Below are 140,313 nucleotides of genomic sequence, written 5' to 3'. Positions count from 1 at the left end.
TTCCAAAATTAAATGTCTTTTTCTTTTCTCTTTGAATATCATGCATATCATATGTACATTCCATCTAAATCAATGATTTTAGATTATTCTTTCCTTTTTATGCAGTGGTGTGTAAATGACAGGGAGAAGTGCCTTGTACTGCAAATTTTCTATTTGAATTCATTCAGCTTTTCAGGTATCCAGGAGGTATTTTTACCGCTTGGTGGAGTTTGCTAGAAAGGTTGAAATAGACGTATACCCCATCTTAACAGACTTTTCTTGGATGTTTTCCAGGCATTCTCTGGAAATAAAACACAGAGGTAACATTCTACAGATAATTATTCAAACATGGGGTGAATTATGAGTGCACTGTTTTCTTCTCTTTTTGCCTGTTTTTTTAAGGATATTATTAGTTATAATAAATCAGCAACATCGTTTACAACCAGAAATTGATACTGTTTGACTCTTAGCATCGCAACCAAGGTGATACCATCTGGCTTCTCCAGGTAAGATTTACCTTGAGAGCATCTGAATTAAAGGGGAATGACACCCAGATATATTATAATGTGGATTGAGTAAATGCAGAAATACAACACATCAGTACAGCTTGAGGAAAATCGAACAAACATTTCTCACATTGCTGGACATGAAGACTGCAATGATTAGTGATTTCATCAACAACCTTATAGAAAATATGAAGAGAATTCAATATGTTTTCTTTTTTTTCTAGCATAATGTAAAAGCACTTCGCTTACCTCTTTCAGAAGGCAGGAGGAACAATATTATACCTCAACGTATATATTAGCAACAAGCGGACTTAATGTGATTTTTCATATCAAATTCTGTGGATTTTAAAAAATATTTTCCTTATATCATTGTCTTATGCAAAAACATCACAAGTTCTTGTAGTCTTCTTATCTGCCAAATATGGTAGCAAAACTTTGAAAATTCCTCACTTTTGAATGGATTGTCTAATTTTCCTCAAATTTACTGTGTGTTATGCATTCACTTAATCCACATATATAATGTTTTGGTTTTATTTCCCCTTAATTAATACCAAAATACGAATGTCCTCTGGGGCTGTACACTGGACAATCTTGGGTAAAATTTTGATACAAATGCTGAGAATGGATGGCTATAAGATGGAAGCACCGTTGGCAGAAATTGGTTGAAAGTCATACTAGACTGAGAGTAAAATGTAGACACCTCGGGTAAAGACTGGTAAAAAAGCTGGGAGTAGGCTGAGTGTATGACAGAAACACTTTAGTAGAGACTTATAAAAAGTTTCAAGAAGGAGTGGGGGAGGGTTAGCCCATGGACCTACAATGAAATGTAGGTCCATGGTTAGCCAAATACCCCTTTCAGTAACCCTCTTGGCTCAGACCAGGAGCGGACCAGGAGCGAACCAAGTCGAAAATTTTGAGTTTATGAATGGGTGGGGGCTAAAGTGGCCCGTGCCAGGTGCGAACTATTGTAGCTCTGCTGCAGCTAGCACCAGGCGTGGACCAGGCGCGGGCCTGTGGCGCTAATTGAAGAGTTTATGAACAATAGCAGCGCCAGGCGCGGGCCATAATTCCTTTCACGGTCAAAGGTCACAGCTTCCGCTTCTCAGCTCATAAACGAGCGGCACGCACATCAAATATTGCGCGGAAATGAACTTCCGCTCTGTCCATGACGTGTTCAGTTACCATGGCAGTTATCCCTTACGTTACCGAGTTTATGAATGGGTCATTGTAAGAGTAGCGCGGCTCTGCTATAGTTACTGAACGCAATTTTTACTGCTTGGCGCGGGCTAATTTAGCTCGGACTAGGAGCGGGCCAAAAATGCTTGAGTTACTGAAAGTGGTATAAGACACCTCAGATGGAGGCTGGTGGAAAAACTGAGGATATCCAGACCAAGTGAGAGACAAGAGACATCCTTGCTAGAAACTGAGAGCAAGGAGCTTCTGTTTGAAGCTCCTTGCTGGGAGTAAGCTGCAGTAAATTTGTTAGTCACCATGAGGGGTTGGGTTGGGGTAGCTCTGTCATCATTAGGAGGGGAGACATGCAAGATGATATTTCATGTGCTCCAATGGATCACTTCCTTCCACAGCCATGGAATTAGGAAGCACCACAAATGAACACCTTCATGAACTTCAGGGGGTCATTGCAGGCTGAAAGGATGACACTGGGTTGGTGCTTGGGTTGTTTGAATTGGATTACTGACAAATTATTGACAGGAAAACTCAATAAGTGAGAACCATTTAGAGTGCAACAGTTACTTGAAACATATCAAAGTATTTATATAACCAGCTGCCTATGAGGGTTATTTGGGGAAAATGGTGCCAGTTATGTTCCTAACAAAAGTCAGTTAAACAAATAAAGGCTCTTGATAAATTATTCCTCAAAATAAGGAATTTCTACTAAGAAAGAGAAATGGAATTCACTCCATTATTTGAATGAATGACCATAAATTGTAGTGAAATATCTGCCAGTGATTCTTTACCATTTGTTGTGGCTGTGGTAGGCCCCTATATGTTTTCTGTCTCTTCCATTTTCATCATAGAAGAGATGGGAAGCCTGTGAAATTCCAGCAATCTTGATTAGTCTCACTATCAGACTCTTGGATATACCATGGAAGTGATGAAGATAGACTTATGATGACATGATAAAAATGATGAATAGAATCCAATCTGGGAACACTTAGGAAAGGCTTGGTGAAACGTTCTTCCTCTTGCCTTAATGCTGTAATGCAGACCACTTGCCACACCTACGTCTTGGGGTGATACTTTGAATATACAGGGTTTTTCTTTCCCCCCAGCGAGAGCTTGTTGAAAGTCTTAACAGAACATCTTCCTCTGATTACATGTTTTACTAGTGTATTTAGAAGACACTATATGGAGAAGATGAAAAATAGTTTGAAGTCTACACTGTTAGTTTTGTTGTTTAGTAGTTTTGTTAGGTACTTCTACATAACACTGGCCGTTGGTTTGACAGTCAACATAATGTTACTATCTTGAAAAGTTTGTCCTGTGATCATACCGCAGTACTAAAGCTGGTAGATAATGCAGCCAACTAGAGAGCAGGGAACTAATACCATGAATACTACTGAGCAGCAGTGGCATCTTATGTCCTTTATCCAGCATCAGTGAACATCAGTCTCAAGTAACGTGATATTGATGGTCATATTGATCCATAAATATTAATCTGTATAGAAATATCTGTTGAACCTTTCTTGTTTTTGACATTTGTAATCAGGAAAGCTGGGCCAATAAATGCTTTAAAGGAGATACAACACTCAGCCAGTTGAAATTAAGATTTGTCACATAAATGGAATAATGACTGATCATGCATTCATGTGCTTGTGTATTTGCTTCTTGGAACTTGAAGAATCTGACATGCAAAACTTTTTTTTCATGAACATCATGGGTGTACATTGTGCCAGCATAATTTTCTCTTTCATTTGTTTGGATAATGATTCATGTTTCAGTGGTAAGCTGATGATGTTTGGAGTGCTATAGCTTTGCTAGGCACCAATCAGTAAGATTGTCAAAAGGTGTGAGGATGTCCCTTAACTGGACAGGGAATATAAACAATCCCTCTTAGTCAGCCATATAGAAGTAGAAGTGGGTACTTTAGGCACACAGACATGCAGAAACACAATATTTCAGACAAAATGAAATGGTGTGGGTGAAAAAGGATGCAAAGAGATGCTGGTCTAAATCAAGAAACTTATATCTGCAGGTCCTGTCAGAGAGTGTGGATGTTAATCTTGATGTTATTTGTCATGTCATCAGGTTAATCCTACTAACCCAGGCAAGCTGTTCTCCTAATCTGACTGAGAGTTGGCAGGAAATGCACCAAGCCCTGGTCCCCTGCCTCCTAGAGCTCCTCAACAAAATCTCAATTCCCTGGATTGAAACCAGCCAATCAAGGCAACATTTGCCACAAATTTCAAACGTACACACATGAATGACGAGTCACAATTTGACAGGCTTCCCATTGTCTTCCTATTGCAGTTACAATAAAGCACACTTGAAATTCTGAGTGTCAACCTTACTTGTCTACTCCAAGAAGAGTTCTTGAAGATTAGGACATCTGCACCACTTCATATGATGACAGCCTCTGCAAAGGAGGCAGCCTGCCACAGGATCATGGACAGTGTGACTCAGTTCTGTACTCTATTATGAAGCAAACCAGTTGGTGAAGTCTCTACAGAAAATCTCTTGTTATAGTCTTTTGTTTATTTCTACTGCACCAGACAGACTCTGCAGCAGCATGCTGTAAATAAAGTAGAAGTGGACAAGCTTCCGTGCCAACTTGAATTCTCAGTAGGCCTGATCATACAGTGACCTGGCACTGGCAGTCTTTCACAGTAAGGGGCCCCATTTCCCCTTCAGCTTAATCATTTAAATATCCACAGTTTGAATGAAAGAGGAGATTGATCACTTTACACATCATCCATATGGACATGTCGTTTGAGATTTACATCAACCAAGCCATCTTTAGTATTGTTCATGAGAACTCTCCACCCACCCATCAAACTAAGTTTGAAGCTGTCTGTCCTATGTTTGCTTGTTAGGGAAAGACACAGAACCTCACTTTTCCAAGCTATTGATCTGATATATTCATGACAGCACTGTAGGCTGATAATTATGGTATAAAAATAATTTTATAACAAAATTAATGTCATTTTTTAATGCATTATGTTTTTGATAAAGTAACTTCACACACATCACATCATTGCAACTATACAGTCCTCATGAGAAGTACGTCCATTGAACAGTCTCATCATTAAATTTAATCAGTTGATTTCTGACTATCCTTGACTGAACATTTTTAAAGTGAAAAGAATGTAAAGTCTTGACAGTGGGAAGAAAGATGAGGTAGGGAATTTTGGAAAAGAGGAAAAGTGAAGAAATGAAGGAGGAAAAGAAAATGATTCAAAAGAAAGAATGAGGAGAAGAAAGCCATATTTGATGATGAATTGGAGGATGCAGAAAGTTGAGGCTGAAACAGGACAGGAGGAAAATAACACGAGAAAAAGGAGAAGGAAGCAAGAAGTGAAAGACGAGAGGAAAAGGATGAGAAATTATCAAAACTCCGGCAGGGATACAGAGAAAGGCAAGATGAGAGAAAATATAAGAAAAAAATGGAGGAGAAGAGAAGGGCTGAACTGACGGAGTATATTATAGTAAATGCATATGGATATGTGTCATAAGAGTGACTGATTGAGAAGACTATGATCCAGGCTGATGCCTGCCCTAGGAATGTGGTTGGAAGGATTACTTGGAGTGCGTGACATAATTTAGTAGTGGAGGTAATTCATGATCCTTGGTTTTGTAGCTTGCTTTTATTATCCATTTGAGGTGTAAGAAGTTTTCCAAGGTTCAGTGGAAGAAAGTAATGATTTGAATGCAAATGTTTTTTATTTTTCTTCAAATTTGAAATGACCTAGGCATGATGGATATATCAAAAGACATGGTAGGGCCTACTCATTTTGCTTTTGGTACTTGAGTCTGTACATGGAGTAGAGATTATTAATCATTTTTGTTTTCAGAGATGTTACAGAGTACTGGTAGTCTAAAAAAGATGATATCCTCACATACTGTATACTTAGTATGCAAATACTAATTACTATATTGATAAACATCAACATGAGCGAAGCATTTGGATTTTTTTTGGTGGTAAAATAGTTTTGTAATATTTAGTCAGATGTTCCTTCTTTACCTAACTGGTTCATATATAGAAGTATACAGAAAGTGAAAAAAATTATTCAGAATATGCATGTACAAAAAAAGTACTGATGAAGGGAAAAATTGTGAGAGATTTGCAGACCACAAGAATTAAAGATGATATTGAGGGGAGGATAATATCTGCCTTGAATCAGGCCTCTGCCTTTAATCATTGAGGAAAATGGTATGAGATTCTATTTCCTGACTTGATTATGCCACATACTTTGTCAAAGTTGTTTGCTCTGATGAACACTGTACATGGGCTAAAACTTCTACCTTAATAAAGTGAATGTTTACATTTAGTAAGAGAAATAGAACTTCAGATTCCTGGAATGTAGGCATCATATACAAGGAAATATGATAATTGCATGAAATTTTTGACCTTGTAAAACTTAATGACATCTCAAGTTTGTAAGATTATATGAGTCATACCATTGCAGCTAGGACAGTTACCAGGAAAAGAGCAATATGTCAAATGAAAACCAATTTTTAGACATTGCTAATTCCATGGAAAATGTACAATATTATACTTCTGTTATACATCACAACAGATGAAAGAAAGCAATTGTACCTGAAATATTTGATGTGTCATTTTCCCCCTGCAAGTTTGTAATGAATATTTTAGCAGTAGAAACAAGATGGCTTGAAAGGTGAAAGGATGGATGAATTGATGAAGAAAATGATAAATTGGTCCCTATAATGCCTAAAAATGTAATCCCCATAATATTGCATGATGATGCCTAGGGTCATGCTGCAGTCATTGTGTAGGCATGCACAGTTGGGAGATTTAAAGTTCCTTGCTTGCAGCTAAGTGATTTTTGACATTTTTAATTTTTATTTATCAATGCAATCCAAAACCGAAAAACTCTTGTAAGTGGATAGGGTGAATTCTTGTCCGTGGAAGATGAGTATTCAAAATGTGCCATGGAGATGAGATGAGGTGAGATAATTCAATGCCTTCTTGACGTATTCTTGGAGTCAGATCCAAGACTTCATCTTCTTGACTTCTTGGGTTCTGAGGAGGGGTGTGTTGTGCGATCTTGTTTTCTTGACACCTTGGGTCTGAGAAGGCAAAGTTGAGAAGATGAGATCTCAGGTCTATACTTCCTCACCTTCTTGGACCTAAAAATTTAGGGCAAGAAGGCGAGGAATTGTCTTGTTTTTTTATGTGACACTAATAAGCTTCCATACCAGGACCCTCTCAAAGCACCTGAAAGATCATTGGTCATAAAGCAGGTTACCTAGGGAGCTTGTAGAGTAAACATCCCATGCCTCCAGGCAGCATGCAGGGCGGGGATGTTGATTCTGCCAAGGTGGCTAAATCCTTTGCCACAGTAAATGATAGATTTCTAGAGTTGCAGGTGTGAATTACATAGGATTTGCCTTCAGCATGTCTTTAAATCTCTTTTACTCATTTTGTCTTTAGAACAGCCATGCTGCTTACTAAATATATTTATGCTCATTTTTTTTGTTTATTTGTTATCATTGCTACTAATAAAACACTGAGTAATCAGTGTTTATTTATGTTGATGAAGAGCAATTTGTCAATCAACCATGCTGCTGTTTTGTAATATGTTTTAATACTTTATGTGACTGAAAAGAATCTATTCAATAGTAATCATAGTGGCCTGAATTCACAAAGGTACTTTAAATTTGGACTAGGTATGGTTTATGTAAATTTTGTCTGCATAAATGTTTCTTTCAAATCGTTTACGCAAACAGACATCCAATAAACATGTGCAGATATTTGCATGTAAAAAGTACATCTATTTTGCACTTGTTGCAGTAGTTATGATAAAAATGTTTCCAAACTAAACCGTCTACAGTTAAAGTTTATTGAGAAAAATACATATATATTTCTCCTTACATTTTAGGCTGTATTGCAAACATCTTATGTGATAGGATGTTTTGTGGTGCAACAGACCTACACATATGCATTAAATGTCATGTCTTGAAAATTTTTTAAATCACTGTTCCCAAAGGTAAACATGACCTTCAAGACAAAGTGAGAGAGCTATCTACCAGATGAAGAACATGTTGAAGAAACTGGCTTTGAAAATAAAATGCATTCAAATGCATGAATGCTATGCACAAATGATCAAAAGATAAAAGATTGGTAGAATCCATGGTATCAAACAATGTTTTATTCTATAAAACAAGGAAATATTATTATGTCAGTAGTTTTGGGGTTATACCAATCATAAAGTGACCATCTCTTGAAATTACTCTACATTTTCAATAATAAATGAAATGATAACACCATTTTAGGATTGATTTTGAGACTGTTCAGCAGTTTTCAATAATATTATTCAATCAAACTGTGGGTCAAATCTGTGATGAGGTTCAAAGAAAAAAAAATATTTTCATGCAAGACTGTGAAAGGCAGACAGGAAATATTTCAAACATAAATCTCAGATTTTATGTCTCTCACCTAAAATACCCTGTTAGCAGTTTTTTCAGCTTTGTGGTCTCCAGCTTTATCAGGGTCATATGATGACAGTTTAGAATGTGCAGTCAATCCCGTCTACAATAACTGCTGAGTATTAAATGTGGTTGTTTTAGACAGGTGGATGTTGTAGACAGGTTCAATGCAGTAGCAACTGTAACTGATGTCATTATCAATACCCCATATGACTACATGCATACCCCAATTCTACTTATGTATGTGTATGTGTACATGCCTATATCACGTCAGTTGCATGAATGCAAAAAAAAAAAGAAAGAAAAAAAAAGCTAACAAATTTTTATCATCCGCTGTTACCTTTGTTCTACCCCTATGAGAAATATGTTCATTACACCTGAAATATTTTCCAAGCAAGAAATTATTTTAAACCGGACAGGCTGATTTTGCTATCAATGTAACATGTATTTCCCATAGACACCTGCCCGTGTATTCTCGGGACTCGTCTTCAACGGGTTAAGAGATATCAAGTTTACCTTTCAAATACCTACTGTATGATTGTTGTTTGCTTTTTGTCACTCCTTTACTTTTGTTTTGTGTAATGGAGTATGTGTATTTGTAAAAAATTTTGTATTATAGTTTCATTTACTATTATTATTATTATTATTATTATTTTCATACTTTTTGAATAGTTTGAGAATTAGCTGACTTGGATTAATGTAAAAAAAAAAGACATTGTCATGAAAACATAATTATAAATAGAGAGGCTGAACGCAGTCTCCAAGATGGCAAGACAACAACCAATGGGATTTCACTTTAAGAGACAAGCATTAGAACAGGTTGTTTGTATAGGGGTTGTATGGGCCCCTGAAAGCAAGATACAAGTACATGGAATGAAGTAGAGTGTGATAGAAGTAGGGTTAGCAAGGCATAGAGCAAAATGGGATGATGGTACGAAGGTTGTATGTTTATTAGTTAATCATCAAATTATTTTGTGGTTCTTGTAAGATATCTGGGTAAGCAAAATTCTAGGATGTAGCAATTTGTAATGTACCACTAGTTGTTAGACTGATGATGTAATGAGGTGGAGCCCATTCCTCTGTCATGGCAACCATTGCCTTTATTGGTAGTGACAAATGAGAAGACTGTTGCCACACAAACTTTTACACCTGTCAGACACACAGCTTCCCTCCCAACACATGTCTGTCTCATTTATGCAGGACAGTTTGCCTACATGTTGCAAGCCACTTTTCTCCATCAACCCTTCTCCCTCAGTCCACAAAGTCTCTCTGGTAACAGTGCTCCCTATTCCTACTCTTAAATGACTGTCAGAACATCATGATTTTATTCTGTAACTATTTGATTGAATAAGACAGAAGACAGAAAATTGTGTGCCTGAGCAAAAGCAGTGTATATTGAAAAGTGGAGACTGTGTAGACAAATATTCAAAAGTTATTATCATTGAAATTTCCATAAACTTATAGGTATTTAAATGGCTAACTCTGTTTTATCATTTCCATGACAGGAATGTGATTTGGCATGATCTACAATAAAAGTTCTCTGATTTTCACATCGTTATTTTCTGAAGACATTTCTTTGACTATGCTCATGATACATCAAGGATCTTCAAAGACAAGGGAAGTTAATGTCTTTATTAAAATATTGAAGATTAGATTTGTTGTTGTTATTGTTGATACTAATGAATCAACTTTCTACTATCAGGAAAAACAATAGCCATGGATTGGCAAAACTTTCCCTATTTCAGCATGAAAGCAACTACAGGTATAGGATATCATAATACAAATTCATAAAAGAAAGTATATTCTAGGTCTGTCCATCATTATTATAAACATCAGATAGGGATGGAGTTGGAACAGACCATCTATTGCAACTCCATCCCTATCTGATGTTTAGAATAATGAAATAGTTAACTTGTTTTCTGATGACTCATGTCACTGGTCTCCATTCTACATGTTTCAAGAAAATCAGTGTGACCAGAATTGAGGAGAGAGGGGAAAGTGACAGAAATTGTAGCCCAGAGAGAACTGTTCAAAATGCACTGACAAAAGAGTTAAGCCACGGAGATACTTTCAGATAGGTTCAATCAATCTGCAGCTCCGAATATTGCCCATGGTAATTTTGTCATCACTTTCGTTGACATAGTTAGAAAGTTTTGTCTGTCTTTATTGTGAGACCATCACTCCTGGAGGAAAGTAGGATTGGAAATGATGAGAGCCAGGAATCCAAACTACTCACTCACCATGCATTCAAGCAAAGGTAACATGACTTGGCATCTGCCTCACATTTTGGCTGCATTTGTCATTGTTTGTGGGGTAATTAGGAGGGGCTTGCCAGGTTTTGTCCTCAGTGGAGTGAGTCAAGAACAGGTGAAAAGGATTGGGGCTGAAACACTACAGGGAAAACTGAAACCACAGAATTTCTACTCAGAATATGGACTTAAACTTCCAGGAAAGCTCTAAAACTAAATAAAACTATCTAAATATTTTGAAATAGGAAGAAAGAAGTGAAATAAAATGACATCTGAATCTCATAGATAGTGAGATCTGTTGATTACAAAGTGTACATTTTTCTTTCTTTCACTCTTTCAGCTTTAAGTATGAGGCATTTAATGCAACTTTTCCAGAACTTGATACAGGCTGTGATTGAATGGAAATTGACTGAATGAGAATTTGACTAATAATAATTATAAGATGGTTTGCACAGAAAATATTGAAGGTTAAAGCAAGTATGTATGGAAACAAACACAAGAAACCTAGTAAAGGGTTTTTAAACAATACTTGTGGTGCAGCAGACTTTTCTACACTATAGATAGCAAGAGTGGACTAAAAGTCTTGGGCAAGTGAAGGGAAAACTGGGGCCATTTTGTAATCGGACTAGATCATGCCTCGCCTCCAGTAACCTATAAAGTGAAATACCAGGAAAGAAATGAAACAGACTCATAGGTAATGGGTTGTATTACTAATTTCATTTCCTAGTTATGTTCTTAAAAACCTGATGAACTCAAGATATTTGACTGCTACTGTTAAGTTATATTTGTTACATGTAAGTGAAGACCTTAATATCATATTTCAAGCATACATGTAAGAGATAATTCAACTATCTCAATGCCAATAAGAAGAGCCATGCCAATAAAAACTGGTAAGCAACCGTACCAGAGCTCTATTACTTGTATACAGTATTTTTACTATAATGTTTGATTTCTGCAATTGGCACTTTGGGCACTGATGAAATGATGTAATGAAGGTGGCATGCCAACACCCCAACATTTTATATCTTTTACAAAACCTTTGGGTGCACATGCTCAAGGTCAAAGGTCAAAGGTCAAGATCAAATGTTCAAAATTTGACTATTTCCCTCTACCCAAGAAAGATTCTTTAAAGAAAGTTTTTGAACATGAGTTCATAGGTCAAAGGTCATGTGAAAGTGCTAAAATTTTACTTTTTCATCCATATCTCGGAAATGATCCAAGATATCCTCATGGAACTTAGAACATGTGCATGTAATGCCTGACACTGATTCTCTGGGTGATATTTGGGTAACGGGGTCAAAGGTCAAGGGTCAAAAGGTCAAGGTCAACTCCTTTATTTCACTATTTCCCTATCATGTATGCAATGCCTGAAGGATTTTTCTTGAAACTCAGTGTATACATGTATTGCCATATATAAATTCTCTGGGAAAGTTTTTTGCCAAAAGGTCAAAAGGTTAAAGGTCAAGTGAAAAGGTTACATGTCACTCCTCCCCCCATATCTCGGAAGTAGCTGAAGGTATCATCGTGAAACTTCGTCGCCGGTCACACGAACCGACGAATCACTCGATTTTGGATCAAATTTTCAATTTTGAGATTTTCAATCATTTCGATAGTAGACATTCCATACTACATATTCTGAAATTCTCAGTGTGTAATTCGGTGTAATTTTTACGTAGTTATCACTTTAGTAGAAGTATGTAATTCCATTTGTGAAAATTATTTGTTTTCCCCATAGACGCGTGTAGCTTCTTCCTTCGTTTCCTTAAAGCTACATGAGGTATAATCGGAACGCACTCGATCATAATAAAACTTCGTAAACGTTCGGTCGTAAAGTTAACAGTCCAATTTATTCATCATTGAGTGTTATCACCGTTGGATGTGGCGAAACATCAGATAAACATCGTACAGCGTATGAGTTGGCGTAGAGTGAAGTGTAAAACATAGAGTGAAATGCGTAGATAACGTAGAGCTAACGTAGAGTGCAGATGACGTATAGTGAGGAGTGTAAAGTGGAACGTAGAATGAAACGTAGAGTGGCTATCGTAAAGTGGAACGACGAGTGGATAACGTGGAGTGGAGAGTGGTTCACTGAAATACAATAAATATACAGTCATGATGAGAATAATGATAAAGAAAACATATGCACATTATAAAGGAACATAGATTTGCTACACTCCGGAATTCTATTCCATCCAGTATTCCATCAGTTATAATTAGCTATTAATTACTACTACATAATTAACTACCAGTACATTACTTATGTATTCCTATGAACACTATTAACTGATAACATGTATGCATATCATACTTATACTACATCATAATATACACTTAATCTTGTATTTAATCCCAAACTATATCAGTACTAACTTTAATCCGAACACAACAGCTTAAACTACAGTGTGAACAAGCCTTCACTGCTCAGAAGGCCGTCCCCATGGCAACGCTATCAATTCTTGTCACTACGAGAATACAGGGCAGTGCAAACGCACCGTGAAACAAAGAACCTTCAGTCTCTAGCCCTAAACACAATGTGCGTGGTACACACAAACAAGTCAAGAGAGGCTACAAATTCTACCTTTTCCTGAACTAACTTTCAACATTAAACACAGTGTATGTACATAATATTATATACAGTGGTGAATGCTGAGGTAAATATTTCCTCCTCCCTCTACATTATCATCACACAGCAGCATTACTTTTACAACAGAAAACTTTGGCATACAGTTCACTACTGATGTGTCTTTCCCTGTCTCTCACAGCACTCTCTACAGCACACACACACACACATACTCTCTCTCTCTCTCTCTCTCTCTCCGGAGAGTGCATCTCCAATGGGTCATCTACGTATTGGGTGTGCAGTGTACTTGACCGTACGTACACAATGTTTGCCAAACTTTCCCAAAGCTAGAAACTTCCTCAACTTTCTTGGGTCTATAGCTAACAAGTGACAGTTATATACATGGTTATACATTACACACAAATGCAAGCATTGAATATATATAGTGAAATATTTGACATACCGATTGTTTGGCCTCTAGAAATCTCCAATTTTGCAGAACATTCCAAGACAGTGGTGGGATAAATGTGCTTTACTGTTGAACTTCCTTTGGCTTTGTGATGCCCTGCAAGGTGAAGCTTGGCATCTCCCTTCTGCCTTGGAGCTGATTTACATGTTTGCCCAAAGTCTTAGCCAATAGGTAAACTGTTGCTATGCCCCATCAAACTTGCTGGGGTGAAACTGACCAGCCACAGGTCATATCATTATCAGCTGGATTGTTACTAGGGGAAAGTGGGTTTCTTTGACCAACCAGTATTGTCTTAATTTTAATACATGCACATATTAATTAAACTGTCAAACTGATAGTCTTGATTTTCAGCACTTATGCCGCAACATTCCGGCCCCAATGAGCCAACTTCCACTTGGGTCATTCCCATTTTAAAATGCGGCATTGTAATCATAACACGACATTTAACATTTTACATAAATAATCGTTGTAGTAAATACCTGAACACTGTTGTCAACTGGCCAGTGCACACAAATATATATGATTCAATTATTACTAAACGAACAAATACTTTTAACACGTTAGCACTTATTCTCCTATGCGGATGCTCGACCTGGGAAATCAACCCTTGTTACTTGCTTCCAGCAAGCAGAGCTTTACCACAGGCCTTCTGAAGTGTTTGTGCCCCACTCTTACTTCTACCTGTCTCACTCTCCCGTCCCTGCCTGGGTAGACTTCTACCACCTTACCCAATGACCACTGCCCACGTGGAAGGTTATCATCAATGAGCAGCACAAGGTCATCCTTTGCAAGATTTCGCTGGGGTCGAGTCCACCTTTGTCTTTCTTGAAGCAGGGATAGATACTCCTTACGCCACCTTTTCCAGAAGATAGATGCAAGGTACTGCACCTGACGCCAGCGTCTTCTCCCGTAGTTGTCATCCTTGTTGAAAACGCCTGGTGGTACGTTTGGATTGCTTCTCAGAAGCAATAGGTGGTTAGGTGTCAGCGGCTCTTCGTCATTGGCGTCCATACTGATTCTAGTAAGAGGGCGTGCATTGAGAATTCCTTCGATCTCTGTCAAAGTTGTGGTCAGTACTTCCTCGCACACCACCTGTTCACCACTCATGTTCTTTAATATTCGCCGTACGGACCGTATCATTCTTTCCCATATGCCACCCATATGGCTTGCGGCTGGGGGGTTGAAAGTCCACTCGACTGATTTGTGATGGAGGAAGTTTTCGACTTTTCTTTGGTTGATTCCATCTATGCTCTTCCTTAACTCCTTCTCGGCTCCCCGGAAGTTGGTACCGTTATCGCTGAAGAGTTTCTCAGGGGCACCTCTTCTGCTTATGAATCTCCGAAGAGCGTTGATGAACGAGTCGGTGTCGAGGGACCTTGTCAGCTCGATATGAACTGCCCTCATTGTCAAGCATGTAAAGATGCAGCCATATCGCTTGACTCGACTGCGTCCCTGCTTAACATAGAGAGGCCCAAAGTAATCTACCCCTACATAGGTGAATGGAGCCCTCACCGGGTTGACTCTTTCTTCGGGCAACTCGGCCATTACTTGTTCTGATGGCTTGGCGTTTCGCCTTTTACAGGCTAGGCATTTTCCAATCACATGTCGAACTGCAGCACCACCCTTAACGATCCAGTACTGTTCCCGTAGGGAGGACCATGTCATTCCAGCACCGGAGTGCCCTACCAGGTGGTGATGGTGTTCGATGATCAAGCGTGTTACATGATGGTCATGTGGTAGTATGATTGGATGCTTAGAGTTGAAGTTGATTGCGGCTTTACCGATGCGGCCACCGACGCGTAGTACACCGTTCACTACTTGTGGAGCCAACTTTTCCAGTGACCTTCTGGAAGACTTGCCTTGCAACTCATCAGGAAATTCTTGTCTCTGTACCATTCTAATAACTACCATCTGGGCAGCACGTAGCTCCTTCAGAGTTAAATTCCCACGAGTGCACTGTTTACCTCTGGTCACCTTCATTCGCAAGAATTCCTTGTATCGTAGGAGCCATGCTACACTCCTCATGAGCTTGTCCCATGTAGAGTAGCATTGGAGAAGATCTCTTGACATCTCTGTTTGGGTGTAGTTTACATCTACAGTCTTCTTGACTTCCACATCACCTTCTGGCAAGTCTGGTAATACATCAGGGGGCTTGGGCCACGCGTCCTCTTCTTCTTGTAGAAATTCCGGACCAGTCAGCCATCTGGAATTTTCAACGAAGTCCTTGGCCTTCATCCCTCTTGATCCATCGTCAGCCGGATTCATTGTGGTGCCCACATGTCGCCACCGGGAGAGGGTCGTTGCCTCATGGATTTTTGCTACTCTGTTCGCGACAAATGTCTGAAACCTTCGGCTTTCGTTTCTGATATATTGTAGCACCGAGGTGGAGTCAGTCCAGTATGTGGTGGATTCAACGGTCATTTGCAGTTCCTGTTGTACCAGACTGTTCAGATCCACTGCAAGTACGGCTGCTGTCAACTCGAGTCGTGGGATTGATGTGTTCTTGAGAGGACATAGACGAGACTTGCCCATGATGAAGGAACAGTGTATATTCCCAATTTCGTCTACAAGTCTCAAGTATGACACTGCTGCATACCCATTCTGAGATGCGTCACAGAAGTGGTGCAGCTGGCATGACTTTACTGTCTCAAATCCTGGTGGCTTGAGACAGCGTGGAATCTTGATACCTGTCAGTAGTGGCAGATCATCTAGCCATTGCTTCCATCTTTGAAGCTCGTCGTTCGTGACCCTCTCATCCCAGTCCACACCTCTCCGACAAAGGAACTGTAGTAGGAGCTTGGCTCGTAGGATGAAGGGTGCAAGAAATCCCAAAGGATCATAGAGGGAGCTGACCATGGATAAGATGCCTCTCCGTGTTGCTGGCTTTTCTTTCAGATGCACCTTGAATCCAAAGTCATCAGTCTCCACATTCCATAGCACACCTAGTGTGCGTTCAATCGGTAGGTGGTCTAGGTCGAGATCGACCACTGACTGTGCTCTCTCTTCTTGTGGTATTGACGCAAGGACGTCCATGTCATTACTTAGCCACTTCGTTAAGCGGAAGCCGCCTTTCTTCAGCAGCTTGCAGAGTCCTTGAATCAGGTTTTGTCCTTCTTCCTTGGTTGCCACCGACTTGAGGCAGTCATCTACATAGAAATTTTGTCTTACAGTGGACACAACCTCCTCGTCAAAGTCTGTCTGGTTCTCCTCTGCCGTCTTCCGTAGAGCATAGGAGGCACAACTAGGGGATGACGTTGCCCCAAACAAGTGAACCGTCATACGGTATTCTTTCGGTTCAGCATCGAGGTCCCCATCTTTCCACCACAGAAAACGGAGAGCATCTCGATCCTTCACAGGTACCTTCACCTGGTGAAACATGGCCTCAATGTCACCTACCATCGCCACAGGTTCCTTGCGAAATCTAGTTAGAACTCCGACAAGACTGTTCGTGTAGTCTGGCCCTTGTAGGAGTTGATCATTCAGAGATGTCCCTTGGTAGCGTGCTGCGCAGTCAAACACAACCCGTACCTTCTCTGGCTTGTGTGGATGTAGAACCGGGTGATGGGGTAGATACCACACTTGGTCTGTGATATCATTCGCTGGGACTTCTTCTGCATAGCCCTTGTCGATGTAGTCTTGCATCGTAGCTGTGTATTTCTTGCAGAAGTGATCATCTTTCAATAATCTTCTCTTGAGGTATTTCAACCGCATGTCTGCCATCTGCCGATTATCTGGTAAGTGTGGGGGAGCGTGCTTCCATGGCAGACCTACTTCGTAGTGACCTTTGGAGAAGTTCACAGTTGCGTCCATCGTAGCCTTGGCTCGCTGATCTTGAATGGACTCCCCTAGACTGTGGTTCCCTCCAACATCGTGGTCAAGCTGCCAGAACCTTTTCAGTTGGTGTTCAAGGGCATCATCTCCTTTGATGAAATTTGCTTGGTAGGAGGTTTGATCAGTAGAGGACTTCGTTGGCCCTAATACGGTCCACCCTAGGATTGTTTTCACTGCGTAGGGTTCCTTCCGGTTGCCGCGCCTTTGCTCCAGCATCCAGAAGGCCTCTGGCGTGTCTCCTCCTATCAGCAGTTGAACTTCCTTGCCTGTGATGTTGGGTAGTTCCAGCCCTTCTAGATGTCGCCAGCCTTTCAGGTCTTCCGGTGTTGGTATGCAGCTGGAAGATATGTTTAGGTTGCGTACCGTCCATACCTTTGGTAGTCGGATGCCTTCCCCGTCTTCGATGTTCTTCACTGTCAGTTTCACCTCAAGCCCTTTCTTCGATGCTCCGGTGTTACCAACAGTAGACAGCTGGAAATTTCTTTCCACTCCCTGTATGCCAAGCTGCCTGACCAGTTTTTCGTCACATAGGGAGACATCGCTACCTTCGTCTAGTAATGCCCATGTTCGGACCTCCCCACCATTACCACTAATCCTCACCGGTACTACGCGTAGACATACTTTCTTACGTGCCGAACTGGTACTGTGGCACTGACCGTCTTCTGGGGTTAGTTTAGCGCCGGCCCCAGTCGCTTCACTTGCCTCTGTCGAAGCCGTCCTTGCTTCAGTCGTGGTTACACTTTCGTGGTGTCCTTTGGCGGGTTTCTCTGTGTGACGATGTAACAACGTGTGGTGCCTCCATTTACAGCCGTCCACCTTGCAGTTGCTTTTCTGCTTGCAATTTGTCGCAAAGTGGAACGGCTTGAAGCAATTGTCACACAGCTTAGCGTCCCTCACTGTACGGAGTCGTTCGTCTCGTGACTTTTGTTTGAACTGTTTACATACGTCCAGGTTGTGCATTTGTGAACAGCAAGGGCATTTTGTTTGCAATCTTTGACCTTGAGGCTGGGCTTGCGTAGATAGTGCTGTGCGTCTGGTCGTACCTGTTTTGTGGTCCCTTTGGGTGGTACCCTTGCCGCTGCCGATATTTCGCCCAAACATGTTATTAGCGAGCTGAGCACATTCCTCTACGTAGTCGGCCATCATGTTGAAGGTCGGTGTTATCCCTCGCTTCATCATATTGTGAGCACGTTTTGCCCACTCTGTCTGCATGTAAACTGGCATGAGTTGTTGGATTTGGAGCAAGTTACCGGAACTATCCATGTCTGCACGATAACCCATGTGGGACAGGACCATCTCACACCTCCTCATAGCACGTGCTAGGTCCCAGAGCGCATTTCCATCATTAGGGCGTATTTGTTGACGATTCAACACCTTTTTCATGTGGGCAGTGGTCACTTGGAAGGATTGCCCGAACTGGTCATGTAGGATTTGTCTAGCCCTTTGATAGCCTTCAGAGCCGAGAAACGTACAATTTTCAATGCTTTCTCGTGCCTTACCAACACAAAACTGAATCAAGTACATCAATTTCACCTTATTGTCTACTGGCTTACATTCAATGGTGGCTTCAAATTTGTTCATGAAACCACAATAGTCAAGTGGGTTGCCGTCAAATTTTGTCATCTCTGGTTTGGGCATACTCATAGCCAAATCTACAACAGAAAAAACATCAGTAACTTTCGGCTCTGTACTTATTTTAGTTGCAACCTCATTAGAGCTTACATCTACTTGGTTACTTACAAACACAGGCGCATTTGTATTCAATTCTTTCTTAACACCTTTGCCTACAGATCGCGACACACTCACCTCACTTGCGGGTGATTCATTTTCAATCTCTTCTTGGAGGACACGTATCTCTACTTCGGCTTGCTGCATTTCATTCGCAGCCTCTATTGTCGCAAGTTCCTTTTCTATTTGCATTTGTTTCATTCTCAGTTCTTGCGTCTTCTTTACGTGTTCAACTTTAAGCCTAGCTTGCTCGGCCTTGATGCGGGCATCTCTCAGCATTGCGCTGGACGTCGTGCTCGTTGAACGCCGCGATGATCTGCTACTCCGGGATGCTGAAGACCTTAGCGACACGTTGTCATCATCTCCACGTGATCCCGGCTGCACCATCATCTCCTGTGCGCTCTCCTTCGCTTTCACCATCCAGCTCCGAAGCCTCGCGTCAAATTCTTCTTTGTTTCTTTGTCGCCCTTTAAAGTCGTCCATGGCGGAGTCAGCTTCCTGGCCAGTCAGTCTCTCGTGATATTCATAGAAGCGTTCCTCGTATGAATTGAATGTCTTGTCTAACTGGTCAGCCTTCTCAACAACGGTATCATAGTTATCCACGCTTAACATGCAGCTCTCTAGTTCCCTGAACTTCCTTGTGAGACTGCCAGCATAAGCGCGACACGACTGTTTCAGACTCGTGACGTCATCATTATCACCACTTTCATTCGTAGCATCGGTTCGCGGAATGTTCTCCATAATCGCGTTTCCAAATCACAAGTTTCCAAGCATGAAATTTAAACGAATCGTGAGCGTATGATTTGGAATGAGACTTAAAGGAATCGTGAACTTAATGTAGCTTCTTCCTTCGTTTCCTTAAAGCTACATGAGGTATAATCGGAACGCACTCGATCATAATAAAACTTCGTAAACGTTCGGTCGTAAAGTTAACAGTCCAATTTATTCATCATTGAGTGTTATCACCGTTGGATGTGGCGAAACATCAGATAAACATCGTACAGCGTATGAGTTGGCGTAGAGTGAAGTGTAAAACATAGAGTGAAATGCGTAGATAACGTAGAGCTAACGTAGAGTGCAGATGACGTATAGTGAGGAGTGTAAAGTGGAACGTAGAATGAAACGTAGAGTGGCTATCGTAAAGTGGAACGACGAGTGGATAACGTGGAGTGGAGAGTGGTTCACTGAAATACAATAAATATACAGTCATGATGAGAATAATGATAAAGAAAACATATGCACATTATAAAGGAACATAGATTTGCTACACTCCGGAATTCTATTCCATCCAGTATTCCATCAGTTATAATTAGCTATTAATTACTACTACATAATTAACTACTAGTACATTACTTATGTATTCCTATGAACACTATTAACTGATAACATGTATGCATATCATACTTATACTACATCATAATATACACTTAATCTTGTATTTAATCCCAAACTATATCAGTACTAACTTTAATCCGAACACAACAGCTTAAACTACAGTGTGAACAAGCCTTCACTGCTCAGAAGGCCGTCCCCATGGCAACGCTATCAATTCTTGTCACTACGAGAATACAGGGCAGTGCAAACGCACCGTGAAACAAAGAACCTTCAGTCTCTAGCCCTAAACACAATGTGCGTGGTACACACAAACAAGTCAAGAGAGGCTACAAATTCTACCTTTTCCTGAACTAACTTTCAACATTAAACACAGTGTATGTACATAATATTATATACAGTGGTGAATGCTGAGGTAAATATTTCCTCCTCCCTCTACATTATCATCACACAGCAGCATTACTTTTACAACAGAAAACTTTGGCATACAGTTCACTACTGATGTGTCTTTCCCTGTCTCTCACAGCACTCTCTACAGCACACACACACACACATACTCTCTCTCTCTCTCTCTCCGGAGAGTGCATCTCCAATGGGTCATCTACGTATTGGGTGTGCAGTGTACTTGACCGTACGTACACAATGTTTGCCAAACTTTCCCAAAGCTAGAAACTTTTTTAACTTTCTTGGGTCTATAGCTAACAAGTGACAGTTATATACATGGTTATACATTACACACAAATGCAAGCATTGAATATATATAGTGAAATATTTGACATACCGATTGTTTGGCCTCTAGAAATCTCCAATTTTGCAGAACATTCCAAGACAGTGGTGGGATAAATGTGCTTTACCGTTGAACTTCCTTTGGCTTTGTGATGCCCTGCAAGGTGAAGCTTGGCATCTCCCTTCTGCCTTGGAGCTGATTTACATGTTTGCCCAAAGTCTTAGCCAATAGGTAAACTGTTGCTATGCCCCATCAAACTTGCTGGGGTGAAACTGACCAGCCACAGGTCATATCATTATCAGCTGGATTGTTACTAGGGGAAAGTGGGTTTCTTTGACCAACCAGTATTGTCTTAATTTTAATACATGCACATATTAATTAAACTGTCAAACTGATAGTCTTGATTTTCAGCACTTATGCCGCAACAACGCGTGTGTTAAACAATCAGGCGATTCGACGGTTCGGTGACCGCGCGTACTAGTACGCGCGGTCACCGAACCGACGAATCAGTGCGCATTGACTTGCGTGTTGTTTTTGAGATTCAACAGTTCATTGACCGCGCGCATAGTGCGTGTACTATGTAATACATGTGTTGACAATGACAACGCTCTGTACATGTACATATGGACACACATGGAAAATGACAACGTTCTTTGCAGACCGAAAATACATGCATGCAGCTCTTTGACGATTTCCCGCTTATTTGTTAACAATACAATTCGATAAAAACTTCACAAGTTAGAGCAAGAATTGAAGTCTGGTGTACTACAAAAATAATTGGAAATTATAGACATGAAAGTGTAACAACCATAAGTCAAAAATGGGCTAACTTCAAACGCGTTTTTCTCGAATTGTCATTCTTACGCAAACCTGAGGGATTCGTCGGTTCGTGTGACCGGCGACGATATGCATGTACAGCCTGTCATTGATTCCGTGGGTAATTTTATAATCATGGGGTCTAAGGTCAAGGGTCAAAGGGTTAAATGCAAAAATTTTACTATTTAATGCTGAAATTACACTTTTTCTTCATACTTTGGAAATTAATCTTTTTCTTCATACTTTGGAAATTAATCAATGCATATAAGAGGGTTAAAGGTCAAGCAGCAATCATCAAATCCCCTAATACCTGCTCTCTTAAACAATATGGCCATTCAGGGAAAGTGAACAATCACCACATTTGTGACAAACATGTCATTTTTGCCAAGTACATGAAACTGTCATCACATATTGTCAAGATGTACTATAGACTTATTGTCGGAACCTTGCATTATGGCGGATTTTTTCAAGTTTTATGAGTTGACTGATCTCTGTAATATTAATAACTTGCAAAAATATGGTTCTCCATCATACACTAGCATATCATCTCCAAGGTTGGAAATCACTCATTTCTCACTTAAAAAGGGGCAAAATATCTCTCTCATTCCTCAATATGGGTCTTGATACTGAACTCAACCAATGTCACTATGGCAGGGTGCTACAAGCACTTGCCCGATTGCCCGGGATAAGTGAAAAATCAAATTTGGGCAAGTATTTTTGAACAATGGTAACAAATGCTTGCCCGAATCGGGCAAGCAAAAAGGTTTGAAGCCATCTTTCTTTTTTTTCACTTATTCCCCCCAACAACCCCACCAGAGTCAATGATACAGAAGCCCAGAGATTATGGCTATTTAGTTATGCAACATACTTTATATTTGATTTCAGCAACTTTCCAACACTTACGTAAAGAAGCCCAAAACAACAACAGTTGATCGGACAGAGTTTGTTACTCCATTTTGTTTAAGAGTGCAAATCAATGTGTGCTGTTTATTCAAATAATTGTGTTTTATTAAGCCCTTGACTTACACATGATTATTTACATTATTTCATTATATTATGGACTTTCTTTTAAGGGCAAGTAAAATTAATGTTTGGGCAAGTGTTTTGCAGCAAATTTAAACATCTGCTTGCCTTACAGGGCAAGAGGTAAAATAAAGTTATGTAGCATCCTGTATGGGTCTCAATACTGAACTCAACCAATGTCAATATGGGTCTCAATACTGAATTCAACCAATGTCATTATGGTTCTTGATACTGAACACGAGCAATATCAATATGGGTCTAAATACTGAACTCAACCAAAGTCATTATGGGTCTCTATACTGAACTCAACCAATGTCACTATGGATCTCGATACTGAACTCAACCAATGTCAATATGGGTCTCAATACTGAACTCAACCAATGTCAGTATGGGTCTCAATACTGAACTCAACCAATGTCAGTATGGGTCTCAATACTGAACTCAACCAATGTCAATAAGGGTCTTAATACTGAACTCAACCAATGTCAATATAGGTCTCAATACTGAACTCAACCAATGTCAATATGGGTCTCTGTACTGTACTCAACCAATGTCAATATGGGTCTCAATACTGAACTCAACCAATGTCAATTAAGGGTCTTAATACTGAACCCAAGCAATATCAATATGGGTCTCGATACTGAACTCAACCAATGTCAATAAGGGTCTCAATACTGAACTCAACCTATGTCAATATTGGTCTCCATACTAAACTCAACCAATGTCACTATGAGTCTTGATACTGAATTAAACCAATATCAATAAGGGTCTCAATACTGAACTCAACCAATGTCAATATGGGTCTCAATACTGAACTTGAGCAACATCAATATGGGTCTCGATACAGAATTCGAGTATCAATATGGGTCTCAATACTGAACTCAACCAATGTCACTATGGGTCTCAATACTGAACTCAACCAATGTCAATATGGGTTTCGATACTGAACTCAACCATAAATAATAATGAATCATAAAATCATCTTACAATTTTCAATTTATGTCAAAAGAGGCCTGAGCTTTTGATCCTGGCAGATTCTTTGTCAGAGCCAAAATGACCAATAATGCCTCTGTTCCAATTTGTGAAATATTGTGAAAATCACAAAATATATATTACATATCACATCTTGTATCATATGGCAGCTCTTGTTTCTACAGAAACCTTTCCAGAAGCCAATATGTGACTTGCCTATATAACAACTGACATGTCTTACTTGAGATGACCTTTTGACTGTTAAGAAAAATGGTTTTCTTCTTTCATCGCCATTATTCCTGCTCATCATAGTTTTAAAGGATATGTTATGTAGATTTCTAATATACCCATATTTGTTTTAATTTTCAGTTCTTAAATTTCCAATATTCAACAGTGATCTGAAAGTCTGCATTAAATCACCTTTAGTTTTTCTCCTGATTTCAGGTCTTATTTGATAGCAAGTCACTAATTACAACTTGTGATACATTTCTGTTTTCCATTAAGAATTTGAGCGACCTTTACCTTATTATGTTTCTAAAACTTTAGTCTGCCTGCATTGTGCAGAAGATTAGAACCTCTTGATAGAGCGTGGTAACTATTATCTCTTCACAATTTGTTATACAACACCTGTTGAAATCCCAGCCTGGTGATCAATGAGTGCTGGAGATAATAATCTAGCTGCTAAGGGATGGTATGGTTGTGTCTTGGTCTATGTAGTGATCTGTGAAAGCATTGGTTGCACTCTGTCTGTTTGTAATCTATCATCATATTGCTGATTTTGATTTGACACTGAATACTTATCTTCACCTATGTTCTATTCTTGATAAATTCAAAGGAATATACAATGCATCCTTTGCACCACATGATGTCAAATTGTGATATTTTAGCAATACTGATTTTCAAGTAGTGAGAGCTTTAGCTGAGTTATCAACCAGCACATGAGCTTTGCCATATTTTACCAACCTGTAGTGGTGTTATGAGATCATGACATTCAGTACCTCATCAAATGTGCATATGACAAATATATTTCCACAGCAAAAGTCTGTTTTTCATGAAACTTTTATAATTGGCTTGAATTCTTTTTTTTTTTCAGAGTGATAAGAACATGGAGTGGGTTTCCACTTTCAGTAGCTGGGTGCCATACAAGAGTTTACATTGCTTGTACTACTTAAAACCAGTGGTAATATATGATGCTGTGTAATCAGCATGGTTGAATGATGACATGGAGTCTTGAAAGAAGTGTTCAAGTAGTTCACTATATCTTTTTTTAATTGATTTAGTATTCTTTCATAGGTTATGGAGTCAGAACTGTTGTTGATATTATGAAGATATAAAAATTATGAAGATCCCAAATTGTCAATTTTCCCACTCTACTTTTCTGTATAATTACAATTTAACTTTTCTTACTTTGTCTTTCTCTCTTATGTTTTCTTTTCAGGGTCTTTAAATGAAGATTTCTTCCATTAATCAGCTTACACTTTTTGTTTCATAAATGGAGGTAGTGCATCATATATCAAGTTTAGGTGTAATTAAAAGTAATCATATTTATCAAGGACACCAGAGATACCAATACCCATAGAAGGAGAGAGAATGTGTGTGTGTGTATGTGTGTGTGTGTGTGTGTGTGTGTGAGAGAGAGAGAGATAGAGATCGAGAGAATAGAGAGATGATGGTGATGATGTTGTATTGACATATGTGCATCGTACATGAAGGAGTTTAACCCATATCTGCTGATCTAAGGGATATCCTGTAGTCAGCACAAACACTGCAATCACTGTTCTACAGAATAATCCATAGCAGAAATAACTTGGACAATGATGTTGCTCATAGTCCTTTTTGTAGGCCTTGAAATCTGACCTAACATCCCTCAGTCCCTTGCCTCACTTAATCTTATTGCTTGGACTGGCATTCACTTCTAAAGTTTACAGTCATCCGCACAGGTCTAAATCTATGTGAGATTGAATAATTCCATACATGTATGTATTTTACTTTAGTCCAATCCATAGGTAAGTAATTTAGACCACACTAGTCCATAGCACCTATTAGTTCTTGTCAATATTTCATCATATTTGTTAGCATTTTATTTTATGAGTTATACTATTGAAAAGCTTGTATCATGAACATTTAAAAAATGATGATTGTTTTTTTTTCTTTTTTTTTCATACTTTTCAAAAGTGGGTTCTTTTTAATGAGTGATATGATTATTCATAAATATGCATTTCTTTAGTGAATGTTCATATCATGTTTCATCACATAATTCATCAGAGGACTTTCATTTATGTCTCATATCAAGGAAACAAATAGTATTTTCTCTTTTAATTGATAGACCCTATATAATTCTCTGAATTTTTCTCATAATTGTCAGTGACATCAATTTGGCAATTAGAGAGCACAGTTGAGTGAACATGCATGAAATAGCTGCTGGCACCAAGAGCTCATAAACTTCTTACTTGATTGGCAAATATGGGTATTAAAAGGGGTTTAAAAGGGACATCTCATTGTGGGTTATTCCTTTCTCTTGATTTTGAGTCCATCTTTGCACCAAATACAGTGCACGTAATACTGGTATAAAAGGAACATTATCATGTAGATTATATCTATCATGTCATGGGTCCGTACTTCACACCAAATGACCCTCTCTGGACTTTTCGTGGTCTGGCTATTCTATAAAATTAAAAAAGTGATTATCAGTTCAATAGTATGCTGTTGCATTGTGCCTGTGAAACTTCCCACTGCCTTCTAGTTATTTTTTCCCCCACAAGTGATACTGTATTTGTGTAAAATGAAAAGCCAGAAGACCTAAAATGAGGTCAGCTATGAGACAATCTTCCCCTGCTGTTATGTGTTCTAATTATGGTTTGTGTCAGACTCTCTGCAGACCTGGTTGACAGGAAACAAAGAACAGGTCCGACCATTCTCCTACATGCCTGCTTTTCCTTTTCACAAAGCAGCTGGGAGCCATCTATAGACCAGAGTGAGACCACATCCTTGCATAGATTGCTTTCTTTCTGGCACCTTTGCTTGCCTAAAAATGCAGTGTTAGTATTTTTGATTTGAGTAATCTTGTGGGAACATTTGAAAGATTTGAATAGGTTCATCCTGCTCTGAGCCATGTTGCTGAGCCACATGAAACATTACTCACTTCTGAGAAGTGCATTTGTTTCCTATGAATAAAGAACTCGGTTCATTCATATGGTGTTTTCATTACTTGATCAATGTTTATGCATGAGTGAATATATATGTCAAAGCTGAGTAGATATAATATCAGCAAACAATCTTTTACGAGTTTTAATAATGTCGCAAAATGGGGTTTTCTTGGGATTTATACAGGTTAGGTTCATTGGGCGTACACTTATAGATATGTTAGAAGATGTTAATTCAAGGAACTTGTGTCTATGATCCCACTTAAGAAACTAAAAATAAACTTTGAAACAAAAAACAAGCAAACAACAACTTGGAACCTCAACCTTTCTTTGGCAAAAACGACGACAACAAAAAGACATGTCTTCTCCCTTTGACAACTTTACTGCTAAATGAAAGTCACTGCATTCTTCCCAAGTAGGCCACAGTACAGCTAGATTCATGTCCTGATCACTCTTTTCTGCCAAAGAAATGTTCATTGGAACAAATAGTCTATTTCCCAACATGACAGTTATGGGCTATGGTTGATTTATGAAATTAGTTGAATGACCTGTCTTCAGAATACTTTGTTTTTAAATATTTTTACAAGAATTTATGACAAAGAGAGATGAGAGAGATAGCAAACATATCTTCTGTCACATTAGTTTCGGTTACTATGACTGGCTAGATTATATTTTCTATGGCAATTTTATTGAAGGCTGTTATAGTGGTCTGATTTCTCTGCCAGTAGTAGGCATTGTGATCCCGAGCTAGTCTATGATATTTGTTTAATTGTCATACAATGTGCTTTATCTTATTTGTTTTAGTACACTCCTGAGAATACCTGAGCTTTGTAACAAAGGTACGTGTAAGAAGAAAAAGTTTGGATAGAACTGAATGCATCCAACTGCATATCTTTTTTTTTTTTTTTATACATGAAGTCAACTTTTTAAAGAGATTTGAACAGATCTGGAAATGAAAGGTCAAGTAAATTTTAACTAACACAGGGGAAAAAAATTATCACTCTTCCAATGAAAAATCATGTGACCACTTTTTTTTTTTTAAAACTGCCACAGGGATTTTTTCCCTTCTGTTTGCAGTATTTACAAGTGAAGAGTCCAGGGAATGGATAATTTTTATTTGTAGTAACAGGAAAGAATATTAAGAGCATATCATAGCCATCGGAGATGTCGTCTCTTCAATAACAGTGTGAAAAGAGTGTAAACCTATAGTTGATATGAGGCAACAGTGTACTGTATTATACAAATGATACACAGGATAGAGTGTGTTAGTGTAGGCGTGGTGCACTCGAGGGTATTTACAATTGTGAAACATGCACGAGGCGAAGCCGAGTGCATGTTGCACTACATTGTAAATACCCGAGAGTGAGCTACGCCTCCACTAACGCCACGAAATAATCCTGTGCATCATTTGTTTTATAAAATGGGTCGAAAATTCGAAAACTAACATCATTTTTCAGCGTTTTTCACGTACCTTTGTGGGTCAAGACGTCCGAAGATGTTCGTCCCAAACATTTACGCACGTCGCACTCGCGGAAGTCCCGCACATACAGTATAAGTATAATGGGCGGTTGGGTTTCCGGACACTTAAGTTCCCGCACGAAAACTTACTTATTTTACATAGAATATGCACCCTTTACCTTAAAGACTTGATATAGACTCCTCATATAGGCCTACTAGACAACATACTCTGAAAACGGCGTGAGAATTAACCTGCTAAATCGTTGGATTTGCTCTTCAAAGTGACTCCATGTACGCGTCCGGTCCCATAACGCTTGGTCTACTGTACTGTACAAAGTGTACGTATAGTAGAGTATACGTACGTACGCCACACATGTTATGCACAAGGGAAGACAGGCCGGCCGGCCGGCAGCCCGAACTAGAAGTTGTTTACAGGATTGACAGCGCGTATGCATGCAATTCATCAAAGGAGCCGCCGCGCGCACAGACGATCGGCAATCTACCATAGGATTACAGGCAGTGCAATTGTACTGAAGTAAAGGAAGGAGGTGTGTCTCATTTCAGCGCTTCCTATTGGCTACATTCTTGAACCCATTTTATAAAAGTGGTTATTTTCGCGAGGGTTGAATTTTCGTGAATTTTGCGAATCACAGTTGGATCGTGAATTTAACAACACACGAAAATGTCTCCATACACTAGAGTAACAATGCCTGCAAGATAGCATTAGTGTCAATTCGCGAAAACATCTCGCGACAATGTCTGTGACCTAATTCGCGAAAATATCTGTACGCTAAAATAACAGCTTTTACAGTATATAAATACCTCAGTGTGAGAGTACATTGACCTTGGTTACTGAGTGACCTCACTGAGTGAATACTACCACTCCTTTGCCACTCACGAGTCTGTCCTCCTCAAACTTGACAAACTATTCAAAGTGACAAGTGATTCAGCATGTTGCTATTCACATCCACCCATCATGGAAGGGAAGGTGGAAGTCTCGGGCAGAGATTTGTATTCAAGATTAGCTCTATTCAGGACTGGTCAACACCCAGTCACATGGTCAAGGGTAGATTAACAATTTCCCTGGTGCAGCCTCTAATATCCATGCTGGCATAATGGCCATTCAGTTTATTGTTGTTTGAACTGAAGCTGAAAGGAGCAGCAAACCAAAGGACATCTCATGTTTTAAAGTATTAGGTTATGCTGTGAAAGGATTTCACACAACCATCATTTGAAATGTGCAAGAATTGAAGTCCATTTAGATATTGCATTGTGAGATTTTTTATCTTAATATGATGAGTGTTAGTTGATTCTCTCTTTGCAATATCTTATCTCTGAGAAATAGACATGTCAATTCAATGTAGTTAAATTGATAAAAATATGATTATTAGGTTTCAACACTTTTTACAAAGCCTGAAAAGTGCCTTGCATATGATGTGCCCTACCCCATTTTGTTGCCTCCATAATGTTTCATGTTTTTTTCTTGTTATATTTTGTTTTGTCTTGACATCAGGTTGGCACACAGAAGCATGTTGGTGTCTTTTTCCTTACTGAGTCACATCAATGTAAAACTGATGACAGATACTGTATGGGAGTAGAGAGCAGGGACTTGAAGAAATGTCTAGCAATAATGTTCGACCTAAAGTTGCTACAAATCTTGTCCTTCATACTCTCCACATAATATTGATAAGTTTTAAATATGAGTACATTCAGCTGTTTCATGCTCACAGAGCATGTTGCCTGCAAAGGAGTAAAGTTACAAAGTTGTTTCCCCTATTGACCGATTCGGGTTCGTTGAGGGCAGCAGACATTTTATGGCACTGGGCGCAGCCATGAGCTCAAATTGCGGTGTCTCAGCCGACCCCCCCTGCTCTCCCCCACCCCACGGGCAACATGTTTATCGCGCACTTGTAACAAAGGTTCGTGCACTAAGCAAGCATTCGCGCACTCAGTACGAGATGCCCATTGGCTAAAACAACCATGCATCAGTTTTTCATTCTGCGCGCGTGACAGGGGTGGGGAGAGAGGAGGGGGGGTCGGATGATACACCGCAGTAATGGCGCTGCCCATGCCAAAAATACACATAGCGCGTCACAGAATCGGTCAATGGAATGCTAAGTTTGTGTTGATGTGGCTGTGTTGTAGCTTCCAATCATCATAAGAAAAATTCCAGTGTTGCATCATACATATAGTAACCCTTCTGCTTTCAGCTCCACCCTCAGGAAGAACCAAAGAATCAAATAAGAGCCAGTGGAATTATGTTTAGTGGAAATTTTGGTTGTTACTTTCAAGTGAAAGAAAGTATTCAGGACAATGCTTTATACTGCACTTTGTAACTGCATTACTTGTTTAACATGTTTATATTGTGTACATAAAGTGTCTTTTCATCAAGGCTGTCAAAGAAAAAAAAAATTATATACCTATGCCTATTCTGTAGGAGGCATTATTTTTGTAGCACTCTATAATCACTGTTTGCCTTTTACAAATGTTTTACAAATGTTTTATTTACAAATGTTTTAGCTATGTCAATATCTTATGAAGATGCCAGCTATTAAAATGCCACTTTATATAAGCCTCTTTAAGGGATTATTTCAGGTGGCAGAGAGCCAAATTCTTCTAGTGTGTATACAAAAGATTTGCCTGTTCCTTTGTTGTGCCTATTTATGAAAGAATATTTGATCAAAATACATTATGCTCGATGCCTAAATTTTAGTCAGAACAGATAAATGAACTTTTAGTCAGAACAGATGAATGAACTGTCAAGAGGCAAACAAAAGGGATTTAAATGTCATGCAGAGTTTGCAGGATGTAACTTTGTCAAATACTGTAAAAGTGAATATTTTCGCGCGACTAATTTTTCGCGCTAGGCCGGGTCAGAAGAGTTTCGCGTGTTTTTAATTCCGCGGAATCAAGACATCACACACAGGAACGTATGGCAAGCAAAAATATTCGCGTGTTTTTATTTTCGCGCTAGTTTCTGGTTGCGCGAAATGCGCGAAAACTTCAACACCGCGAAAATTTCCACTTTTACAGTACTGTGTGATGTTTTGCTGCACAGATCTAGCTGATGTGTGACCTTCCCTGGTAAATTTGGAGGAGAATTCACTCAGTATTCCTTGTGTGCCTGCTTTTGACAAGTGGCATCTCAGAAGCAGAAGGTCATTAATACAGTACAAAGTCCAATGAATCACTTGCATGCAGATCAATGTCAAATACTATGTGATATGCTGCAAGAATCTAGATGATGTGTGACCTTCCCTGGTAAATTTGGAGGAGAATAAGCCAGTTCACAGTTAGCTCTAGGGCACATTGGTACAAATGACCTTTCTTTTTTCTCAATTGGTTAGGCACTTCACTCATTTTCAAAGCAGCATGATGCATAAGCACGCCCACAATTTATGGAATTCACGTTCAAACAAAGAATGAATTTACGCAGAGCAGGTGACAAGAATGATCTGTCAATTGACACTTCGGCAGGCATTCATTTTATTGTTTTGCGTTGAATGCATAAACAACCTTTTTCCTACCAACATTGCTAAATACCAGGCCTGCTGTCAGGTGGATGTGCTAGTAAGCACCATTTATAAGGGTAAAATGAATAATCATTACATCAGGGATGCTTATCTCAGTGAATGAAAAAACTGACATGCCTGATTGTACAAATGACCTTTTTCTGCTCATGCGCAAAGTGGAACTGTAAACTGGCTTATTCACTCAGTATTCCCTATGTGCCTGCTTTGACAAGTGACATCTCAGAAGCAGAAGGACGTTAATACAGTACAAAGTCCTTTAAATCACTTGTATGCAGTTCAGTGTGCATGGTTGCAGTTTATAATAATGTCAGACACTGAGTAGCACACTGATGTTATTATTGTCTACTCATTTGGAGTGACACATGTTTTGTTTATTAAGCTTTGGTTAAAGATGGAATAATTGCACGGTATTTGGCAAGATTTGTGAAAGGATGTCCTGTTGCAGCCCTCTGTTTCAGTGGTATTGACCCATAGTTAAAAGCAACAAATGATAGAAGAATAGAAACAGTGTTGTCAGAGCTTGAATAGAGGATGCTAAAAAGGTCTCATGATGAAATCCTCAGCAGGCTTAAAAATGGCTTTGTTTATAGGTAGACTCGGAGTCTGCACTCATATGAGCTCAGCTCGTGAAGTCAGAGTGAAATTATGTTACATACCAAATGTGATACAAGTGTAGTGATATGCAGGGCAAACCGCAACAAGTTTTAACTTGCTTGTCCTGAGGCTGGCTCCGGTTTAGCATTTCACTCAAGACAGAATGTGGAGAAGCTTGTGGTTGTGCAGCAGTGAATTCATGACCTGCCATAAGGGTCAGGATGCAGCCCATGAGGAAACCAATCAAGCGTTACGTTTGTGTCGCCAGGGCTTGATGAAGTTAGAGATCAGTTCACCAAGATCACCAACACCTCTATAATATTGTCAGTTGTTAATTGCTCAGGGGAGGAATGGAAGGAGTCTGGGAGAATCAAACTTCTGTCTCCTCAGCACCATGGCGACAGGTTGTTGGAAACCAGCCTTCTCTTATCAACCAGAGTTGAGTGAGTGACACAGTGAGTGAATATGTCTACTTTTCTGTATGTTAGAAAGATCTTTGTTTCAGAGCTCAGTGTTTTCAGTACACTGCCCTTTGAAGTCTGTTTTTTTTTTCACACTGGTGCAACTTTGATGCTACTTTAACACCAGTGCTGTGATGATTTTTTTTTAGCCGAGTGTGATTGTTCTGTCATCCTTGCATATCTATAGATGTTTGAGTCAGTGATTTTGCCTTGCTAGCTACAGAGCATGTGACAGAAAGAATTGTATTTTTTAAATCTATCATAGTGCTTGCTAAATGTTTGTACATAGGCATTGAAGGTCCCATTTTCTGTGTACCTTCAAATGATCTTTTCTATGAAGCAGAAAAAAAAACACGCTGAATTATCAGCTCAGCTGCTTCTGAGTATGGGTCTGTGGCTGCTACATACGATTAAAAATCTGTGGGATATGAATTGATGACTGCTGGCTGTGTTAGACAGATGGCCATTTATGCTCAGGGTCTTAGACTTTTTTTTTTTTTTTTTTTTTGGGGGGGGGGGGGGTATATTTTAGCGGCAGAATATGGCAGATGGCTGGTATAGACAGGTGACGGCCAGGACAGGTTTGACAGTATATTCATTTTAGACAAAGATTTATACTGAACGTTATGTTGCCATTAAAATTATGATTGTACTTATCAATCATACAGTGAAGTCACATTGCACATGCATGAATATCATTTCTATTTTGTAGAGGATGACTATTTTTCAGAGGCGTGTTTACTTAAGATTGGCAAAAGATCCTTAAAGTAAAAAGGAAGAGAAAAATATATTGGTACTTTCCACATTAGGAGTACTTTTCTAAATAGCTGATTCTTTCCTTGTCTGGTGATTGCAAAGCTGATATATTGTCAGGACAATAAATGGGAGGAAGTGATGAATCAGGGTAAGGACCATGCAGACATTGATCATGACCTAGAAATCAGACAACAAATGTTTGGCAGAAAACAGGATATCTTGCAAATCAACTCAAGATGGCAACAGTGGTTCTTACAACAGTTTACAGCCTTTCCTTGGGCCTTGATTTTATGATGAGATCTTTATTTTCTGCAAAAAAAGCATTCAAAACAGATTAAAGTTCTAGGGAACAGGATTGACAACACATTCACTGCAGCAGATGCTACTAGTACCTTAATTGATACACAGGAAAACAATTACAATATATTGATATATATATTGTAGCAAGTGCTGTCCTTTTTGTTTTGTTATTTTCAAAAGCTTGGAGATATTTATGATATTTAGGACTTTGTATAAAAAAATTGCAAATATTCAGTCCAGTTCAATTCAGTTCCATTCACTTTATTGATAATCATAAAAACAGTAATATGTATGGTGTAAAATGTGTAGGGGAGCTCCCAGAGAAAGCCAAAGGCTTGAGCCAAATGTGATCCCCTTTGTAGAGATGAATACATGGAAATATACAGATCAGAGTTAGATTCAGAGTACTTAATGACAGTAACAGGTTACATACACAAATAATATGAATATGAAACATATGCTACTTTACATTAAATGAACAAAACAGACAGGCAGAACAAAACAAACGTGGACGGATACATTTGGTATAATTTAGTAGGTACTTTAAAATATCAAAGATATTTATAAAACATATAGACTTAAAAACAATTTGAGTGTATACATTCTTGAAAATGGAGTCTAAATCATTCCAGAACTTAACACTTTTATATAAAATGGGATTTTTTTTTTAATACTTATCCAACAAAATGGCAACACAATATATGATTCTTAGTTTGAGTTCCAATCTTATGTGTCAGGAAAAGGTACATAAAGAGACCAAGTTTAACTGAGACACTATCAAACAGTGTGTGAGTATTCAGTTTAAAAAAAATGAAACGGTGTGGTCAAAATGATTGCCCATTTGATCAAATTTGAATAGCCTTTTTCTGTAAAAAAAAAAAAAAAAATAATGACACAAGTTAGTCAAGCTGGTTCCAGACCATACAAGACTACAATAATCAAGATGAGGCAAGATAAAGGCATTTATATAACATAAAAGGAGTATTGAGCCGAGCTTACTGATCATACCAATAGACATACTGATCTTCCCATGAATGATATTCACATGTTTAGTCTAAATCAATGTATCATTTATAAAACTCCTAAATAATTCATGCAATTGACCATCAATAATTCAGTTGTTTATCTTAATTTCTGAATGCAAATCAGTGGAAAGCCTTGTTGAAAACTTCTGTTAACCTGTTGAGGACGAGTCCTGAGTATACTCGGGCAGGGGTCTATGGGAAAATGCGTGTTGTAGCAAAATCAGTCCGTCCTCAACAGGTTAATAGCTTATTGGCTCGAAGTCAGTCACAAATGTACATCAAGTCAGTGTTGACAGGACTTTATGAATTATTTATATCTTTATGTGAGAACAATATATTTGCATCATCTCCAGACAAAATGAATTGTAAAAGTTTAGATGTATTTACACTACCATTTCCATATAATCCAAAAAAAAAAAAGAAAAAAGAAAAAAAGAAAAAAACAAACAGAACAGGACCCAAAATGCTGCCTGGAGGCACCCCACACATTAAAGGCAAAAGAATAGAGTTTTTGCCACCAACACATATGAACTATTCATGATCAAAAAGTAATAATAAATAATTTGAAATAAGGTGGAATACCTCATTTTAAGGAGGATTTAGCACAAACAAATATGTACATTAGTAGAACACCTTGGTGAAGCTTGAATAAAATAAGACAGTTTCTTTAAAAGTTATGATTTTTGTTATAAAGTCCTTAACTTGTTGAAGACTAGTCCTGAGTATACTTGGGCAGGTGTCTAGGGGAAATGCATGGTACAACAACATAAGCTAGTCCTCAATGAGTTAAGTGGATAGGAGGAATGCAGCATTTTGTGATATCATAGCAGTTGAATATTATAAAGAAAATTATAGAGAATTCTACATATTTTGTTTTTATCTATTGTAATGAAAGAACACTTGACTTGACATTACCCTTTACATATTTCATCAACAATTTGAAAGAGTTTATACTTGTCATTTATAAGATGTGAAATTTTATGGAATTTCTTTATGTTTTATTCATAGTATTCCACTTCTTTGATATTACAAACTGGTATCTTTTTAGCTAGCATTGACACCACATAGATTTGATCAGCAAATTTATAATTGTTGAACAGATAGCCTTTACTGGCATTTCTGCAGTCACTAACATCAGGTAACACTAATTAAGGCTTCATCATTTCTCTTACATTTCATTTATCAGTTGATATCTTTCAGCAGTGAAGACATGTAGCTTTTTAATATAATACATGATAGAAATTGATTGTCATTGAGTGGAATAACATGGTTGCTAGACAACAATATGGATTCTCTGCACTCACACATATGCTTCCTATGGACACAATACCCAGTTGGCATGTAGTTGTGATTGAGATGATTTGGTCAGCTGTCAGGGTCAGAGGATGTTGGATTAGCCATCCCCTGGTGAGATAGTGACAGGGACTGAGTAGGCAATTGAGTTGACACTGTGTTCTTGCCAAGACTAAAGTGTGTTCAGAAGCAAAACTTGCAAGAAATCATCAAATGTCACAGTCTGCTTCCCATTTGAAAATAAAATGTCACTATTCTCAAGAACAGGCCAGGGAACCACATGTGCAAGAACTTGCTGGTGAAATGTCATCTATCTTGAGAGTTGGTGGCCGGCTGATCATGCTGACAGGTCTTCATGCCTCCATTGGATATTGAAGGATGCAAGCCAACCAAACTCCAAATTGCAAACTCATTATGGCACCTCCAGTTTATTGACCCCTCAAGTTTTTCTTTCAAGACTGTACCATTTGTCCTTCTATCTCTGGAAGTATTCGCCTACACTTCTTTTAAGACAGGAAGTTTTTTTGTGTCATTTGTTAGTCAAGGTAACCAACCTCAAAATGGAAAAGAAAAGAATGATGATACTGTGGCTCCATTGGGTTGGAATGATGTTAGCATAATGTGTATTTTTATTGCAATTGCAAGAATGGAACTTGTTCAAATTCTTTGATAGGAAGGTTTTGTTTGTGAATTTTGTATTCTAGTTTGAAAAGTTAAAAAAAAAAGACATGATACTGAAGCATCAATTGGGTGGAGATATGAACTTGGAAGTACACATGCATGTTTGGTTGAGTATGTACTGTTCAGTGTCTACCAATATGATTTATCCATTTCTAGACACTTTCTTCCTCTCTCTGAAGTGCCATTTTCTCATCTATCTAAATTTATATTGATGACAATGACTTGCTCTGAACATCTCTGTCACCAAGGCTGCCATGATTCAGTGGGGAATCTCTTCTGACAATGGTTGAGTGGATGTCTAAACGAGGATAGCGATAGAGATACTCACTTGTTGGCCCATGATGGCTGGCCTCATCAGGAACAGAATGAAATCAAGCTGTGCATTGACAGGAAATCACAATTGGAATACTTCTCCTGGGGGTTAGACACAGAGAGCTGAGAAGAGGGGGGATGCTCAGATCTAACTAACTTGGTGAATGAAACAATTTTCTGCAGGTTAAGGAAGGAATAGCTGACACAGGAATAACATGACTAAAACCAATATCTGTGTTGCTTTAGAAAAATTCTTCATGACATCATTTTCTATGGTGTCTGAAGTATGTGAGCTCTGAAATTATCCCTATTGAAAACTAAATTACTGGTAATACACAGTGATGTTTGACCCTAGTCTCATTTGATTGGATTGACATCTAACTTCCATACTGTTAATCTTAACAATTAAACTGTTTCCTGAAGAACCTGAACCTAATGTTTAATATAATACAAGGGCACAAAATGTCATAACCAAAAGTTAAACCTGTAAAGGTGCTGTCTGACTTCTAGATTTGTAAACCAAGACACCAGTCTTTTTTATGTGTATGTGTGATTGTTAAACTTTGTGTCAATTTTTCTTTAGATGGTTCTAACATTCAATCACCTGACACTGTTTCTGATTTTGATGACGCTTGTTTGATGTACAGTATATGATGGACATTGTGTGTGTGTGTTTGTTTTATTCATGTGTTACATAGCATATGATAAAAGACAATACATTCATGAACAGAGAGTTGCTGCTATTTGAGAAAAACAAAACAAAACAACACTGAAAGACCTCTTAGCTTCAATAATCATGACACACATATCCTGATGCTTACATAATTCCAATTCTAGTTAAGTTGATCTACAAAAAGTGGTGCACAAACATTTTATGACACTACTGCATCGATCTTCATTTACTTCTTACTGTCGTGTAGTGCTGCATTTGTCAATCTACTCCAAGTATAAGGATGTTTAAATTGTTTGAAAAAAATGAGCAAATGTGGATAGTTCATAAAATGTATGATTGATTAAGCTACACTCTATTGTAAGCTGCTGTCATTACAAAAGTGTTGGAAAGAAAATAGCTTTCAATATTGCATTTGGCAGTTCTTCATGTTGCACATGAAGTATGTGTAGGTGCCCACTGACTGATCTGCATGTTGCCCTCATTTTGTCTACTCTTAGCTTCTCAGCAAAGAAATGATAAGAAATTGCTGTATCCAAGTGGCGCCGTATATTCATTATCTGATTAAACATTAGTGGCTCAAAGGGATGTCCCATCCACCTTTAGCCACTAGCCCTGCAGGGATGTACCATCTACCCTAACCTAGCCACAGTACCAAACGAGAGTGATGCATTGGTACTATCCACCCTAACCAAACCACCAGCCATGCAGGGATATACCATCCTAACCTAGCCACCACCCAACAGTGATGTACTATCCACCCTAACCTATAGCTACAAGTTGTGCAAGGATATATCTACCCTAACCTAGCCACCACCCAACAGTGATGTACTATCCACTCTAACCTAGCCACCAGCCCTGCAGGGATGTACCATTCTCCCTATTCTAGCTACAAGCCCTGCAGGGATGTACAATCTACCCTAACCTAACCACCACCCAAGAGTGATGTACTATCCACCCTAACCTAGCCACCACCCTGCAGGGATGTACCATCCACTCTAACCTAGCCACCAACCCTGCAGGGGTATACCACCCTGACCTAGCCACCACCCTGCAGGGATGTACCATTCTCCCTTACCTAGCTACAAGCCCTGCAAGGATGTACCATGCACCCTAACCTAGCCACCACCCTGCAGGGCTGTACCATCCACCCTAATCTAGCCCCCAGCCCTGCAAGGATGTACTACTATCCACCCTAACCTAGCCACCAGCCATGCAGGGGTATACCACCCTGACCTAGCCACCACCCTGCAGGGCTGTACCATTCTCCCTAACCGAGCTACAAGCCCTGCAAGGATGTACTATCCACCCTAACCTAGCCACCAACCCTGCAGGGATGTACCATTCTCCCTAACCCAGTCACCAGCCCTGCAAGGATGTACCATCCACTCTAACCTAGCCACCAGCCCTACAGAGCTGTACCATCCACCCTATCCTAGCTACCAGCCATATAGGGGTATATCATTCTCCCTAACCTATTAACCACTAAACTTGTCATTATTTATTCTATGAAGCATGGTGTTTTGGTTACATAAATGTTTAGACACATCTTATAAAAGCAAACCTCCACTCTTCCCTTATCTTCAATTAAAAGCAGCACGTAGTACAAATTCAACATATTTCAACAATGTATTGTTTGCTAAAAATGTATTGACTTGGTGATTGCTTGATTAAAGGTGATTTATCCATGAAATTTTGAGCAAAGTCATCATAATTTAGATGGTGAGACACTGCACAATTCTTAACATCTGTCAGCACTGCACAGTCCTTTCTTACCTGTCATGACTCACAAAAAAATCTTCAGCCTTTCCATATCCCTCTCTACTCTGACTACCACTATGTTTGACCCCAAAACTCACTTTCATTGGGTAGAAATTCCTAAAATAACTCTTTTACCCCTTTCATAAACTCAATAATGCGGATAATATCCGCAACATTTGGTCGTAAAATCGGAGCGGGGATAGAATAATGCGCATTATTTCGACCTTTCTATTATCCGCATAATAGCAGCATCGGGACCAGATTTTGAGTTTAGGAACGCAAACCCAAATAATGCGGATAATTGCCGGGGTGCGGTCAAACGTCACGTGTCTTTCCCGCAGGAGGGACGTGTGCAGTCACCATGACGATTATCCGCCTTTTCCAAGACGGGCGCTCGTAAAAATAATGCGGATTATTTTCAGAGTTTGTGAACGCATTTTTTATTGAATTGTCCGCATTATTCTTATGCGGATAATAGGAGGATGAGTTTATGAAAGGGGTATTTGTCACCTATAAGCTGCAGAATGAGATCTAAGTCATTCAGAGTGGTTAATTTAGATAGAAGGTTCCATTCAAGTGTGTGAAAATGATGTACTATTACCTGTATCTGATTTGTGACTGTATGTCAATTTAGACTGACCCTCAATAATATGAAACTTTTGCTCATTTCATTTCATTTTCATTTCTTTTGCTGCAAAGGTGACATAACAAAGACAATTGTGGACTATTCATTTTCATGTTGCAGATGTACATTATATATGAATTTTCTTAAAAATGGTCTGAAGTAATCATAGCTCTTAGAGATTACCAACAAACTGTTGGAGTTATATCTCGTACATATTGGTGGAATATGTTGAAGAACAATAGTTTACATGTATGTCAAATTATACAGAATGAGAGTAAATTTTGAGGCTATTTATTTTATTCAAAGTAACTAAAATTGGAATGAAATCAAGAAACAAGAAATCAGATCTATTTTTTTTTGGTAATCTTGTAGTTTGTTTCTATTCTTTCTAAAGAAATCAGTTGTCCCTATAAATAGAGTTTAACAAAACATGTGTAAAATATGACATTGATATCACTGGACACAATACTGTGCTGAATGATGATGGCTGCATTTTCTTTTATTACTGGTTACTGTGACCACAAAGAGTTTGTCATCGACTCCACTGCTCTGTGACATTGTAGTGATTGTTCCTACATGTCCAGTCAGGAGAACAGAGGAAATGTGACTCATCATTGCCAATTTGAGAGCACATCATTGGATTACACCCAACAGGACATTGTGAAAAGCCAGGCTATAGGTGTGTCCTTATTGAGGGTACTGTGTTCTTTCCCCTTTGACCAGAGCTTAGTTTGCACTGTACACTGCACTTCCACCAGAAATACCTATCTCACACCAGAAACTAACTCCTCCATCTGAAATACTTACCTCATACCAGAAGTTGAGTGTGAATAAAAGAAGAAATCAACTGTGAGATGCTTTCAAGTGGATTTTCTCTGAAAATGTGGAAATATTTCATATGACAATAAGGACATGAGAGGGCATACAAGTAAGTCTTGTCTGCAGACTATGCATTCTTTTTATTTTTGTTAAAAGGACCAGAGCTGGATTCATCATGTGAAAAGATATTTAGAGTATTCTACTTTATGATCAAGTTCACTTTATTGCATTGTGCTTTATTCATATCAACAGAATGCCTCAAACATTCTCAAAATCAGACATGAAAGAAGAAAGTTATGGAAGTTCAAAATAATTGTCATCAAATTATCTGAAATGATGTCAACTCAGTTTTGATATTGGTATTCCTATTACCGTGCCTCTTTCAGTTTTCAGCTGAATAAGGCTCTTGGCTAGCCAGAAGCAATATGGTAGCAATTGTTGTAACTTCCAAGAAATGTTGCGTGGTGTTTTGTACTACCCACACAAGAGAGCTACATTTTGGACGAAAGACTCGTCGATCTGGATGGTACACTATTTGTTCTCATCTAGTGGGAGATTTAGGTCAACTGTCCCATCCCTCTCACAACAATCATCCCTGCATGTTAAAAGTTTCATGAGTCATCTTCTTGAGTATCCCTGTTCAGTGGGATGAGTATATGGAAAATGGTTTAGACAGTTACCAAGTTAGCAGCAAGTCATATTAATGAATGCATGAAATATTTGTCGCCATTTGTATGGTTTGTAACTTACCATATGTGGAAACTGTGAAACTGTGGTAAATATTGACTAACTCTTGAATTTGGGCATATGATATTCTTACATCACACTTTAACATGTTTTTATATCATGATGATAATAGTTCAGCCTGTATAACACGTCATGACAAATTAATGTTTCATATACGAGCTTTGCAATCATCTATTTTGCACTCGCACACACACACACACACACACACACACAAAGAAGTAATAAAGTGACAAATTACATTCAAGGTGACAATAAAGGTAAATATTAGACATACAACACACAATATAAACCTGTATGAATTGATATACCTGTGGTCTTTTTCATGAAAGTCCTGTGAGAGACTTTTTGCTCATAAGACACACTTATGAGAGACTTCATGTAATAGATTTGAAAGTCTCTCATAGCTTCTTAATGACCAACTTTGGCCATTCTGAGATTTATGTAAATACTTTTATGAGATGACTTCATGAAATAGACCCCTGGAGAGAAAAGCTTAATTTACAAATGAATTAACTCTTCAAGGAGGATTTGAATGAAGACAATGTGGCAGACTAAAAATATGCTGTGGTATTGAATTTCATTATCTTGGTACAGCAACTTTAAAGCACCTGTCACCATAAAACTTAGTATGAATATTGAGAAGTAAGATTAAGTGATTGGATCTGTGATTAAAAGTGGGAACACATGGGGTAACTTATTCTTGATATACTGTGGACTAGTATAGTATGATAAACATGATTGAATGCATGAATTCCCATAATTGTACTTGAATTTAAAATTCATGAAGGTATTCCTGCATATATCTAAGTGAATGTCGGACTGTTTGCATCGATAGCTCTATTTATTGTTAAAAGTTAAAGAATCCAGAGAAGCAAAAAGAAGCACATTTGATGTGAGTAATAAGATCCCGACATGGTTGAAGTCAGAAGTCTCCTGTGAATACTGTAGTACATAAAACTCATGTGCACTCCATTGTTTTCAGAATTTTTGTGTTGTGGCTTTAGTATACTGTCAATTATGACATCATGTTCCCTATGGCATGACAGTCTGTCTGATGCTGGTAACTCCTCACCAACAGGCAAACATGAAGTACATGGTGTAGGAAAAACAAAAGATGGATAGCTAACCCCCAATGTAAAGAGGATCCATCATCATGATATCTAGGTCTGTAGTACAGAAACCCAGTTCCTGTAGGCCCTGTGGGTCTAGCATGCTGTGAGTTGATTCACACCATCATCTCAATTTACTGTGGCTGCTCCAGTTGTTCTTTTAATAAAATCAGGTTGTATCAGCCAGAAAGCTGGTGATCAAATGTTAAACACAGCAACTTTTCCTCATGAATTGAATCTGTCAGGTCTCTAAATTTCAAGAATTTCTGAAACTGCACTCCTTTCGGTAGTGGCAATAACATTTTATAGTTCCTCAATAGTTTTCTCTTTATGTTTGCAAATTTGTTAACAAATTGAAAAGATTGCTGTTGAAATTGATAGTGTGTACTGTCATGTGGTTAGCAAATATGTCACATTGTTGTTTCTTAGAATGCTGATTTTTCTCTCTCTCCATTTTTTTCTCTCTCTTCCTTTTTCCTTTAAAACAAGAATGCTGATGATGTGAGACAAAATGCAGCAGTGTTTGCAATCAGAGAATTAGATGAAATATGTAAACCATTTTTATTGCCTTTTTATCTACAGATTTTGAATCCAAGAAGTATTTTGTGGTGGATGGAACTGTGCATCAAGTAGTGCTCGGGGGTAGCACAACATCATGGCGGCCATCACAGGCTTTCACCAACAATGTTCTTAAGATTCTTATAGAAGAAGTCATGGGATATGCCAATGTCTCCATAGCAACAGATCAAGAGAAAGTCATCAGTACCACTCAAGCACTCTCTCCAATTAGTGGATGTATGGATGCTGCGTAAGTATTGCAGACTGATGTATTAATTGTTATTAGCCATAGATGACCCTGGCTTTTTACTTGCAAAGAACAGTTTTTCTTGACTATCAAATACTAAGAAGATACAAGACATTCGCTACAGTTTTAGAGGGGATACATACCAATGTCAATTTCCACTTGTATGCTTGAACTTTGGTAAAATTTGTCTACAAATTTGGCAGGCTTTGTCACCAGAGTGATGAAATATTTATATAATATTGACTGGCCTCGAGGGAGATACCAGAAAATATTGCCTGTACTGAAAGAATATTTATCTGGTATCTCCCTCGAGGCCAGTCAATATCGTAATTATTACCTACCCCCTAGGTAAATTAGGAAATTATGTGAATACGGCTATATAGATCAAGCCACATTTGACTGCCTGTAGATCATCACCAAGATGTCGAATAATTGAAAAATTGTTCATCAATGTACATCATTCAACTCCAACTTCAAAAATACATATGTAGTAGTAACAGGCGAACTTCAAACATCTGAACGCTTTTACACTTTATTTTTGCTTCTGTTTCAATTTGGAGAGTTGTAATAACTGATGGTCACTGTGCAGTTATTGAGGGCAAATGGACTAGTCATTGTTTGACGCGTAGTGCTGCTGGAAGTGGTCGACCTTGTATGAGATGATTTATCGGCGTTCTTCTGCGGTGCGTGTAACCGACACGCAGCGACGTCCTTGAACGTTTTCTCTTCGTGGTCGATCAGAATGTTTACATATAAAGCAGGGAGGTGGGAAGAGAGATTCCACTCCTTCTCTTCTTGAATGTCTTCTCTTTGTGGTCGTTACATGTAAAGTGAATGGCGAAAACCGGAAGAGGCAAAATACCAATGAATATTGACTGCTGACCTTTGACCCTGCAAAATAAGAACTGCAATTGCCTTGCAAAACTCCCTCGTATAGGTAATAATTATTTATATGAATGGGCACCATGCTGCATCTCCCTGGGATCCCCCCTGACCCCCCCCCCGACCCCCAAATTAGAAAAAAATATATATATATATATTTATACAAAAAAATAAAATTCTTTGAAACCAGAAATACTCTGAGTGAACATATTAGTGAATGTACTTTCACATTTATTAATGGTACATCCAGAGAAGCCCCCAGTGGGACTTGGATAATTTGGGGTCAATTTTTGTCCCCGCCAAACGAGTTCGAGTAGGGGACTATGAAATGGGCTCCGTACGTGTGTGTGTCCGTGTGTCCGTCCGTCCGTCCGTCCGTGTGTGTGCGTCCGTGTGTGATCAAAATGTTCAAAATGCTACTCCTTCGCCATTTCTAACCCGATTTTGATTCTGTTTGCTTTATATGATAGCACTACATGGGAGCTTTGAAACTTCTATACAGAATTTTAGTTGTGACCTTTGACCTTGACCTTTGACCTATATTGTACATTTTGCTTCAAAATGCTACTCCTTCGCCATTTCTAACCCGATTTTCATTCCGTTTGCTTTATATGATGGCACTAGGTGAGGGCTTCGAAACTTCTACACAGAATTTTGACCTTTGACTTCTTTGACCTTTGACCTTGATTTTTGACCTATATTGTACAATGCCGACAAAATGCTACTCCTTCGCTATTTCTAACCCGATTTTGATTCCGTTTGCTTTATGTGATGGCACTAGGTGAGGGCTTCAAAACTTCTACACAGAATTTTGACCTTTGACTTCTTTGACCTTTGACCTTGATTTTTCACCTATATTGTACATTTTGCTACAAAATGCTACTCCTTCGCCATTTGTAACCCGATTTCAATTCCGTTTGCTTTAAGTGATGGCACTAGGTGAGGGCTTCAAAACTTCTACACAGAATTTTGACCTTTGACTTCTTTGACCTTTGACCTTGATTTTTGACCTGTATTGTACATTTTGCTACCAAATGCTACTCCTTCGCCATTTCTAACCCGATTTCGATTCCGTTTGCTTTATGTGATGGCACTAGGTGAGGGCTTCAAAACTTCTACACAGAATTTTGACCTTTGACTTCTTTGACCTTTGACCTTGATTTTTTTACCTATATTGTACATTGGCTACAAAATGCTACTCCTTCATCATTTCTAACCCGATTTCGATTCCGTTTGCTTTATGTGATGGCACTAGGTGAGGGCTTCAAAACTTCTACATAGAATTTTGACCTTTGACTTCTTTAACCTTTGACCTTCATCTTTTTACCTATATTGTACATTTTGCTACTAAATGCTACTTCCGGCGGGGACATATATTACGCACCGCGTAATTTCTACGTTTCCTTGTTACATTTTGATCTTCATTTTTAAGATGCATGGTCATATATATATATTTTTTTTTTCAAACTTGTCGATTAGTATTGTGATAAATGGACACTGATGCCCTCAAAGTCCTCAAGACCAAGTTTGCTATCTTTTAATCCGCTGAGGACGGACTGATTTTACTACAACATGCATTTCCTATAGACACTTGGCTGAGTCTACTCGGGACTTGTCCTCAATGGGTTAAGGTAATATTCTGCAAGAGTGCTTGGAAGGTGAAATGTGATACTTGGATTAGTGTGAGAGCATGAGATCTCTTGTAGTTCTAACACTGCAAGAGTTTTCAGAGTTTGTACTATCAAAATCCCCTTCCAATATTCAAAAGAATTATTTATTGATCTCAATGAAATCAATTTGTAGAAATGAATTCATGATGAGCATAAATGCAGGGTTGACAGTAGGCATTATTGTGAGGTGACGGTTTTACTCAGTAGATTAGTGCTAGCTTCTAAGTTGCCTCTTAGGCATGGAAGCATGCAATACAAATCTAGTTATACTATGATATTAATTCATGCAGGATATGACATGTTATTCAATCTATTTAGTCCTGTTCTCATTATGCTGAGATTTCATTGGTTTGCAGAGTGTAAAAAACTAGTATAAATGATGAACTGTTACATCTTTAAGAAGAAGTGCTTCATGGAAATCAATAGCTAGAAGTCTCGTGGGCAGATAGATTGTGTATGGACTAATGTTTAAGATTACTGCAGTGCTTTGAACACCGATCTGTTTTTGTTTAGTTTGATACACTTCATTCTTCTGCATTAGCCTAGTAGCCTATTCACTACTGAAAGACAGGCTAGAGGCCACTGCATATCTGCACTGAGCAAACAAATGTGATAAGAAGTAGCCTAGATAATACAGTTTGTCTGGGATCACATCCAGAGGTGTCTGAAAATACCCCAATATTGACACTGCAATCCAGGGGTTTTTGTGATAGTAGATCACAGAAAGCCATCTGATATTGTTCTCACATATTGTTTGTTGATGCAGGCTAATATGCTGTAGCATTGTAATGTGAGCTGAAAAGAATCTACTTGAGTATCAGTATCAAATTGCTTGAAGAATCGTATCCTTGGAAATATCCATATGTTTGATATTGAATGAAAAATGACTACTAATCAGGATAGAGATTCCAAATGTCACGTGAGAGCACATATTTCTTACAGAGAAATTGGTAATTACTGTATTGGAAACCATCAAAGTAAAACTGAAAGTGACGCAGGAATATTATTGTCTGTATGACAATGGCAGTTAAAACTTACTGGGTTAATTAAAGATACTACCAGAGGCAGTCAGTAAAATTTTATTTTATGCAAGTGCAAAGCACTGAAATCCAGCTTGATTCAGCTTACTGCAACACATTTTTTTTTTTTCTTAACTATGGGTAGCAAACTTCAGTGTACAGTTTCAGTCAGGATTGTGAGGTTGCTAGGCAACTGTCACACAGGTGATGTTCTCATCCTCATCTTTGCTAGAGCAAGGACACTAGGTAACCAAGCATGCAACCATGGCATGCAGTGACTTAGTGTTCCATGAAAGCTGCCAAGTTCAGAGAGTGTCAAGTATCTCTCAACACAGTGAGATGCTTCAGCGTCATAGTCATTGCCATTCTTAAAGAGACTTAACATGTTCAAGCTCAGTTTTGGCTATTCCCAACATTTAATTTTCATGTCATTTGAGATGATTAATGTTCACAGCATCTGTGATTTGACACTTGCTGTATTTTATGACAAATTATGAAAGTTGCACACATTGTTAGTGAAGAGTATGCATATTTCAAATCTCCCACCTCCCTGGTTTCATAGACACATGCAAATAAGTTAATTACCTCAGCTGTAGTTTGCTTGTCTGTGATTGTTGGGAATCTTTGATGTTTATGAAGGTTACAGCTCGTTATTCCGAAGGTTCGCTATTCCGAAGGCTCTTTATTCCTAAGATTCGTTATTCCGAAGGTTCATTGTTCCGAATTTCATTTTCGGATTAACCAATCTTCGGAGTAAGGAACCTTCGGAATAACGCCACATATTTTCGGATTAATGAACCCTTTTTCATTTTCGGATTAACGAACCTCTAGGTATAGGGAATTTGCGTGTTTCGGATTAACGACCCTTCGGAATAACGAACCTTCGGAATAGCGAACCTTCGGAATAACGAACAGCACCCGTTTATGAATACATGTGTATATTGTCCATATATGCAGGGCCTCCACGAACAACAGTGTTCAACTCACTGATGGAGCCACCCTGTGAGAGCAATACTCCAATAGACAAATAACAAATAGATGAATAAATAGATAGATAGATAGATAGATAGATAGATAAATAACAAATAGATAGATAAATAGATAGATAGATAGATAAATAACAAATAGATACATAAATAGATAGAAAGATAGATAGATTGATAAATAAGTAAATCAATCAATCAATCAATCAATCAATCAATCAATTTTACAACATTTTGCTCCATCATGACATCAAAAGGTCAGAAAGCCTTCTGGTAGATGTTGGTTAGTCCACTCAGTGAAGAATGAACAATAAGAAGAAGACACAAAGCTAAGACAAAGCTATAAATATATTCCAATATATTTTGTAATGTGCCATGCAGGGGCTTTATATGTACTAAACATGCTGTGTAGGGTACTGCATGTTTGTTATTTTCATCTTGTCATTTGCTTATAAGTGGGTATATAATTCCTTTATTCCTTTTTCCCCTTCATCATCTGATCAAGTCCATATCATATAAAGTAAGAGATATGTTTCTCCTAAGCAATTTATACTAAATGTCAGTAAAGTTCAGTCTTGATATGCAGGTACATGTCCTCTTGAACTACTTCCACAGAGTGCTTTGTAATTACAGTCAAACTCGGATACCTCGAATTCGTCGGGACTGAAGAAAATGGTTCGACGTACGCGAATTTCGAGGTACGCGTACGTCGAATTTTCTTCGACTTATCCGATGTTTATCGATGTTCGACGTTTATCGATGTTCAACATGGTGTCTGTTATAGTGCCTACTGATTGTTTGCATGCTTGTCAATTTGAATTGAATCAACTTTTATATGAATGAATTGAGTGAAAATCGGAAATTAAATCAAAATTTCAGAAATAAAGATTTTGGTGGCCCGATCGCGCCACCAAAAAAAAAAAAAAATAAAAAAAATATCGGATGTTTGCCTTTACTTTTGAAAATGAACAGCGGTAACAATCGGCTACGTAAGATGCTAAAATAAATGTCAGGGGTTTGCGTTTAATTGTGGAAATGAATGACGGTAATATTCGACTTGGTATGATACTAAAATAAATGTCGGATGTTTGCTCATACTTTTGGAAATGAATAACAATAAGACTCAGCTCCGTATGGTGCTAAAACTAATGTTAGATATTTGATTTTGCGTTCGAAAATGAATAAGGATAACATTCGGCTCTGGAAGACGCTGAAATAAATGTCGAATTTTTGCTATGACGTTCGGAAATGAAAAACAATAACATTCAACTCCGTACGATGGTTAAATAAATGTCGCATGTTTCCTTATACTTTCGAAAGTAAATAGCAATAGCTTTCGGCTCCGGAAGATGCTAAAATAGATGTCAGATGATCGTTTTTTTTGTTCGGAAGAAAATAGCAGTAATATTCTGCTCCATCATGTCCATATGATGCTAAAATAACTGTCTGATGTTTGCTTTTAAATTTCAAAATGAATAACAGTAACATTCAGCTGCGTTTAATGGTAAAATTAATGTTTGATGTTCGCTTTGACGTTCGGAAAAGAGTAACAATAATATTCAACTCCTGACAATGATGAAATAAATGCTGGATGTTTGCTTTTACGTTCGAAAGTAAATTGCAATAACATTTAGCTCCGGAAGATGCTAAAATAAATGTCGAATGTTTGCTTTGATGTTCTGAAGTGAATAACAATAATATTCAACTCCGTACGCTGATAAAATAAATGCCGGATGTGTGCTTTTACGTTCGAAAGTAAATGTCAATAGCATTCAGCTCCGGAAGATGCTAAAATACATGTCGAATGATTGCTTTTACGTTTAGCATGTTTGGAAGTGAACAGCAGTAACATTCTGCCCCATACGATGATAAAAAAATATTGGATATTTGCTACGGTAGATTTCGAAATAAATATCAGTAACATTCAGCTATACGTTTCATGGTCCAAAATGTCTGATGTTTGCCTTGACGTTCAAAAATGAAAAACAGTAACATTCGGCTCCGTGCGATGATAAAATAATTGTCAGATGATTCATTTCACTTTCGGAAGTGGACAGCAGTAACATTCGGCTCCGTTCGATAATGAAATAAATGTCGGATGTTTGAAATGAATAACGGTAATATTCTGCTCCGTGCGATGCAAAAATAAATAACAGATTGTTGCTTTAACATTTGGAAATGATTAATGGCATTAATCCGCTCAGTTAGATGCTAAAACAAATAGCGGATGTTTGCTTTCACGTTTGGAAATGGATTAGGATAGTATTCAGCTCCGTAAGATTCTAAAATGAATGTCGGTTGTTTGCTTTTACGTTTAAAAATGAATAACGGTAACTTTCGGCTTTTTACAATGCTAAAACAAATGTCGGATTCTAACAAATGTCAGCAAATGCTCCCATTTTCTCATTTCAAACGTAAGTTTTGACCTCCTCAATATAATGGGCATCAACTTTTTAAATAATCTCTATGCCTATTTGTCAAATCTTTAAACACAGAGTAAGATGATTGAAGTTTCTATTCATTTGTTTTAGACATGGGCATCTGTATCACTTCAATAATGCTTAATATTAATTTGTCTATGTTTAGTAGGACTGATTTAGTTTTTCTAATGTTTTTCCTGATTTTTTTTTTTTTGTTACCAGATTTTACTTTCGACCACCAGAAAATAAAAATCAATGATATTGGTGGCCCGATAAAACTTAGTGCGGAGCCTTGTGTATTCTATTCTTCATTGTGATCGGCCTATACTTCCAGATTTTCATAATCGCATTGCTGGTAAAAAAAAAAAAGTTTCAGTGCTTGCGTTCTCGGGGAAGTAAACTTCGTGAAAGGCCCCAAAAAAAAAAATAGTTTAAAAAAAGGCACTACGAGGGAGATTGATGTTTTGACAGTGGAGCGTGATTAATGGCAAAGATATAACTGTCAACGTAAGCAGGTGCGCCCCGACGGTTGAGAAATCTACGCGCACGGTATGACTGTCTCGATCAAAAATCAAAACACAGTGGTTAAAGAAAAGCAAATGATGGGGCAGCGCGTAGTGCTATCGTAAAGCACTCCATTGGCACGGGTGCTATGTGCATACCATGTACGTGTGTTGGTAGGTGTTGGGGATTTTCCTTGTCAGCTGTGTATCGGGTATTTCTTCTTGGGCGCGCGATTGTTCTGGTCTCAGAATATTTATAATCGAGTGTGAAAACATTTGTGACATGTCTTCGCTGTCCACGCGCGCTTAATCGGAGATGCTGAGTGATGTTTGCAATTTCGATTCGAGCAACATGCTGGGAAAAATAATAAGTTAATTAAGATCGGGACATTACATTTCCCTTCGAGGTAACTGAACTTCGAGTTATCTTTTTCGAGCTACGCGAATTTTAATACACGGAAACTCCATTGGAACAATCGGGACTTTCATTTTGCCCCCGAGGTAAGTGATATTCGGCTTATCCGACGTCGAGGTATCCGAGTTTGACTGTATGTACATACACTTTAATGATTCATTATACCCCCGCCAAACGAAGTTTGAAGGGGGTATATAGGAATCAGCGGATGGTCGGGCGGTCAGGCGGTCGGTCGGGCGGTCGGTCGGTCCGTTGCAAATCTTGCGTCGCGAACTACTTCCTCAGTTTTCAACCGATTCCCATAAAACTTGGCACAGATAAAACTTGGCACAGATCTATCTTGTACCTTGGGTTGTAGATGTGCAAGACGTATTTTTTGACAGTACCCAAAAGTACGTTGCCATGGTAACGGCATATTATGGGCAAAAATGGGTACAAATCTTGCGTCGCGAACTCCTCCCAGAGTTTTTGATCAATTTTTATGAAATTAGGTACAGATGTTCATCTGAATATGTTAATGTGCAAGACACATATTTCCGCAGTGGCAAAAAGTGCGTTGCCATGGTAACGGCATGTTATTGGTAAAATATAGGGCAAAATGCTTCATGGCAAAACTGCTTCATCAGTGTTCTTCCAATTCTCATGGAATTCATATTGAATGTTTGTCTTAGGATATAGGTCAGCATGACACATTTCTTGACAGTGACAAAAAGTATGTTGCCATGGTAACAGCTCACATATTATGAGCCAAAATGATGGAAAATTTTGTGTTGCAAACTACTTCCTCAGTTTTTGCCCAATTTCCATGAAACTTGGTACAGATGTGTGCCTTTGGTTGTAGATGTGCAAGACGCATTTTTCGACAGTACCCGAAAGTACGTTGCCATGGTAACGGCATATTAATGGCAGAAGATCAAGGAAAGATCTTGCGGATTTAACTACTTCCTCAGTTTTTTGACCAAAGCTTATGAAATGTTATTTTGACCAAAGCTTATGAAATGTTATTTTGACCAAAGCTTATGAAATGTTATTTTGACCAAAGCTTATGAAATGTTGTTTGGTGGGGGTATAACCAGTCGCTGTAGCGACATTTCTAGTTTATTGTACATTTATTGAGAAAATCAAGCACTTCTAAAAAGACAAAGCATTCAGTTAAAAAATGTGCATGAACAGTTTTCTTGAACTGTTTTCTTGCTTTTTGTTTCTTCAGTAAAAAATTCAAGACTATGTGGAAGTGAGCGTTAACTTATGTGTGGATGAAAATTTAACCAATGAATTACTTGTTTACTTGGTATGTGATGACAATTATCATCATGAGTTTTGCTTGAAAAGAAACTTGATATGTATGGTAAAGGACATTCTAAAGAAATTACTATATTTTTATCTCACTAGTTGTAAGTAACTGTTACTAATTAACTAATTTGATAAGTACATTATTCTCAAAGCATTATATGCACTCACTAGACAAAGGTTGGAGTAGTCTTCCCTATCCGTATGGCATAAGTGTTGGCTGTCAAATAACCTTCAGTTCAAATGGATGTGATGACTTGCAGTTTATTCTCTTCAAGACTGAGGCACTTAAGAATGCTTTTTCAAATTGAAATGGGTCAAAGTAAACCACAAGCATGCATCACTTTCAGATTAATAGGTCTGTCGAGATTTGAGGGCTTTACTCATCAAGAAGGTGTAAAATTTTCAGATGATTTATCACCTGCAAGATAGACTATGTCCTTCATTGGTTAATAAATTGTTTTCCTTACATAAAAAAAACCCCCGAATTTCTTGTCTTATAGTGGTTTACTAATAAACTTTTTTTTTTTTTTTTTAATCAAACATACCCTTTACAGGTTAGTGATTTCTAGTCTTGAAATGAATGATGTTGATTCTTTTTTTCCTTCATAGCAAGATGACTTAAGCCTTTGTGATTCATTTGCATGCAAATTAGAAATTACACTTAGTTTAGCCATGAGAATAAGTGGTCCTTTGCTATGTTTGGTAATAATAATATAATAATAATTATGACATTTTTACAGTGCATATATAACAAATGAATGTTCCCTATGCACTTTACAATCTCATCACAAAACATACTGTAATTAACAATTTACTTTATTTTTAATTCACAAATGAATAAATCTTTAAAGAAGATTTGAATGAGACCAATGAAGATAACTGATTGATATGTTGTGGTAATGAGTTCCACAATCTTGGGGCAGCAACTGAAAAAGACCTGTCACCATAAAACTTTGTATTAACTTTAGGAATGCAGAGAAGGGATTGATGTTGTGATCTACAACTACATGTATATAGGGACAGGTGAGGTAATTAATTCCTTGAGATATTGTGGACTGATATCATTTTGAACTTTATAAACTAACAGGAGAATCTTAAATATGAGACGTAATGAGGGTTTCTTGAGAATTTACAATATAATACTACCAAATGGAGCATTTAGTTTGCAAAAGAAAGATGAAAGCAATAATATGTGTTAAAAAAATGTTTATCATTCAAAAATCTATTGCATTGACAAAAAGCAAATTTGTCTATATTTGGAAGCTTACTAATCAGGTGTTGTTGTATGACACACTTTTAAAAGAGACAATTTATGTTCCTATCATAATTTGTAAACTCATAGTTTTTATACCATCTAATACTTAATTTTTGGGATGAGCACGTCAGGTTGAAATGTCGTATGCAACCCTGATTCAAATGTTTGTATATTTAGTAAGCAAGTCAATGACCTTAGAGGAATGAACCGCAAGATATTAGGCTGCTATGTATGTAACTATTGGCAAACCGCAAGTAATTTCCTGCATCTTATTAGCGAGTGTTAATGTCTTAAGTCTGTAACAGTTTTATTAAAGCCTGTGAATGTTAGTTGTTTATGACAGTGTCACTGATGGTCTGGTTGAGCCCTAGGAGAGAGGGGAGGGGAGTGGAGGGGGTTAGGGTCTGGATCTGGATCTGGATCTGGATCTGGTTCTGGATCTGGATCTGGTTCTGGATCTGGATGTGTACAAGGCAGGGCCCTTATTGGCCATGGGTCTAAAGGGTTTAGGGACTGAAAAAGTACATGATTCGATTTTATCAATACTTTGTATACGCCTGTAGTAGGAATCATCTTGTAGGAGAGAGATGCAAAGTTATTTGAATTACAAAAGGTCTACATTAGGCTGAAGTCCAGGACCCATAAAGGTCAAAGCTGTGACTATTGATTTAACTTTTCTAGACTACGGTTCAATTTACCTTAGTTGCCTACTTCTTAGATACCTTTGTTTCATCATGTTGAAATGCTCATACACTTAGCATCACATCTCTGTGGGTGGTTTTCTCTAGCTTTTGGATATATGGTATCATATTGAATTAACAATATGTGACTACTTTGTTTCACAATGATGGCTGTTAGTACCTTCTGTCATGGTCACAACAATTGTGGCCATTAGAAGGAGTTCTCATTTTCAGCTTGGACTTGTATATTATACGAAGAGTGTTTGAAATACATGTACAAAATTTCACAAAACGGCAACAATTGTATCCATAACGTTAAGATTTAGTAAGCTTACAGCCACTATATATGCCCTCTCCTTTTATAAAAGCCAATGGGAAAGGACATTTTCCATTTCACTCCCTGTCACCTTGCTACCTTAGATTCAAGATTCAAATTTATTTTCACTTCCATCAAATAAACAAAGAAATTAATACAATATATATGCACAACATATTTGTAATAATTACAGAATGTGATTTAACAGAGTACCTAAGATGTAATGCTGAAATACATTTGTACTGCTATTAATGAGATTAAAAAAGTTAGCTATGAGGATAAAAGCAGTCCTGACATTGTAAGCCGTGTATTGATTACTGGTAGGCTTACAACAGTTTAATGATATTTATTTTCATTACCTATACACGTTACAGCAAACATGAGGGTCATCATCGGTTATTTAATTCATTATTACGCAGTGAAAAACGGCATTACTAGGCAATGAAATACGGCATGTTATTTGCATAATTTCTACACAGCTGCGTGCAGTCACCAGCTGTTCGAAGCACCTCATCAATTCTCTCTTCCGTTTCTCTTGTTCAGCGTGTAGGCATTCTCTATCTTTCCTCTCCCTCCCTCTCCCCCCTTCTCTCTCATTTCTCTCTCTCTCTCTCTCTCTCTCTCTCTTTCTTCCTTTCCCTTTCTTCCACTAATTCTGTTTTTGTCCCATTCCGTTCGATTGTATCTCCTTAGTTTAGTTATGCCATGTTGTTGTGCATATGTGTAATGTATTTGTAATTGTATGTGTATTTTTGGAAGAAATTCTTGAGTGGTCCACAATCTACAAGCACTGCTTTTTAGTGGACCTCTCAGTTCTCTTTTTTTTTCTCCTCAAAATATAACTTTGTATTTTCCCGTATGTATACATGATTCATCTCTATTAGTTTGTTGTATATCGTTAATCCTTCGCACTTTGTACTGTATACATGCTTATGATGGATTTTCTGTTTACCTCGTGTTATGTTTTGTTGGAAAGAAAATGAGAATGAAATAAATGAATTAAAATTGAAATTGAAAATTGAAATGATGATGCATAAGGTACATACATATGATCATTGATTAGGTCCTTGATAATGAGCAATATAACATTAATAGCCATTATTTATGCTTTACAGTTCTAAAATCATATCAAAGGGTCCTAAAGGTTTCTTGTATGATCATTTAACCTGTTGAGTCCCAAGTATACTTGGGTAAGTGTCTGTGGGAAATGCGTCTGTGGGAAATGTGTGTTGTAACAAAATCAGCCCGTCCTCAACACTCAACAGGTTAAAGTGAGAAGAAATCTTACTACATAAGGTTACTCAAATGATAATTTGGCTGACAGTTTAAACATGAATACAGTAATTTTTCTTTTCTGGTTATCAACCAGTGGTATATATTTCTAACTGCCACACAGAAAATTAAGATTAATTTCATTACATTGTGATATCTATCGTATTCTAAAACTTTTCACCAAAACCACTATTTTACCAATATTTGCATGTCCTCTGTAGCTCTGAAAGTAAATAGAAGAAGTGTGTAGAATTGATGTTTCTATTCAAATGTAGGACCAACCCTGTTTGATTTTGGTGATATTTGCATCTAAAAAAATGTTCTGATGTTATTAACTTGTTAAAGACTAGTCCTGAGTATACTTGGGCAGGTGTGTATTAAAAATGTGTGTTATAGCAAAATCAGCTTCCTAGAATAATCAAGCTTTCCTAAACCATAGAGAGGGAGAATAGAAAATCAAACCAGATTCTCAAGCAAGTGTGTTCTTACATTTTAGTAAAGGAGTAGTATGCTGTATGTAGTCAATAAGAGCTTTTTCTTTTTTATCGGGATCTATCTCCTCTGGTCCTAACCTTGGAAGTCACCTACAAGCCTTCATTTCAAAACTAGTCTGGATCAAAGACTGGGCAGTAACAAAGGATCTCCACTTGAGTAGCTTTTGTGTGAGTCAGAACTCGTATTCCCCAAAACATCAACGTCACTCCAGACAAGCTGCTGGAAAAGAGGAAACTGGGTAATGACAGGGGGCTAGATGGAAAGAGCTTCATTGCTTCCATGAACACATTTTATGACAGTATTGGGATATGACGTCATTTTCATGAGCAGAAAATGGAAAACCTTTTAATGCAGGTTTAGGTGAGAAAACAATGAAATTCAAAAATGATTCCATCTGCATCATAATCACTGGCACATGTTCATGGTGAAGTTGTATTAAGGCACCTTGTAATGCATGCAACATCAATATAGAAACATTATTCAATATGCTAAAAAAAATGCCAGGAAAGCTATTCTACACACTGCAATGTGACTGAAAGTCCACCACATATGTCACAAGGGATCATTAGAAAATTTTTGCAATGTATTCAAAAGTATGGGTGTATCTCTCATGTGATTTCCAGCAATTTGCCATTCTTTGTACTGCTTTTGTTAATTTCTTTTTTGAAGCCAGGGCAACTCTTTTTGGCTTGATTGCTCTCTGTGAGGTTAAAGTGTGCTCAAGACAGTTTCTTTCTTTTAAACCAGATCTTCTGGTAGACCAATCAAATATTTCTCTTAACATGCAGACACTTTATTAAGCTAGTAGGTAATAAAGGCAAGATGATTTCAAATATGTTTTTTTTCTACAATTTTTTTTTAGAATGGACAAGAAAAACAATATAGATCGGCCAAATTGTGTGATCAAATTTTCTTTTTTACTTTTCCAATTTTCTCTTGTTTTCCTGAAAGTGCCATTGGGTGCAATATCACAAAAACAAGCAATATCACCAAAAAAAAAAAAAAAAAGAGCTTCAGTATCCACCGAAATCAATTGTCTATACTTTCATTTCCTTCAACAAGTTTCAGTATCCACCAAAGTCAATTGCATATATACTTTCATTTCCTCCCTATCCCATCTTACTGCACTGAAAGTGACAGTTTGAAGTGTGAGATATTCTGCCTCAAGAATAGGTAGGATTGAGTGAACTGACCTGCCCCGTGAGAATCCTTTTCCACCATTTTAAGTAATAACAATACGTGAGAGGGTATTGTAGTTGGGGCAAGGGGATACCTGAATAATACGATTGGCTGACAAGGTGCTCAAAGTGACCCCGTTCGTGATACTTCCATAGTGTGATTAGTAAACTGTCCCCATGTGGCATCATGACTTTGGGCTTGTTTTCATAGAGGAGGCAATCGTTATAAGATCCTATATGAGTGGATGAGTGAAGATAATGGTGAGCTTTTTCTGACTTTAAATATCTTTAGCCTTACAGGAGACAATTGTTAGCTTCCTAACCCAATTCAAATTTACCATCACCCAGCTTTACTTTTCATCATGTATCTTCATACAAAGTTTAAATGTTTGATAACGTAGACACAACAATTTCTAATGACATTCAGTGACTGATAATACCAATGGGATGTTTAGGATGAGGCAATATCCGCATCTAGTTAATGCATGATGTGGTGTCAGCTGTGTTGCCTTACACGTTGATATCAAATGTTGGTTGACTAATCACTTTGTTTATGTTTGTTATATTAGATGTTCTGAGCATGCCCCCCATGGGGCTAATTCCCCTTCCATCAACCCAGAGGTGTGGCTAGATGACCCCCTTAGTCTCCAGGCATGGCTAGACACTCAAGAGGTCTTGGACCTAGGACCCATCGGGATGCAGGCTAGGTGAGGTGTAAAGTTAATCTAATGAATCAAATGATGCACCAGGTGGTACCCCAGAGTACAGCCATACCCCAGGGTACTGCATTGTATGGCGCTATCTGTGTTTGTAATATGTATATTTACACACTGCCATTATCACTCTGCAATAATGATCCCAATGCTATATTCAGCCTAGTTATAACGATTTTTGTTGTTTTTTTTGGTTTACTGCAATTACAATAGTAATAGCATGATAATAATGATACTTTTCTTTTGTTTTCAAATCATGTTATTACAATTTTGAACATTATTTCAGAATGAGATCATTTGGAACCATAAACTTGTCGTATGATTACTTATTTTACATTTCCCATGGATTGGTAATGCATAGTGCGATGTAGTCATCTGTGTGTGACATGGAGATCACTGGTGTAGTGTGTTTAATAAATGCTTATGTTATGATGCAGCTGCACTGCTGAGCTCATCGTTGTAAAGTAATTTTTTTTTCCACAGTGCACTAAAAATTAGTTTAACCCAATGTTTTTTTATCTTAAACCCAGGGTACAGCGCTGAAAAGAAAATACTTCAACAAAGTTGTAGATTTCTATTTGGTACCCCAGGCAGGGTACCAAAAACAGCATCAAATATCAAGTAATAATGGATTTAAAAGTACTATGCTTTTCATCTCATTTCTTTCAATGTGTTCACATTCCTGCCTATGTCCTCGTTTCTTTATGTCATATCATGTATATGATGATCTTCATTCTTTGTGTGAACAGAACAATTTCCATGTATTTTTTTTAACAAATGGGTCTACACAGAGTAAAGAAAGAGAAATAAAATGAAATGAAAGTGTTGTCTATGAATTGAATGAGGGTCATGAAATTGAAACATGCTTGCAATGAATCTCCTGGTCAGATAGAAACTGTTGGATGCATTGATTAATGTCATTGTCACCCTCATGCTCCTACTCTCTTCCTCTTTCAGATGTTCATCTTTTCTCTCATTGCTCTCTACTACTGACACTCTTGCTAATATCACCATCATTAACAAATAGTTTTTATCCTAACTGTTGGAATCAACCATCAATAATCTCATTGAAACACATATGACAGCTAGTGCTTAATAGAATTAAGTATTCTGACATTGATATATTTCCTGTATAAATGAGAAGTTATCTTTACGGCATAGACCAAAAAGGATGTAAAAGATGCACGAGATGTACAGTTACAATGTTTGAGGTCATAAACTCTACCACTACCAACTCTTCACCCTCATTATCATCTTAGGTTTGGCTGGTACGTGACATCAGCTCTGGTCAGCAATCTCTGGATGACACAGAGCCTAGTGATTGACCACTGGAGGATCCTGCAGGGCTCACAGATGGCCAACTATGTGACCGTGTCCACTAAGGAGATTGAGATACTGACCCGTGAACCTGTGACCACTGCCATGTACCGTGGTCAGAAATACTGTGACCGACCAGAGTGTACCAATGGAGTGTACTACCCTCCTTGGTGCAAGAATACCTCAGAGTGTGTCTTGCTCCTGGCAGACTACCCAGGTAAGACTGGAGGGAGTATCTTGCTGTACCGGCCGCACAGAATGCTGTTAGTGGGAGGTTTGTTAGCGCTAACAAGTCACTAACAAATCAGCCGCTAACAGCACGGGCAAAATGACCGCACAGAAAGCGCTGTTAGAGCGCTGTTAGACACGTGCGCTGTTAGGGTGTTGTCAGTGGATTTGAGCCATAGAGTTAGGCAAAATCTATGCGATTTGTTTGCAATGATCTATTTATAGATTGATGCATCTTGTTGATGCAGCGGCAGCACTACGCAGTGCATCTTTACACAGTTCGATATCATCCGTTCATTGTTGCCTTCTTTAGAGCATGGCCGGCGCCACGTCTTCAAAAGTGAGGTGGGGGAGGGGCCCAATTCTAGGTTTTCATGAGCTAACAAAAACAAAACAAAACAAAACAAAAAGGACTTTAGCGCAACAATTTCTCCAGCTGACAAGCAAAAAAAAAAATAAAAAAGATAAAAAAATAAAGAATAAAAAATAGGTCTTCAGCGCATCTTTCTCATTCCACTTCCGGTTTCTGCGGATGACATTAAGCAAAAATTAAAAAAAAAAAGGTCTTCAGGGCAAAAACAAAGGCCTTACCGCGCTCAAAGGTTTCATTCCTTTTTTTTTTCTTTCGCCACTTCCGGGGTGGGGGCCCAAAGTGGTGACACCCTATATAGGCCCTACTCCTTATGTCGTCCTATGGGTGCAAAACAGGGCCCCCCTCTTCCACCGGCCCTGCAGAGCTGTATTTGAATTGATCATAATGGCGCAGAATAAAGCGAAGAAAGTTTGATTTGGTTTGGTGTGGTTTGGATTTATTTCCGCATTTCCTTTCTCCAGATACAATAGCTAATGAAAACGAAGTGATGAACAGTATGCAAAAAAAAAAAGGAGAGTATAACATACAAATCAATACAAGAATTTGTCAGTATCATGGGTTCAACATCAATCTCTAATAATGTATAAATCAAAGTAACATATGCTCAAGCATACTGTGTTCATACTGTGTTCATGTGTGAACAAAGGAGAAATCAGTAACCCAGGGGACAGTCATCATAAGCGGAGCTTAACGTGGATGAGGCCCTATCTTGTATACGAATATAATACAATACCAATAAACCTACACGAAAAAAAAAACTTGTATCTTAACATTGTATACCAATGTCCCCCCCCCCCCGAAAAAAAAAAAAATCACTCAATCTGCATTTATATGAAGATGGTCTTGTCCTTTAATTTGCATTGATTGTATTTAGGGTATGATACGGTAAAAGCGGCATGGGTACCTACTCACTCACCGTAGTGCTTTTTCCCGAGCAAGACCTACAATGTCAAAAAGCACACCTTTGGAAAACCGATATTTCCTGGAAAAAGTCACCTTTCACTTTCTTTTTGAAAAGGATCATGTCTTGGTCTTCTCATGTCGTCATCAGCAAAATCTAAGTCGCCCACTACCCGCCACATTCTTTATTAGGTCTAGGTCAATCTATTTTGAAAAAAATATTTTATTAAAAAAGAGACAACTGAAATTACAGCGCACGCAAGAAATTATTCACTAAAATTGTCACTATCGGTACCCCTGGCACTGTTAGTGAGTTGTTAAAACAGCACCACTGTTGTTAGCTTCTGTGCGGCCTCGCGATGTTAGGCTAACAGGGCTGTTAGTGAATTTGACTAACAGCACGCTTCTGTGCGGCCAAATCGTCGCTATCAGTGCTGTTAGTGCGCTGTTAGCACTAACAACGTTTCTGTGCGGCCGCCCCTGGTCCATTCACCTACATAAAAACAAACAAACAAACAAACTTTGTTATTTGTACTGTAATTTAGAAAATCTGAGAATTTAGGTGGTAGAAGGCTTAACGGTGTACTATGTATTCTTTCTAGGATATGTGTTTGGCCCTGAAAAGGGCCTACCCAGTCCTGACGTTTCGGCAAGCATGTTCTCGCTGTTCTCAAGGGAACATTTCCCCAAAACAAAACAAAACAAACAAACAAACAAACAAACAAACAAACAAACAAACAAACAAACAAACAACAACAGCAAACAACCTTCTGTGCCTACACTCTCTCCACAGAAAAATTTCCTTCATTTTCATTAACACTAACATTGCTTACAGCCATCTGACACGGTAATTGAAAACACGTCCTTAACTATGGCTCAGCTTTAAATCTACTTGGTAGACGTATTCAAAGAGTACGGACTTATGTTGCAAAGATTTGTGTAAAGAAAAAGAGAGTTAAATCAATTTCTGTCAAAATGCCCTGATTAGTTTTGATGAGTTTTGCAGTCATTGAAATGAGTGTAGGCACCACACAGCTGTGTAAGCTAAGACATGTCAATGCTATGGTAATCCTATAGGTAAGACCAGGGAGGTGAGACCTCACCTCCCTGGTAAGACTCAACCTTAGCAACAAAAGGATTTAATGATGCTGTGAAATAATATTGCAGTCTTATCCATTGCCATCCTTATGAAGAAAGCAGGATCCACCAATAAATCCTGATCTATGATTCAACTCACTCTTCTCTCACATTTCCAACAGGTGTCTTTGACAGTTAGTCTTGACAATGCTAATGTCAGTTCTGAACTGTTCCTTTGTATATATCATCACAAATTATTTGACTTTCAAAATTTCCATTCAAAAACAGTCAAGCAAACATGAATTATTGATACATAAAAATCACAATATCAAAAGAACAACAATAACATTGATCAATTAAGCCTTTCTTATTATTTGTTTGTGTATTGCTAAATTTCCAGTGAATTACTGTCTACTGTATTTTACAGACTACACACTTAGAACTAATCTATTTTGGGCATATTCTCAAACTTCATAATACTGTCTTTCCAACTATGTTGTTCCAGAGGATACACAGTTTAACAGATTTATGAATAATTCCAACTATTATCTGCCTTGACTGCTAATGTCTATGACATTGACAATTATATTGTTCAAAATGAAACAAAATGTGTTTAATGGACAAGTCTTTGTTTAAGCTAAGATGTGGTGAGCATGGGTATCTTTGTAAAGGGAACACCTTTTGTATTTCAGCCAGGTTTTCATCAGTCTGCCAGCCATAGATTGGTCTCATATGTCACATGTAATTAATTCAATTTGATTGTGTCGTCTCTTTCTGGCAGGAAGCCATAAAGTTTGACAGTGCTTGAGCCAAGAAATGAGCCACATGTTTCCACATCACTGCATGTTTGTTTTGTTTTTATTAAACAAAGCATTGTATCCCATGGCAGGTCATAGGACCTATGCTCATGTTTTATCAGATAAATATTTCTTGTCGTAAGTAATCATCTGCCTGTAAATTGGATACTTTATTGGACAAGTTATTTGTAACATTGAGTAAACTGTTAGTATTAAAAAAGATATTCCAGTATTTCTAATGTTTTCTTTTATTTGATCTGTATTTTCTCTCTCAGTGTAGGGAATGATGTTCATTTCATATCAGATCTATAATGAGTAATTTTTCAGTCAAAACCTGACCTGAAGTGCTGCCATTTCTCTCATTCTTCAATGATATACATCTCTAGTGTGATTTTAATGAGTAGTGCAGAGCACAGCTCAATCAAATGTAGAATAAAAACCTTGTCAGAGATGAGGCAGGCAAGTGAGAATGAGAAAAGTGTTGTCAGATAGATGATTGAGAGGGATCTTCTCCTTCCCCTCAAACTCGACTTGAAGGGAGGGCCGATAACTAGGAGGAAAATCAAATTAGGTGAAAAGGAAGCAATAGTATTGGGTGGAAGGAACCTTAGCAATACCAGGACTTCCACCAACTAACATAGCGGCAGTAGGGTTTCTGTGTGTGTGTGTGTGTGTGTGTGTGTGTGTGTGTGTGTGTGTATTCACTTGTTGGAAGATTTTTATGCAGGTAGAAAAAGGTATAGGGCTTACTGCAAGAGAATTTTAAGAATAAACGTTTTGATAATCATACACATGCAATGTGCATCAAAATGCACTTTTGCTTTTGCATAGGCCTATATTATAAGTTTGCCACATGCCATCCCTATGTGTTACCTTAACATTTATTTAGCAGCTGCAGCATATTGAGCAAAAAAAAAAAGAAGAAATAATAAAAAATAAGTGTAAATGAACAGCTAAAGAAATGGTGGTATTGAAACCATTTTCCCATTTGCCCGAGTAAAATATATGTGCCAAGTGTCCTCACATTTGATACTCCCTTGCAGTGATTTCTGTCTGTCCCAGGCCACTAATCATGTAGTTTGTAGGCCCTTGGTTTTTAGGACATTATAGCTATAATGTATGAAGTATGATCACAATACTATCAACTTGTAGAAATTAAAGCTAAGAAATTGCAAGATGCGAAGTGATTGGCTTAAAACAGGTTTTGGTGGTTTAGGTTTGTGTATGTTTCCTTTCGTCTTTTTTTTTCTGAGGCTAACATCGCTTCAAGCATGTGCTAAGGTAGCAGACTCTATTATTTTTTTCTTTTCTTTGTCAAAGAGTGTACTGTGGACTTCTTTGATTTCTTTTTTTTAATTCTAAAATTTAAAGATTGCTCATTACACTGTGAATTTACTATGTATGTTTTTGTTTAAATATATGTACTGTTAATTCATGTATTATTTGCATAAAAAAAACAACAAACCAACAAAACAGGAATAAAATCAAATTGCAACTGAAACTGAGCTTGAGAACATCTTAACTTCGTAGCTGATTCTCAAAGTTGTGTTTAGCATTTAGAAGCTTACATACTATTTCGGTATCTTGGCAGAATATTATGTCATGGGAAAAAGCCCTGGTTCTAATAAGTTTGTTCATCTCAAATTCAGAAAGTTGATGTTTAGTGACTCTATGCAGGATATGCAATTATTACAAGGAATTTGATTTTGAAGTTTAGAGATATTTGATGTCTATGCATATCATTACAATTTGCCATCTTGTTTTTTTCCCCCATTTTCTAGGAGGTTGTATAGCTCTCTTTCATACATAGCCATGCAGTTATTTGTGGCACTCCCCTGTCACCTTAGAGATGAATGAAGGGTACAATGCCTGTGAGTATATATTAATTATTATGTCCAATCGAGGATTCAAAAATGTGACTAATGGGAAGAACAAATTGCCCTCTTTTATCCATACATTTCATTTTGATTTTCTTTGATGCCTAGAGTCTAACTTTGAGATGCTAACAACCCAGATCCAGAGTCTCGGTTTGATGGTGGGCGTGGCATGGATTGGAGCCAACTTTGTGTCCACAATCCAGGAGAGACAAGAGAATGGTCAACCTACACTGTTCTTCAACTGGACACCTAATGACATCACCTCAGCTGGTGCCTTCAGTCGCATTGCCTTCCCATCATGCCAACAGGAACAAACTAGTAAGTCATTTCTTTTTGTCTATTGTTTTATTTCATACATCTGGTTTTCCTCCCAACAACAGATGCCTGTAGATTTCAATGAAGAAATAGTAAATACAAACAGCATGCAATTTGCAAAATCATTGAAGATTTTGTTTTGAAAGTTAATTCATTTCCATTCACATGGTGAATTGCCCTTTCAGTTAAAGGCTAATTGTTAAAGGAGTCCATATGTACATGAACAATGATGTTCAATGTAATGTAACAAATGCAACCCCATAAAAAGCCATGAACAACAAAATAAAGCGAAACAAAAACCAAATCACAATGCATTCAGGTATACTGATTGACTGCAAAAGCATGAAAACTATCGTGAAATGCTAGTAGATCAAAAGCCAGTGTATAGGCCTACTGGTTATATATTTGATCACTTATCAACAGTAAACAGGATCCCCTTTTCAATGCTTATTCATTAAAGCAAACATGTTCATTTTCTTTTTCTTTCCCCATTACAAATCTATGAATTAGTGGAAGATACTGGTGGCTGTGATACCCCATGGCAGAACGTACACAAAGTAGTGTGGCGCCCTCTGGTGACAGGTGCTCCATACGTCTATGACCTCCTGAAGGATGTGCGATTTTCCAATTCTCGCATGGAGTCTATTATGTACAACTTTTACTTTAGTCGACTGGATATGACTGAGTTTGCATGTCAGTGGGTTCAAAGAAACGAAGGAACCTGGGAGCCATGGATACCAAGTGGTGAGACGATGGACTCTTCTTCAGCTTTTGTACTCTTACTTCTCACAGAATGAAGCTAGTAATGTTACAATGCCAGATGGGGAGCATCAAAACTGTTGTAGCATAAAGGAGCCTTATGGTGACTTACCTGAAATAAACAAACCTGACAGTTATAATAAACACATTTTGACACTTGAACATTGTTGCTAGTTATAATACCTGATTTGAAGGAGAAAACGCCAAAGGTTGAATTTGTGGGCGATGTTCAAATTCTGAAGGTTCGTCAGAAGTGTTAGTTTATATGAAAATGAAATATGGAAAGTTTGATGGTCCAAAATTATGTGAAGTTTGAAAATCCAAAAATCAAAATGGTGCATACTAATGAACCTTTGAAATTACAAACCTTATCTTATTTTTGGATTAATGAAATTTTTGAATAACATTTTTTTTTTCATTTTTTCTAATTTACGAATCTTACAAGTACTGAACCTTAATACATTTTCAGATTAGCAGACCTTCGGAATAACAAACCGTATATCATTTTTGGAATTACAAATCTTCAGAATAAGAAACTGTAACCAAACCTCGTAAAAGTTCAAAGTTATCAGTCAGTCAAATTTCATCAGGATTAAGCAAACATAAGGGAAGTTATAGCTGCTGGAATATATGGGTGCCTTGAGAGAATCTGTTTGTGTCATGTGACCCTGAAATCTGCCAGTATTATAAAGCTTCATACTCGTGGTCAAAGTGTGGGACTGTTTTCTGTGTCTATCCAAATTCACTAAATCTCAATGTTTTCTTTTATTTCATCAATGTCATTTATATTGCATCTGTCTTTGATTTAGACACCTCTCTTGATATTATCAAGATTTCTCCCTTATTACAGTGTACAATACAAAACTTGCAATTAACCTGTTGAGGACAGTTTGATTTTGCTACAACACGCATTTCCCATAGACACCTGCCCAAGTATACTTGGGACTCATCCTCAATGGGTTAAACCATGCCCATCCTCTCTGAAAGCCCATGACATATAATGGGCAGATACTCAGTGATGTCCATATTTTTCTAATAAACTTTTAATTTCCGTTAATTTTAACCCTGGACATTTTTCTCTTGGGTAAACCTGGGCAAGCAGATAATTTTCAGCACCGTTTTTAAATTTTGTCTCATTTTCTGTCATTTTAGGAAGTAACCATCTCCTGAGGTAATATCAATTGATCTCTGATTCCAGCTGAAGATGACATCTGAAATAAGGACAGCTGATGTTACAATATGGCATAGATTGTGGCTTTTACAACAAGAAAGGGAACACGTTCTTAAAATTTCCTGGAATTTCCTGTGAATCATAGAAACAAGAAAAAAGATTGTCATGGGGGATTTCTAACATTACATCTGTATGTTACATTTTAAAGGGTGTTTACAGTTCTGGTCGAGGTGAGGATTTAGCTTTTAACATTTTGCGAGGTATTCAGAAACCACTCTACGAGATGTCAAAGAGCATGCAGTTCTAAGGGGTGTCAAAAGTTTATTCGATGAAAATCGGTTTTGAAATGGCCGAGATATCCAAAAACAAGGTGAAACAAAGAGATCCAATAAAGTTGTGGCATGTCGCCTTTTATTATTAGCTCTTTTTTGGATATCTCGGCCATTTGAAAACCAATTTTCATCAAATAAACGTTGAATCCTTCTTAAAATTACATGCTCTTTCATATTTCATAAGAGGCTTTTCATTATCTCACTTAGGAATGTTCAAAACATGAATCCCACCTCAAGCAGTACTGTACAGTCCCTTTAAGATCACATGCATGGAATGCATATCTCTGTAGTATTCTTTGTAGTGTTTCATGTGCCCATAGATGCACAATTTTATCTTTCAATTTTCAGATTTTTGGGCAGTACCAGTTTGTCTATGATTTTTTGATGAATCAAAATTGTAATTCCCCAAAATAATTAGGGGTAAAATCATCTTGAAGATCTGGAGTAAACATACTAAAGAAATGAGAAAAGAGGTTGTATGAAATAAGGAATCTTTTGTCACTAATGGCTATGGTGTTCATCACTGACCAGTTCTCCAGTTATGTAGTAACCTTGACATTGCATGACATTTATCACAGGCACAGTGGGCATCCGTCGTACCATTCTGCTAGGCGGATTGTTTAACAGCCTGACCAACCCCCTGTCCAGCCACTCTGGCATTGAGCCAGGAGCCAGGATGGCAGTGGAGGCAGTCAATGCTGACCCAAGTATCCTCCAGAGCTTCAAGCTGGAGCTCGCTGCCATGGAAACAGGATGCGATCCAGAAACATCTCTCCTCTCCTACTTCAAGTTCTATGAAGACAGGGGCCAGTCTCTTGCAGGTAAGGAAAGCTAAAGGTCCTACCAGTCACTCGTCAGTAGAAAGCACTGTGCCAAACCTGATACCTCTACTGCCCACCAATCATTTCCTTTAGAAAATTGAAAACATTCCTTTTGGCAGGAAATGCATGATTGTAACACTGTGGTTGCTTTGTGATTTGTAATATCTGTTAAATAGGGTACATAGCTTTTTCTGTTCTCAAGACTACTAAATTTATGCATATATTTTATTTGTACAGCTGTGTTGAGAATCCATCACATAGTGTAAAATTGTATTTAAGGTATTTGACTTGACTTTTACTAGTGAGTTCATGATTCTAATGGTATGTGTAATGTGGCCTTTGACTGAGTATTATTCTGTTTGGGGTGGGGGGGGGGGGGATAGGCAGTGGAGTCAAAGTGGACTCAATTCTTTCAAGAATCCAAGTACATCAAACCAATTTGTTGGTCATATAAATTGTAAATAATGATAATAAGAACACTTGTGACAGGTAACTCATTACATAGCCTACATTTGATCTCCTTCCTTTTTTACTTTGTGGCATGTAACACAATTAATTGAGGCGCTTATCAAAATAATGAGTGTCATTTTCAATATAGAGAAGAGCAGCGTAATATATCCTCTATTAAATTACTGCACTGATTGTGGTCTTACTGAGAAGTATGGTCTTATTATGCAGAAATGGAATAGGTTCTGATAGTAAATCTGGATAAAGTTCAGAATGAGTAGCCTGTTTGGTTTTAAAATAATCATATGATAGAGATGAATGTGTAAATCCCTTTCCCCCTAAATTTATCTGTTGAGTCTGTGAGGTATGTGAATTGTCGTCAGTACTGGGTGGTCATTTGTAATTGCTCACAAACCAGAGTCAAATCTGCAACATGTGTTGTGTTTAGTATTAATGACTTTAGTATTTTCTTTCTGAAGGACTAGTTGGACCAATGTGTTCTGCAGAGACTGAGGTGGTGGCAAGTGTGTCCAAGTTTCTCAACACAGTGGTGGTCAGCTACCGGTCAGACTCACCCAGTCTGTCCAGCAAAGACCGATATCCATTTCTCTTCCGTACTTATCCAGATACAACACAAGAAAGGTGAGTTTATAAGCATTGAACAACTGAACAACACAGACATTTCACCTCTGATTCTCGTACTCCATAATAGATGCCAGTGGTGTGAATATGGCATGTGGGCATTTTCACCACTCCGAATGAAGTAAGAGAATGAGAACCAACAACCATAGATTGACGCATCATAACCATGGAACATTGTTGGTCATTGCATAACTTCATTTTGAGCCATGATTGTGCTTGTGCACTGTGTATGCTCCACTGGCATATATCATTGGATATGAGAATCAGTGGGCCTCTTCAGCACTGAAGCAGTGGTCACTGTGGTGAGAAATATGTGACCCGCTACAACAAAATGATCCTAAAGTCGGGTGAGGTCGATTATTTGAAAATTGCATGACAAAATTCCCTAATCTTTCTGCTTTAAATTGATATATAACAATAATTATAAAGATAATCGGCTGCGGAGATATCGATGTTTAAAAGAGAGCATGTCGAGACGTATGGGAAATCACTGTTTCGAGAAAAGCGCCCTAAAAGTTTTCCTTGCGACGCAATCGCGATCAAGGGACACGCTAGTCAATTTTCACCTCCGGACAATAGAAGGTAAACCCTAGCAACCCCCGAAATGCTCATTCAAGCACAGCGTCGGCGGTCTCCTCACCGACCAATCAGTGACCAGGATGCCAGGAGAAGCGGTTGGGCATAGCACACCCCGCCCGCACGCACCAGTCGACTTGGTAGTGTGCGAGCTTCATGCTTCGGTTAGCGGCAAGCAGCAAACTGACCAATGAGATCACTCCGGTCGTTGTTATGGGCGGAGCCTATCTGTGGCGCTCAATCCAAATTTTCGAACCGGTTTCTGCTTCGTTGAAACGCCAAAAGCATGGCCCAGAAAAAACGCTATTTTTTGGTCTTTCCTTTCATCATTTTGCTTCAAAATTTCAACAGATGATAGACGACATGTCAGACTCCAATGATATGTCAAAATCAGAAAATCGTAAGTTTTGACAAATTATGATGCTCTGACTTCAAACTCGATTTTCACGGCTTTGACCGTGCGCGACTTTAGGACCTTTTTGTTGTAGCGGGTCACATATGCATGCAGTAGGTATGCTGCAAAGCTATATTACACAATGCCATGGGTGTTATGAGATTTTGACTGGATTTCATGATAATCTGCACTATCCGAGATACAGAGAATTAAAAATACATGCCTTTTCATTACTGCACTATTCCCCATTAACGGTATTTATCTAACTTCTTCTTTTTGTCATCTTTTTTATATTTCTTGTGACCATAATGGATTTTCAATATGTTTTAATCTTGTGTCAGGATTCCTTCTCTTTCCCGAGGACATGTTTATAGCATGATAAAATTTGCCTCTCATTTCTTGTCATCAGTCCATGCCACTCTATATGACCGTAGTAGACAGCTTTACTATAAACCAGGAACTAGAGGTAATTCTGAAACATGAGTAGGTCAGGTAAATACATTGAATTGGGTCGTGTGAAAAGATGAATGGGAAGTATGAGAAGCCAAAAGGGAGTATGTAGAACAAAGGCTGGGGTGAGGAGACAGAGTCTTGATACACTTTGGATGAGTGTCAATGAAAATTGAGTCTGGTTCCCTAGAGACCAAGACGTCATGGTGATGATACCAAGGATTAGATGAGGTCATGATAATAGTGATAACAGACATCAGGTTGGGATTCTTTGCTTATTGTCAGATTTATCTCAGCTGATGAGAAGGTTTTAAGCTAAAGTCAGGAATACAGTATATCTTAATATAGATGCATGATGAAGTCTGGATCATGGAGGAAATTTACATATATGTCCAGGTTGATGGGCAACTTATATTGTGTAAACATTACATGAATGACACCAGCAAAAACATCATATCCTATTTAATTTTCTTGTGATTAAGAGCATTTTTGTAAAGATAGTCTTGTAGCAGCATGGTATTAAATGTCATTTGTTTTTTAGTTTGTTACAAATTTTTCACATTTTAGAAGATTAATTTAGAAAATGTTAGTAGATAGTCCCCCTATTTGGGTAATGTACAGCAGCTTTCTTTACTGTAAAAGGTATTGGAATCCCATTTAGTGTGGAATTTTTTCATACTTCATGCAAATAGATAAACAATCAAGTTAAAGGGAATGCAAACCCAAAGAGCAATGTGGATAGAGTGAAAGCATCAACATTAGTAGAACACATCAGTGAAAGTTTGAGGAAAATCGGACAATCGATGCAAAAGTTATGAATTTTTAAAGTTTTGATGTTGAAACCGCTGGATGAGGAGACTACTAGCGGTTATGACGTATTAGTGGACAACAATACAAAGAAAACATAAAGGAAATTCAACAAAAATTCACTTTTCTAGCATTATGAAAGAGCACTTGACTAACCGCTTTCAGAAAGCAGGGGGAATAATTGCTACCCTTAACATATGTTAGTATTAAGTTGATGGAATTTTTTATTTTCATGAAAACATGTATTTTTGTGGAATTTTCTTTATATTTTCCTTATATTGTTGTCCACTCATACGTCATAACCTGTAGTAGTCTCCTCATCCAGCGGTTCCAACACCAAAACTTTAAAAGTTCATAACTTTTGTATCGATTGTCCGATTTTCTTCAAACTTTCACTGATGTGTTCTACTAATGTTGTTGCTTTCACTCAATCCACATTGCTCTTAGGGTTTACCTTCCCTTTAATGCTTGATATAACTTTTCTTATTGTTTTATGAAAGGTGAAGTAAAATTGCATATCCTGTTTTACAACTAGCAATAAATTTTCCATCCCTTTTTGTGTGCTAGATAAGTGGTAGGAAATTGGTTAATGTGTCAGTTATTACCATTAACAAACCCACTCTGTCCTGTGATTAGGTATGAAATGAATTGACCTGAATCTATTGATTCACAGAATAGTAATTTGTATCCATAGTAAGGTTTTGCATTTAGACACTATTAATGTCATACATCAATGGGTGCTGGAGAGGGCAGCTGCTTTGTGTGCTGTCTTGCCATAACCACAAGCAATAAAACATTAACTGTTGGCTGTGGGATATGTTGAAAATAAACAAAGACTGTGTATGTATTCAACTGCCATAGAGATGAGCATTTATGGTTATATACATTTTTTTTTTTAGGTGATTATTGAAATGATAATGATCACTCTAATGGCCATAATTAGAAACACTTGACTTTCTCAGGTTACTGCTCTTGAAACGATTTGATTGCCATGGCAATACAAAGCAGACAGACTTGGTTTGATTAGGGGGTGTGGATGAGTTGATAGGAACAGGTAGTAGTAGTCTGAAAAGCCTGACATCATTGGCTAGGAACCTGTCATGCCAGCCTGAGCCCCCTCCCCCCATGACAAGGCTGACATTCTACCTGCCCCACCCCTCTCAGGAAGTGAGTGTTTCCCTCTTTGCAACCTGAAACTTTGCAGGTCTTGAGCTGCTTGCTATGAGTGGAGCAGAGAGAGGCTTGACTGTATGTCATCACTTCTTATGTTTTATTCCTTGAATCTCTCTTCCTCTATCTCATCCTAGTTGTCTTCTTTCTCTATCTCTCTCTTCTACAGTCTAATACTGTAAAAGTGGATATTTTCGCGCGACTAATTTTTTGCGCTTGACCGGGTAAGAAGAGTTTCGCGTGTTTTTAATTCCGCGGAATCAAGACATCACACACAGGAACATATGGCAAGCAAAAATATTCACGTGCGTTTAGTTTCGCGCTAGTTTCTGGTTGCGCGAAATGCGCAAAAAATTTCAACACCGCGAAAATTTCCACTTTTACAGTACATTTTGTGTGTCCTTCCCTCTCGAAAGTAAAAATTATTCTGTCAATTTGTATTTTTTCTTCTTGTCAATTGATTCTATGCTTGATTTAGTTCCTTCCCAAAGTACTTTATGTCAATAGTGTATCTGTGTTGAATTATTGCAGATATATCAATGTAAATTCTTTTGCTCACAAATCCTCATATACTCACCCTGTATCTAATGTGCTCTTAACTCCCCCCCTCATCCCGTTTCCTTGTCTTTCCCATTGTTTTCATATTCTGTCCATGTCAAGTTTTGATATGTGTATACATGTAAATATTCAATATCAAGGGAACTCATGTCATTTCTTATGTTATATCTTAACGGAGAGTAGCTTTTTAAGCCTTTTCCTTTGCTTATCTATTGTTCTTTTGTCTTTCTTATGCTTGCTCCTCAGATGTATACTTTCCATATCTTACATTTGAAATGTTCCACAGTCATAGCTGGTTTTCTTGATCTACCTGAAGGCTTCTAGTTTGTTTGTTGGCCTAGGTATATTACTTTTCCTATGTCTAGGACTGTATATAGCTGCCTATCTCTTTGTTTCTGTTCTTTTTATCCCACCCCCTCTTTTTTTTTTTCTCCCTCACACATGCTCAAAAGATTTCCCCCTTCTTTTTAGTCACTACAGTACCCTCTTCATCTGCTCCCCACTAGGTACCTCCCTACAGGGATTGAAACGTGACACCCTTTGGCATAGATAAAACTGGGCTACCCTGATGAAATTTTTTTCTCTTTTGTGGTTTCACGGTGATTTTGATCTGTTTTCTTTTTGAATCATCACATTTCTACATGTATGTCAGTGTACCTGCCACAGGTAATCATCATGTGGGTATTTCTCAAAACTTTAGAGACAAGGTGATGAAGCTTTGTTTTTGCAAAGTCCAACTAAGGCATCTGGGCTCGGGACCAGTATTGTTTTCACATTCATCAAATTTTAGTACTTTGATAACACCTCTTGTGTCTTTCCACTTCAGAGATTTGAACTACTTTCACTGTACTCTGGTGGCAACATAAATCAAAGAATTATTCAAAATCAGTAACATTGATAACTGCTTGGTATCTTTGTTGAACAGGTCCATTAATTTGGTCTCTTCTTTAATTCCTTGTGTTCAATGTTTTCTCTTCTTTGAATTACCCACATTATTTTCTCTTTGATGCTATCTTTAGGATGGTCTTGTTTATGTTCTTTTTCTCTTTCATTTTCCTTGTGTGTTGATGTCTGCATCATGCCTGCATGTCCAGGTGTGTGTGTGTGTGTGTGTGTGTGTGTGTGTGCTGACTTCTTTTCTGGACCCTCATAAGCATCTTTCCTGTAGATTCCTCCACACAGTGTTTTAATTTGTAATGTGAGAAAGACATTTGGTCATTCGTTCAAATATGATTTTTTTTTTTGTGTTCAGTTCATTAATTTTGATACAGTTTTTTTTTTGTGTGTTACATGATCTATGATACTGCAAATAGATATGTTCCTCTTCATTGAATTTATTGTGTGTTGTTGCTATAATGCTCTTCTTTTATCTTAAGCTCTGGTATTCCTTCACATTGCCAATATGTTCTCTTATTGTGGATATATATATTATGCATTGTTTTATGCTGTATGGTCACACTATAAGTCATCCCTGAGGCTAATGGTGGGCTTCTTTTTTTTTACCGTATTGAAATAGCATTAAAAATGACATATTTTAGACTAATTTAAGTGTAGATCCTGTAACTTTAATTATTTATTCAGGTTCATTCTGTATTAATGGGATTTTCATATTCTTTTTACTCAAGTTTGATCTTTAGCTGTATGATACCAGTGTTATTTGTGGGAAACGGGATAGACGAAATGAAATGAAATGAGATTTTAGATCTATCCCTTAAGTAGAACATAATCATGCATAGAACTGTTATGCAAGATATACAGAAATGTTTGCCCTCATTCATTTTCTTGCTGCAACCATTGGTAGAACCGAAGACACTTGAGATTGTGACTTATTTGTTCAAAAGTTAGGTGAGGGGATATGGGTACAATGTTTAGATAACAGCACAAAACCCCTCTATTTTTATTTATTTATTTTTTTAATACGTTCAATTGGTTAAACTATAAGCCAAGCCAAGCCAATTGCCTGTAGTGAATTTAGGGCAGATCTAATGAAAATCAAAAGAAAAATATTCCATGTTGTTCAGTGATGGCAAGACAATGTACTGCAGTGGGTTAAGGGCAGTGTTTGTGAAGGCTGAAAAGTTCTTCACTCATGCAAATTGCATGCTAATGATAAGATGCTTTATCAACTGAAATGAAAGTTGGTACAAACCATGATGATATCCAAAGTAAAGTATTTGTCATGATTAACTGGAGCTTAATTATTATTAGTTTACATTCAGATACGATTAGTTGGTCAAAATGTTTGTGAATTTGTCTTAACACAAGAACAGATGTGTGAAAAGAATTATCATTGAGGCTTTGTCATTGATGTCTATGGCAAGATATGAATTTAGTATGTTATCAACTAATGTCTTTTTTTTTTACTCTTTCCTTTGAACATTCATATACTATATAAATACACATGTAGGAAACATTGGTCTTAAAAAGTTTATCTTTTCACTTGCTGCACAAATATGAGTTTTTCCTTTATGAATAAGCATGTTATTGTGATTTTAGTTTGTACATATGGGCAGAATGTAGAATCATTTGAATCTCAAGATACATAAAAAAGAATACATGTGGTAATGACAGGGTTAAAGATTCAATGTTGGGTTTTATGCCTATGGCTGCATCTGTACCAATTCAACCATATCTTTTATTTCTACAGCTATGCCATGGTGAAACTATTCCAAAACTTTGGATGGGGGCGCTATGCAATGCTCTCTGCAGGCGACAAGGTCAGTTTAGAGATTGCTTTCAACATGCAGGAGGTTATGGCAGCCGGGGGCATCGACGTCGTCATGAACATCCGCATCGGAGAGGATGTCGGGGAAGAGCATGTGGCCCAGTCGTACATGGGAGAGATTCTGTCCAGGAATGCCCGTATCCTGGTAGGTCTCTTTCCAGAGAATGAGGCACGGACCCTACTGTGTGAAGCTTACAAGCAGGTGAGATGTATGCAGTTTATAGTTGGTGGTTGGGGGAAAATTAGTGTACAGATTGATGGAGGCTAGAGATACCCTGCTTAATTGAGTTTATAAGAATACAGGGATTTGCACTCTGGAATGCAAGCAAACAAATTATTTTCTCATATTGAAATTAAGCACCAAAGACAGTGCTCACATATGAACTTTCGGCTTCTTAAACATTGCAGATATAGCTCTGTTTAAACCATCTAATATCAGTGATAAGAGCTTTGATTTAATCAAGTTGAAAAAATGATAAACTTTTCCTAGATAAACTTTCCCTAGCCCCTAGACCCTAGTCATCACTAGAAAATCTGAAACATCCAGCTCAAAATTGTTGGTTCCAAGTTAATGTGAAACAAGTATGATAGCATAATATATGCGTGCCTTTGCACAGCTAATCTATAAAATACATGACCCTTTGCTGCAAAACTCTACAAAGCCCAGGAGCCTGTTCTATTAGTGTTTATCCATGTATTAAGAAACTTATTTGCTGTGGTTTATTAACCACAACTGACTCATTTTGTTTTGATTAGGGTGTGACTGGAACACAAGGCTATCAGTGGTTCTTGCCAGATTGGTATGAGGATGGCTGGTGGGACACAGACTATCACAACAAACTTGCAGCCTCCTCTTCCTCCTTCTACTCCTTCCCTTATACCACTACACCATCCTCCTCACACAACATCACCTGTTCCACTACTGAGATGGTGGAAGCCATTAGAGGCTACATCAGTCTGTCTCGAGCATACATCGCTAGCTGGGGTGAGCAGGTGCCTGGAGGACTGACAGTGGAACAATGGATTACCCAATATAACTCGCTTATTGAGAAAGAGGTGAGAATACAAGGAACAGATAGGGAGGTGGTGGCTATGAAATGAAGTATAAATCAAACTGTGCTGCTGACATAATTATTACTATCTTGTAGTCTCTTTTTTATCTGCATTTTACATGAATAAGGATAGTGTCATCTATACGGACTTAGTAGCTCTGCACATTTGTTAGTCATCTGACATCCATGGAAGTGAACCTTTTAGAAAGTAATTAGCTGATACTGAGACAAAACAAAAATGTTTTGGATTAATTTGGTATTTAGCTGTGCTGGTAAATACTATGCCTACTATATCTATGAAGACTAAGCAGAGCTTAGAGTAAACACCATGTTTCATAACATTTCTCAAGGCGCGGTCAGACTGGCAAAAGATCTCGAAGTTTAAGATCGCGATCTTTAAGATCTCGAAGTTTTGCCAGTGTGACCGCAAACTTCCCGCGAAACTTCTCGATCTGTTTGCGGGCAGTGTCTCCGAAGCGCGAGACCATTGTCATGTACAGATGTGTATTACGTCACAATCACTAGCCATCGGACGGTGCACTCTTTCTTGCATGCGTACCAATGGCCCAAACTCCGGGATCTTAAACTTCTCGATCTTTTGCCAGTCTGACCGTGCCTTCAGAGTGATAATTGGCCACAAGAAAGGAAAGTTTTTGGTTCATGCACTATTAAGTTCATAAGATCTCTTGGTAAAAGCTGTGTGTAATAAGATGCACAATCAGCTATCATGAATGGTTTTCAGTGGTAGATTATAAGGAGGTAGAAAGCTTAAAATCATGTATGATGTCATAATAGTAGCAATATTCATTAATATTATGATATGACTAGCTGATCATAAATTGTACAGGTAGGAACTCAACAGTTTTCATTAAATCAATCAACATGACATTCAAACATGATCTCTGGTCTTTATTACTAGGGCAAGCAACCAGCCACCCATGCTGCCTATGCCTATGATACTGTCTGGGCCTATGCCTTTGCTTTGGATAGACTTCTGAGACATGATGCAGCAGCCCTGGATACACTGTCATCTCAGCAGACAGTGAGGTAAGATTTCATCATGGCTCCTAGTTTGATCCTAAGTTTTCTTGCATTTCACCACACACCACCCCCACCACTGATTTAAGTGGGACAGTTCATAAAATGCATGAAGCAAACATATTCTAAAAAATGTATAATTGCTATTGTACATTCCAACAGGGAGGTGTGGTCTCACCTCCCTGGTTCTAAGTATATTTTCCCTTCTGAATGCATGATGCTGTAGTGGCGACAGTGGATTCTCTAATTCTACACCGAGGGTGTCAGGTGTAACAGAGTGTCAGGTGTAGCAAGGGAGATCTTTCTAAGTAGGGAAGTGCATTGGGAGTGAATCTGTATCATATAGCTTCACAGATTCCCTGAGGACTTCAACTCATTCTTCATAATTACACAGAATCAGAGATGTGCCAGGATGGAAGCCTGTGTCCTTGGAAGCTTGGTTTATGTCTATTGGTGTTGTAGCTGAGTATGATAAAAGATCAATCTGTCACTCCTTGCACGAGCTGAAAGGAAAGACTGCATTATGTAACATGAGCCTTCCCCTTGCAGTTGCTCTAACCCACTTAGCATGTTATTTGATGGGCGGATGTAACCTTGAATTTGGTGAACACATGGCACCCGTACTCTAGGCCTAGTGATGTTTCTACATAATGGGGCCAAGTTATCCCCCCCCCCCCCAATCTATCATCCTCATCCCCCTGGGGATCCCAAGGGGGTGTGAGTGTTGCGACACAGTGACTCCCTCATCATGAGGTCTACTTGGCACAGGCTGGCTGGATTTTAGCATGGACAATAGTCACTACCTTAGACCCCGTTTACAGTGCGGGGCCGGGCTCAATTGCGCGGCCGAGCCTCGCAATTTTGTCCGTTTACACTGCTGGGCTCGGCCGCGCTTTTAATTCAAACCTTTCAATATTTTGTCGTAGTGGCGCTCTGCTTGTAAACAAACGCAATTTGGTATAGCCTGGTTTTCAGACCCTTTGCCAACTGGATTCCGTGGCGACGAAGTCGCCGTTCGGTCAAAGGCCTTTGCCGAAGGAAAAATCCTTTGCAGGACAAAACCACCTTAAACTATACTAGTTTTCCACGTTGAGGGGGGTAATATCGTGAATAGCGAAAAAGTACGGGCAGAGTGTCTGGAAGCCAGACTAAAATTGGCCGCGCATTTGGCCCAGTTTGCGTTTACACCAAGAAGAGGCCAGGCTCGGCCGCGGCCGAGCCTGGCCACCTCCAGAGCGAGGCCAAATGCGAGGCCAATTTTGGCCTCGCATTTGGCCTTTTGTGCGTTTACACTGAAGCGGGGCTGGGCTCGGCCGCGGCCAAGCCGCGGCCGAGCTTCGCACTGTAAACGGGGTCTTACACTAGGGCAGTTAGTAGTCTCAGTAAGGGTGGATAAAGAAGGGAGGGGGGGGGGGGTATGTCTAGAACTCTTCTTTCCTATGCAGTATTCAACAAAGTGATTTTGATTCAATGTGATCCCTTTTAATAGATATACTGACAAAGAGAAAGATTCTCAGTGCAGCATAATATTTTGTGATGCAACATAAATCATGTCCTCTGGATTTCTGTGCATCATAATTTTTTTTTTTTATGCTGAGGAAGAGAATGATGAAATTTTATCATTATGTCCTGTAAGTTTAAGCCTATGCTGTGGTGTTCTGTTTTTGATCCAGGAAAAGAGAATGTTCATATGTTTAAGGCTCAATTTTAATGAGAAATTTACTATCAAGCTAGATTTGAGGGAGACAGAAAAAAGTAGTTTGGAGATAATAAGAGCAAATTAAAAAACAACAACAACAAAACCAGAATAATTTTGAAGTGAAATATGATAGAAAGAAACATGGCAAAACATGTATTCTCATTTGATTTGTGAAAACAGAAAGAGAAGCATTGAAGATTGAGTGGAGCTGTGGGATATCAAGGTCATATTTTTTTTTCAAATAATATCTGTTCTTAAAACAAATATGTTTTGGATTCCTGAGAAATTAACAATGGAATCAAAGAGGAAAAACCAGTGGTCTGTCTTTCCTGTGCTCAGTTTCACCATGACATTGATTGGAATATATGAAATTCACTTTGTATATGTATGTATATTGAGTGTGAAGCTTCTAGTATAGACAAAGGCACAGTGAATTACTTTCATGGTAATTATTGACCAAGAAATTCAATTTTGAGCATAAATTCCCCTCCAATTTAGGTACAGGAATATTTGCATGGTATTGTCACAAGTTCCTTGTTTGTCTTTTATATGAGAATGACCTTTTTGAAAAAATTCTGTGAGTGTTAAAAACAAGAATGAACTTTCATGTCACCTGCATAAAGCGCTTAACCAATCAAAGCTGAGACTTCAGAACCCTTGTGTTGAAAGTACGTCATTCACAGTGTTCAGGAAGTAGTTGGTTAAGGTGATAAAACATCTTCACTCCAAGCATAACTTGGCCTCTGTGCTCTATTGTGTGCTGCAGTGCGTACATGAAACATCTGAGTAACACATCGTTCAGTGGAGTAACAGGACAGGTTGTCTTCCTTGGACAAGATAGGAGAGGACCAGTCAGCATCCATCAACATCATACTCCAAGCACCACAGTGAGTTTTTATTAATTTCATTTTTAATTGCTCTTTAACTTGTATATGTCTCCTTCTTGGTTTGTCTGCTATAATCTCTTGATAAATATTATTTTCCTTATATCTTTTTCTTTTTTATTTCATTGAATCTACTGTTTCTAGTTTTGCTCATTTTTTCTTTCTGGTATAGCTCTCATGCTATTCTCTTTTCATTATCTTTAATATGACTCTATGTAATTTTCTCTTGTTCTTTGCTCCTTTGCAGTTTTTCCTTCCTTTCCTATCTCATACTGATAATTGTTTTTTTAATCTGCCATTTTCCCCCCAAACCTTTTCCTTTATTTTCCTGTTTCTCTGTTGATTATTGGATATTTTGTACTGAAGATGATCAAATGATCTCTTATGTCTTTATACATTCATTTCAGCCTCTGTTATTTGCTCTTCACATACAGCGTTTTTCAGTAATCTTTAATATCATCCTTAATCAACAATTCTAAATTCTTCCCTTTCTCATCTTTTCAATCTCTCATTTCTCTCATTCCCTGTATTTCAGTTCAATTCAATTCAATTCAATTTATTGATTTCATTAAAGCAGTACAGCCATTATTTTGTATAATAGTCAAATGTTGAGGAAACCACAAAAAAGCCAGTGGCTTAAAGCTTGTGATTCTCTATTTCCTATTTATCATCAATGATGTCTTTATTACAGTTTCTGTATATGCTTGTATATTTCTCTATATATTATCTTATTCCTTATGTTGATCTCAGTGACACAACATTTGCGTAGGGCCACCAACGATAAGTGGTATCTTGATGGACATGTAATAATATGGGACATTGAAAATATCTGTCACAATGACTTAACCTTAACCTCTTTTTGTGTTTTGTTTTTCTTGCATTAATCTGTAATGATTATTTTATGTTTTTTTGTTTTGTTTTTAGCTGCATTCTCTTCATTATATGATTTCTATGTTGTATTTTGTTATCATTTCACGGCCCTGCTGAAAAACAGCTTATAGCTGATAGCAAGTTTTTACTCAACTCAACTCAACTCAACTCGACTCATGACTTGACCACATTTCTGTCTAACTACCACATCTGAGTTTCCTGTGAGTGGTCATTGTAGATAGATTTGATTGCTTATGATTTTGAAAAAGGGATTAGCAACCATTTACGCAAGTCATCAGGATTTTTCTGTAACTTTTCAGTGGATTTTTCACAGTGGTTTCTTGTTAGGGTTTGTGTGTGTGTGTGTGTGTGTTTGTGTTGAATTCAGTGGAAGCGTTATAGTGCATTAGATAGAATTCTAGACTTGTAGCAAGAGATCCAAGGCATACCAGATTCTCCCCTTCAGGTGTATCCATGCATGATATTTTACTTGCCATGTCCCTGTTGAACACAGAGGTATAAATGGGTACCATTGGCAATGAAATTGACAGCAAATATTGGATGATGGTTTAGACTCAACAATATTATTTACAGCCTCATAACTGCTATTAAATATTTTCATTATTGTCATTATTAGCATTATTTCGTTAAATCAGTTATTGTGGTCTTCTGACCTTTAATACTTGTGCTGTGCTCATACTGTGATCTGAAAGTTACAAGGCTAATTTTGTTTGTTTTATCATTGCATTTTTTCCCCTCAGAAAATGTGAACACAAATTGATTTTTTTTTTTAAATTTAACACAGCTATAAAGTGAGTATTATCTGAACCCAGGATTTGTAACTTCATCAGACAACTTCTTCTATATCACAATTCATGGCATCTTACCAGTGCAGTACAAAAGAAACAAATGTTTGAGGTGGCAATGATATGATGCAAAGATTGACTAGGATGGTAGCCTCAAAACAAATGAAAGTATACCAGAAAAATGGTACCGTCTGTCAAAAAGAACAAAAAGAACAAAAAGAGTATATTAGAGATATGTGCATCATATTTCTTTAACTCTCTGTTTTCATTTTTTTTTCTGTTGTCAGGTGTTACAATGTATGTATTTAACATGAGGTGCAGACAACTCTAAATATTTTTCTCACTGCTACTCAACATAGTAAGATGGAGGTACATGTATTGAAACATTTGGCTCATGTTCACCTGCAGTATGCCATGTACAATACAGTCATATCATAGAACAATGTAAGCTTATTATCCTTATATTTTTCAAACTTACCATTCCAAGGTATGCATACATGTACATATGAAAGTGTCATAGCAGGGGTTACACCAACTCTTCTTGCAAGTGAAAGTCTTGAACAAAGTCCATCCCATCAGATTTGATTGCTAAATAAATTAAATAATTAGATAAATAAATAGATAAATAAATAATTAGATTAATTAATTAATAGATAGATAGATAAATAAATAAATAAATTAATTAATAGATAGGTAAATAGATAAATGAATTAATTGTTTTCACAGGATGGCTCCATCAGTGAGTTGAATACTGTTGTTTATGGAGACAGTTCTTGGACAATAAACACATATATTCATAAATATCAGATGGGCTTTAGTCATTCCTGCAGTGAAGCCTCATGTTTTGGTAGTCTCTTAAGTATATGGTCTTGTTACCAAAAGTCTTGCTATAGGTTTCTTTGCCAACCAGAGACCACTATAAATAGGTAGATTACTCATTGAAATTAGGAAAAATGGTCAGTTGTACAGGTATGTATTTATAGAGTGACACTATGTAAGAATTCCAAAGTTCTTCGATTTTTTTTTTTAAGTCTTGAGTTTGAAATGTTAAAATGTTTGAAATTTGAAATTTTTGAAAAATGTTCGGAGAGTATTTGTATATTGCAGACATTTTCCAGTCCTTAATACTTGGCAATGCTTAAACGGATAGTTTAGTTTTGGTTGAGACCTTACTCCGGGTTTCTAACATTTTTTGGTGAGATAATGAGAAACCTCTTTTAAAATGTGGAAGAGCATGTAATTCCAAGACAAATTCAACGTTTATTTGATGAAAATTGGTTTTGAAATGGCTTATTAAATATCCAAAACAGAGCAATCCTAATAAAAGGTGGGACCTGCCTTTTATTACGATTGCTTTGTTTTACTTTATTTTTGGATGTCTCAGCCATTGCAAAACAGATTTTCATCGAATAAACTTTTAATTCCTCTTTGAATGGTGTGCTCTGTACTATTTCAAAGGTGGTCTCTTGGCATCTTACAAAAAGCTCAAAGACCAATCCTCACCTCAACCAATACTATACCATCCCTTTATTTTGTCTTGGATGTCTTCTGTGGGTGTATAGGAGGGAGATGTGTGGAATTGTCTCCCAATTCTTCTCTGAAGCTACCCAGCTGCTGTCCAGTTACCTGTCAGAGCAGTGATCATAAATTTGACTAATAGATTTGGATACTACATGTACTATATCTTTCAGGAATAAGCACCTGTATAAAATTTTGTAAGTTATTTGAATTGGCTTTCAATAGCCACAGTGAAGAAATTATTACCAAGTATTTTCCATCTTTGAGAAAAAAGGAATGATTTCCCAAATTCATAATAAACATTTCATTTTTGTTGCATGAAACAGTATTTTTCTCAAGTTTTTAATTTGGCAGTTATTGGATGACTCATGAAATTTTAGAAAAAATAAAAACTCTGTGAAGTAAATATTGTGCATCCAGTATCATGTGGCTATGAGCTGAAAGGTGATGTATCTGATGGTATTTTCTTATTTAAGTAGGAATACCCACTTAATGAAACTATCAGCAGTGAAGTCATTTATTTGTTTCACTACTGAAATATCTATAAAATAGCTTGGTCTCATGAATTTCTTGAGAACAGCATGTATTACATAGGTACAATTAAGCTAATGTGATGAATCTGACCAGCACCTACCAGCTGGTAGGATGAATCTTGCCTCTTACAGACAGACAGCAAGAGACTGGAATGGTATTTAGATTGACTGTTGATCAGCCATCCCATGACTTGCAAGAACTGGTTGACAAAAGAGAAAAGAGTTTTCCTTAACCTGCTGGCCTGCTATTAATGCCACCTGCCTCCCACACACTGACAGGAGTCAGCATCTTGTGTGAGGTGCAACACCCTGGGCATGTCTGAAAACCACAGCATTGGCATGGAAAGAAAGTGGCATCAACCACAGTAGCTAGCATAGCCCTGACAGCATCACCAGGGGCCTATTGTGGTAAAACAGTTACCAGTCTGATTGGGCTATGGACCTTCGATGATCCAAGCACACTCAACAACCACATGTCTGACAGTCACCTAGAGAAAAGGGTGGAGACAAATATGACTTACTCATTTGGCAAAGTATTGGTATCTCTGCAACTTTTGGGCTTAAGATTCTCTTCCTTGCTTTCCAAAGTTGGTTGACGGATAGACGAGATCAGAATGTGGTTGGCCAATAATTAGTCTCCCAGTATGCCTCTTCATCAACCTCTACCACAGGACGTGAGCCAAGTCTGGCAGAGCTTAGGCATGGATTATGGCCTGACAGAGACCTGCAGTTCCAATCTGTATGAGCTGCAATTCCCCAGCACTCCAGCCACAAATTTTCATCCAGATCCTGTTAGTTTCACATTAAAATATTAATAGATTAACTTGCTTAAGTTAAGATTTATAATATATCCCTTTAGCATACAATATCTTTTAGCTTGATGACAGCATTATTATTTTTTCTCTGTTGTGTGATAATCAAAATATGTTTTAAGTTAATTATTTTGTTTGTGTTTAATTGGACTGTGAAATTGTTTTACCAAGATTTCATAATCGAAATTATTTGAGATGTCGATAAAACCAGATCTTGAGGAATCTTGACATGAAAATATAATAACTCATAACATTGAGATGCATAGTGAACCTATTGTGTTTATCAATTGCCCAAATCTCCCTGAGAGTTGTTTGGAAACCTTAATTCTATGCCAGAAGTGAGTTGATAAAATGCACCCTATTTCTCAAACTTCTGTGTATCCATTGTGAGAAATGAGGAATTATTTGATAACCTTGTATACATTAATTATTTATGGTAGCTTTGGGTAATGCAGGGATGTCAGATATCAAAAAAAAAGACAAATTTCAAATGAGTCTTGAAAATGACACTGTTTTCTTGTTTTACTTGTCCTGTGTCAAACATCAAAAGATTTGTTTCAAGCAAATTGTCAATTTTTGTTGTTGTTCAAATCACATGTTGGTCACTGCATGCTTGAATTTAGTAGAAATGACTGATTTATCATGTCATAAGAAGCTTCATGTTTGCTATGTAGATAATCTCTTTGGAGTCTTCTTACTAATATATTTGAATGCATTCATTTCATGTTCATGAACTACAAAATAAAACTGGAAATAGCGCCAAGCATGGAACCAGTCATATAAAAAAGTGTTGATGATGAGTCTTCCTTTATCAAACTGTCGAGAAATATTATGATTTATGATCATTATGTTTTCAACTCTTTTTAGAGCTGCCAAGGCCTGACACAGCCATAGGAGGAAAACAATGCTTTGAACTTTGTTTGCTTCCAGATTTGTTGCATGCCCTGGTTTTTATGATGTCACAAAGGGGCCTGACTGCTTTCAGAGAAAACTAGAAACTAAAATGAAAGCCAAGGTCTATGAAGCTTGCTGAGTAGCATTGTGTCGGAACACTGAATATGAGAAACAGATGGGACTCAGTAGGGAAGAGAGGCAGAGCTACGTCAGATGAGAGTATCATGTCTGACATATAAATGTGACTTGTACAGAAAAACAAGCAACCAAAAAAGTAAATGTGCAGATTTGTCCATCCTTCTCTCCTTTACCCCTTTTCTTTACCTTTTTCCTCTTTTTAAAGTTATTTTCTATTGCCTTAAAATGTGATATTTGATGTATTGACAGCATTATAAAGAAAATATAAGAAGAGTTTAAAAAATATATTTTTCATGAAAAGTACACATTCCATCAACTTGTTAATGACATATGTTATGGTAATATTATTCCCCCTCCTTTCTGAAAGAGGAAAGTCAAGAACTCTTTTATTGTATGCTAAAGAGTGAAAATATGTTGGTTTCCTTTTGTTTTCTTATATTGTTGTCTATATATGTTGTAATGAACTGCAGTGTCTTCTTATTCAGCGATGACAACACCAACTTTTGAACGGATTGTCTGATTTTCCTCAAGCTTTCACTGATGTGTCCTACTAATATTGCTGCTTTCAATCAATCCGCATTTATATATGGGTTTTAATTACCTTTAATTCAAACTTGTAATGGAGGTGTGTGTATAGCTGGCTCTTGTAGTTTCCTAGATTGTTTGGTAATGTTGCCTTCTGTGTTCCAAACATTGTAGGCTTTTGTGTCACACTTCGGGTGTGCTTTATCTGTTACATTTTTAGTAGATTTTATTCAAAAATATGCTATATTTCTTCAGAGAGAGAGAGAGAGAGAGAGAGAGAGAGAGAGAAAGAAAGAATGAAAGAAAAAGAAGAAAAAGAGAAAACACCTATGCACCATTCAATGTGATTACTCATGCCATTGCTTTTCCGTTATTAGTATGTGCAATGTTATTCATATGAAACATTTAAGACCACCTACAACAGAATTGGACTTTGATATATTAGACTTAAAGAAATGGGACATTGTGCTCACAGCAAAAGTAGTTGCTTGTGTTGAGCCAAAATAAGTATTGATGCATGTCAAACAGCATCAAAAAATTCTTTCAGATGATGGTAAGAGATGAAGAAGGGAAGTAATTGGCAAGGGAGCCCTCTTTGCCGGGTTCGTCTCCTCTCATCTCTTTTGTCATCCTGCTTCAATGTTCTCGGAAACAGACTTGTCAAAATTGGATATGATGCTTGTCAGGTTTGATTTGCAGAATGTTCTAGAGCTACATCTGAGGGACATGAAGGAGAGGGAATGGGGATGGCATGTGGGAGAGAAGCGATATGGTAACTAGGGACTCCAGGTACCTCTTAGGTGAGCTTTGCCCCTTCATACCAATTAAAGAGCTTTACACCTCATAACAGAGGCTGACTTGAAACTCCCTTGACCATAACCTTCAATTGTTATGGTACTATCACTGGGATCTTGATTTGAGGATGGGGTGAAGGGGGAGCCCCTGCCAGACAGCTGGGGCTGACATTGGGATCAAGACAATTTAGATGAGAACAACCTTGCATGACTTTCTCAAATCTTCACAGGTTAACTGTAATGCTGTTATCTTGCTTTCCTTTTTTTCATCAGAGTTGTGCCAGTACAGTTTCATACATTTTACCAAATTTTATTTTTGATAGTTGTACCAGTAGGCATTAATCCAGAAATTTAAGTCAGATTTTGTTATAGTCAATTATAGTTGAATATGTACATGTATTTGGATACATTGATAGGTTTTATGCAGAAAAAAAAACATACACAAAAATATTTCATGCACAAAGTCATGACTTAGATGGCATTAGCTGTATAGTTAAAGGACATCACCACATAAAAATTGATTTAAACACCAAACAACACCTCAAAAATTAAAATATGAGAAATTTTAGTTTTACATCTACACTTATGATTTTAATGTGGTATCTGCTTCAGACTCTGTTCTTTGTTCTTCAGTTGGTTTGTGTGTGATATGATACAAACAGCCATGGATGATATATGTACACAGGAAACAGATATGGGTCTATGTTCTAATCAGATGAAGTGCACAAAACTCTCTGTGTATTCCACCAATGCCAGATGTATCCCACCAACAAATATGAGATTGCAAAGTCTTCAAAGTGTGCAGATGTGGGCAAGTAATACTATTCACTAAAATTACAATGAGCAGTTAGTACACTGTAGCTCTTGTCAAAATTTGGCAGATGTGTTGGATTTAGCTTCATGTAAGAAGTGCTTATGTCTGATGGGTTTCAGAGTTTGCTTTGATCTGCTAGGATGTTGAAGCCAGTAGTGGCCTGAAGAAACCAGAAATTAATGACAACATTATCTTTGGGCATCTGGGATCTGCCAGAGATTTGTAACTAACTGGTTGTGACATATTTCTGTATGCATCACACTCCCTTCTATTCGGAGAGAAGTTTGGAAGCTGTGTGGGTGATGTTTGGTCACAGACAGGCTCCATCCCCCACTGCCCACTCAAAGAGTTCTCAGCACCCACCAGCCTTTGAAACCGCTAACCTCAAAGAGTTCTCAGCACCCACCAGCCTTTGAAACCTCTAACCTCAAAGAGTTCTCAGCACCCACCAAAGCCTTTGAAACCCCCTAATCTCAAAGAGTTCTCAGCACCCACCAGCCTTTGAAACCTCTAACCTCAAAGAGTTCTCAGCACCCACCAGCCTTTGAAACCTCTAACCTCAAAGAGTTCTCAGCACCCACAAGCCTTTGAAACCTCTAACCTCAAAGAGTTCTCAGCACCCACCAGCCTTTGAAACCTCTAACCTCAAAGCGTGCTCAGCATCCACCAAAGCCTTTGAAACCTCTAACCTCAAAGAGTTCTCAGCACCCATCAGCCTTTGAAACCTCTAACCTCAAAGAGTTCTCAGCACCCACCAGCCTTTGAAACCTCTAACCTCAAAGAGTTCTCAGCACCCACCAGCCTTTGAAACCTCTAACCTCAAAGAGTTCTCAGCACCCACCAGCCTTTGAAACCTCTAACCTCAGAGAGTTCTCAGCACCCACCAGCCTTTGAAACCTCTAACCTCAAAGAGTTCTCAGCACCCACCAGCCTTTGAAACCTCTAACCTTTTGTGATACAATACTATAGAGAGAATGACAGTATCAAATACATACATTTCACTTGTCTTCTGTGTTGTACTGATTGTTTGAGAGTCCTATTCTACTAGATAAATTACTGATTTGAATACTTAGGCACAGGTATGAAGGAATCTTGAGATATAGTGGGCTCTATTAGATCAGTGTAAGCCAAATATAATGAAACCTGGCTTTTGTGCCACTGTTTAGGCTGGCAGAAAAACCAACGTGAGTTTGCTTGAACTCAAAAGTTTTAGGTTGTCAGTATGTACATTGAAACCTGTCTATAGCGGCCACCCAAGGGAGATGAAAAGAGTGGCTACCATAGACAGGTGGCTGCTGTAAAAAGGGTCCTTAACATGGCTATATCAACCACCTAAGGGAGATGAAAGAGTGGCCACTGTGGACAGGTGGCTGTCAAAAGGCAGGTTTGACTGTATGTTATGTTCTCACATTCTGCTCCATGTTGTGAGACATGCTGGTTTAATCTCCTATCATATGTAAGCATAAATGAGAGTAAAAATTTATATAAATATACTTTGTGTGATATCCAGCTAGGGATCATTTGTTAGAGATGAGTGAGCATCTACAACTGAATATATTGGCAAACATGAATAAAAGGCTTGTGGAGTTTTAAAAACACACATTTTAAAGGGACTATACAGTACTGGTTGAGGTGAGGATTCAGGTTTATAACATTTTTAAGTGAGATAATGAGAAACCTCTTATGAAATATCATGTAAATTTAAGAAGGATTCACAGTTTATTTGATGAAAATTGGCTTTCAAATGACTTAGATATCCGAAAAAGTGATAATAATAAAAGGCGACAGGCCATGCCTTTTATTAGGATCATTTTGTTTCACCTTGTTTTTGGATATCTCAGCCATTCCAAAACCAATTTTCATCAATAAGAATAAACTTTTGATACCTCTTAGAATTGAATGCTCTTTGGCATCTCATAGAGTGGTTTTTGAATATCTCGCAAAACGTTAAAAGCTAAATCCTCACCTCAACCAGAACTGTACACACCCTTTAAGGGGTGATTTTTATTTATTCTGTGTTTTTTTTTCTGTTTTTTTTTTCTGTGTGTGTGTGTGTGTTGTTGTTGTTGTTGTTGTTGTTTTTGTCAGGGTGTTAACACCTGCATGCATACTCTATTCTGATGTGTATAGGAGATACTTGATAGGAACTGGCAATACCTAGCTGGACGTCAGCATGAAATATTTTTAAATGGATACGATAAGATTTATTGAAGTTCATAAACCAGGAAATCTCTTACTGAATTTAAAGTCTGATAGTGTAGTTTGGTACAAGAATTATTTTTCAATATCCAGGGCTTACTTCAGCTATTTATTGATGAAGTATTGTATACCATGACTAAAATATATTCCAAGTATAGCCAATTCCAGAACACAAGGGCTGTTCAGATAGCAAAGTTTGAAATAAAGTCATTCAGACAGGCGAGTTAGGAGTTAGGACAAACATGAGTAGATGTTGTTGACTGAGATAGTCAAGCATAGACACAAGTGACTTGTTCAGACAGTCACACTCAGGCAAATAGTCATTCAGCTATACTGTAAAACATGATATATTCGCGGCATGAAATTTTTGCGAATTGGAGCTGACGGCCTTTTTTGCGAATTGCCACTGGCATTCAATGCATACAGTGTAGAAAAGAATCTTGCTGCTCACGAAATTCGCGAAATTAAAAGGCAGCTAACCAATTGTATTTCCTTTTATTCAGAAAAATCTCTGGTACCAGGCATGTATCATTATTCAGACATTGATGCCCCTTGACAAGACAATAGTGTTTGTGTGTGTGTTTGTATGTTTGTCATGAGGATGATCTTTGCTGTCAAATACTTTGTGAGCTCACTTTCTTATTAGCAACAAGAGTCACATAATCTTTGTTTGAAATGATACATCCTCCAAGGAAACCTGTTAGGGTAGATGGATGTTTCTCACATGAGTGGGACACATGATATTATTTAATGTCTAATCTCAAGAGGAGTTGATCGATAACGATCATGGTCCCTAAATACTGACTGGCCCTGAAGAAGGCTGAATATAATACAGCTGGTGACATTCAGGAAAGGTATCCCCTTTACAGTGGAGATGAAGTAGTTAAAACAAACATGGAAAGAGATCGTGAGAAAAACAGATCAGTCCAGGAAATGAGGTAAAGTAGACGAACCGACTCCCTCTGGTCTGAATTCAGGGGGCAAAAAATCATCAAACTTGTATGACCCTTTGCAAGTCCGAGGCCACAATTTGGGTTGTTGTTTTTTTCCCTGAAAGTGTGCAGATTGTATGTGTGTGTATCTGTCTGTCTGTGTTTATGTATGTTGCTTTTTAGATAAACATCCAGAAGAGGATGTCAAATGGAAATGCTAACTGTCTCTTTATTCTCATTTTATTTTGGGTGTGTTTTTCCTTTGAGTAAATGCTTGTGCCTGAAAGTGTGTCGGGCATTAAGATATACTGTATCTGTTCAAAATAGTTCATTTAACTGAATGTTTTAAGTCCCTTCTAAACTTTGGGCCATCCAATGTCATGCCCTTCTCTGATATCTCATAATTTCATATTCTTGACATGCAGATGACTCATGGTGTTATTCAGATACTTCTCATATTTTGGCACCTTTTGAATCTTTTAGATGACAAACAAGTTGTAAATGTTTTCTATTTGCATTTATACTGACAAGGCACTAAAACGAATGAAAAATGAATGCTACCCCAATTGCTCATTGATGAATGCTTTTTCTAATATGATAATGGGTCATTGATTAGAATTGGTTAGATGTGTTCATAACATCTTCTGCTTCCCATCAAATAGACATCTTCTGCTTTTTGTGCAGCCATGGTACATGCATATTTTGCCTACCTGAAGAAAGAGTAAACAGTAAAAAAAAAAGTGAAGAATTCCCTTTTACGTGTTATTTGAAAGGAATGAAATTTGACATTTCTTGCCTGTTAAAATATTAAATTTTGCACAAGCACAATTATTTCCTTTTCAAATCAGAATTTATTATCTAATTGATTTGTCACCATTGGTAATACCTCTTGGACCGTTACCTATCACCAATTTATCAGCAAACGGACAGATGAGATAGTAAAGCCAACTTTGTGTACTTAGTGATTTGTGTGATGTTCTGATATAGAAATGCTCTGATTTCTCCAACAGCAATTTCTGCAAAGTTGTTGCCATAGCAACTGCCATGTTTTAGAGGAAATGTGACTCTGTTTGACTAAGGTGTTAATAGCAGATGAAGTTTCAACTTGAAATAGACATATTCCGATACTTTTGTTATGTTTTTACATTATTTCCATATAGATATATGTTTAGTTTCTGAATTTTCAGGTCTTACCATGACAACAGACTTGAAAAAAAAAATTCCCATGACCCGAGTTACTCCAAGTCTATAGATTTAGTCACTTTTGTCTTATTTAATAAATACTGGGAATTAAAAGTATGTGTTATTTTTCTAGCAGTAATTTTTACCCTGGCAACTAGAGAAGACATCAGAATTGACTAGGACTCTAAATGCAATTGAATGAGTAATTCTAAATCTATAGATCTAGTTACTTTTATTACCTTTCAGTACTATTTAACCTGTTGAGGACCAGTTCCAAGTATACTCAGGCAGGTATCTATAGAAAATGCGTGTTGTAGCAAAATCAGTCCGTCCTCAACGAGTTAGTTGGAAATATGTCTATTTTTCAAAAACAATATTTCATGATTGCATCAGGAAAACACATCTGAAAAGAACTAGGACTTTAATTGCAATCGTACAAATAATTCCAAATCTATTATTTTAGTCTTTTTTTTTTCTTACATTCCAGTATGGTTTAATAGGAAATAAGATTATATGTTTTTCAGAAAGATTATTTGTTACCATGGCAATGGGATAAGACATCAGAATTCTGAAGGGCTCAATATTTAAATCATTTCAGAATATTTCAGTCTAGATGTGTTCTGAAGTTAGTGCTTTTAGATTTTGATATTGAGCCCTTCAGAATACTGATGTCTTATGTTTGTGTTTCACTATGTCCCATATGGATAATTTATATTATACCTCCTCAACATGTGCTATCTTATGAAACTTCTTGAATGATATTCCACAAGTGACATCTAGAGTGTTGAGCTGCTGCAATTGAAGAAAATCTTATTTGCAAATGATGAAAGAAATGTCATTCAAGTAGAGAGAGAGAAAGAGAGAGAGAGAGGGGGGGGGGGTGAGGTTCTGTCAGCTGCCATGAGTAGAAAGCTCTGGTTAGTTAATGATGTGACTCACTATTCATCATCCTTTGAACACAAAGAAAAGAATCCCTAGGGCTGAGATATCATAATAATCATGCCATCCTTATAGTTCCTACTCACTCCCTAACTCCACCCGTTCTCCTGTCTAATATATGCATGTGTTCATGAAAACAGATCTGAACTACTGTATAAGCTGTTATTTTCACATACAGATATTGTTGCAAATGAGGAGGTTACAGCCATTTTCACAAGATGTTGTTTTCACTGATTGACTATGATGAATGCACTATTCCCCAATCTTATGGGACACTTTTGTGTGTTGTTAAATTTGCAATCCAGAGTAAGCAAATCTGAAGTTTAATGACTGGAGTTCATGGTACAGAATGAGTGGCTGTCTTCTGTATGTCTAATTCACTTATTGGAACCAGATGACTATACTTTGTTACTGTTGCTGGTGCCTTGGAAGATAATGAGCTTGATCATTCACACACATTGACTTAGAACCTTCTCTTCTCTGTTTCTAAAATGTTTGCTATCTTACAATTCTTCTCAGTTGCCACAGAGTGTCTAGATTGACAGCTGTATAGATTGTATTTTAAATGGAAGGCAGCCGTATGCCCACTGCTTATTTCTACTCTTTCCTTGGTAGGTCTCAGATTTCACTTGAACAGACCATAATCTGCTCTATTAGGGAGGAAAAGCTCATTTTATGAAATCATCTGACTAATTGGAAGAGTCTGGTTCTTTAACGGTCATCCTGCTTAGAGTTAGCCAACAACCTTGTCTCAGGAAGGCTAGACAAGTGAACATTTGGGTCAGTGTATGGTCATAAGATTCCAGTTTGTCATTGCCTGAAACTAGTCTCTTAAGGGACTAGGTTACAGTTACACAAACACAGTAGTGGCAGTCATATAGTGACAGAAATAGAGAAAAGGTCAGTGAAATAACATCCACTATTGTAAAGATATTATTTGTTACTTGACTTGTTGGCCTGTCTCTTTTTCACTTTGACATAAAGATTCCCTAGCTGTCACCAGATCATTGTGAATGAATCAATTTTGACTGCCTGCAGTCTCTGCATACCTTTCCTAGTGATTATCAAGTATCACTTTCTTTCAATGTTCTGCATATGCACAAATGTAATGTTGAATATTTGCATCAAACTTATCAACCATTTTGAATATCTAAGTTGTGTCCATTAGTCTTTCCTGTGTCAAGTTATTGGAGGTTATCCAATGGCAGAGAGGAATGTAGTTTATCTGAATTTGAAGATATTTCTTTATAATGCTAGCCAAGCTGATTGATTTTTAGATATTTGTCAAAATGTCTTTTCATGTTTTCTTTTTTCTATCTTTTTATGCCACAGATCATTGCAACATATATGCCTGACATGGACACTACGGATGAGGGTGCCCTAACAGTAAATACAACAGGGATCCAGTGGGCTGCAGGCAGCCAGCCGATAGATGGCGGTATGCAGTAACTCCTCCAGTACACCGAATTCTGATGGAAATCTACTTCACTTTTCAAAATGCATATATATTAACATATTGATATGCCAGAGATAAGACACTTAAACTTGTTTGTTTGCATATTTTCCTTAGTTTACTTGCACTTCAATGTGTAATGAACAGTAACTGTTGTTATTAACTCTTGCATAGATTTTGTTGATTTGTATTTAAGATCATGCGGAATTATTTTTAAGCATCATTTGTATGGAAGCAGACATTGTACTTTGTAACAGCATTAACTGTCACATGCTGGTGTCTATTTATAGATTTCACTTGCGGTCATGCACAACACTCACGTGAGAACAAAAACAAGCAAACAAACAAGAAACAAAAAGCAAAAAAAAAAAAACCAAACAAACCCAACAACAACAACAACAACCAAACCATGAAACACAATTTGAAAGAAATCAGAGCCAATGTGTTTTGTTGTAAAATGTGGTATTTGTAAAACTTTTTTTAGTATTTTACTTAATTAAGTACGTAACCATACTTTATGGTATGATGACAATGATATTGGTCAGAGTTAAGTACTTCTAAAATAGATTTTGAATGTAATTTTTTTCCCTTTAATCTGACCAGGGCCAACGTGCATGGTAGAAGGCTTGAGACAGGCCTTAGGATCAGACTGCAGGACTGCCATAGCTCTCATGAACACTATGCTCCTTATCATCATTCTCGTCTCAACCATTATCTTGGCAGTCTTCATAAAACGCAGGTACCACAGGATTTATCCCCAAGCTCAAATTGTGATAGTATTAAAGTCAAATCAGTAATCTATATGTATGCTTTTTATTCATGTGTATGCCAGTAAAGCTTTCGTTCATTGCTAATTTTCACAATATAAGAAAAAGGTGGATTAGAATTTGTCTTTACTTGAACTTCCTGTTCATATCTGCCGTAATAATGGCCTGTCAATTCTTGTAGGCATTGAACAAGAAGAGCTTGTCATACATTAAAAAGTCATACTCTTTTATTAACCGTAGAAAGAAATGCACACAAACAAGAATTTACTCAATGCACGCTGTGCCTTGAAACCCCAGACTTCTACATAGACTTATAAATACCAATGAGTTTAATGGGGCAGGTAGTATTATTAGTTTGCCATAGCTGTGACTTAGTATAGTTGAGTATGGTATGGACATAATAGTTGGAATCTCAGAGGAGTTTTGTAGGGGTTTTAAAGAAGTATGATGAAAGTTTGGTAGGAATATATGGTTTGAGTATGAAAAAAAAATATTATAGGAGTTTGGTACAAGTTTGGAAGGAGTGTGGTAGAATTTGGCAGCAGATGTGAAGGATCATAGTAAGAATTTCATGAGCATGAAAAGTAGAGTGTGTCTTTGTGTTAATCATTTCAATTGGATTGAATTGAATCACACTTCAATTGATCTTAACAGAATTTCTCAAGAATGCAACTTATGTTTTTGAGCTGAATAGCATTTTGAGCTTTTATTGAAAAAATGTTCATATGTACTAATGGCACCAATTAATGCAACATCTATATATGCAGTTCACTTGAAAGTATAAGTGCTGAGTGGATTCAGCACAACCAATGATGTCATACTCTTGTCTGCTTACTAGGTATGACAAGAAAGTGAAGCGCACTGAGCAGCATATCAAGCAGCTGACATTGATGGGGCTAGGAGAGGGATCCCTCATTACTCTTGATGAATGGGAGATGCCTAGAGAGAATGTTGTCCTCAATCGTAAGCTGGGTGAAGGTGCATTTGGTACTGTCTATGGAGGGGAAGCATTGCTAGGCAACTGTAAGTGGGCAGCAGTCGCCGTCAAGACACTGAAGCTTGGAGCAACTGTGGCAGAAAAGGTAGGAGATTGTGAAAGCAAAAGATTTAAAGGTATTTATATTGCATACAGTCAGCTGGGGTCTTCAACAGAAATAGGAAAGTTACATGAACATACATGTGAATTCAGTAAATACAGAAAGATTAATGTAATACTCAGTAATAGGTTTAGGAAATCCTACAATCTGTTAGTTTTTATCCCATGTGGTCCATAGGGGAAGTCTGCAATGGTTTGTGATCATAGGCAAGTACTATAGAAGAAAATAGAATAGGCATTGTAAAAATTTGTGTGGAAAGTACATATTTCCTCTATGCTTTTAACTTGTTATTGAAAAATACAGGCAAGGCAAATATTTTCCATACCACTAGGGGGATCCAGGTCAAGCATTCTTTTTTATGCCCTACACACACAAAAAAAAAAAAAAACAACCCCAAAACAAACAAACAAACTGTGAAGTTCTTTTTTCCCTAATACCATCGTAAAACTGTTATATTTCACAAATGATTGTCAAGTTCATACTACCAATATTTTGAGCATGAAAACAAACATGAGTTAGACAGTCTCTCTTTTTCTTAGTTTAAAATGTAGAGAGTGACAGAAGATCATGCCTTTATTGTCATGGCATTCCACACCACTTGTTGTGTCTCCCCTTCATGAGCTGTACACACAAGTTGTATTGTCTTCTGAGTACTCACAGGCTCTTGTCACCATTTGGCACAGGTAAAACCCTGAGTCATGCTAACTCTGATATGTAATGTGTGGGTAGACTGGATTCTTTACTTGTATAAAATCTTTCTAAATTACCTGTCTCATTCCTGAAAGTTTTTCAATGGTGGGAGTTCAAACTAGGACCTTGCAACATTTTGTGCAGTCATCAGAAGAGCCTATAAAACCCATACCTATGTGATTGTAGGTGTCAAGGCTTTAGCCACAAATATTATGTTCATACCACAATTTTCACCTGCATCATCAACAAAGATTCAAATATTTGAAGGTTTCACTTCATCCTCATGACATAAAGTTTAGCGACTTGAAAAGCACTCTTAATCAACATTTACTACCTAGTTACAGTGTGTGTGTGTGGTTTTTTTTTTCATGGCACATGCAATTTATTTCAATTGATAGTCTCACAAATAACTGTTTGCAAAATGTATGTGTGCAAAACTAATGAACATATAGCTTTTTTAAACCTAATTTCACACATATCTTTGTAAGAGATACTTGTTTTCGAGACAGATGTGTATTCATGAGTAACGTAAAATCTGTTTCTCCTGTTTAGTTTATAGGTGTTCATTAATGAATCTTTTATTCTCTGTTTTAGCTGGATTTTCTCAGTGAAGCAGAAATGATGAAACGTTTCAGTCACAGAAATGTGGTGAATCTACTTGGAGTCTGCACACGGGGTGAACCAATGTATGCAGTTATGGAGTTTATGCTGTATGGTAAGTTTTGGATTCAGTACCCCTCGCAGAATATTAATTTCAGTGTTTCATATGAACATTTTAGGATTACTGTATATATATATAAATTTGTATCAAAGTTCAGTAAGAGTATGTTAATTCATGAGAAAAGAGCTACAGGTCACAAGAGACGCTGCCATTCTATCTCTCCCATCATGCTGATATAGTCCTTTGGTGATTTACATTGAATCGGATCTTGTTTGACAAAACCACAATAAAGTAGCTGGAAAAGATTGTTTTTTGATTGTGTCAAATTCTGAAAGAGGATATTATCAACTTCAGAAGGATATTCATCTCATTAAGTATATACATATACAGACACATACACACACAGATAGATAGATAGATAGATAGATAGATAGATAGATAGATAGATAGATAGATAGATAGATAGATGGATAGATAGATATATTATGAATAATAGAATATTCCTCATTGTCTATGAATTTTCTCTTTGTCTCTCTGCACTTAGGTGATCTGAAAACATTTCTGCTAGGACGTCGCCACCTTGTAGGAGAGACCAGTGAGGGCAGTGTTATGACTGATAAGCTTCTTACCTCAATGGTACTAGATATTGCATGTGGCCTCAGCTATCTGGCCAGTATCAACTATGTACACAGGTGAGAAAGTGGTCCATACAGCCTAACATACCCACATTTTTTGCTGAGGTATATATTTATGCCATGAACTAAACCAGGTTTGGAAATTATGTAGATATATGTCATGTGTGATGGAAAGAGACCTGTGTTATAAAAAGCAACTTACATCATGACCTGTGATGTTTGAAAATTGAAGTCACAGATTGAAGAATCAGGGTGTAGTACATTCTTTAATTGGATACAAACTTTATTCTGTTGCATTAATTCTTGAGAAATTTAAAAGGGCATATAATTCAGGGAAGTTATAGGTTTGAGAATTGTTTGAAAAGTTCTAAAAGGGCAACTTACCTTTTAAACATTAAGGGACATTACTTCCACATACTAAGAAAATGACATTCAATGATTCAAGTAATGAAAATATTCAACATGTGGAATCCGATTACATTCTAGTCAAACGAAAGCAAGAGATTATTAAAGCAGAGGGGTGAAGATATGCTATGAAAGATTTTTATTAGTTTCCTCTGTCTCTGCAAATGTTTTTGTAAGATCGCAACAGCTGATCTACATTTTTAACAAATGTGTCGGAAAAAGGAACTCATGATATGAAACTGTCATCTACTGCTTTTATGGCAGTAACACTACCACCAGGCTATCCCTGGCTGATGAAGTGACATGATGAACTGGGAACAGATATAGATCAGCAGTTGCAATCTTACAAATACATTTGTACATTGCGAGACAACAGATAAAAATCTTTCATAGTATAGATTCTAGTTGTGATACAACCATTTTGTATCTTTTGACTTTATGTAGTACATCCTGCAATGAAAACATGACTAGTTGTTATAGGAAGACCAAAATATAAACAGGAACAGATACGAAGATAACTCCAGGCTCTTCGTCCTCATACAATTAATGGCTGTTTGTCAGGGGGACTATAGATATTTTTTTGTAACTTCAGGTTTGCATATGAGAAATTAAATATTGATATGAAATATGTCATTGATCTTGTGTGGTTATGATGTTCTATTTCTTGGTGTTTTTCCCCAGAGATCTGGCTTGTAGAAATTGCTTGGTGGATGCAATGTATGTGGTTAAGATTGGTGACTTTGGAATGACTCGGGCCCTCTATGATTCTGACTACTACAGGCTTGGAAAGAGAAGTAAGATTATTTCACATCTCACAAGTTCACACTTTCATTTGATAAAATTAGTGATGATTTCATCATAAGTCCTATGTGTAATGTTTCATTCTGTGCTGAAATATACTGAGTTTGATACTCCTGACAGGTCCAATTATCACTCTTGATGAATTGTTCAATTTTTACGATGTTTCTCAAACTGGAATGAGTCCAAAGCCAAGAAATGACCGCATATATATTCTAAAACTCTGTAACCCATACCTCACCCTGATTTGATACAGGCAAACTTCCAGTGCGATGGATGGCTCCCGAGAGTCTGACGGAAGGTATCTTTACCACTATGAGTGATGTATGGAGTTTGGGTGTAGTCATATATGAAGTTGTGACTTTGGGCAGCTTTCCTTACCAAGAGCTGTCTAACTCAGAGGTGCTGGAATACATCAGGGCCCAAAATTCTCTCCAGCCACCAGATGGATGTAGCACAGCGTTGTAAGTAGCATTCAGTGTTTTGCCTGTGTAAGACACTCTCCAGGACTTACAAACGGCAGTCAGCTACAAACCAGCAAATATCAATGCTAAACTTATTCAAAAAACATTCAACAGAAATGATTGTTTTTAATTTTCTTTTGTAATATATTTGTCAGATAGATATGTGTTGTCTTTAACTTCCTGAATAATTTTGTCAAATTTTCGTGCAGGCAAGTCTCACCAAGAAGTTCTGGTAGTTTATTAACCTGTTGAAGACGAGTCTCGAGTATACTCCAAACCCGTTGAAGATGAGTCCCAAGTATACTCGGGCAGGTGTCTATGGGAAATTGTTGTAGCAATATCAGCCCTCCCTCAACGGGTTAAGTCATGTTTGTTTGGGATATTCTTAAAGGAACAGCCGCACTAGTGTCTAAGCCTTTGTTTAATCTGTCAAACAGTGAATGCAGAGCAGCAACTTTGATGAAGTATTTTGTGTTCTATTTGGTTGACAGGGCAACGCTAATGATGCAGTGCTGGGCCATCCAACCCAACCATCGTCCCACAGCTAAGGATGTCACAGATATTTTGCGCCAGCGACCCAACTTGATAACTCCTTGTGTTGGTGCACCTCTTGGTAGCATTCCTCCAGAGGAATTAAACAGCACAGGTCTCCCTCTTAGTCCTTCAAATATTAAACATCCTGCCCACAAACGTAGCACTCGTAGTAACAGTAGTGTTGATATGCCTATGGGAAGAGACTTTCGTCGTGACCATGACGAAGAGTTTCTGACTGGACACCTTGCTAGTGTGGGCCATATCTTCAGAGCATCAAAACGTAGATCTAACAAATGCAACTTAACAAGGCCAACATATGAACTTGGTCCCAGTGGATCACGATCAAGGGCAAATTCAGACCCAGACATGAACTGCCTATCCCTCGTTAGCTCCTCATCAAGTGCGCCCTCTACATCTCTCTCCTCTACTACAAGTTGTCCCTCAACATCACAAGACTCATGCATTGTAGCCATGGAGGAACCATGTGCACCTCCAGGAATGAATAGAGCAAGAGCAAAAACTTCAGCCACTCTGGAACACCATTTTCTGCACAGAATACCATCAGGGACAACATTCAGCAAACTCTTAAAAAAGGCTGCCACCCAGGATAATATTTATGCTGACCAAAAGCAGCACTGGTCTCTCTTCAGTAGCAGCATGGACAACCCTCGTTTTGATGATTTACCACTTATTCGTCCCAAGTCTAGCCGACGTGGAAGCAAGAGGCCTCGCAGCAAGTCACTTGGAAGTAAATCATCTGGTAGCAAATCACCTTCCAGCAAGCATTCTGTCTATGTCACACTATCCAGGAATGGATTTAATGAAAATAAAGATGAAGAAACAATGGTGTCATTTGTGTCAAATTAAATCTCTAAATTTTCTGTAAAGTTGTAGTCCTTGATCAAAAAAGGGCTTGAGATGTTGATAAAATTCTTTTTGTGAGAAATATGTAAAAACAAATGCAAAGAGAAACTATTTGTGACCCAGCTGTGTTATCTTTAGTATAACTTTTTTTTTTTAATCTAACAATATAACACAATATGCAGCTAATGAAATCAGATAGAAACTGTTAATAATATTTCCTAGATTTCTCAACAAGTTCTGTGGATGTCCCTCCTACATCTTTGCACATTTTAACCTTTGTATTTTGCCAAATTTGGCAATTAATTCATGCAAAATATCATCATGCTTGAACTAAGGTCCAAGGGAAAAAACTTCAAGAAATTCCAGTGTGGTTCTACTATGTAGAACAATGTTAAACATAAATAGGTTAGTGATTAATTATTTATTGAAGAATAAATAGTCAATATGCTGGTCATATACTAAATTATGATAGTAATGTAGAATATTTGTCAGTGCTTATAAAAATGTAGTGAAAAATTATGATGTGTAAGTCATTGAAGAGATGTTTCAAGTTTTCAATATCTTGCATTGCAGATCTAGTTAGTGTTCATCTAACATACAGAGACTGTGATTGGTGTGTTATCCTCTGAAAGTGCCCCATCAGAAACATAAGTTATTCTATCCTACGTAAGACAAACAGCTGTATTTCACACAAATTGAGAGAAATATGGCTGTGACAAAGAATTTTATGAAGCTGGTACCCTAGAAGGTTCTTGAAATACCAAACTACTTGCATGTAGATGTCATATGCAAGAGGCAGAAAGAAACATAGATGATAAATTGAGAGACAATGTTTGAATATATTAGTGATACTGTCGGGCCACCATTTCTTATTTCTTCTCTTGCTTGTACAGGTATCATTGTGGTAGTAGTCAAATGTGCCATACAAATATAATTGTTATTATATGAGTCAGTATCATGCAATATTTATCTTGCAAAAGTTATCATATTGCAGTTTTTATCCTCTTTTAATGCTTTGTGTTCATCGTTTGTCATGTGTTGTCTCTTTTTGTATGTATGTTTGTATTGTCTGTAAACTCTGAAGCATTTTCTGTTCTTTTTATGGTCAGATTTTCCTTTGATTTGGCAGGAGACATTAGAAGGATGGCACCCTGTGTGCCCACTAGTATGGCCTTTGATTCCCCGAAGTGTGTAAATCTAAAAAGATCTTTAAAAAAAAATCCAGATTCATAAGTACATTGTGTAATACAGGAAAGAATACATTGTTCATGAATGTTGCAGTGATGACATAGTTACTTACCATTAATAGTGGATAACTAGGGTTAGTTATCTCCTCCACTACAGTACATTCTGTCAATCAGATTTTCTTTAGACTTGGAAAGAATTGCAGGAAAAAGATGCAAACTTTGCTGAAATGTTCAGGTGGTTTGATTTGATATCGGTGGTATGTGTGTAAAATTCATTTTCTTCTCACTTCCTTGTCATGTAGATCAATGATGTATACTAGGTGTGACAAAAAAAAAAATCCCACTTTTGATTCTTAATAGTTCAAAAACTATATATCAGGTAACACTGACATTGATATGAGCAATAGCTGAATAGTGTACAATTTTGTTGGAGGTAATCTAAAAATGATAGCATAAATCAGTTTCATTGAATTCAAGATTTAATTTTAAGTTAGGTTTCAGATTTTGCTGTTTTCAACCCTCTGTAGAAAATTTTAATTTTGCACAGGGGTCAATTGGTATGTATGGGAGTGTGTGGTTAACACCCAGACAATGGTCCTGAACAATGGCCAGGGTTTGAGTACCCTATAACATATTTGTGAGAAACTCCACTGTCACAGCTAGTCTTAAGTCATCCTGAAATGTAGTGTATGCAAGCACATGAAAACACATGTTTTTTTTTGTGTTTTTTTTTTGTGTCAAATGCATGCATTTTACCATTACCATGAATTCAGACTATCAGTGCCCAGGGCAATCCATCATGAATTATTAATAATGTATTCATGATCCTTGGAGCAAGAGTCCAGAAGCCTAGTCAGCAGAGCTCTGAAAAGGTGGTATTCGTGGTATTCATGTCTATTGTTCAGGGTCCATTGTAAGCACACACTCACATACACAACATTGGTTTTTGTGTAAAGTTTAATTTTGTATAGAGGGTTCAAATTTGACCAAAATCTGGAACTTAACTTTAAAATGAATCATGGATTTAAAGAAACTGATTCATGCTCTCATGTTCAAATCACCCCCAACTAAATTTTACACTATTCAGCTATTACTCATATCAATGACAGTATTATCTGATGTGTAGTTTTTGAAATATTAAGGATCAAAAGTGAAATTTTTTTTTGTAACACCTAGTAGAAGTATGGGTGCACTCAGTTTGTACTTGTGTCAATTTCAAATTTAATTTAAGCTGACTGCAGTGATATTTGAATTTGGTTTTTGAGATTCCTGTTGACGTAGTGTATTTGTAGCCGTATATCTATTGTACTAATTGTTATGTTAGTGTGTGTTTTTCCTCATGTAGATATATCAATTGTGAAAGTCAATTCTGGTGTACAAACTTTTTGAAATGTACATTGTATTTAGTTATTGATATGTCTAGTACTACTTGGTGTAAATAATTTCTAGCACAGAATGCCCTATATCAAATGGCCTGAGAACAATTTTCTGAGACTGACATAAACACTTCACATTAAGTAGTTTTCAAGGCATTTGTACATCTGTGGCAACACTGATCTTATTTAAGCCAAAATTAGTCCAACCAACCTTACAAAGCATGCACACCTTATGACTACATTATAATTATGATACTGTGCTGTCCAACAAAGATCCAAAACATGTACAGTTGATATGCATGAGTATGAAAATAGATGTGTTTTGAAAGTTTGTCTGTTTGTATTTGTTTTTCCTCACAGGTTATTCATAAGATCTGAATAAATTACAAACTCCAGAACTTGGCTGCAATCAAGGTGCAGAGAACATGAGTTAGTATCCATGTACAGTATTATCCTACCTGACATGATTTTTAAATGGCAGAGTTTTTGACATGAGAGAAGAAGTAGCATTAAGAATACAATTGACTGTCTGTGGTATCAGCTTTAGAGCTCAGAATTTGAGACAGGATGTGCCATACACTATACAAAAAAGAGTAGTACCAGAAAACATGCTGGAACATGACCACCTGTTGGTATATTACATTGCCATCATCTAACCCATGGTCCTTCCTCCAGTCTATGAAAACTTATATCAACACAATTTCTGCCAACAAAGGGGTGGGGGGGGGGGGGGGTGGGCAGAGATACCATGCCAATGTAAGTAACGATTCTCAAATCAAGCCTACTACAAACCTATGTATTGAATATACGTGAAAATAATAATCTTCATGCAACAGATATTTTGCCTATTTGCCTATAGATGCTATTTATTTGCATAGAATGGGTCATATGACATTTTTGTCCTCAGAGAAGTATCTAACATGCACTCTTGATGTCTTGGTTGTCAATTTTGTCAGGTATGTTCAGCACCACATATGTTTTTTTATGTTTTTTATGTTTTTGTTTCTTTAATGCTGGTGGAGCTTGGGGACTTGGGAATCTGCTTAAAACATAATTTGTGCCAGGTAGACCACAGCAAAGAAACACTGCATTTGGGTTACTTCTTATGCAGTACACTGTTGAAGCTGTGTTCACTGTGCCAGGTAGACCACAGCAAAGAAACACTGCATTTGGGTAACTTCTTATGCAGTACACTGTTGAAGCTGAGTTCACTGTGCCAGGTAGACCACAGCAAAGAAACACTGCATTGGGTAACTTCTTATGCAGTACACTGTTGAAGCTGTGTTCACTGTGCCAGGTAGACCACAGCAAAGAAACACTGCATTTGGGTAACTTCTTATGCAGTACACTGTTGAAGCTGTGTTCACTGTGCCAGGTAGACCACAGCAAAGAAACACTGCATTTGGGTAACTTCTTATGCAGTACACTGTTGAAGCTGTGTTCACTGTGCCAGGTAGACCACAGCAAAGAAACACTGCATTTGGGTAACTTCTTATGCAGTACACTGTTGAAGCTGTGTTCACTGTGCCAGGTAGACCACAGCAAAGAAACACTGCATTTGGGTAACTTCTTATGCAGTACACTGTTGAAGCTGTGTTCACTGTGCCAGGTAGACCACAGCAAAGAAACACTGCATTTGGGTAACTTCTTATGCAGTACACTGTTGAAGCTGTGTTCACAAGAATCTAGTGAAGCAGCAGGAAATGAATACACACTGTCCCACTTGACCCAGGAAAGATGCTTTACACACTGTCCCACTTGACCCAGGAAAGATGCTTTACCCACTGTCCCACTTGACCCAGGAAAGATGTACATGAGTAACATTCAATGTTAGGGTAAAACTAATTGCAGGGCCCTCTGGAAAATCAGTACTAATGCTGAAGAGGCTACCCTGAGTTATTAAGACCATATTATCATTAGTTGGAACTAGTGGTAGAATTATTATGAGGATTTGGTGTTTTGTCTTGTGAAGTATACATGAACACATGAACTAGGCAACTACAATTATTATATGACACTAGCACTACAGAAATTTGTACAAGCATACTATCTGAAGATACATGTATGTACTCAAGCAGCTCGGTATTATTGTCATTGTCCAGACATTGAGTTTTGGTTGATCATTTCTCCAGGCCAGTACAAGCTTCCTAGTACATTGTATTGCATATCCACAAAGTCACGTGTCTATGTTTAAAAAGCAAGAAGATTATATCAAAATGTCCTGCAGAGAATGAGGTGTTTTCAATTTCTGTTTCATTACCCGAATGTTTAGGAAGCAAATATGAGTGCTTTGTGATCTAGTGCTTCCTATAGTAGCTATTTAGAAATAAATCGAAAACCTGCATGCATTGCAAGCGTCAATATTGAATCCCAGTATACTGTGACTTCTGGACTTTGTCTGATTGTTATTTCTTTCAAACAGTTGTTTTCATGCAAGTCAGAATACTGAATACATTCGTGCAATATACATTATATCACCACACCTGAATATAATTATTATCTATTCTAATGTGTGCAATAAAGATATGGAATATACCAAGTGGAAGGTGCTTGTCTTCTTGTGTGAAGCTAAAGTAGTGATTTCCTGTAGTACACAATGTTACCATCCTGGCTGAAACGATTTTGCATTAAATCTGTAGCTACTAATAATATGGGATTTAGGAAGCTGTAAGCATAACTTTGCTGCAGTTTTTCCTGCAACCATCAAACATATGCATCTCTTGATTCAAGTATCACACACATAGACTGTATTTCATTTCATTTCTTTATTTGTCCAAATTACATGGCATGGAAAATTGGTTTTGTCACACATTCATAAACACATATTGACAACAGATAAACAAATTACATTACATACAACATCAAATGAATGTTCAAAAAATTACAGGGTACTAAACGTATCAAACTTTCAAACTATCATCATGTGGTGAACGTGCATAGAGGGGGAAAATAAATAAATAAATAAATAAATGAATAGATGAATATATATATATATATATATATATATATATATATATATATATACATATATATATATATATATATATATATATATATATATATATATATATACACTCAACAAAAAAAAGTAAGTCCCCCTAGCATTTTTGGATATATTTCAAAAAGTATTTTACCGATTTTCATAATTCAAACGGGAATGGATAGAGAATTTTATTACTCATAACATGAATGGCATATCATTGCCACCAGATATCATTATGGGTGTGAAAAAATGCCTTTTATGACAAAATGCATGAGAAAAAAAGTTTATACGAAGCATATTGCGTACATTTCCTATGCAAGTTAGCAAATGACCTTTTTAGATAATTGTTATGTAATTCCCAGGAATTTTTTCAGGTACAATGTGCTTCCCTACTAAACAGATGTTATGCATACTTTTTAAACAAAAGGCCTTTTCAATATGAAAATGTTAGTCGAAGCCATGTACTTTTTAGTTCCACTTTGGGTTGATCACATTAATGTGCTTATGGCCATTTTGCCTCATGCGCTCAAGTTGTAGATCAATTTGTTGAGGGAAATGGCATCGAACGTACAATGGAGTTGCCTGCAAGATCCCCTGACTGTAATCCAGCAGAGAATCTTTGGGATATCATTAAAGGGAAGATAAACCCCAAGAACAATGTGGATTGAGTGAAAGCAGCAACATTAGTAGAACACATCAGTGAAAGTTTGAAGAAAATCGGACAATCGATGCAAAAGTTATGAATTTTTAAAGTTTTGGTGTTGGAACCGCTGGATTAGGAGACTACTAGAGGTTATGACGTATGAGTGGACTACAATATCAAGAAAATATAAAGAAAATACTACAAAAATCCATTTTTCATGAAAATTACAAATTCCATCAACTTCATATTGACATATGTTAAGGGTAGCAATTATTCCCCCTGCTTTCTGAAAGCGGTTGGTCCACTGCTCTTTCATAATTCTAGAAAAGTGAATTTTTGTTGAATATCCTTTATATTTTCTTTGTATTGTTGTCCACTCATACGTCATATCCTCCAGTAGTCTCCTCATCCAGCGGTTCCAACACCAAAACTTTAAAAATTCATAACTTTTGCATCGATTGTCCGATTTTTCTCAAACTTTCACAGATGTGTTCTACTAATGTTGCTGCTTTCACTCAATCCACATTGCTCTTTGGGTTTACCTTCCCTTTAAGCGGAAGAATACTGCAAGAATTTCAGCGCATCATGCAGAGAGCATGGGCCAACATTGAGCAGCGCCAAGTGTGAGGAAGAGATGCCGGCTGGTCAATGAAGCGGATGGTGGACATATCAATTACTGATTACGGAAGGAGGCAAATCCTGGTGGCCAAACAACATGTCACACATTCTGACACCAAAACAAATCACCACCGCTAGGAAATCCAAGTAACAAAAACTTCATTCTTCCCTCGCCTCCTCAGACGGCATGGTCCCAGCCTCGAGTCATCTTGATTCCACCGTGGGCCGAACAGGCCACATCCACTTTGTACCAATATGCATATTCATGACATATTAAATACTTCACTGTATGCTCATGAAAAGAAAGAGATCGAGAAATATGCAATCAACCATGCTTAAAAGTTTAGAATCATGAGTGATTGTTTGATTATTTGCGTAAATGTCAATGCAAATCACTAAAGTGCAACTTTTTTTGCCATGCATTTTGACATAAAATGCATTTTTTCATACCAATAATAATATCTGGTGGCAATGATATGCCATTCATGTTATGAGTAATAAAATTCCCTATCCATTTCCGTTTGAATTATGAAAATCGGTAAAAAACTTTTGAGATATATCCAAATATGGTAGGGGGGAACTTACTTTTTTGGTTGAGTGTATATATATACATATATATTTATCTATCTATTCATCTATTCATTTACTTATTTATTTATTTTCCCCCTCTTTGCACGTTCACCACGTGATGATAGTTTGATATATACGTACACAGAAAAACTATTGCAGAAAATTCTAATGCAACAATATGTATGGCTGTGTTGATGTTTATACAAACTAAATGTATAATAACTATGATTTAGGGACTGAGATTGTAAATACAAAACTTTGAATTTGATTTGATATATGCAGACTACATGATTGAAGTGATAAAGAACAAGTCCGTACAATCTGAATTAAATGTGACATTGATATGGTCATATATCTTGTGCAGATAAGCAGTTGCCACACTGTAATTTACATTAATTGTTCTCAAGCTCACAGGTTGAGGATTAATCACCACTTGCAATTAACGATTTTCAAAGAACGAAAAGATTGAGATATGAAATATAAACAGTCGGAGACTTGGACAGAATGCTTGTGAAAAAAAAAATGTGAGAGAGCAAAGTTGTCAGTGTACGAGACACACTAATTCCAAATATGCTTCACACTCCATAATAGTTTTGTAGGAGAGAGAGAGAGAGAGAGAGAGGGGGGGGGGGGGGAGGATGAGTGAAACAGAGACCAAATAGCAAAGATAGCTTAACAGTGTGTTTCCCCCAAAACTGCACAACTATGCTTTCCGCAGTCTTTTTTTTTTAATTAATCTAAATGCTATTGCAGGATATCAAACTATTTCTTATTACATTTCACTTGCAGAAAAACCCTATTTAATTTGCTTCAGCGGTCACGAAGAAATGTGAATGTTTGTAAAACATGTAATGGGTGTATTTAGCAATTGGATACTATTGGCATCCATATAAATGAAAATGTTTTGCTCATAATTGACAAGATAACTTATGAAAGTATTCAAATTCTCTACATAATGTTACATTAATATGTTAATATAATATAGACAGTATCGTTCATGGTCATCTCGATAAAAGAGAGAGAGAAAAGAAAAAAGAAAAGAGTAAGCCAAAACGAGATCCACTCTTCCATGGGTTCATAATGTAATGTCTTTATTTAATCACTGCTTTTCACACCTTAACCACATTTATAAGATTCTGTTTCTTCTTTTTTATGTTGTTTATTACTCATTTTATCACGTAGAAATGAAAAGAAACTAACAGTCACTTTTTCAAAAGAGAAATATTGTGCGAGAACACAATGAACGTCTTTGTATTTACAAAGCGCAAACACAAAGGACAACGCGTCTCCTTACAAAACTTGGAGGGAAGGGACTTAATACATGCTTTATAACGATCTCCATTTTTCTGACCATCGAAGCATATTGAAAGGGGTTTTCTGCAAGATGTAGGCAATAAGTTAATAGTTTCATTCCCTGAAATTGCATCTTGATTGATTCATTCTTATTCAAAGTTACTGTTGCAGAAAGTGCAGATTGTGGCACTATTCACCAATTACAGATAGTACGACTAAAACTCCTTGTAAACTGAAACTTCGTGCAAAACCAAAGACTAAACACTAGCGAGGTATGATGCAAAATCCATTCAAGAGTTATTTACTGTTTCTTTAGAGAGTAAGTTTTCTGATCTTTTACAGGAGACGTATGAAGAACAAACACCAAATGAACCGCCGGAGAGTGCAGAAAATTAAGTTCTCACTACAGCTCGGGATTCGCTGGGCAAAAAGAGCAATACATGTATACACGAATGAGACATTATACGTGGCTGAAAACCTTGGGTCAGCGACGAACAAAAGGGACAATTATACATGGATGAAGGAAATACACTAAACATTTGATAGATTGGCAATGGAGGAAAAAACACATTTTTTGAAAAAAAAAAATTACCTGGAAGTTTACAATGTACAACAAAACTCCAAGAAAGTTTTTATAATTTTGCATGAAGGAAATAACAGAGACAAAACTTCCAGATCTGGAGTGATACGATATCAGCATGAAAACGCAGTGACACAGTGCAAGAACATAATACAATGTCGGAATATCGGAGCAGGGAGGTGGAAACCACCTCCCTGATCGGAGCTTGGGTGCGTTGGGTGTTTGTTCCAAATTCATAATTTCACTGCCTGCAACCAGGAATAGCCTGATGGTAGTGTTGCTGCCCGGAAAGCAGTAGATGATAGGTTCGTTTCCCGCTTGTTCTCTTTCCCGACATGTTTGTTAAAATGTAGATCAGCTGTTGCGATTTTCATTTTTCATTTGAATGGAGGGCAGACAGATTGAAGAGTACTTATACCTCACGTCATAACCCTTCTATTTAATGATCCCTGGCTTTCAAGTACAAAAGAAAACAAAATCAGGCTAATTGACAAGCATGAGAGTGAACAAAGAACATTCATTTTAGAAGGAGAAAAATCTGAGAAGCAGTAAAGGACTTTATCTTTTTGGGATCTCATAGAGCTCCATCAGTAGCCCTGAAATCAGGAGAAAGTAGCTATGGCAAGCTGTGCAGTGCAGAAAATGCAAAACATAACCGGGGAAGCATGTAGACATCAGCATAGCACACGACGAAAGGTGAGAATTTTATGGGCCATAGCATTTCCGATGGCAACATGGATGCGAGACTTGGACAATTCGATGAAACACACTGATTGCAAGAAGTCGGACGTACATGTATATAAAATGTGGTGTTACCGCAGAAAATGTTAAGAATTTCATCTAGAGAGCACGTAATGACTGGGTATTATAGAGGATATTTGATTAGGACCAGTCATACATTAGAGGAGATCGAATCACTCAAAAGCTCAACAGGTAGGGGACCTTGGCCGAAATCATAGCAGCGCATATTGTCCCAAGTGAACTGATGACGATGACCGGAAGTCATCGCACACTGATCTTCTTCTGATCCTTCTTCTAATATTCTCGTATGGTCAATGTGCCTTGTTGATATCGTTTGTTGGCTATCAGTCACATAGGGCGAACCACGAGAGGTTCAAGGCATCATTCACCCGTGAGGGTATAACGACGCAGGCAAGCTATACTTGATTTCTTTATGACAGACGCAAGGAGAAAGTTCAGTTCTGTAAAATATGACATATCATTTCCACGTATAAGTCCATTGTGGAAATTTGAAATGGTTCCATACTTTAGATTAAGAAAAAAAACCCCAATATGTCCGAAGGAAAAAAGGTCATTAAGTTTGTCAGAAGCGCGGGTTAGAAGAGGGAGAGAGAGAGAGACGAGAGAGAGAGAGGTCTTCTTTACCCAGGGAAGCCTCTTCAGTGATGCAACTGCTCTACCAGAGGGCCCTGCCATTATTATTACCCTATATCGTTGTCAGGTACCCATTTATATAGCTGGGTCGAGAGGGACGCGGTGGATCAAAACATCTTGTCCAAGGACGTAAGCGCTGGGCGAGAATCAAACTGCATGAGTCCCGCCTCCGGTGAGGAGTCTGGAGTCTAGTTTATCCACTTTTGCCACAGCACTCCAACGTTTCTTTGTTTTCTTGTTTCTTTTAATTTTCCCAACTGGCTGGATATAGCTTGTCTCCATGGGGTCCAGTTGGGAGTATAGGCCTACTTTATGGGGCGGACCACATCACCGGGCTATGCATCCTGTTCTATGCAAGTAATGAATAAAACGGGATATTTTACGTTCGTGTTTTGTGACTCTCTCTCACACACACACGGGACCTCCATTCTTTTTTTTTCCTATTCGGGGGACAGAGTATCTTAATTGGCTCTACGAGATGGCATACCAGTATAGCATGATAACACACAACATTGCTCAGTGTAAACCCCCATAAAAGTAACCGGCCCCCGAAAACGAGTCATTCGATTGAAAACATACGCTACCGATTGAGCTACCTCGCCGCTCTACCGGACGGTGTTGTCCAAAGATTGTTCTTCGGTCCCCTGCCATGATGCTTTCTTATCAATGGTTTGTTCATGGTTAGCCGATAAGTTGCGCGATTTCCAGCATTCATATGAAGATGACGCACCATAGTTGCTGACATGTTTGAGCGTAATCTAAACCCGTTATTTCTACTCAATGCGAATCTTTTGTTCAGGAAAACAAATTGATTTATCGGACGGATTAAGGGACAGTCATGTTGTTGGTACGAGGCAAAGAATGAGATCTGTTGAGATAGGGCTGCATGGATGCAGGGGGTCATGAGTTTGGTTAGTTTTGCCAATTTTTGCATAGTTTGTGCATAGTTTTTGTTGAAAATCCTCTAGAAATGGGCTCATATTTGCACCAAACGGCCTTTCGTATACTTGGACCTCGGTCGTGAAGGGCATGGAGTTCGCTAGTTCGTAATGAGAGAGTTTGGCGTTATGAGACTGCTCCATACATTTTCATGAGAAAGAAATGCTGAGGAGGGCTATGAGCCGCAAAATATCTTTGTCCCACCATTCCCGCCAGCCATAATCTCGCAGAAGGCCACCAAGCAGCTATAGCAAACAGGCGTTTTCAATCTCTTTGTAAAGAGACAATGCAGAATTTTCAGAGCTCTCTCACTACGTTTACTCGCACTTCATGCGTCAGTCGGTCGCTCCTCTCTCTCGCACACATTTTCCATGTTTTGCCATCCCCTCCCCATCATTAAAACGGAACGATCATTGCCCTTGGGGGTGATTGCTTTGATTGACTTATATCAAGAAAATTGAGAAACACAATAGCTATTAAAGGAAATATCTACATTACCATATAAAGAAATGGATATCCATATTACTAGTTTATTGATTTCATTTGCGCATTATGTGCAGGGTGACGCTACGTTTTTGAATGTGGGGGGGGGGATGTCAAAATGTCCGTCAAGCACAGAGAAAAACAAAAGAAAAGAGAAATAACAACAAAAGGTCTCTATATTTTTGAGGTGCGATTTTCCTGACAAGCAAAAACAAAACAAAAACAAGACAAAAAGGTGTTCATATTTTTGCTGCTATACTTCCCTCCCATCTTATATTCTTGAAAAAAAGGTGGGGGATTGCAAACATTCGATCCCTGTAAAGTGGGGGGGGGGGGGGCAGCCCCCATCAACTTCCCCCTACGGTTTATATGGGCTCGTAATCGTGATTGTATGTGATGATGACTATCGCCGATCACCCCCCCCCCCCCAACTCCTCGGTACGGATTTACGCCGGTGGTTGCTATAGTATGTAATAGGTTTACCACAGTGTCTGACAAGCGTATGAACAGGAGAAAGTAGACTGTGATTACATTTACTAGGTGTTACAAAAAACATTTCCCACTTTTGATGCTTAATAGCTCGAAAACTACACATCAGATAAAACTGACATTGATATTAGTACTAGCTGAATAGTGTACAATTTAGTTGAAGGTGAGTTGAATCTTAAAACCTAGATCAGTTTCATGAAACCATTATTAATTTAAAAGTTGGGTTTTAGATTTTGGTCAAATTTTAACCCTCTGTACAAAACCTGACCTTTACACAGGAACTTATGATGTGTATGTGAGTGTGTACTTACAATGACCCTGAACAATGGACCTGGATACCACCTGTTCAGAGCTCTGCTCCAAGGCACATGAATGCTTTATTATTCATGATGGATTGCCTGGGCACTGCTAGTCTGAATTCCTAGCAAAGTGTGAAATGCATGCACATGAAAAAAGTAAGCTAACGTTTTCACGTGCTTGCATACACCACATTTCAGAATGAATAAAGACTAGCCGTGACAGTGGAATTTCTTATGAATAAATAATGAGCATTCAGATCTTGGCATTGTCCAGGACCATTGTCTGGGTGTCAACTACACTCTCCCATACATACCAACTGACTTCTGTGCAAAGTTAAAGTTTTGTACAGAGGGTTGAAAATAGAGCAAAATCTAAACCTAACTGAAAAATTAATTTTTAATTTAATGAAACCGAATTATGCTGTCATTTTGAAATTGCCTCCAACAAAATTGCACACTCTTCAGCTATTGCTCATATCAATGTCAGTGTTATGTGATAGTTTTTGAAATATTAAGGATCATAAGTGGGAAATGTTTTTGTAACACCTAGTATAACCGGATTCAGGAAAAAGAAACCGGAAACTTTTCGACATGATTCAGTTTGTTTTTAACACACGAACACTTGGTCGACATGTCACCAGTCGAGTTACTTCATTATGTGGTGTGTGGACATCTTTGAGTGTACTGGAGGGTACGGTGCAAGTGTGTGTGTGTGTGCGTGTGTGTGTGTGTGTGTGTGTGTGTGCGTGTGTGTGTGTGTGTAACCGTGTGTGTGTGTGTGTGTGTGTATGTGTGTGTGTGTGTGTGTAACCGTGTGTGTGTGTGTGTATGGGTGTGTGTGTGTGTGTGTGTGTGTGTGCTTACGCGTGTCTGTATGGAGATGTGTCTCTGTGTATACCTATGTAAAGGAAGGGGACAAAAAAATACACAGGACTGGTTTTTCACCTCGTTCTCTACGGAGTGATATGAAGTTGGATATCAGTAACCCTACGTGAGTCGGCTGTGACTCATGTATGCACTAAACATCCATTTCATATTATGCTATGTACAGACATAAAATCTGGGGGTTGCAGAGTGATTCTAAAAAGAAAGGGGGGGGGGGGCAGGATGATACATCCCTCAAGAGGTCTCACCAGGCCTTTATGAAGACAAATCTTGATAAAAAATATGAAATATAAAATTCCCCTCCCCCCAAAAAAAAAAAAAATCAAGTAGATAAGTAAAAACCCAAAAACAAACAAAAATCAACCAACAACAGCAACAACAGAACAGAACAAAACAAAACAATAAACTAGATTTATAAACGAAATATCTGACAAAACCAGAAGCAATGACATTAAGACCCCGTTTACAGTGCGAGGCTCGGCCGCGGCTCGGCCGCGGCCGTGCCCAGCCCCGCTTCAGTGTAAACGCACAAAAGGCCAAATGCGAGGCCAAAATTGGCCTCGCATTTGGCCTCGCTCTGGAGGTGGTCTCGGCCGCGGCCGAGCCGCGGCCGAGCCCGGCCTTTTCTTGGTGTAAACGCAAACTGGGCCAATTGCGCGGCCAATTGCGCGGCCAATTTTAGTCTGGCTTCCAAACCCTCTGCCTGTATCTTTCGCTATTCAGGATATTAACCCCCTCAACGTCGAAAACTAGTATAGTTTAAGGTGGTTTTGTCCTGCAAAGGATTCTTTCCTTCGGCAAAGGCCTTTGCCCGAACGGCGACTTCGTCGCCACGGAATTCATTTGGCAAAGGGTCTGAAAACCAGACAATACCAAATTGCATTTGTTTACAAGCAGAGCGCCACTACGACAAAATATTGAAAGGTTTGAATCAAAAGCACGGCCGAGCCCAGCAGTGTAAACGGACAAAATTGCGAGGCTCGGCCGCGCAATTGAGGCCGAGCCCGGCCCCACACTGTAAACGGGGTCTAAGTCTCATTCTTTCTTGTAATACTAACAAAAGTTTAGTTATCTTACGTAATGTCTTCTAGATACAGGTATGAGGAAAAACAAGGTGTGTTCCCTTTATAGAAATAAACGACAAATAGCTAACGAAAAAACGCTTGTATAAGAAAGAGGGCACAATATTGACATCCAAAGGAAGATAAAACGTGTGTTTAGTTGATCGAGACGAGACGCTGTTTATTTCCCCTGTAATACACATTGCCTGTTTTGGGGCTCTAGCTCATTTCTGTCTATAACCATGAGAGGTAGCCTACTATAGGCGAGCCTCCTTGCTATACGGTATAACCAGGGAGGTGGAATTCCCTGCTAGAACCATGTCGTGTCGTCATGTAAACCCACGTTCTCAATTACGTCATCGCCTCTAGAGCTCCGATGAAAGATAGTAAGTAAGTGAGGGAAGGCATTTCAATAGGCACACCTCCATCGTGGCGGCATAGCTTCTTCTGCCTTCTGAAAATCATGCATATATTATCCGTCTGAGAAGAATTTGGCTATGGAAATTGCGCCCTTGAGATAAGTTAACATCCCTTAGGGGAAAGGCGTCGCCTTAGAGATGTCAAATAGACATAGACACGCCATTGGGAAGGGGAGTTGGACTCACAATCACTATCATGATCTCTCTAAGCATTATTCTTATTCAGACAAGTGTTAAAGGGAATGAAGTAGTTTCTTCATATGGCTCATTGAATGTGTTTCATACAAACTTGATTTTTTTTTTTTTAAACAATCTACCTGTTCCGATGTTGTCAAAACCATGTTTTATTTTTCTGTCAGCTAACCATATATGATCTTAGTGCTTTGCCCGCGTATTCATCATTATTACTCTCCCTCTCTCTCTCTCTCTCTCTCTCTTTGGGGAGGTGTCGTGTTTAAACGATATCCTTGATTGGCTGGGAGGCTAGGGGGAGGCATTTAAAAGCGTTGAAAATTCAGTCAGGTAGAAATAACTTGATACAGATCTATCGAAGCGTCACTTACGACAGCAAATTATTCTGGGGAAAGCGGGAGAAAAAAAAATGATTTCACATCTTGGTGAGATTGAATTCAAATATGTCCTTCAAGATATCAATTTTGACATTTTTGTACTCACTGTTGACCTCATAGATTCAAACCTGTCGTTCACATTTTCATTTATTCATTTAGATTTTCATGAATGAAGAAGTTCTTCACAGATGTGTAAGAGAGCAAAACGATATGATTAAACGTTGTACGTCAATTCTTGTTGATAATAAACGGAAATCCCAACTTGATTATCTCTTTAACATTGATTTGCAAATCATGTCTGTAGGGTCTTGTGAAATAACTCATACAAGCTTTTAAAAATGAGATCCGTGCACACGTGTATCGAATAGATGTACTTTGTCATGACAATGTGAAGATGATTATTGTGATGCTGCTTGTTTAAATGATGCGTTCTGCGGGAAGAGATCTCGTTCTATAGTGAAGAAACCCTACTCAGGCTAGTAGGCTACACAGTATGGTTGCAGTCTATGATCTTGTATCTTCGTTTGTGATTACATACCCGTGGGCTGCTTTGCAACCGAAATGAATTCGTGCCTGTGAATCGACAATCAGCCGCTCGACCCAGATTTAGGAGCACGCCCGGCGATTTGTGACGGCATTATTTGCGCCCCTAGTGTTTGAGATGATCCCTGAGCTCACACGTCCAAAGTCTAGTCTAGTCACGCGTTGCAATGTGTACCTAGTTCAGCGACGGGAGCGCTTTACTCAGTTTACAGCAGCAGATCTTCTCTCTCATGTGCTGGGATAAAGATCTTTCGAAGGCTCAAAGAATATTCACATTTGTATACGGAAGTCAATTTGCAAGTAACCTACAGATACGTACAGCAGCTTTCTCCGAAAATGGTAAAGAATAATTTCGTTAATTTGCTCGTGTCGTATCGTGCACCCGGCAAACCAAGTAGCAAGGCACACTTGGAAAGGGACAATCTTCGGAGTGCCGTTTTCTGGAGGGGTGCAGCAGCAGAATGTCTCGCGCTGGTTTTATTTATACCCCTGGGTCCCGGTGCGTCGGTAGGATGGACCGGTGGTAACACACCATCCAATCTTCTCATTGCTTTTTCTAATGGCTTAGCAATTGCTACTCTTATTCAGTGCTTTGGACACGTTAGTGGGGCACACTTTAACCCTGCAGTGACAATTTCTCTAGCATTGGTTCGGCAGGTTAGTATTGTGAAAGCCGTTGTGTACATTGCTGCCCAGTGCGTAGGAGCTACAGGAGGAGCTGCAATTTTACGAATCATCAGCCCAGTGGACAAACGATCCTTTATCGGTATGACGAGGATAAACTATGCTGAAGATGTGTCGCTATGGCAAGGTTTCGCCCTCGAGCTTTTCATCACCTTCCACCTCGTGCTCATGGTTTTTGCGACCATAGATAGCGACAGAAAAGACCTGCGAGGGTCGCCAGCCGTAGCCATTGGTTTTACTGTGGCCACTGGACTCATGTATGGCGTAAGTACATTATCTAGCCATGTCATATACAACGTACCCATGGTATCTGTAGAGAGGGGGCGTGGCTCGGAAAGACACGCAGTAAGTTAAGCCACGCAGTAAATTAAAACTTCTGACCAATCACGATCGTTATGGTGGTTTATTGAGATGTAACATTAACTTTGACATCACACACCAGTCAACATTCAAGTCCGTGCTTACTTAACATTACCTACCTCACCCTATAAGGATATCATCTGTTGGTGGAGTTCTAAGGGGAACACCCTCCAAGGAATTTAGAGCAGAAATCCCGGAAAGTTTTGGCTTTTATTAATTTCATCATCAGAAGAGATTGTAATGCATTACTTAGTTGCTGGACGCTATTGCGTTACTATCTCTTCTTTTCATCTTTTGTGTACTGACATCAACACGTTGGCTAGAAGCCTCATAGCACACACACATACACACATACACACACGCACACACATATACCGTATATATATATATATATATATATATATATATATATACTTAAAGAGAAAGAGAGGGAGAGAGAGAAGGAGAGAAAGAAGGACATATGTTTCGCTTCTTCATGTAAATTAGGAGTTTTTGGGGTGCTGGATTTCAAAAGGTATTCTATTGTACTGATCTGTTATACAGGTACAATGAGATCAGTATTACGTCATGCAGGCTCGGGTACAGTATGTTGCTGGGGAATGTCGGGTTACTAGTATTGTTGGTTTGGGGTTCAGTGAGCCAACATTGATTTCATGGGGTGAGACAGTTCGTTCGAAACCTTCATCCTTTTGATGGACTGTACCATCCTGAGACCAGAGAGCAGTGTTCAATAGAGGTATTTGATGTCATTCAATTTGACCATATAGTGATGTCACTGGTCAATCTTTAGTCACTTCATGCATTAGTAACGTACATGTATAACAGGAGATTCTTGAAATCGTGTAAGTTTGTGAAAGACCTCCCTTTACATATGGATACGGTGAATTCAATGGTTTACAGAACATCATGTGATTGGATAAGGGAACTCTCTGTAAAAAAAGAACAAAAACAAAACAAATATAAAAAAAACCCGAAAAAATCTACTTTACTTACACTTTACTGTCAAATGATACACTAAGGGGATATTTACTACTGCTACTTTACTACTACTACAACTACTAATGATAATGATAGCGCATGTAACAGGATATTCTCGCGTACACTTACAAACATCGATAATCAAGATTATTTCTTGATCTATTTAGGATGTATAAAAGTTAGTTACTTATTCACAACATTTTGTAACAGGGACGTCCTGCTGATATCCAGCAGACCTGCTTATCAAAGAAGCTCTGTATACAGTACTTATATGTTTTAGAGTGAAAGAAACAACATAAAAATACCATGATATTATAAATCGTACAGTACATATATCTGCATATGATTTTTAAAAACTGCCTTCGCAAAGGATATAAACGATCATGAGTACAAATTATGTAGCGTATTACGCAAATCAACTCACACAAAATCATTATTTTCTATCATGCCCGGCAGGTCATTATGTTTGCAATAATTGCCGACACCGTTTGTCGTTATGTGTAAGTTATGTACAAAATATAACAAAGATTACAAAATACTACAAAAACAAACACTACACTTAATTCCAAAAGTAATATTTGAATAGAAACGGTTTGAGTCTTGCCTTTAAAGTTTCTCAAGTTGGTGCAGTACGGACAGAGATATGTATAAGAGTGGGCGCCATGGCACAGAAGGAACTTTAGCCGTAGTGACTGAGTGTTGAAGCGAGGGACTCGACACTCGAAGAGGTAGTTGGTGTTGTGATCGGAGTGCACGAGGAGGTGTGCAGACGTGGATGAGGTCAGAAATGTAGCATGGAACTGCAGTGAGTGCTTTGTATGTGAGAAGGAGTATTTTGTATTCTACCCGCTTACAGACAAGGAGCCAGTGGAGGTTATGGATGAGTGTGATGCTGCATGGTAGGTCCGGTTGCTCTCTCTCTCTCTGATTCTTACTGCTATGCTTTGAACCCGTTGAACTTTTACAGGTATGTAGTTCGTATGTTCATGAGCAAGAATGCGTTACATGCATCCAGTTCTTAAGTGAAAAAAGGGTGAATAAATCTGAAAGTTATGTGTTGTTTAAAGGTTTGCATGGTGATGCGAGAAACGAGGAAGAGTTTTTAAAGAAACCGCCCGTGGCCAGGCGGTGATTGGCGAGGCATCTAAGGTATCCCATAGGCGGCCTGCCGGTTTCTGACGAAAAGTTCTCACGAGCGACCCCTTGGGCGTCAACAAAAACACTTTTGCCTGACATCTGAGAGGTCAACGAGGTATGCGATGCCGGTTGATTCCGCCTCAACGACCATGACAGCGAGGTCCACAAACCAAGCACTTTACTCGGCGAAAGGAAAGAGTGACGTACGCACGTTATTACCTTTACAATCTTACTTTTACAGCCGCTGCCCCTCTCTCTTCGTTAATATGACACATGGTCAACATCTTCATATTTGTATGCGAGTAGAGAAGTGTGTATTTAATGGCTCTACGTGAAAATACTGTTGGTATGATGACACTTGATGTTTGATACTCTATACAATGTATTGACAAGTGGGTAGCTATACACTTTTGTGATGAGATGTGTTTGTATGATGTATGTAAAGGTACCACTTCAGACACAAGCCTGTGGTATAGAATAAAGAAATGACTTCGCTTCAGAACTACAATGTATTCTCATTTTTCTCTTTATTTTTCTCTTCTCCATGTCACTTCAATAGATTTGATATGTAAATGGTTATTGGCATTTTATCTGTCTTCATTGCAGACAAGTCACTATGAGTTAATATACATAGTAAAAAACCATCAAGAACCCAATTTATTGTGTGACCAAAAGTCATCTTCACATAACCTTGTACATGTATTAATCTTTTGAGTGATGATTTGATTAATTCTTAAAGTCAGCTTTTTGTGAATTATTTTCATCAAAACCAATTGTCAGAATTGTTCTTGCTAATGGCAGACTTGGAAACCAGAAGAATTAATGTGAATGGAGGAAGGTGGGAATAATGGAGTGTTCCTTTTTGAAATGTTAATTCAAATTGCACTGTTTATTGACCGTTAAATCTGCAGCCGTGGTCACAGGTGTACGTTTTCATCTCTTTACAGCACAAGCCACAATAAATACACACCACACACATTGAAATAAAGTAAGATATGATGTACAATGTACCACGAGTTAAAATGGTGCACACGTTGATATCACTTTTCATCAATTTCTTCAGAGAACGGCTCCTTTAAATAAGACTGTCCAGATTATCTCTCAAATTCTCAATTTTCTTGTCAAGTATGCAGTAGACTCGAGAGAGATTATATTCTTTTCCTTCTCTCACATCGACTTTCATTTGGGAAAGAAACAAGGAAAAAAGAGGCATTGATTGCTCCACCTGGCTGACTTGTGGAAAAACATCTTTCCTGACTTTCATTTTGGGTGTAGTTTCTAGTGATTTTCATTTTCAGGTACATGCAGAAAACAGTCATTCGCACCAAAATTGTGTTTTAAAAGCCCATTCTGAATATGTAACCATTAAATAACAGCAAAAATAGATGACAATGTATCCCACCTTAGTATAGCACGGTGTATATATAACCTGCCTCTGTACAAATTTGTTATGAACTTACTAGTACTTTTAAAGGGAAATGAAATTCAAATACGGGATATATTTATCGTACATGTTGATTTAGGGAATGCAGCAATATAGTATAACACATCAGTGAAGTTTGAAGAAAATTGGACAATCCATTCAAAAGTTATGAATTGTTTTGGTGCAGTCATCACTGGATGAGAAGACTACAACAGTTTGTGGCATCACATATGGAGAACAATATTATGACACATGAAAAGAACAATACATGTATAAAGAAAATGTGAAGAAAATTTAGCAAAATTTCATTTTTTATTTTAATGTAACGTACTCCCTCAACTTGTTACTGACATGTTAAGAATGATATTATTCCCCTTCTTTCTGAAAGTGGTTAATGAAGTGTTCTTTCATTATGCTAGAAGGATAAAATTGACGTTTTCTTTTATATCAAATTATTTTTTATATCACTGTTCATATGTGACGTCACAAACTGTATCGGTCTTCTCATCCAGCAATGACAGTACAAATGAATTTAAAAATGCATAACTTTTGAACAGATTGCCTATTTATACAAATTCATGAATTTTTTTCCGTCGAGATGTTTTCATTGCAACTGATTGACAAATTGCCCTACATCGACGTATATAAACACTGAATTGATCAGTGTTTTAGTAGTAGCCATGATAAAAAAAAAAAAATCATGAGCGTACATAATTGAGCAGGATTCGAACCTACGACCTCCTGATCACCGGACAGGCGTCATCTCCACTATAGACCACCGAACTTTCGCCCGACAGCAAGTGTTGGTTCTAATCCTTATAGCATACAGTGGGTACTGCATATACTACTTAAACACTGATCAATTCAATGTTTATTTACGTCCATGTAGGGCAATTTGTCAATCAGTTGCAATGAAAACATCTCGACTGAAAAATTTCATGCATTTGAATAATTACGCAGTACCTGCTGCATAAGTAATTAATACCTGACCATAAGTTGCTTGGTGGTTGTTGTCGTCGTCGTCGTTGTATTCTAAAGCAATTACACATTTTCTCGCCGATTACTACTACAAAGTCTTAGACATCAATATTGTCGAGCGCAGTTGTTTTTCTATAACTTTAATATAACATTCTAAAGTTTCGAGCAAGTTTCATTATATCTTATCAATCATTCACTTTCTCGTTGCTCGTGTCGTTTTTAAGTTGTTGGGTTTTTTTTGTTTTTTTTTTGTTTTTTATAATCTCCGTGTCTTTATCTGTCGGGCCCTATATTTCTGCTATTTCTATTCTGGTCTAGTTACTGTTCTCATCACGTTTAATCTCGACATCCTCTGGAGTATCTTTAGAGTGGATTGCTTGTATATTGGCATAGCAATCCTCACGCTTAAGATTAACTTTTCAGAACATTTTTGTAGGCACCTCCCCTCAAGGGTTACAGTTCGTTATCCGAAGGTTCGTTCGAAGAAACGTGCATGATACATTTTTTAATGATGTTTATGTACATAATTATGTATAAGTAAAGTGTGGCATATCATAATAGTCAGGACTCAGTATTAAGTCTCCTTTATTTTTGATAAGAAACTTTGTATATATTCCTTGTCAGTTAAAGAAAATTATTTATAGCTGACAGGTAAATTATGAATCAGTCAGTATAGTGGCTTGCAAAGTGCCGCAGTAGTGATTCCGAGGTAACTTGTCTTTTTTGTTGTTTGTGTATACCATTCTTGAGAAATAGGTATGACCTAAAATTACCTACACCATTATCATTAATCTAACATCATCATGTCACTAATCATGCACGTTCACACGTTAATTTTGTTTTCGATTTATATCCGACATCTTCGATGATAGATGAAATTGCCCTTTAACTGCGAGTTACGTTCACACAGCTCTAAGTTTGAAATTGAGAGACCATTGTCTCTCCACTATCATCGAAGTTGGCTAATACTCCAAAATAACGCAATTCAACTTGACTATTAAACAGTTACTATTGTCACAGGAATACATTCCACGTATTTATACGGTATAAAAGAAGAACTGATTTCCGTTTGAAAAGGCAATCCTATCCACCCTACACCAACAGTCGTGTATGGAAATACATCGACGCGTCCTCGTGGATATCACATGCACGCCATATGTTACCCTTGTTATTTATGTTTCTTTTGTATTCATTTCGAATGCAATTCAATATTCCCCCTATTCTTATCTTAACGTGGCTCGGTGAATACACTCAAGTTCACACACTGTATCTTCATAGTACACACACCTGTTAAGGCTTTACTGGCTGCCAGTCTGTCCTTTTGTTGTTGTTGTTGTTGTTGTTGTTGTTGTTGGTGGTGGTGGTGGTGTTTTGTTGTTGTTGTTTTTATTCACCGCTATGGTTTCCATCACAGCCTTCAAGAAAGCAAGACATTAATGTAAACACGTTGTACACACTTTGACATGCAAGTCAAAGGGTAATGTGATATCATTATGTGAAATTCAGAATGTTGCAATTTGCATTTGCATTTATATTTCCACGTTACTATAATTTATTGCATTATTTTCGTGTTTTGATTTCTTAGATTTTTTTCTTTCAGGTCACCAAATTTAATTTTTGGGTCACTCCAGCTCCCAGAAACGAACAAGCAAACAATCGAGAAAAAAAATAGTGTAAATCCGGAGCCTCGATTAATAGGGATTGCATAGAGTCATATTAATGAAAATTAACTAATTACTTTGAATAGAATGTTATATATTAAGGCATCGATTGGAAGTATTTAACAGGTACTCTCGATAATCAACAAGGCAAATTTTCTTTAATGACAGCAACGTAAACAGCACATGTCACCCAGATACACCACAGCAATGACATTACTGAACTTGTGCTTTGACACTACGATTTGCAACCATGTAAATACGGCTTCAGTTTGTTATACATTACGATGATCTATTGTGGTATGCCTATACATCAGCAGCTGTGCATCAGCTTCCTCCGATGCCTTTCAGGTATCTACATGTAGCTTTGCTGGAAAAAAAAGTTTTGCTCCAACACTCATGTTAACTATACATTGCTCTAAATGAGTTTATATTATGGGATGATTTCATTTTTGACTGATTGTTTTGGTCCCTTTCCATGTCTACAAACATTGTTAACAATACATGAGTGTGGAAGTACGACAACGTATACAAACGACCCGATAACGAACTACATTAAAGAATTCCATTTTCCCACGAAGTCTGCAAAAACTTGTTTCTTCGATATGTCACCATGTTATCCGTGCTTTGCTTGCTCTGCGAGTCATCTGCATGTGGTATGTACAGGGTTTAATTCATAGTGACAGAGTTATACATTGTTGGGATTTTGACGTTGTACTGTAGCTCAATTCAGTAGAGGAACACAGGTCCATGCTGCGTTACATCATAATTGTAATAAGATGGCAGCAAGTCGGTCATCTGTCACTGCAGTCCAAATAAAACGACATTGCTGTAAAGTCACAAAAGTATTGACATTCATTCGCTTCAAAAATCCTTTTTGAGAAATTCAATCCTAAAACCTCGAACAGAGTGCTTTCTTGCGGAGGAGAAGCGTGAGTACATCGTGGACGATTATTATACCTTGACCAAAAAGAAGTCATGTACAGATGATTTTATTCATGGAATGATACAGATATTTGAATTGAGAGGGAAATGAAAGTAAAATTTTAGTCAGTAAGAAATTATAAAGAGCAATGTGTAACATTCAGACCAGATTCATGCAGTTTACTCGTGTGGAAGAACTGCTATTGAAATGTTTAATACACGTTTGATCAACTCTTTCCTCTTCCCTATAGATTCCATACACTGGGGCGAGCATGAACCCCGCCCGCTCATTCGGCCCTGCTTTGGTAAACTGGGTGTGGACTGACCAATGGGTAAATCTAGCTACTAGTATACACTTTTATCTTTCAATCTTCCCTTTTTAGGCTTCAGAGGTAATTTGAAAACTGACAGAAACCATCAATACAAGAACATGGCAGCATGCATGGAGGAAATTAACTATCTTGTCATACATGAAGTTATCTACAAATGATACATTATATTAACTTGAACCCTTTGTAACTGTTCAGTAGCGGTGAACGTTTTGATGATGATAATGACATTGAAGGTAAACAAATCTGCAACTACTCTTGTTATCACATCTATGTTATGTGCGTTACATGAAGAGAGTGGAAGCCACACAATCTTATGCAAGTATACAATTTACCATAACGAGTTAACATGATTATTATCAGTAACACGCGATCTAACAAATCGTATTGGTGTCATCCCACAACCTGCTGGAAGGGACATAGGAATTACTGAATGAAAGTAAACAATAATATAAATTCTCTACAACCTCCTTATAGCCTCTCTTATTAGACTATTGTTACTATGTCTTCTAATATTTCGTAGCAAACAAAATGCTGACCCTCACCCCCATCCCCTCAAGATTCTTAGAAAATTTGTCTACAGTGATCGCATTTGATTCCTCCTGCTGAATCAGGTTTACTGGGCGGCGCCCATTGGAGCAGGTATCCTTGCAACGCTGGTCTACCAATGCCTGTTCGCCCAAAAGGCGCTGATTCTCCGGGAAACTTCTTGCCGACGCACAACTGGTGGGGAGAGCGCCCCCAACGTTGGACACAGTGAAGTGATTGACGAGGTGACAAGTGTTTAGTCGGGATTTGATGTATATCCGCCTGTGACCTGGATAAGAAAACGATTCCATTCCGAACATCATTCCATCCATCTGAAGTCGTTGTTGAAGTCTTGTTGATGATGTATCGCACTTTTGCCGAATGCTTTAGGTTGATTGGAATGCATCATAACATGAGTGTCTCATATCTATTCACTTTGGATCTTAGCTGGTATGACGCTCACTGGATTTATTCACGGAATGATCAACATCTAAAATTATGTAAAACCAAGAATATCTCATGCTAGCCAATTTCAAGTCACTTTCTTTTTTTAATTTCTGCATCCTAATGGAACTTGGAGCACAATCTATATCATAGATAATTATCATCTATGCAAAATGTTCATCAGGTATGACCACTGTCACTGAAGTCAAACAATAAGCATAAAATGAATTTGTGAGGTAAGCTAAAATTCAGACAGGGAATTCATGATACTGTATGTTAGTATGACATATCTGCTTTACTTTTTATCAACCAATTCTCAAGGTATAGCCATGTTGAATGTCCTTTTTTCAAAAATAATTGCATGAAAGTCATTTTCAACTGATCAGTGTCTGTTAAAACAGGTAATGTATGCATCGCATGGACAGTATATCAAGAAGGACTACCGTCGACTGGATACTGTAACCTATGACCTGAATTCGTCCCCGTACTCGGCGAGAGCTGTGAGTCTTTTTAGCTTACAGTGTTCATCAACTTCCAAGTCGCCATTCATACTCACAGTTTTTATCTCACCTCTTCTTTAAGACTGCTCTGAAAACTAAGAGTCATGAGAGCACTCAAACGCCAATGTGTTTAGTGTGGAATGATGTCATTGCAAGCAATATCATAATCATGACCATACATGCACATTTGCAGATTTCACTCACGAAATCATTCCATGTTGTTTTGAAAATATGTTGATCTAACAGTACCAGGTTGTTTATGCCTTCATTCGGGCGTATATTGCCATTGATGACGATGTAAGGAAGAGCAGTTTTTTCACTTCTCCATTTTGTCATCTGATAGTTAATGCAAAGCATACGAACCTCAGACTCACCTTTTCCTGCTGTAACTATTATACTACTAGCGTAGCAAAAAAAAAAAGTAAAAAAAAAAAAAAAGATGCTGAAAACTGCTTATCCAATAGTGGCGAGCCAATGGAGTAAATGGAGTCAAAAAGGGCCTGAGCTTTCGATCCTAGCAGAATCTTCGTCAGAGGCAAAATGACAAACAGGCAGGGAAAGCAATCACTTATAAGGACTTCACACAACAAGAACAGTCAGGGACAGGCTGGGTACACGGAAACAAAGAAGACAAAAGGAGAGGGTAGGAGGTCATGGGCAAGGAGCCCAACAGGTAAAGGGAGGGGGATTAGAGCAGGAGGGCGGACAGACAAAAGGCAGAGGAGAGGGGACAGACAAAAGGCAGAGGAGGTCAGTGATGATCCTGAGGACCATGGGGGCAACCATTGAAGGAAAAAGGATGAATGGAGAGGCAACATCAAAGAAGATAAGGAACAAAGTGGGATAAAGAAAGATAGAGTGAAATAGCCTCAGCAAGGGAAGGGGGGGGGGGGTGCTGAGCAAACAGTGAGCCCTGAAAAGGTGTACCAGGAAGAGGCAACCAAATAAAAGTAATCAAACATAAAGTATATAAACACACACAGTCATGATAATAATGATTAAGATATTGATTTTTCTCTCCCTCGGATGTTTTTGCCCCCCGCTTTCATATGTGTTTTTTTTTTTTATTTCTTTTTTCTATATCTTAATCGTTATCATAATTACTGTGTGTGTATATATACTTTGATATGTGTGATTACTTTCATTTTGTTGCCTCTTCCTGGTACACGTTTTCAGGGCTCACTGTTTGCTCAGCCCCCCCCCCCTTTCCCTTGCTGTTGCTATTTCACTCTTTTCCTTTCTTTATCCCTCTGTTGTTCCTTATCTTCTTTAATGTTGCCTCCCCATTCATCCTTTTCCTTCAATGGTTGCCCCCATGGTCCTCAGGATCATCACTGACCCTCCTCTGCCTTTTGTCTGTCCGCCCTCCTGTTCTAATCCCCCTCCCTTTACCTGTTGGGCTCCTTGTCCATGACCTCCTACCCTCTCCTTTTGTTTTCTTTGTTCCGTGTACCCAGCCTGTCCCTGACTGTTCTTGTTGTGTGAAGTCCTTATAATAGTGATTGCTTTCCCTGCCTGTTTGTCATTTTGCCTCTGACGAAGATTCTGCTATAGGATCAAAAGCTCAGGCCCTTTTTGACTCTATTATACTACTACACACAAATTTCAACCATTGCTGCTGAATTATTCATGATAATGAATAGAATAATTTATTCATCAATGTATCAATTCGCTTTATTGTTAATTTCTCTTTACACGATTCATGTATTCAGTTATGTGCTTATGTGGAATGATCATTCTGTTTAAACTAGCTTGTCTGTCATTATGCAATCAATACATGTAATTCAGTGTATAGCTATTCATTTTGGACAAAGTACATCTTCGAGTCAAACGTTTGTATGTAAACTAGTCTTTCATTATCACGATTAATGCTGTGTGCAGTACATACTCGCTTGTCAACATATCCCTATTGCTGCTCAAACGGGTATAGTAGTCATACTTCGCAAGAACTCACTTTATGCAAACTTTGACCAGAAGATGACAACGACGTATATATACGCTACACTTCACCGTGCGTATTATGATTGGCAGCATTTTTTTTTCTTTTCTGCAAGGCTTGTCCAGGCGCCTTAAATTACAAATTTGAGATATACAAACATTGATTTCATGATGGCAATGTTTTATGTATAACATTCCGATGATGACATAGTTAATCAACTGAACTTGTGTTAACTGACTTTGTATGAACCATCCCGTTATAGGCTGCTGCCTTGACAGGTTTGATATTATAGCATCGTAAAATGAGTACTAAAATGTGACCATGACACTTGTTCCCAGAGGATTATAAGGTCAAATTCTGTGAACACAATGGAGAGCAAACAAACAAACAAACAAACAAACAAACAAACAAACAAACAAACAAACAACACACACACACACACACACGTATAGGCACACACAACAAACCTATTTGCCCACGTCGACCTTCGCTGAGATAAGTGTCCAAAATGATCTATAATCTATTTGTGGTTACATGCTTTAATTGTTGCTCCCAGGATGTGCAAACATGCGATTCACCTTCACAATATAAAGGTATACCTTGACAGAAATGCGGCAACATAAATATGCTTTGTAGCAAACTTTGACGAAGATTTCATGTAGATAACATTGCAAGTCAATTGTTTGCAATATAATGTACAAACATTACCTATTGAACTTATGTACCATCATAAGATAGCGCTTTATTTTGATGAAGTCGAAAGTTTTAAAATTGATTGTGATATGAGCCCAATGTCCGCATCTTTAGACCGGATGTTTTACCCACCATATGACTGTTGCCCCTAGCTAGACAAGCACGAGTGGTACAGCCTACGAGCTAGACATAAAGTATGACAGGTCCATGAGCTAGTCATGAGCTAGTCATGAGGTAAAACAAACCCACGAGCTAAACACTAGGCAAATGAGGCCCTTGAGCTCAACACAAGGCAAATGTGGCCCACGAGGGGTTTGCAGTGCGACACTGTCGATGACGTACATTAATTCCCGTGATAATGTCCAACTCATCGGCCTTTTTGCCCAGTGTTGAACTGGTGGGAATTATTTTCCTTTAGTGTCTACCTCGTGGACCGTATAGCTAGTGTGCCTTGGCTGTATAACTCGTGAATGACTCGTAGATAGTATGACTCGTGGATGTGGTGCTCGTGACGTGCACCCCTTTGAATTCTAAACAGGTATTTAGCAACGTCAGGATAAAAGACATGACGGAGAATATTACATTAGAGAAAACAGTGTATGCAATAACAGGGTATACTGAACAAGTGAGGTCAATTTATTTCTTTATTAACATCATAATTATCCTATTGCAGTGTTCGCGACTGTGCACGGAGTAAACGTTCGGGTGCTGTTCGTTATTCCGAAGGTTCGTTATTCCGAAGGTTCGTTATTCCGAAGGTTCGTCAATCCGAAACACACAAATTCCCTATACCTAAATTTTCGTTAATCCGAAAATGAAAAAGGGTTCGTTAATACGAACATTGTGGCGTTATTCCGAAGGTTCGTTATTTCGAAGGTTCGTTATTCCGAAGGTTCGTTAATCCGAAATACACAAATTCCCTATACCTAAATTTTCGTTAATCCGAAAATGAAAAAGGGTTCGTTAATCCGAACTTTTGTGGCGTTATTCCGAAGGTTCGTTATTCCGAAGGTTCGTTAATCCGAAACACACAAATTCCCTATACCTAAATTTTCGTTAATCCGAAAATGAAAAAGGGTTCGTTAATCCGAACATCTGTGGCGTTATTCCGAAGGTTCGTTATTCCGAATGTTCGTGAATCCGAAAATGAAATAGAGTTCGTTATTCCGAAGGTTCGTTGATCCGAAATGAATCGGGTCCGTAACGAACCTTCGGAATAACGAGCTTTGTTTCATTTTCGGATAAATGAACCTTCGGAATAACAAACCTTATCACATTATTTTTCGGATTAACAAACCTTCGGAATAACGAATTATCGGAATAACGAACCTTCGGAATAACGAACTGTAACCAAGCGTTTGATGTGTTATGCAGATCAAAGTTTTTCCGAAAGTTGATACCATGCATACGAGCTGCTAGAACACAAGATCATTTCTTTTCAAAGATAGATATTTTAAGCATTAAAGGGAAGGTAAACTCAAAGAGCAATGTGGATTGAGTGAAAGCAGCAACATTAGTAGAACACATCAGTGAAAGTTTGAGAAAAATCGGACAATCGATGCAAAAGTTATGAATTTTTAAAGTTTTGGTGTTGGAACCGCTGGATGAGGAGACTACTAGAGGATATGACGTATGAGTGGACAACAATACAAAGAAAATATAAAGGATATTCAACAAAAATTCACTTTTCTAGAATTATGAAAGAGCAGTGGACCAACCGCTTTCAGAAAGCAGGGGGAATAATTGCTACCCTTAACATATGTCAATATCAATTTGATGGAATTTGTAATTTTCATGAAAAATGGATTTTTGTAGTATTTTCTTTATATTTTCTTGATATTGTAGTCCACTCATACGTCATAACCTCTAGTAGTCTCCTCATCCAGCGGTTCCAACACCAAAACTTAAAAAATTCATAATTTTTGCATCGATTGTCCGATTTTCTTCAAACTTTCACTGATGTGTTCTACTAATGTTGCTGCTTTCACTCAATCCACATTGTTCTTGGGGTTTATCTTCCCTTTAACAAAGAACAACCTTCCAGCCGCTGAAGCCTTCATCCATAAGTGTGTATACCGCCTGGAGAGATATTGTGTCTATTCATTTTTGTGTTCGTAAGTGCTCTATACCATGGATTTCCCATTTGTCTTCCATTGTTGTCTGATTATGAAGCTGTCAAACATATTTTTTTTCCTTTTTTTAATGGGTATTAATTCTCGCATCAGCACAATGTCTGTTGCCACCTCTCATTTTATGTTGTTTCAAAAGAACGTCTGTCTTGCTTTCAGGAGTATGTGGTGTGTGTGTTTCAATGATGACCTTTGATGTATCATATAAAGTATATGTAGTGTCATTGAATGCATACAATCTTTCACAGAATGTCGCATTTTCACAACCCACATTCTATCTCCCAAAAATAAATATGCAAATATTACACAATATTCTATAAAGGACTCTATAATCAGTAGGGGTGCTGTGGAATAGTGGATAAGATTCCGTACTCCCATTCGGAGGACCCGAGTTCGATTCCCGCCCAGTGCTTACGTCCTTGGATAGGATGTTTTTACCTATAACAACCTTCCTCGATCTCCAACGCTATACAGGGTAATAATAGTGGCAGGGCCGTCTGGTAGAGCAGTGGCAACTCTGAAGAGGCAAACCTGGGTTAAGAAGCTCTTAATTATTATTATCGTTATTATTATTATTATTATTATTATTATTATTATTATTATTATTATTATTATTATTATTATTATTATTATTATATTATTATGATTATGATTGTCATCATTATCATTATTATCATTACCACCACCACCACCACCATCAACATCATCATCATTATCATCATCATCATCATCATCATCATCATCATCATCATCATCGTCATCACCATCTCATTATCATAATAAAATCATTATTCTTAAAAGACGAAAGGAGAATAAATCTTTCTTCTTTCTCTCTCTCTCTTTTACCCATAGTCTTGTCTCATTCGACTTACCTCTATTCTTCCCGATTTTTTCTCCTTTCTTTGTTTTGATTTCGCCTTCAGCTTCCCCCTTCCCCCCCTCACTTCTGCTTCATTTTTCTCCTCCCACCGATGTCCGAATCTTTTACTTGATTTTCACTCTATTCTTCTTTACGTCTCTCTCTCTATTCCTTTTTCTCCCGTCTCCACTAGTGCAACTTCAGCTACCAGCTCTCTGCTGTCCCTCACTTTTCACTATTGCCTTGCATTCTCCTTCCCTGTCGTTTCCCTCCTCAATTCTCCTTTTCCAGGCTATTTTTTATTAAGTCACGATCCCTACAAAGACTACATAGTACATACAGATGATGCTACCGCAAACCCTTCTCCCTCATTTACTTCACTATGCAAACCTTCAAGCAACATACAATACAATTGTCTCATACCCCACAAAGTTCGCTGATGTATATTACTACTATTCGTGCATTTGTTGAATACACTTATATATTTTTTGGTAAATGGTATTTAGGAGTAATTGCAGCCTGGAATTCCAATGTATAATATTGTTCTCTTAACCTATGTAAATATCTGCAGGATTCGTTGGTATGGCCAAAAGTTGTATATCATTAGTCGAATTTACTTGTTTATAACTATCCTAAACATGCCTGTATGGTTTGTACTATATACTCTGGGCGATTGGTGGAAATTGATATGTAGTTAACTGTAAAAGAAAAAAAAAAACAACCACCCCGGAAAAAGTAACATCAACAGAACGACGACAAAGGGTTAACATTTCTGTACCACAGAGTGTGACTGACATATTTTTTTTTTTCCTGCATCTTCACAACAGTGCAGGGCCTACTGTATAACATAATCAATGACTGTTTCTTTTACAGGCTTGGGGTACGTCAAATACTAGGGTATAGCGGCGTTGGCAGCGGACATCCTATCAGAGCACCTTTTACAATCTTAAAAGGTCCGTGCAATAAAAAATTGCATCGCTTCAGGTTGTCAGATATTCCATTTGAATTTCAAATTGCAACGTTGTAACATGCCAATTTGTGACTTTGACACCCTATGATTGAGGCACGTTCTTGAGAATGTTATCAGAGATTTTACTCACGACCCTTTCCAAACAGGTATTCGAAGTCTTTGGAGTCAATCACTAGCTTATCTTTGATTATGTGATTTTGTATTATGGCTTGCTTGCTGCGACATACCAGACGACACTTTGTTTGAATGATATAGTGAACGCCGTATAGTAGAGTTCCCCCAACACACACACGCACAAAGCTCTCGTGATTGTGTACAAAACAGAACGTACATTAGGTTTTGAAATACATCGGACATCTGCATATTGATGAAGGTATAGCACTAAAAAGAGCAGGGAGCTCTTGTTCATCTTTTGGTGACAAGGGCAGGATAGAAAAGTCATTCTTTTGTTTTATGGAAGTTTTCTCGTGATTCTAAGAAAACAATGAAACAGATGGATTCTCAACAAACTTGCTCAACAAGTAATAATATCACAGTGGACTCGCGTTATAACGAAGTCCTCGGGACCAGCAGTTTTTTTTTTCGTTATAACCGAACAATAAAATAGGCGATAAAAACAAAGACCGGATAATGTTGTGGCCTGAATTTATATTTCGTTGTAACCGGTATTTCGTTATAACCGTTATAGCGGGAGTGCACTGTACTGAGGGTGATCAACTTATAACTGAGATAATTTCAAGTTTCAATACACCATAATGAACAAAACATTTTTAGATAATAATCAAATGGTTATGACGTCATACTTTGTCAGAGATGGCTCTGGCCTTCAGTAGCTGTTGGTTACTGACGTCATCCATGCACTTACAGTCATGAGAACTATACGCTCTGCGTGACAGGGGTCAGAGGTCATCAAAACCCACTATGCTTTTTAAACGTACATAATAATACTCAGTACTTTACGCACATCATGGTTTAAAGTACATTGTACATGACAGTATCTGGTTCCGGCATTGTTGTTATATTGCAGTGATTATCATTATTGTAGGTAGTTTCCTGGAATATTCAATTTTCCAGATTCTCAAATTTAAAACCGCCGACATGCTTTCTTGATCCTCGGTTAGTCGGCTGTTCAGTAAAAACTAAAGGAGAAGAAGAAGAAAAAAAGAGCAAGCCTACTTAAGAGTGACACGTTTAAAGACAATCAGCTTGAAGAGTTATATTTACAATAAACCTAATGGCTTATTACCATTTTCCATGTATTGAAGTAGGGGTGATCCCCTTGACTGATATTCTTCATAACTGTATATGATACTCTAATTTACAATATACAATGTATCAAGTTTCAGCTCTGCATCATTTAATTTCATCTCTGAAATACAATATGTAATACAGTGGGTTTTTTTTTTTTTTTTTGCGCAAAAGACCAAGTGACGTGTTTTTCAATGTAAACTTCTCAGTAGCGGTTTGCATTATTCCCTTTGTCACTATAATCAAATATCACTATTAGTATTGTTGATATTTTTCAGTTTGCAGCACTGTCCACTCAATATCTGCGGTGCAGTTTTGCTGAATGCAATGATCAAATTGGTTGCATGTAATTCCTTGGCAGTCGTGGTAGCTAGCATGATACCCTACTTAATACAGTATCCCAGGACAGGTGGTCACTTCTCATTCTTTGTCACGTGATTCAGTCGTTGATTTGTAACGCATGCATTTCTTCTTTATTCTGTTTTGTTTATCAATATGATGTTTCATGAATTAGCTTAAGAGAAAAATTCCTGACCATTGCATAAACGAGTATGGAAGAAGTTAGAACTATAGCCCCAATTTGACACGTTACTGTTCCCTTATCATGCGATATAAAGAGTTTTGGATGTGGCAGAATATCGGGAAGTGATAAAAACCGAATAGTTTAATCAATTTATATACCCTTTCCCTTGTAAAACAGTTTATGTATAATAACCTACGTAGATTTCATAAGAACCCTATCGATGGCGAGGAAATAGTATTAATTGATATTAAACCCGATAAGTGGACAGGGTGGTGTTTCCATCTCCCTGGTGTACAAGTTCTTGGCACACAGTGAAGGCAGAAAGTGATGGCAGAAGGCGGCCTTTGCACATCAACCTATAGGAGGCTTTACTATCATCTTTCATAGTTTACTTGAACAGGTGGTTTTGTTCAGCATTCAAATAGATTGAAGATGCATTGAATATACAGTATTTCATGATGTCAGTATAAGAGTACGGCAATGTTAGCAGTACTAAGGCAATGTAACATCTCTGATATTCTAGTGATCGTATATCTTGCATTATACATGTAGATTAGTGTTACCATAAAACCTCGTTTGCAAGACTAGTCACGCAATGACCTTCAAAAAAGTAGCAATAGCATCACATTAGTCATTTTCAGGTTGTACACTAATATCGGTGTATTCAATAAACCACCTTAATATCAATGTCTGTTTCAATTTTCTAAGTTTTCTTGTTATCTATTATGTAACATATATGAGCCACAATGAAGGCTATCTTGTATTCAGTGTGTGTGTGTGTGTGTGTGCGGGTGTGTGTGTGTGTGTGTGTGTGTGTGTGTGTGTGTGTGTGTGTTATGATTTAGTCATTTGAGCAAGCACACATTTCTATGCAGGTCCAAGAATTTTGGTCAGAAAGCCTTCCTTCCATTGAGTCACTAGCATTTCGTATTCATCAGCATTTATTCATCAGTAATGACAGAGATGCCAAATTTGGCTCAAGAAGGTAATTTGCTTTGTGAACGTGTTAGTGGGTGTAAGTGTGTGTTTATTGCTTCATGATTAAGAAAGCTGGGACAGTTTCACTTACAATTCATACAGCTAACAAATTTCTGGAAGCAGTGGCAATTGATGACTCTAATATGCACAATTACATAACACGTAATAGCAACAGTACATGTATTTTGGTCTACTAAAGATTTTATTTCACCCCAAAAATAAAGCAAATGAACAAGAGAGCAAATGATGCTACAAAAATACATTAAGCGAGATCAAACTTTACAAGGATAAATATACACAAATCTCACACCAGATAGAATAAACAGCAAAACTTCCGAGCTAGGCTATGCATGAAATGACTCATCAAGTTTACAAAGTACCTGATACAGTGTAGTTGAGAATAAGACTCCAGCTTTAGAAAGAAAACCATACATGAAAAACAAAACAAAAACAAAAATGTATCACTGAGACCAGGTCAGCGATTAGGCATGAGGGTGCAGAATACCTTACTAGACTTTGCCTTGACTTGACTTGTCACCCTTTGTTACATGTACTAGCAATTTAACACATGATTGGGCTATAACATGGACAAGAATATCATCAGTCAAAAACACACAAATACACACTGATGTGTACCGGCTTTGTATTGTTACCCCTCCCCCTGCATATATATATATATATATATATATATATATATATATATATATATATATATATATATATATATATATATATATATATATGTATACAAGTTGATTTGTACTGACAATGTATTATGTATTCCTGTTTCCTTCACATTCTGAATAAACCTACAACATAGCCACAATCTCTGAGTCTTATGTCATAACATTTGTACTGATAAAGAAAAAAACAAATGTACACTAATGGATGTTGTAAGTCATTTCGACATTGCCTGATGAAGAAACTTGAACACTTAATGAAGCACAACTGGTGAATAAGGGCAAGATGGGTGCAACTAAAAAATAAGACTTAAAACTGAAAATGACTGACTGACATGTCAGCTAAATCTTATATAGAAGGTAGCCACATTCAGGAAAGTGTACAGAAAGAATGTTTGACCATCTTTCAATGACCATCAGCTGGAGTGTTGTGTCCCACAAAATTTAGTCAAACGGCCTATTGTGCAAGTCAGTATTTTACTGCAACTTTTGACTTTTAGTCAGCAATCTCAAAATCTAATAAGTGCTCAAATACATGCAATGGTACATCCTCTGAATACTACATTTTGATGTCATGATATATACACTATTTATATGACAAAAAACAAAAACAAACAAACAAACAAACAAACCACCCCAAACAAGTTCAAGTATTATATACCACACACCAGACCTGAAGAGTTACTCTTTCCAAGCAATTACCATGCAGGTTTTACAAGAGATAAAAAATATAACTTTCTCAACAGTTTGCCTCATCCATAAGTTGTTTTCCCGTCAGGTCTTTAAATAGGCTGGCCACGAACAACTTATATCCCTTTGAACGTTTTTGGCCCAACTCCTAAGCTTCAACCTGTATCATCTCAACAACATTGACTCCTTTACTCATAGAATGATTTCTGCAATTTAGATTACAATTAAACTGTGCGTTATCTCAATGATGGAACTGTACAAATTTACAGATGATGTACAACAGACCGACAAGATATGACTACAATATCTAAGCAGCATTTTAACTCTGCCGAGATAAATATGGGCCTATGGGTTACATTTTATCTGAGAAAGAAAAAGAAGAAAAACAAAAACACAGATGGAGATAGGTAGAGGAACTTCGAGGTAATGGTTCGGTTCACTTATTCATTTACCTATTAAAAAGCACTAAACTTTCAATTTCCGCAAACACATAGAAAGAATACAAGACAATTCTCCTTAACCACAGAAAGGATAAGATAAAGCTAAATCCAGCATAACTAAAGCACCTCATAGCGTACAGACTAAAATA

At 37.8% G+C, this 140,313-nt stretch overlaps 3 protein-coding genes across 3 annotated transcripts; 2 read left to right on the top strand and 1 right to left on the bottom strand.

The window, feature by feature from the left end:
• Positions 1–13,992: 13,992 nt before the first annotated feature.
• LOC140232728 (uncharacterized) lies at positions 13,993–19,692 on the bottom strand. The gene has a single exon (XM_072312845.1). It carries the CDS (start codon positions 19,690–19,692, stop codon positions 13,993–13,995), a length of 5,700 nt encoding a protein of 1,899 aa, XP_072168946.1.
• Positions 19,693–41,009: 21,317 nt separating this feature from the next.
• LOC140232727 (uncharacterized) lies at positions 41,010–102,886 on the top strand. The gene is made up of 20 exons (XM_072312843.1): positions 41,010–41,112; positions 43,691–43,916; positions 58,864–59,001; positions 60,267–60,541; positions 65,685–65,898; positions 66,352–66,635; positions 68,732–68,974; positions 69,901–70,063; positions 76,666–76,945; positions 77,500–77,799; positions 78,715–78,842; positions 81,299–81,419; positions 95,705–95,810; positions 96,429–96,564; positions 97,431–97,674; positions 98,974–99,094; positions 99,585–99,732; positions 100,762–100,874; positions 101,135–101,342; positions 101,834–102,886. Exons 1-20 carry the CDS (start codon positions 41,010–41,012, stop codon positions 102,741–102,743), a joined length of 4,461 nt encoding a protein of 1,486 aa, XP_072168944.1. The 3' UTR covers positions 102,744–102,886.
• Positions 102,887–119,408: 16,522 nt separating this feature from the next.
• Positions 119,409–128,331, top strand: LOC140232726 (aquaporin AQPAe.a-like). Its single transcript, XM_072312842.1, has 3 exons — positions 119,409–120,020; positions 127,466–127,546; positions 128,158–128,331. The coding sequence occupies exons 1-3, from the start codon at positions 119,409–119,411 to the stop codon at positions 128,329–128,331; spliced, it is 867 nt and encodes a 288-aa protein (XP_072168943.1).
• The last annotated feature ends 11,982 nt before the right edge of the window (positions 128,332–140,313 follow it).

The sequence above is a fragment of the Diadema setosum genome, chromosome 9 (assembly GCF_964275005.1).
Source record: "Diadema setosum chromosome 9, eeDiaSeto1, whole genome shotgun sequence".
In the NCBI taxonomy this organism is placed as follows: Eukaryota; Metazoa; Echinodermata; class Echinoidea; order Diadematoida; family Diadematidae; genus Diadema; species Diadema setosum.
This window is presented reverse-complemented; position numbering and strand designations above follow the sequence as displayed.

Excerpts from the sequence above, each read along its gene's own strand:
- LOC140232726 (XM_072312842.1), top strand. The coding sequence starts at position 119,409 with ATGGTAAAGAATAATTTCGTTAATTTGCTCGTGTCGTATCGTGCACCC. Across the intron at positions 120,021-127,465 it reads CCACTGGACTCATGTATGGC|ATTCCATACACTGGGGCGAG; the intron begins GTAAGTACATTA and ends TCTTCCCTATAG. Across the intron at positions 127,547-128,157 it reads GGGTGTGGACTGACCAATGG|GTTTACTGGGCGGCGCCCAT; the intron begins GTAAATCTAGCT and ends CTGCTGAATCAG.
- LOC140232727 (XM_072312843.1), top strand. The coding sequence starts at position 41,010 with ATGTCCAGTCAGGAGAACAGAGGAAATGTGACTCATCATTGCCAATTT. Across the intron at positions 43,917-58,863 it reads AGTGGATGTATGGATGCTGC|ATGTTCTGAGCATGCCCCCC; the intron begins GTAAGTATTGCA and ends TTGTTATATTAG. Across the intron at positions 68,975-69,900 it reads CAGGGGCCAGTCTCTTGCAG|GACTAGTTGGACCAATGTGT; the intron begins GTAAGGAAAGCT and ends TTCTTTCTGAAG.
- LOC140232728 (XM_072312845.1), bottom strand. The coding sequence starts at position 19,692 with ATGGAGAACATTCCGCGAACCGATGCTACGAATGAAAGTGGTGATAAT.